At 35.5% G+C, this 144,179-nt stretch overlaps 1 protein-coding gene across 4 annotated transcripts; it reads left to right on the top strand.

Moving 5' to 3' along the window:
- The first annotated feature begins 39,978 nt into the window (after positions 1-39,978).
- On the top strand, positions 39,979-143,861 carry PSME4 (proteasome activator subunit 4). Of its 4 annotated transcripts, XR_002326419.2 has the most exons (49): positions 39,979-40,249; positions 57,062-57,202; positions 62,675-62,791; positions 68,430-68,495; positions 70,762-70,806; positions 74,369-74,518; positions 75,199-75,262; positions 76,204-76,278; positions 77,308-77,430; positions 80,403-80,495; positions 81,446-81,711; positions 85,950-86,136; positions 86,962-87,051; positions 87,812-87,876; positions 88,144-88,294; positions 89,759-89,857; positions 90,058-90,127; positions 90,935-91,002; positions 95,896-96,111; positions 97,928-98,085; positions 99,200-99,295; positions 108,404-108,459; positions 109,364-109,420; positions 110,081-110,136; positions 110,222-110,320; positions 112,497-112,559; positions 112,721-112,816; positions 114,149-114,280; positions 117,220-117,429; positions 117,917-118,053; positions 118,675-118,728; positions 119,202-119,331; positions 120,119-120,200; positions 121,813-121,966; positions 124,462-124,531; positions 125,199-125,324; positions 125,835-125,987; positions 126,475-126,579; positions 128,154-128,245; positions 128,943-129,074; positions 129,574-129,782; positions 130,260-130,345; positions 135,289-135,417; positions 136,251-136,406; positions 138,812-138,974; positions 140,535-140,668; positions 141,478-141,616; positions 142,189-142,379; positions 142,482-143,861. XR_002326419.2 is itself a non-coding variant. In XM_020996222.2 (48 exons), the coding sequence occupies exons 1-47, from the start codon at positions 39,990-39,992 to the stop codon at positions 141,610-141,612; spliced, it is 5,616 nt and encodes a 1,871-aa protein (XP_020851881.1). In that variant the 5' UTR covers positions 39,979-39,989; the 3' UTR covers positions 141,613-141,616; positions 142,189-143,861. The 4 variants fall into 4 exon arrangements, 3 of the variants coding, with proteins under 3 accessions (XP_020851881.1, XP_020851882.1, XP_020851883.1); XM_020996222.2 differs by having other exon boundaries at positions 142,189-143,861; XM_020996223.2 differs by lacking the exon at positions 68,430-68,495 and adding an exon at positions 67,239-67,298 and having other exon boundaries at positions 142,189-143,861.
- Positions 143,862-144,179: the final 318 nt, after the last annotated feature.

The following is a 144,179-nucleotide window of genomic DNA, read 5'->3' as shown; positions in this document are numbered from 1 at the left end:
GGACAAGGTGAAAGGAGAGAGAGAATAGAATAAATAGGAAGGAGGATAGGATGGAGGGAAATCGTTTCTCTGATAAAAGCCTCATTTCTCAAACACATAGAGAACTGGATCAAATTTATAAAAATAAGAGATATTCTCCAACTGATAAATGATCAAAAGATATGAATAAATTTCAGATACAGTAATCAGAGTTATCTATAGCCATATGAAAAAAAGTGTTGTAGCTCACTATTGATTGGAGAAACGCAAAATAAAACAACTCTGAGGTATCATCTCATATCTATTAGATTAGTTAATAGGACAGAAAAGGAAAATGACAAATGTTGGAAGGGATGTGGGAAAAATGAGATAATGCACTGTTGGTGGAGTTGTGAACTGATCCAACTATTCTGTAGAGCAATTTGGAACTGTGTCCAAAGGGCTATAAAACTGCACACCTTTTGACCTAGCAATACCACCACCAGGTCTGTATGCTAAAAGAGAAAAAAAACAATAAGGAAAAGGACCTATATATACAAAAATATTTATAACAGCTCTTTTCTGGTGGCAAAGAATTAGAAATTAAGAGGATGCCCGTCAATTGTAGAATGACTGAACAAATTGTGGTATGTGATTGCGATGGAATATTATTGTGCTATAAGAAATGATGAGCAAGATGCTCTCAGAAAAACCTGGAAAGACTTACATGAGCTGATGCAAGGTATACAAAGTATATAGTAATATTGTAAAATGATCAGCTGTGAATGACTTATCTATTCTATGATCCAAGACAATTGTGAAGGACTTATGATGAAAAATGCTATCTATCCCCAGAGAAAGAAGTGATGGGGTCTGAATACATATTGAAGTATACTTTTTTTTTGCTTCATTTTTCTTGAGGGTGTTTGGGTGTTTGGTTTCTTGAGGGATCTATGTTTTCTTTTACAACATGAAAATTATAGAAATGTTTTGCATAGACTACACCTGTATGACCTACATCAAATTGCTTGCCTTCTAAATGAGGAGGGTTGGGAGGAAGGAAGGAAGGAAGAGAATTTAGAACTCAAAATTTTAAAAAATGAATGTTAAAAATTGTTTTTACAGGTAACTGGGGGGAAAAAAGAAAAAAAAACTATCCTAACAATCCATGCAGGAAAACCTACATGGATAGACTATACCTACTATGTTGACTATGGCAGAGAACTGAATACCCAGTCTAGTGAATTAGTATATCAATACATAACACTGACTACCCTAGTCCCCACTGCCTGAAGGTCAGCCCTGTCCCAGTGTTCTCCTGTACCATAAGGGGAATTAAGGAATGTCTAGGTTCTCTTCCAATCCCTCTAGTCCCCACAGATAGTCTTCTCCCAATTGTGGAGTGATCTCCTGTACCTCAGTTTCATTTAAGCACTAAAACTATTTACTCCAAAACTATAAACAAATGTACAAACAGTTTAGCTCAGTTTCTATAGAACACAGTCCAAGTTTTAAGCCCAAAGCACCCTTCAGTCTTGAGTCCCAGGTATGCTGGCTCCCCAGGGCTTCCTTGCTGGGTTGGCTAACAGCAACATCTTGCTTGCAATACTGGCTCCAAGGTTGGCATGGTTTGAACTCCTAGGTCCAGTAGGGATCACAAGTGGTGCCTAAAACAGATAAACAAAATAGAACGGAAACAAACACTTCCATTTCTCAAAGCTGTTGGTAAAAAAGAAGGCAGAAGGTATCTTCCCTTCTTGGGCTAGTGCTTGGCACCCACATACTGGGTAAACTGTGTTCTTCACCCTCTGGAAAAAATGCGGAAAGAGAGAGCAAAAAAGAGCTCCTGAGAGAGACTCTCCAGTCAGGCAGTCTAAAAGATGCAACCTGTCCTGGCTATGTAGCCAGTCAGAGGCTATTCCTACCCTCATGGTAGGGGAAGGCCTCCAGTGCGTTGGGTGGATCTTCTAGGGAAGATCTATGGAAGAACATGAACAGGAATCACACCGAATGAGAATGCATGGATGAAATCTCTCAGCACTGATGCAATCACAGATTCCGTGGGGAGTTCCAGTATGAAGTGAGCCTCCTGAGATCTGGTCCAGCTGTACTCATTAGCATATGTTTAAAAGATCAAGCACTAGAAGTAACCGTAGTTTTCCAGGAGGCCAAAGGAAACTCCTTCTAAGCGAAGAAAGACTGGCCTGCCAAGTCACCCAGCTAGCCTGCAAGTTCCCTGAGGCAAGATCCGTTTTCTTTGTACATCCTCTTACCTAGCACAACGCCTTTCACAGTGAAATAATTCAATAAATATCTGTTGCTATTGTAGTCGATGATAGAATAAAAATAGTCTCCCTGCTTCCTTTCTTCCTCATCTCTCCCAAACACACAACATGATATATGTGTAATACGGGCTTGTCTGGTTATTCCCAGTTCACCTAACACGGAGGCACTTCAGAGTGTGTCCATAGTATTTAACAGGGAGGCCTCTGTGTCCTCTGCCATAAGACTGCACCTTTAAAACTGGTGAAACCGAGCTGGATTAAATTCTTTCCCACCGCTCATTTTCTGTGGCTATTTTCAGCCACCCTTATTCGTGGTGTCCAGAGGGTGAAGATCACACTTCACGCATAGCATGGGCACCATGAACTAAACTGGCAGGAGGGAAAGGATTTCCTTCCCTTACTCTTCCTCTTTTACCCCAGTTTAAGAAATGGTCCTGGGAAATGTTCTTTTCTGTTTTGTGTTGTTTCTCCTCCTCAGTTTCAGGTACTGGAGGCAATCCTCAGAGGACCCATGATGACCTTGGAAGCAGGATTGTGGCCAAGATGGCACAGCCAGGCAGGGAGCATGGAAGCCCTGAGAAGCCGAGATACCTGGGACTTAAGTGAAGTGAGTTTGAACTTAGAAATAGGACTGTGCTCCTGACTGAAACCAAACTAGGCTAAGAATCTAATCCCCTTCCACTGCCCATTGAATGAGGTGGTGCAAAGGGGAAAAGGGATTAAATCTCACATACTGGGGGAGTAAATGTATATATTTATGATGATGCCTTTGAGTAAATATTTCCTGATAAAAACTAATCCAGGCTGTTAGTGGCCAAAAGTAACTGGCGTGCAGGGAAGTACCTTACTTCCCCTTGAGAGAATAACATTAGTGAGGGCTGAAGCCATTTGCAGAGAGCCTAGGGACTCCCTAATTCCCTTTAAGAGTACTGGAGAATCCAGCTTGAAATGCAACAACCTGGCCTTCAGGCAGTGAGGGCCAGGTTAGTCAGTGTTACATATCTATTTTCAGAATGTTTTCCCAAGAATCTAGTTCAAATAAAGAAAGAAATTTTTCGGCACAAATGGAGTATGATTTAGACTGATGGCTCTAAATTAGTCTTAGCCACCTGCCTATATATAGATACCACGGTTACTTATAGCAGTTTTTACTACATTAGCTATGGATACATATTGTTAGGACATAGCTGTACTATAAGCAGATTTGTGGTGATGTGGTGTTTGCTTGCATAGAAAGGGCGTTAGTTTCATATCGCATCTAAGATTTTATGTGTGTGGAAGACTCTGTGAGACAGAAGGAGTATTTCTGCTCACCTTCCAGTGTTTACTGCAGGGTAGTATTCTGCAGCTAGAATAAGCTAATATAGTGGAATTTGAGTACTTGGGTGAAAAATAAGCAACAAAATATATGTTGATATTGATTCCACCTAAATTAGTCTCCATCACAGACCTTTTCCCCACCCAAAATCACTTAGTTGTTTGATATTAGTTACATTCTTGGTTGAGAGAAGTTTTGATGGATGTGAGGGAGTCCTAATGAATAGACAGAAAGTCAGCCAGTACTTATTAAGTTCCTCCCTAGGTTCCAGGACCTGTGCTAAGTGAGGGGGAGCCAAAGAAAGGCAAAAACGGTCCTTGCTCACAAAGAGCTCACAATTTGATAAGGGAGACAACATACAAATAACTATGTGCAAAAAAAAGACCTATACAGGGTACATCAGAGGTAATCTCAGAGGGAAGGCCTCAGCATTAATGGGAACCAGGAAAGGCTTCTCGAAGGTAGAATTTTAGCTGAGACTTGTAGGCAGCTTGGGTAAAGCCACAAACCTCAGAGTCAAGAAGTCCTAGGTTCAAATCCTGACTCTGCCGTCCTTTGTGTGATCATGGGCAAAGCACTTAACCTCCCTCAACCTCAATTTCCTCTTCTGTTAAATGCAGATAATACCTGAAATGCTATGAAAATAGCGGTTTTTATTTTTTCTGTGAGCTCTCAGGGCACTTTGCTAAAACAACAAATAGCAAGGCCTATCTCAGTGTTTATTCTCAGACAGCACTCAGAGTCTACATGTATTACAATGTTCACTGTTTGGTGAGTCATGGGTTCCCATTCTGGGGATATCCTTCTGGCTGGAACTTAGTGAGGATAAGCCTTGAATTGGAGGCTATTTCATCATTCTGGTACTGCAGTAGTACTAAAGGCACCAGCTGATGCTCTGCCAACACACTTGGCCTCTTTCCAACTGCTTTAGAAATCCTTTTGGACCACTATGGGAGTGGAAGAAACCGCTAATGCTTCCTTATCCTTGGAGGTTCCAAAGAGTTCTGAATCCCCGACTGACACAATCATACCTGAAAATACATTAGGCAAAGGCCTTAAGGGAAAAAAGGAGGGGCCATGATGACCCTGGAGAAGATAGATTAAGAAAATAATTTAAATAGAAGTGAAGGGCAATAGTGGAATTCCTCCTCCCTGAAACATCAAAAGAGGCCTCAGAGCAACAAAATTTCAATTCAACAATTTTTAAGCACAATTGGTCGGTATATTAACAAGCATTTATTAATTGCTTACTATGTACCAAGCACTGAGTGTTAGGGATGTAAAGAAAGGCAAAAGTGGTCCCTGCCTTCAAGTAGCTCATAGGCTGATAGGGGAGACAACAGGTCAATAACTAGGCATATACAAGATATAGAATGGGTGAAATAACAGAGAAAAAAAGACTCTACCACCAGAAACATAACTCAGGTGGGATTATAGGTCTTTTTTTTTTTACCCAGACAACTGAATTTAAAGGCTTCCAAATTTAGAGAGGGATAAATTTAAAGAGAATTAATACACTTGCAGTCTTTCAATAGCATAGGAACCACACAGCTTAGCACCTAATTCCTCCCCTAATCTACCTTGCTCCTACTCCTCACCTCCAATCAAATTGAGAACATGATTCATGTCACTTGCCTCAGCTATAATTCGTAGTAATTGCTAAGGTGCAAACACCCTTCGTTATCTTACTTTCAAGTTTATAATCCTCCTAGGAAATAAGATGTGTGTGTGTATGTGTGTGTGTATCTATGTAGCTGATCTTCAGCATTCAAAGTTTAACTTTTGTGAAGTCAAACATTCTCACGATTTCATTAGTAACTTCATTTTCACTTTCATATTGACAACCCACACATTTGCAGCTATGTGCAATAGAGAAAACAATGATAGGCCTGGTACTCAAGTTTGTGGAGCAGCTGGTATTCTACTAGGTGCTTCACTGGTCTCATTCACTTCAAGACCCTTAAGGATCTCAAAGACCACACAATGAAGACATTGCTGAAGTAGTTCTTCAAGCTGATACGTCCTTCATGATCTCCAACACCATCCATCAGCCGAGAAGGACGGCGTTGGAGATGATATTGAGACTTCACCAGTCTCAGAGATGTCTGACAGTAGCAACTAAAGTCACAGCAACCTCTTCCTTGGTTTTCAGAAGACAGCCAAGGCAGAGAGGTTTAGAGCAGTACAATTTATAGTATAATGCCTTACACTGTCATCTGACACAGTGGAAGGTAAGATTCAGGTTAAAAATGTTTTAGTTTTAAGAATTTTATTTTCTGTGTAGTATTTATCATACTGTAGATTTTCCGTGTTATGAAAAGTGAATATTTTCTGAAATCAATTTTTTTTTTGTTGAGATCATTGGCACAAAAGGTCACAGGATTCTAGGGAACTACTAGAGAGAAAAAAAAATGTTTTGAGTGTAACGAATTTTATTTTGTATACTGCATTTTATGGATTATTTCATGGTTACTGTTTTAGGAAAAGTACTCTCAAAATGAATGTTTTGTTATAAAGAATTATATGCAGAAAAATGTATTTTCAGCAATCTCTAGCAAAAGATTGTGTTTTTTGGTGGTCACAGAAACTTAACCATTTATTTCCCATAAGTTCAATGTATCAACATTCATATTTTTGACCTGTGGCCATTTTCTAAGAATGTTACTCCCATGAAAGTTGAAGGTTGACTGTATATATAGATATGCATACGTATGTGTATATGTATATATTAACACATATATGTGTGTATATATACGTATATATATATATATATATATATATACATATACACAAAAAACAGTTAAAAAAAAACAATGAAACAATGTAAGCCACTCTATAATTAAAGGTTAACATGAAAAATGAAGCCAATACATTTAGGAATACTGAGATCAAGGCTGTATGCAATATTTTTGTACTAATGGGGCTCCAGAAATAGCTGTAAGACAAAAGTGTAAGTACTGGGTTGGGTTTGGAAGCTTCCAGAATACAGTATCCTCAAGTGGGCAGTTTCTCTATATGACACAGGCTGCTCACAGCCTTTGAGATGATACAGATCACTGTGAAGTGGAATAACCTAGAAAGTCTTTATGGAGCAAGAAGGTCCAGAGTTGTGCCCTCCAGTATGGGCACAATTTGGATAAGTCAAGGAGACCAAAACAATATCACTATGTTGGGGTCAAGGTACAGTGTATCGGACTGTGGCTAATCAGACTAATATGAGCTCAGAAGGCTCTAGCACAGGTTGGGCACCAATAATCCTTATGAACATTTGGAGTGGAGATGTCTCTAAATTTATACATCTTGCAAGAGACACATGCTGGCTTAGTGACCATTACTTAACTTCTTATGCCCTCAGGCAAGTCTGTACTATTATAAATTGAAGATTAGTTGCTAATCTGCATTGGTAGAGGGAATATCCATACTGGGACTTCCTCATGCAAGGGAAAGCATAGGTCTGTCCCTCTCCACCCCCCCAAAAAAATAAATTACAAGTATTATTCAATATTAATGTATTATATCAGAATTGTCTTATTTGAAAAGCACTCTCATTTCAACATTTCAGTTTGTGATAGGGGAAAGAGTGGATTCTATCTCATTTTTGTCTCACTTTTTGGCTCTAACAATTATTTTGTTGTTAAGATTATAGTATTGGCAATATAAGGTAACACAATTCCAAAAATTAGAATACTTGATTAAGTTTATTTAAAACAATTTCTAGAAAATTAACATAAGAAAATGGTATTTAATGCTGATATCATTTCCCTAACCTTTGAATAAGTCTTTTTAAAAAAAAAAAGATGGTAAAGGTTTGTGGCTAGTTATTTCATTTGTTTAAAGTTTCATGCTAATGAAATCAAGTTTCCATGTGGGCCAGTTAATTTCTCTCTGGTCTATGGTTGAAGACGGTACCTCTAATCCTAGATAATCATCCATTGCTGCTAGGTAATACACAGGATAGAATGTTAGAGCTGGAGTCCAGAAGATTTGAGTTCTGATCTAGCCTCATTTGCTTACTACTTGTGTGACTCTGGGAAAGTCACCTCTGTTTCTCTCGGTTTCCTCAACTGTAAAATGGGGTTTACACTAATACCTCCCTTACAGGTAGTTGTGAGGATCAAATAAGATAATATTTGTAAAATGCTGAACACAAAGTCTTAGTAGGTGCTTAATAAATGTTTATTTCCTTCCCTCCTCTTTCCCATCCTTTAATAACCACCATTTGATTAAATGAGATACTGTGAATCCAATATAACTCCTAGAAAAAAACAGCTCAGTAAATTGTTCTCTCCTCAACTGAGATGAACAGGGCAAGAATCTATGGGATATGGTTTGAGGGATCAAGGAAATCTCCTGTCTCCTTGTTTAAAATCCCATCATTAGAGATTCACTCTTTGGATCTGGAAGCCTGTGGGTACCTTTAAAAAATTACATAATAATATTTAAATACTCTTAGAATGTTAACCTCTTAAATTGTTTTCAGCTAAAATCTTAGCGGGCAGGTTAGCCACTGTTGTTGTTCAGTTGCTCAGTTGTGTCCAACTCTTTGTGATGCTGTGGACCATATACTGTCCATAAGGTTTTCTTGGCAAAGATACTGGAGTGGTTTGCCATTTCCTTCTCCAGTAATTTAGCCACTATATTTGCATAGTTCCAAATTGTTTTCTAGACTGGTTGGAATAATTTACAGCTCCACCAAAAATGGATTAGTGTACTGGTCTTTGTATAACTCTTCCAACATATACTATTCACATCTTTTGTCATCTTTGACAATTTTCTAGAGTGTGAGATAAAATCTTAGGTTTGTTTTGGTTGCATTTCCCTTATTATTAGTGATTTGTTGATCAGTCTACAAACATTTATTAAGTACCTATTATGTGCCAGGCACTGTGTTAAGCTCTGGGGATGCAAAAAAGAGACAAAAGACAGTCCTTGTCTTCAAGGAGCTCACAATCTAGTGGGGAATGTAGTAAGGGATAGTGAGGTAGAGTGGAGTGGAGTGGAGTGAGAGGGAACTTGGTGTCTGGACATTTAGATTTGACTTTGAGCATTTGTTCTTCACTTTCACTTGAGTCTGGGTTCTAAGTAGCTGCTGCTTAACCACTCAGCTTCTGTTTCCTCATCTATAATGAAAGAAATATTTCCTATCAAGCTTATCTCAAAGTTTACATGAAAATCAAATGAGATAACAGATTGTAAAACATTATGGGGAATATATCTGTGATTTTGTTAGTATAGGGAAGTCCCAGGTAAGAAAATTCCCTCAAAGAATGTAGGTAGGCACCTTCATAATCTGAGAGAGTGGCCTAGGGCACCATGAGATTAAGAGACTTGCCCAGTGTACATGGCCAGTATATGTTAGAAGCAGGATTTGAACCCAGGTTAGCCTGGCTCCCTAGTGGCTCTCTATCAACAACTCCATGCTGACTATCATATATTATGGAAGTGCATTGTAAGTAGTCAATTTATATACCTATGAAAGGTATCATTATGTAAATAGAATACTTGAAAAAGGCAGATAGGAACACTGAAATGGTGAATTTTCAGCAGATTTAAGAGCAACATAATCCTTATCAGGCATTGTGTAATTCAGGGTCATGAAACACTTAGATCTCTCAAAATCTCGAACTGAGGATACCCCAAAAGACAATGAAAAGGTAATATTGGACACCAGGGAAATGGGCCATCTGGCCCTTCCGGGACTTTCCCTGTTACCTCCCAGTCACTCAAGCTATTGGTCCCTCCTTGATCATATCTAGATCTTCCCACAGCCTTTCTGTATATAAGGTCCATATTGGGCCCCCCCCCCTTAAATTGCTCAGATTCCTTAAGAGTCTGGCCCAGTTGTATTGGTATCACAAAGGCTCAAATTCCTTAAGAGTCTGGCCTGGTTGTCAATACAAGCATCTCAAATGCTCAGATTCTTAAAATCTGGCCAATAGCGCAGATTCACTAGGAATCTCACTCACCCCAACCGATGTTTTAATAAATCTTGTCTCTGACTGAAAGAAAGCTTGAGTCAAATTCTTTCGAGAAAGGACCCGTGTCTTTTGTCCTTGAATTTTGGGGTTCCCAGAACTCCTAGACCTCAACAAAGAGAAAATGAAGATTGTTGCCACCACTTTGGACAAATAGAGAGGTCATTTGGTCAACAAATAATATATAAACTCCAGCTACATGCAAGGTTCTGTGCTAAGCCTCTGTTTGTAATACAAAGAATCATAAGGCATAGCTCTTGACCTTGAAGAACTTACAGTCTAATTGGAGTGATAATACTAGATAGAATTATCTATCATATGATCACAGATTTAGAACTAGAAGGGACCTTGGAGATCCACTCAGTTTTAAAGTCCACTCTGGGGTCAGCACTGTCTTGATTGGTGAGGTCATGAGACCAAACTCATATGACCCACTATATCACACTAGGCCCAGTTATGCCCATGTGCTCCAGTCATCTTCTTTCTATTACTGCTGTGCACATACTCCCTCCTCTTTTTTCCTTTTGCTCTGGGAACCATAATGAATTCAATCACTACCAATGCTACTGGAGAGAGTGGTATGTCAATCAATTCCCCTGTGGCTCCACTCACAATCCCTGTGACTTTCCAGACAAAAAATACTCTTCCCTGACCTCTATTATCATATTGGTATGATCTTCTATTAGAAGATAAGCTCCTTGAGGGCAGTGGTTATCTTGCTTTTATATTTGTAGTATAGTGTTTGTAGTACAGTAAATTCTTTTTCATTCATTTAGACCAAGAGTTCTTGACCTTTTTGTATTATAGACCCTTTTTGCAGTTTGGTGAAGCCTATGAACTCCTCAGCATAATGTTTTAAATACATAAAATAAAATACATAAGATTACAAAGGAAGCCAATTATATTTCTCAGATACATATTTCTCAAAATATTTTTAAAAACCAAGTTCATCGACTCCATGTTAAGATCTCCTAATTTAAGTTAAGCCTCTCATTTTATAGATGAGAAAACCAAGACCCAGATCAAATGAGACAGTGTCAGTACCCATTGAGATATCCATAGCACCAAGTTGCCTCTAATTGTAAAAGGCGAAAATATGTGCTTTAAGAAAGGTACAAAGAAAAACATGAAAAAAGTTGAGCTTTTTAATGGCACATTTCCATTATGCTTATATTTCTGTAGGATCTAGAACAGTGCTTTACAGAACTGAATTGAACAGAGGGGAGCTGGGATCAGGGAAGGCTCTATGGAATAAGTGACATTTGAAGGATGCAAAATTGTGGAGGCAGGAAAGCATAAGAAGCATTCAGAGACTGATGACTAGCACAATTTAACCGAAGCACCAGTTATATATAGGTTTTGGTTAGTAACGGAACATAAGGGAGGATGGCAAGACAGGCTGGGGTCACTATCATAATTACGGGTTTAGGAGTTTGCAGTTTGGAGATATAAAAGGATTTTGATCAGGAAAGTGAATGATCAGAGCCCTGCTCTAGGAAGATTCTGTCATCTTTCAGATTCTTAAATCTAGGGTCCTAGATAGTTCATGGAGTAAACAGTAGGCAGCTATGGTGATCCCTTCCAGACTTTAAAACTTGACTCAAAACTGCTCTCCTCCAGGTAGTCTTCTCTAACTCTCTTTAATTACTTCTCTCTTCTGCATCATCCCATCTTCCTTTTCACTCCACCTCCACCGCACTCCAAGCATTACTGTGATCATGTATTATTTGCACTTGCTGATATGTTGACCATATAAAAGCAGAGCATCTGGTGAATTTTTTTACTTTCATATTTTAAGACATACTGTCATCAATTCACTCAGAGTAAGCATTAAACATAATAACTCTGACTTGAATAAATGAATATATTAACTTTTTCCTTTAGTGTGAAAATTGTAATATGACAAAGGAAATGAGATTTTGAGAACAGATGAAAGGAACCTGATCAGCATGCAATTTTCAATTTTTATGTAGTGGAATTGTATTTTTTTTTCCAGCTTATTTTTCTATTTTAGTGTGTGGTCATCAGTGTAAGCGTGTATGCATGCCTTTCCTTCTCCTGTCTCCTCTCCATCTTCCCCAGCTCCTTGCCACATCATGAAGAGCTTCAGAGGCCTGTAGGATATGGGATACTGTTGCCCACCTATTCTATCAGTTTGCCTTCTACTCTTCTCATGTAATAATATCTTTGTGCTCTTGAATCCATTAATCAGTTAATTTATCAATGAGCCTTTATTAGTTATCTACTATGAACCAGGCACTGCGAGTAATAGAAAAGTGAGACAGCTCTTGCTCTCAAGGCACTTGTTTCCTACTGGGAAAAGGTAATAATAAGAATAATTAACATTATATGTGCTAGGCACTATGCTAAGCACTTTACAACTGTTAGGTCATTTGATCCTCACAACAATCTTACAAGGTAGGTGCTCTTATCCCCTTTTTACAGATGAGGAAATTGAGGCAAACAAGAGTTAAGTGACTTGTCCAGCATCACACGGCTGGTAAGTATCTGAAGCCAGATTGGAACTCAGGTCTTTTGACTCCAGGCCCAGCACTTTATCCACTAGCTACTATTGATAGTATGAAAACAGATGACAAAGAGAAAGTGAAACTAACTAATAGTTTGTTTACATCCTCCCTTTCCAGGTGAATGATATTCAAAGTGGGAAATGTAGAGCAAGCATAGTTAAGATAGAAAGCCCAAGATATATGAGAAGATATAAAATATGAATGAAAATCAACTAGTTGCTTTAAATAATAGCATATCTGTCATGGAAATAACCGCAACTTGCTTGGAGACAAGTCAACATCATAAACCTTTAATCAGGAACATGTAGACCCAGTTCCTCATCTCTAGGGAGGCACTCTTTAAAAAAAAAAAAAGAAATCTTGTTCAATGAGACTTCTTATACTTTTAGAAAAACAGTTAGTTTCTGACTACATTGGCCTCGCTAACACGCTTATCTACATTTAGTCTGTGTTTAGTTGTTTTCAGTTGTATATTTATCCACCTAACAGAAAGGACAGGGATGGGCTTAATTTAAGCAGAAAAGGCAGGCATGCTACTCTCTGATTTGAATAGACCGTTGGATATTTTTAAAGATGGAATCATTCCTCTCTTTAGAGAGGGGAGACATATGCCACCCTTTCTCTTTTTGTCCACAATCTCCAAGGCCAAACAAAATTAAATCCTGGGGCACGAAAGAAATTAGACATCATTTCTGAACGGCTGTTAGTGATCTTTCAGGAACCATGGAGAAGAGGAGAGGTCCATAAGGATGGAGATGAGTAAACATCTCAAATGGGGAAAAGTAATTCTAGAAACTTATGTAGGTATGGCCTTTAGTCTCTCAAAAGGTACCTAATCTGGAAAAGTCTTTGCCTATGTTGATATGACTCAATGTTTTGGCCTGGCTGCTCATCTATGATTGGCTCTGCCTTATTGCTGACCACAACTTGATCTTTTAGTCTGTGATTTCCATGATTTTGTTGATTCTGTATTCAGCTTGCCTATCTGGTTCCTTAGCGTCTGACTTGGATCCTAGCTATGAGCTCTCCCTTATCCGAGCTACCATAATGAGAGAGGCACAGCAATTGAGCTATAGAGGCAGGCAAACGTTAATTGCCACCCATGGCCCTAACCCTGAGGTTACTTGAAAGGAAAAAATGAAACAAGGGAAACTCAGAACTCTGCTTTGATATCTCCAAATTGGCTTACATATTGTGGCTTACAATCAGTCAAACAATCAAAAATCATTCATTAAGCACGTGCTACATACATACTATGTGCCAGGCACTGATCTAGCAAAGGCTGGGATGAATACTTATCAAGAATACTATAGAAAAGATTTCAGCATAGGGTAGATGCTTGGATTAGATGAGCTCTAACATCTCTTACAATTCTAAGATTCTATGAAAAGCCCATCTGTCCTCTATGATAGTTCAACCTCACACAAAGGTAGGACAAAATATTTCAAGTATGTCAATTTCAGATATGTCAAGAATCAAGCTGTGATTATAAAATAGATTCTAGGAAACTTAGAGATCCTTTAGCCTAACCCAGTCATTTTACAAATGAGGAAATTAAGGCGCAGAAAAGTTCAATAATTTGCCTGAGGTCATAAAATAAGTAGCAAAGTGAAGAACTGAAGCCAGGTTCCAGTTACAGTGTCCTTTCCATTATATCAGACTATTTTAAAAAAAGAAAAAAGAAAGAAAACAAATATCCGTATTCTACAACCAAATGAATGACCTCAGAAGGTTATTTATACACTTACTCCAGTGGTGAAGCCAGTACTTAATATATTTGAAACTCTTTTCTTAGAATTGCTTTTTGTGTTAGCCATGATTTTTTAAAAATCAGTTTCTTCATTTTATTATCAGGCTAAATTTCATTTTTTTATGTTTAACCAAAAAGAATTATTATTTATATTTATATTTATATTATATTATATTTAAAAATTCAATATCTTCCTTAAAATCATCTAGTTAATTGTATATCTTAAGGAGGAATTACTATACTGATAGGCTTCCTCCCATAGCTGAAGCAATCATCACAAAATCACACCTTCATTACCCAATTACACCCAAAAACCCAATGATGAAATATACACAGGCATCATCCCTGTACCCAAACATCTGCAACTATAGCCTCTCATTTTAGCAGGCATCATAACATAATTATTTTATAAATTATTTTATTACTTTAGGAATAGGAAAAAAAAGTAACACTCAAAGTTCATATCACAATGAAACAAAACAAAACCAGCCAGTATCAAAATGATGTAATATAATTTTTGACAATTTAGTTTACATAAAGTGTAAAAGGAAATATATTATTAATTCAATATTTATTTTATCTCTACTAATATGTTTTATTACACAAACTATGTGAAACAAAAATGTATTTTTTAATGTTGGCAAATTGAAATAGAATTTTATATTCAAGCATTCTTGACATACAAAACAAAAATAGTATACAGTATGAAGTTAGACAGATAGGGCAGGTACTATTTCATCACCTCTGACCTAGATTATTACAATAGCTTCCTAATTGGACTCCATGCCTCCAGTCTCTCTCCTCTTCGATCTGTACTCTACACAACTGCCAAAGTGATTTTGCTAAAGCACAGATCTCACTGTTGCTGCCTTGCGCAATAAACTCAAGCTGTGTTACATTGTTTTTACTTTGTTGGTACAAAACCTTCTCCCCAAAAGTCTGAGATCCACTCCCCCCACAAACATAGGTCTACATACTTGCTTCTGGGAACGGTGGACTCAAACTTTGACAATAACGATACCAAGGCACACATATAGGATAAACACACAGCAAAAGAAAACTCACAACTCCTAACACTGGAAATCTTTTCCCTCTTTGTAGAGTCCTCACATAGCTCCACTTAGGTTTTAGCTCTCAGCTTAGAAGCCTAATCAACTGGGGTTTTTTTTTGTTTTTAGGCAATTGGGGTTAAGTGACTTGCCCAGGGTCACACAGCTAGTATGTGTCAAGTGTTTGATCTGAGTCTGAATTTGAACTCAGGTCCTCTTGATTTCAGAGCCAGTGCTCTATCCACTGCGCCACCTAGCTGCCCATCAACTGGGTTTTGAGAATCTGATTTTTTCTTCAGTCAACAGACAACACTTCTCTCTGCTTTGAGGGGCTATACTTTTTGAAGGTGCCTCCTCCCTTGGGTCTCTTATTCTCAGATGTGTCTCCCTGCTTCTAGATGGATATATTATCTCTTAAATATTCAGTAGCTCTGGTGATATGGCCAATGGAGGAGGGAAGAAATAAAATCCACTTACCTTGCTGCCCTCTACTAAAGGCAAAAGGGCCTACCTCCAACTCCCAAATTGAAACCAATGAAATTCATTTAGCATGGATCTAGGATCACAGTTAAATACAATATCACCATTGTAGATTAAACCCAAGAAGGTCAATCAATTTCACTGTTTCTTTCTTAACCAAATCAAAGAGGTCACAAAGTGCTCCCAGGGTATAGATTCATCATGCTTGCAAATTGAAACCTTATCATGTATGACTGTGTTCTGAGGTGGGAAGTAGATACGTTTTGTTTATACATTAAAACCTCATTATGTGTGACTACATTGTAGTAAGGTTGTAGGAAAGTTCCTTAACACCTATTTTATACTTTGTGATATTATTCCGGGGTTTTTGTTATTATTTTAATCTAAGACTGGAAGGAAACTACCTTCCATATATGTGTACAAATTGCTTCACCCAATAGTCTATAAGCTCCTTGGAAATAGGAATTATCTCATATTTGTTTTACTATTTCCAGAGCTTAGCACAGTGCCTGACCATTGGAGGTGCTTAATAAATGGTTTGGGTTTGTTTTTTTTATTTTTTGAATTAATTTGTCTTTGTATATACAACTAACATAACGTATTGTACATTGTAGTTCCTTAGTAAATAGTTGTTGTCTATTTCTAAATGTTTAACTGAATTAATAGTAAAGCCATAATGAGCACAGAGCAAATGGAACTTTTACCAGAAAGTGATGCAAAGGCCTGCCCCCATCTGGGCTTGGCATCATAGGTAAAAGCTCCATTTGCCGGATGGCTAGCCCCATAGAGAGCTGCCATTGTCCCAGTCACCTGCTGTCTTTTGCCTCTTTCTCAGGGACGTCTCCCCCAAATCTCTGAGTGGAATGTTCTAGAGGAGTGTCCCACCCCTCCCATCACAGCCCTCCCTGTTGTGGAATTGTTCTCTTTACCACTTCGCCTCTTCTCTGCCCATTGCAACTATGGTTGGATTGTTTTCTGGGAAGCCACTCTTTGCTACAACTGTGCTACAATTGGATTTCCTTTGCCTTCTCTCTTCCTATTCAAATGAATTTTTACCAAGTGTAGTTTCAGCTAGTTATGGCTCTGATAAGTAGTTTGTTTCTATACCTTTATTTTTTCCTTATGAAATGACTTTTAATGTTTTATTCTAAACTTAACAAACACCAAAGAAAATGAGCATTTCCATATACACATTCAAACAGAAAAACAGGATTGTATGTGAAATCACACATCTCAATTACACACAGTCTGCTTTTCTTCCTAAATATTTAAAATGTTTAAAAAGAAATTCAATATGTAACTTTCAATGCTGTTCCTCCTTGTTTCTATGTCTTTAAAAGGAGAAAACCTTCAAAGAAGACCTGGGCTGATAATTCATCAGTTTTAAAATCTTTTCCCTTCGAGGCTCCTGGATAGAAGAATACACACCGGTATTATTCCACATATCTTGGTCTGCAATTGTGTAGCCACCGCAAGAGAAGAAAAGCTATGGAGTTAGCACCTCTGCTTTAGCACAGGCCAATCCCCAGCACATTTCAACTGGGGAGTAAGGGTAGGAGGAGGCTGAGACAAGGGGGCAGTAGCATATTATCCTTTGACTGTTTTGTGGGTTTACTAACTTTGTTTCACTGCTTTAAAGATCTGTTATTTTGTAGGTGTTGGTACTCCTGGCACTAATAAATCAGCAAGCATCACCCAATAAGCATTTTAAGTGCTTGTTCCTTCTCTCAACAAAGTTGTGAGGGAAACATATACACGTATGAGTATATACAGAATGAATACAAAATAAATACAAGTTGATTAGGGAGAGAGAGTATTTGCAGTTTGGGAGAACAGAAAAGACTTCACATAGAAGGTTGTGCTGGAGCTGTCTTGAACAAAGTAAGGCACTCTTCAAGAAGTTCACTGTAGAACATGGTGTTGGTGACGTATGGGCTGCTTTGCTACTTACCTGGGCTGGCTGTCTAGGGCAAAATATCTCTAGATACTAGGGAGGCGATTCATCTGGGCTTGCTTCTATCGGGACACACAGCATGACAATGTGATTGCTAGACTCCCTGGGCTTGTTCTCTGATGGGCAGTTATTGCTTCACCACCTTCAGTCTCTTGTTCAGTTGGGTTCCCTATACTTTTCAGGAAGTGCAAAGACCCTTAGCCAAATACTGGCAGAAATCTAAAAGGGGCATAGCTACATAAAGATAACAATCAAACCAGTGGAAGTTGATGAGGTAAGTGAGAGAATATATTAAGAGAAAAGGACTCAAGGAAGAGAGTGGTGATATACCTGCTTTGAGTATTGTCCATGGAAGGTGATGCAACAAAAGAGACTGAAAAGGAACAGACAGACCAATAAGAGAAGAATCAGGAAAGTACCTTGAAAATCCAAAGAAGAGATAGTATACAGGATGAGGGAGTGATCAATAATGCCAATTGGTGCAGAAGGGTCAAGAAGAAAGAAGATCGAGAAAAGAACATCAGAATTCATAATTAATAAATCATTGATAACTTTGGAGAAGTTTTCAGTTGAGTGATGAGGTCAGAAGCCAGAATGCAAAAGGTTGGTTAAGAAATAAATAAGAGGAAGTGGAGACAGAGAATGTAGATAGCTTTTTCTAAGACTTTGATGAGGAAGGGAGGAGATACATAGTGTGACAGTTTGAAAGGGATAGTAAGTTCAAATGAAGGATTTTTTTTAAAGATGGAAGAGATTTGGATAGGTTTGTGGACATCAAGCAAGAATCAGTAGATAGAAAGAGATTGAAGATCAAAGAGAAGGAGAGATGATTGAAGAAGCAACCTGCAAGAGAAAATGGGGAGGAGATGGAAGAAAGCAAAGAGAAGGACCTTTGCAAAGATGTCACTTGAGTAAAGGAAGAGAGAATGACAGATGCTGTCAAAGAGTTGTGAGGTATGTGGGGATGAGGGAGGATAAGAGCATATTGAATGGTTTCTATTTTCTCAACAAAGTATGAAGTGAAGTCCTCAACAGCGAGGGCATGGGGAGGAGGTGATATGGGACACTAATCTAGGAACTCTGCTCTTGGCTACATGCTGATCCTCCATGTGCCTTTGACCCACATAGCCACTTGTCCCAGTGGCCTTCCCTTATCAGGATCCAGCTCCAATCACCACTCTGTCCCATTCTCAGGATCTTCATAGCACAGTGGCTCTTGATCTTTTTGTGTCATGAATTCCTTGGCAATGAGATGAAACCTAGAGACCTTTCCCTACATGTGGTGGCCTACATTTATAATTGAAGCAAATGCTAAATTTCATTTATAAGTAATGAATATAAAGATGCAACTTTTTCTCATTCAAGCTCACAGAATACCTGAAATCTATCCATGAATTCCAGGGGGTTCTTCCCCACTCTAGAAGAAAGGCAAAAAGCAAAAGTTCATCATGCTGTCAGAGATGAAGTTGATCAGGAAACTCCTGTAATCAACGACATACATGAACAACACAAATTATTTTTTAACTGCCAAACAAGTCCTATAGACAATAAGAGTTAAAAGGAAGTAATAGATGGTTTACTGTAAATTGAGACAGAATGAAAAGGAATTATAAGATGCATGGACATTTTATAAGGTGGTGAAAAAAATGGGAGTGACAAGTTTACTAGCAATTTATGTAATACTTCAAAGATTATTCTTTTAATATTTGTAATTCACTTGTAAATTCACCTGATCCTGGAGTTTTTTTCTTTTCTTTTCTTTTAATAATTTGTTTATTTTTAGTTTTCAACATTCACTTCCATAAGATTTTGAGTTTTATATGAATATAAATGCAAAACACCTTTTATACAAAGTTAGATCTAAATAATTGAAGTAATATTTATTGTGCAGGGGTAGGTAGAACTAAAATAATTTTAAAATGACAGTTTTACCTAACTAATCTATTTATGTAATACCATCCCAATTAAATTATTTAAAAATTATCTAAATCAGAAAAAATAATAACAGGCTTCATTTGGAAGAGCAGAGGGTCAGGAACTTCAAGGAAACCAGGGGGGGAAATGTGAAGGAACTAGATTCAGTAGTGTCAGGCCTTAAACCACATTATAAGGTGAGAGCAGTGTTGAAGTATAGAAAAAATGGTGTTCAGGGTTTTTATTTTGTCATGGCTTTCAAGTAATTTGATGATTTTTAACCTTGACCTGTTTACCAGGTTTCTACCTACCTACATATCTATCTGTCTATCTATCTGTGTGTCTGTCTATCTATCTATCTATCTATCTATCTATCTATCTATCTATCTATCTACCTATCTATCCCATCCCTGGTAAGCAGATATTTATATATAAAATATAGAATATGTGTGTATATTACATATATATTCTGATAATACATGCTAGTAGATCCTTTATACATTCTTCTATTTTATCCATTCTTTGACTTTGTTCTAGTGTTTCCTATCTCATACAGTCATCAATTTTTGTTTTCATCATTCTGATTTTTAGTGAGTCCACATCTTGGATGTGTTCTTCTATCTTAAGTTCTAACTCATTTATTCTCCTTTCAATTTTTTCCTCTTGAAATCTTATTTCATTTATAATTTCATTTTTCTTCTCTCTTCTTTCATTTTTTGTAGTCATTGCAGCCAAGTAACCTTTTTTTCTTTGAGGATTTACTTGTAGTTGTTAGGCACTCTCTTCTAGGTTTCCTTTTAGATCTCCCCTTACCCCTAGTATTTCTTTAATTGTATTTGGTCTTTTCTTCTGTTTATTTATATTGTCAGCCTCAGTTCTTGTATGAGGACTCTGTGCTTTATTCAGTCTTCTCCACAATATTTGGATGGGTATGTTAGGACTTGCTCAGTTCTGTTACCGTTGTAATTTGGATGCTGCTGCCGCCTATATGGAATTGGGGGACTTTGTGAAGGAAATATTAGGCCTCACCCTCTGTCTCCATCCCTAGAGTCTTTCTATCTTAGTTTCTTGATGGTCTACTAAGGGTCCTGGCCTTGGCTAGTCCTTGCCAAATGCCAGTTGGGATCCGGTTCCATCACCTATTATGGCCCTTAAAGATCCCCAGAGCAATGTTGGAGATCACCTTCATCACATACCACCTGAAAAGCCCTCTGACACTGGTGCTCAAGCACTAGATTGGTCTTCTCTTATGCTGTGACTCCTAATGCTTCAAGACACACACTGCCAGGCCTTGTTTCCCTTTGCAGTGACTAATGGAGGCTAGTACTGTCTCCCACTTCTGTTCTGACAGGCCACTGGGGACTCTGGAGCTGCAGAGGGAGAAAATATTTTAGTACCACTCCCAGGAAGGTCTAATAAAGGATATAACTAAAGAAAGTAACAAGAGCTCCCTGGAGCAAGGAGTAAAGGGAAAGTGGGAAGAAAGAGGGATAAATGTACCCACTACTGCCCAACTCTTGAAAGACTTTCTTCTGCAGGATTATGACAGCCTGACCTCTGACATGCATACTGAAGAATATGAAGATTTTTTAAAAAAATTCTCAGGTAGGGAGGTCGGTGTACAATATTGTCTTAATTATACAGACTAAGTGGGGATGATGATAACTTCAAAGGTAAAAATGAATATCTAGTTTTATTTTGTTGCTTTTCCCTCCTGTCCTCTATCCCCCCCAACCCCAGCCATTCACTTTTTTAAATAGATTGATGAAGGAGCACAAGCTAACTCTGAAAACTCTCCATATGAAGACAGGGATTTGGAAGATGCATCTTGGCTGATTGTTCCTCATTCTGTTCTATCATAGTGAAGACACGATTGTAAGTACAAATTCTTATCACATGTCCCATGTGCAATGCTTTGTTTAAAGATCCCTGAACATGTAATACTTTTCCTTTTAAAGGAAAACATTCTGCATGCATTTATTCCAGTTTTATAACTCCTCAAAGGACTAATCTTGTCCTATTCAATAACATGATGCAGGAATTCTTAACTTGTTTGTGAGTTTAGGTCCCTTAGGCAATCTCGTGAAGGCTATAGATCCCTTTTCAGAATACATGTACACATACACATACATACACACAAATACTTATGGACCCCAATTAACAACCCCTGAACATTGTCTATCTGCTCTAGGACAGCTTCATCCTATAACCAAAGGTATGGCATACTCTTTTACTTGGTGAAGAAGAAAGAGTAAAGCAGGCAGAAAACAAGCTTTGAAGGAAAGAAATGTGTTAAAAGTTTAATAAGTAGACTAACAAAAGTTTTTAAAGGTCATTCTAAATTAGCAAGGTCTTCAGAGGGATAATTTTTTAGTGCAAAGACTGTCAGGTGTACACTAAAAACAGGAGAAAGCAGTACATATTTATGGCTAGGATCAGATTTCTCTTAATACTTAAAGCAATGGACACTGTAATTCACTAAGCTGCTCCTGAAGAATTCTCCCCAGAATGAAGAAAGAGATCAGGCTCTATTAACATATGTTGTTGTTCATATGCATATATTCAATAAGATATTAATAGAACTGAAAGATCTTTCAAACACACTGAAACATCTTCACATCTTCAAAGCAAGATCAGTAGCAAATTTATGCTCAATGACAGAGAATGGAAGTGTAGTAATCTTCTTGAAGTAAAACTAAACCAACAAAAACAAACTAGCATTAAATGAGCGTAGCTTAAGAGATCAGTGATCCACAAATGAGAGGTCTTATATCTTTTGTAAATAAAACAAGCAAAATTGAGGCAGCTAGGTGGAGCAGTGGATAGCACACCAGCCCTAGAGTCAAGGGACCTGAGCTCATGTCTGGTCTCAGACCAGACACTTGACACTAGCTGTGTGACTCTGGGCAAGTCACTTAACCCCATTACCTAACCAAAACAAACAAACAAACAAAAAAACCCCAACAAATTGAGCCAAAAATAATGTGACCTAAAAAAGTAAATCAGCCTGTAGGAAGATATAATAAAAACAAAAACATTGTAATTAGAGAATGAAGGAAACAGAAGATACTTTTAAAATATCATCAGAGTTCCAACAGTACTTCTGATACATGAGAGAATGCTTTATCCAAAAAACACATGATAATCTTATGAAATATTGTTGATTATTTTATCCCCATTTAAAAGATAAAGACAGTATGTTTCAACGAAGTTGTGACTTATCCAAGGTTACACAATATTACAGGCAAATGAGTTAAGTGACAGAGCCAACACTTAAACCTAGCTTTTGACTTCTAGTCTACTGCTTGTTCAACTATGTTAAGCTACCTATGAGATATAGGTACTTACTCGCTAAGGTAAAAGACAGCCTTGTAATTCACAGTGCACACTTACAGCTGATTTACCCCTAACTGATGCAATGGAAACACCAATTAGCTGTACATTTCTCAATGCATGCAATCAAATGTTATTAACCGATACATGAAAACGATACAAACATTTGCCTCCTTTAAGAACAAACCACCAACCAGAGTCTTAGAGGTCCTGGTAAGAGTCTTTCATAATGGTGCTCATAATAAGGTTCCTGCTTTTCCCATAAGCAGGCTGTCTATCTCTCTCTTTGATGGTCAGCTAGCAAATCTTCATCAATCAGCACTGCCTTCATATGAACACAGTCTTCTTAAATCTCACGTTTGGGAATGCAGGAGCTTGTCCCAGTCTTGACCTAGAAGCAGGCTGTTGGACGGAGCCTCTACTAGGTTTCTTATAGTTTTTTTGCTATAGGTTTTCCTAATTTGTTTACTATTTAATTTCAATAGTGGTTCATAACCTAAACTACTGATGAAATTGAGCATAATTTTTTTTATCAGTGGTCTATCCTATTCATGGTCAGTTCACATGTTTATCAGTTTTTTAAGAATATATATGTTTATTACATCATAACATACAAGTTCTTATTGAAAAACCTTAGTTAATACAACTTGATCCAAAAATGGAGGTTTAAAACAAAAGTTAGTTATATGAAGTAATGCTACGTTGAAAAACTTATTCTTACTATCTCAGTAAGGTAATAAAAATCATAGGCATCCAAAAAAGTAATTGGACTAGGGAAACTTCTAGGAATAATCCCCTTTCTTTCTCTCCTCCCACAAAGGCATGGTAACACAAGTTAGCACCTCAGTGTTAGAAAAATATCTGGGATAGTGAAGGGGTTAAATGATTTGCCTGTGATCACACAGTTAACATGCATGAAAGGCAGAACTTGAACCCAGATCTTTCTTACTCTAAGCTCATCCCTTTGTCCACAAAACCAGTCTGCCTCTCTCTTTATAGCAAAGGGAAGTGAAAAGTTATCTACTCATAATAAGTGGCTGATTATACATTCAGTTGATAGATTCCTGAACATACTGCAAGATGGGTCAAACAACAGGTTTAGAACAATAATTTGTGAACCTGAAAATACTATATAAATATAAGCTGTTATTAGTCATGATGAGTTCTCATTCTGGCTTTACTGCTAATTGACTATGACATCCAGCCATTTGGCATGTCTTTTAATATTTCTGTCTCTCAATTTTGTTGTCAATAAAATAAGGCGAAGCTAATGTTGGTGAACTTGTTTTCCCTCAGGTAAGGGAGTAACTGGAAAAGGAATAAACATGTGTTCCAGGTCATTAGGTATGGGGAAAAAAAACCAAACAAACCCAGAATAGTTTCTGTCTCAAGCCACCTGGATTGTATTTTCACCTCCCTGTGACTCTAGGTTTCAGGAAAGTGTGAAGAAAGAAAAGAGAAATATAAAATGGAAAGGGGTACAGTAGAACGGGTAAAAGGAAAGAGAAGAGAATAGGAAAATGAGTGGAAAGGATGGTTCTGAAGTAGCTTACACTTCTTCAGAAAAATAGGATTACTGTTATATACACCCTGGGAAATTAGTGTAATATAATGAGTTTATTTCCTACAAGTTCTTTTCTCTTTTGTATCATACGATTTAGAACTAGAAAGAACCTAGAGATCATCTATGCCAATCCCCTAATTTTAAACCTAGGGAAATTGAGGCCCAGAAAGATTAAGTGATTTGCCCAAGGTCACACAAGTGACAGTGTAAGGATTTAAACCCCAGGGTTTCTAACTCCAAAGCCAATATATTTTTTAAACTACACTACACTCCTTCTTGTGGGAAAACTATAAATATTACCTATTGCTTTTCATATGAGACACAAACATTAACTTTTTCTATCATACCATCCAAATGAGTTAATTTGTATTCTAAATAATTTTAATTTAAAAAAAGTATTACATTGAATGTGATTAAAATTACTAAGACATAGATATAAAACATTAGATTTAACTCATGCATAAAAATTATTCATATTTTGGCAAAAATGAGAGCTTAATGTTATTGGTGAATATAAGTATTATTTGAAGATATAGTTATGAAAAATTGGTCATCTAACAAAATTTGGTATATAAAATCTAATTTTAAAAATTGCAAAAATGCTGTGTTCCCATAGCTATATGCAGACGTGATTTCTAAGTGGTTTTCAGCAAATAAATTAAGTTATATTGAAGATTTGACTAGCATTATACTTTGTCTTACTCATGCCAACAAAATAATATCTAAAATAAAACCTCTAAAACAAGTGAGGTAATATGGTAAAGTATAAAGGTTACTGGATGGAGTCAGAAGACCTGGGTTTAAATACCAGCTCTGTCATTAATTTACTCTGGGGCCTTTAACAAGGTATTTTCCTCCAGGCCCCAGTCTCCATTTTCATTTGTAACAAGAAAAGGCTGGACTAAATCAGGGATTCTTAACATGGGGTACTTGAATTTTAATTTTCTTAAATAATATTTATTTTTCCCAATTACATGCAAAGACAATTTTTAACATTTATTTTTTGAAACTCTGAGTTCTAAATTCTCTCCCTCTTTCCTTCCTCCTCCCCTCCCTGAGATAGTAAGCAATTTGATATAGGTTCTACATGTGTGATCATGCAAAACATATTTCCACATTAGTCATATTGTGAAAGACATGGTCTGTGTATTTTAAAACATTTTTTATAATTTTATTTTAGGAAAACTCGTTTCCATTGTAGTCTTGTGCATTTTATTTTTTATTTTATTCATTTAAAATCATGACTTCACCAGATTGCCAAAAGGGTCCACTACACATCCAGAAAAGGTTAAGAACTCCTGAACCAAGTAATCTCTGAAATCCCTTCCACCTACAAATATGTGATCTAATAACCAAAGAGCTCTCCTCACTTAGCTCTTCCCTACCTCCAGTATACTTTTCTTCTTGGCTAACTTATGATTTTTTTTTCTTTGAGTAATGGAGTTCCATTCTCAGACAGTGAGCACCAAACTCTCTCTGCCTGCGGCCAGCCCACGTGGCAGAAGCTGAAAAGCCTGCTTTTGGAAAAGTACAATGATGCCTAATCAAAGGGTCTACTGCCTGATTCAGAGCAGGTGCAGGTATTCTGATTGTTTCTAGTCCCTTTATCACATGAAAAACAGGAGCCTTTCAATTGGCTACTGAGCTGGAATTAAATTTGATTTTTAATTTAATTTAAATTTAATATTTAAAAGGCATTATCTAAAAACAACATTTTTTTTCTTCTTTGCTGTTTGACTACATTTGAGTGAGAGAGACAAGTTGTAAACTTCTGAATGAGAAGAGGTGTTGGGCCCTATCCTGGCTGGGACCAACATGAGGTTCATAGGTTCTTTTCCTCTTTGTTTTGTTCTGCTTTTAGGTTAAGGAGTATTGGGGATGGCTGTGACCTTGTGAGCTTCAAAAGAAGTATGTGATCAACAGAAATATGGGAGCTAGAGTTTATTCCAGGACTTGTGGAAGGCCAAGCATGAATGTGGTGGCAGCTGAGGTCTTGTAAAACACCCTGCTTGATCCAGCCCAGTAGTAAGAGACAAGGACTCATCTGTCAGCTATGTTACATTTAAAAGTGAATTTGAAGAACTAAATGCTTTTGAAGCAAATACTAGATGGTGCAGTGGATAGAGCACTGGGCTTAGAATCAGGAAGACTTATTTTCCTGAATTCATCTGGCCTCAAGATACTTATTATCTGTGTGACCCTGGACAAGTCACTTAACCCTGTTTGCCTCAGTTCCTTATCTGTAAAAAGAGCTGGAGAAGGAAATGGCAAACTCCTCCACTATCTTTGCCAAGAAAACCTCAAATGGGGTCATGAAGAGTCAGAGAAGTGAAATGACTGAACAGGAACAACTACTACTGCTGCTCCTACTACCTACTACTACTTTAAGTGTGAACCCACTCTTCCTCAGTACAAAGTGATAAATGGGAGTGTATGACACTCCTATCCCCTGACCCTCACCCTTTGGCTATTCAATGGCAGTGCTTCTGTTCTGGCTATATATTCATAGTAAAGAACCTTTTGTAAAAGCTAATCGATGTTAATTGATTAAATGAAATTTGGGTACTAATCATTGGCAGTTAACAGTGGGGAGAACTCAACAGAAGCAGGGCTCAAGCTGACAGCATTGAAGACATTTCCCAATCCCTCAGAGGTATGATTAGAGTCCTGAGGGGGTAGATGTGGCCCTGCTCAGGGAGCCAGGTCATATGGAAAAGTAGGAGTTGGAATGAGGATCCTCAGAGTTTATATGGGCAGCAGAATATTTTCCAGGGAATAATTCTTTATTACTAAATTTTATTAAATTAATTCTGTTTCTTATTTCTGAATGTAGTTATTGGGAATTGTTTCATATTTATAAAAGTTAGACGGTTGACTGGTTGACTCACCACCAACACTTGACCATCTTCTCAGTAACCCCCCTCCCCCAATCACCCCGGACCAGAGATTCTGGAGGACTTAACTCTTTCATTTCTGAAACTCCTCCTTTGGGCCCAGAGCTATTCTGATTAGTGAGTGCTTTGCTATATGAGTGCCCACAATATTTAGTTAGAAACTGTGCTTCACCTTATCCTCTGGCACTCTGGCTATCTTCCCATTATCCTGTAGTGGATATACTTCTCCATTCTTTTCCAGTTCTGGAACCATAATCAAATCAATATTGCTATCAATCCTAGGAAAGGTTGTCAAGATTGTCAGTTTATTCTATGGTTCTACTTGTTATCCTCTATGACTTGCCAAACCAAGACACCTCTCTATAGTCATCACTCCTCCTATTCAAATGTAAGCTACTTGGAGTTAGGGATAGCCTCACCTTTTTATTCCCTATGCTTAGCATAGTAGTTGACATATAATAAGAACTTTATAAATGCTTTCTCATTTTTAACTTTGAGCACCTGCTGGGCTCATTGTGTTAGGGTAACATACCCTTTTCATGTCCTCCTTTCACCTCACATAACCACAGCTCTCCTTCAAGTGTCATCACCTCTCACCGGGACTATTTGTGATAGACTTCTAACTGGTCGTTCTGCTTTAAGCGTCTCCCCGTGTCCAATCTATGCTTCATTCTGTTGCCAAGGCAATTTTTTTTAAGGCTTAGGTCTGACCATGTCACCCTCTCCCCAGACTGCTCGTTGGATTCCAGTGACTCCTTATTATCTCCAAGATCAAATATCAACTCTCTGTTTGACCTTTAGAGCTCTTCATAACCTGACCTCTTCCTGCCTTTCCAGGCATCTCACACTCCATCCTCCTCTACAAACTGGAACCTAGCTACACTGGCCTTTCAGTTCCTTGTATATGACACTCCATCTTACCTCTGTATCTTTGCCATGGTTATCTCCCATGACTGGAATGTTCTATTACATCACTTTAGCTTTTTTGCTTTCCCTGGCTTCTATTAAGGCAGTTCAAATCCCACCTTTAGCAGATTACCTCCTACAGATACATATCTCATATGTATCTCATATATTCCTAGTTATTTACATGTTGTCTCCCCATTAGAATGTGAGCTCTTTGAAGGCAGGGACTATTTTTGCCCTTTTATTGTATACCCATTGTTTAGAAGAGTGCCTGGAACTTAGCAAGTCCGTAATAAATGCTTGCTGCTTGCATGACTGACTATACTCTGGGATGCTATATAGACAAACATCAGTCCTATGAAACCTGCATCTAATGAAAGAGATTAGGATCCTTTTTTTCAAACTCTTGGGCTCAGTAAATCCTCTCCACCCTAATACCCTAGAGACAGTTTTACTTTTGGCTCATGTCTAGGCTTTCCCCAAAGGAGGGAGATTTTTAAAAAAAGGTACCCCAAATACAATATTAATCAGGTATGCCCCAAGTAATTATTCCTACTTATATAAGAAACATTAAGCATAAAATGCAAGTATCATTAACAGAAAAGGATCGGTAACTTAAACTGTAATTCTTATTATAATTGACTGGGGGGGGGAGCTGATAGTTAAATGTATCAAAACACAAAGCAGTTTGCAAGCCTTTTAATTAAGTGTTTCACTTTTCACTTTGCCCCGAACTGTCCTAAATATCACTGACACATATGTGCCAGTAAGAAAGGAAAGTTTAGGCCAATCTTCTCTGATACAGAAGCTTCCTTTGGTACTAGACAGCTCCTACCAGATAGAACCCAAGGCTCCTGGACCTTTTGAACTTTTAACAATATCTAGAAATCTGGAAATATCCATCTTTAGGCACTCATTTGCATAAGATCAGAAAAAAAAAAACAAAAAAGAAAAACAGAGAGCCATGTGCTTATGGCTGCATGGAAGTCAGTAGGTGGGAAAATATGGCCAGCCACCATTTCCCACCTAAATACTGGGATACAGCTCAAAACAATACTATATGATTTGTAGCTGGTAAGCAAAAGAGAGGTAGAGAAGCAGACTGATTCCTTTTGTACATCCACTGAGTCATGAGCTGCTCTGGTTGTGCTGCTAATAAGGGGCCATTCATTGCATACAGTTATCATTCCTGGGTCTGGGCAAACATTTTGAACTTTTGGGACCTGCTTCTGGATGTGACTCATTGATGAGGGGCTGAGATGTAAGTATAGGTTAGATGATCACTTGTGAGGCTAGCTGATAAAAGTTAGTGTGGTACAATTTAAAAGAACGTTATCTTTGGAGACAGAATGCGTGAGTTGATGTCTATCTCATCTTTGCCACTTACCACTTATGTGGCCTAATAAGGCCTAAAATGACTTAATAAAGTCATTTAACCTGTCTGTTTCCTCATCTGTAAAATGTGGGGGTTGGACTAGGTGACTTCAGAGATTCTTTCTGGCTCTAAATTATGAAATATGTTGGAGCTGTTTTGCTCTTCAGTTAAGATTGGATTTGATGAACTTTGAGGTCTCCTCTAATTCTGTGATATTTTACATGGTAACTTACTGCATCCAATGATAAAATTCTCATTGATCATAAAAAATTGTGTTTTCTCACTAAGGTATTATGTAATATTATTAGATTCAGAAGGCAACTGATACAAAATATAACTTTTTTAAAAAATTAGCTTTTTGGTCACTACCTATCCAAATGTTATTACTTAATACCATTACTTGGGAATCATTTTTAAAATCATTCTTAAAAGATTTTATGCATTCTGCTGAAATTCATTCAAGGAATTTGTCTCTACAAAAAAAAAGTCTAAGAAACCCTGCTATCTCTCAAAATGGGAATCAGTGATAGTTTTTGAGCATGAGATTTATTTGACAAAAATTTTGCTTTTTTTAATTTTGAAAATTATTTTAGCTTCATGGAGTAATACTCACTCAATGGGTGATGGAGCAGTATATGTTGGTTGTGAACAGGATGCAACATATTACCAGAAAAGAGCTATGAATGTTTTAAAACATATCTATCATCAAGGAAATGCATGACCAGAAAAAAAGAATGGGCCAGTTATGTAGCAAAAGCCCATGGGCAACCTTCTTGCTTTATTAGTATCCACCCAGGATCAAAGATGAAAAGAAATAACTCAAGATGGCTGGAACCCCTGTGGAAGTTTTATGAGAGCATACGGATAAGAATCAGTAGCACAGAATGGACAGACATGGAATGATTGTAATCTGTACTTTTCAAGGGAGTATCCCTGTCAGTGAGGTCACAGATTCATCAAAGCATCAAATTTAATCTCAGTGTTCCCAATGAGTTTGAGAGGAGATAAACTGACTGCAAAGAGACCATGTTGGAGGTTCCTGCAATATCTAGGCATAAAGTACTAAGTGCCTGAAAAAATATGGTTATCAGATAGACTTAGGTCAAATTAAAAACTACATAACTAAGCCATTTGAAAACTAAATTAGCTGTGCTAGAAACATGAATGTATTTGTAAACCTAGAAAACAAAACTTACTCTCTTAGTCTTTACACAGTGCATCTGCTGGTAAACTGCACAGATTGTCAATATATGTTAATAATAATAAAGAAATATTCTGGAAATATGTTAATATTTAGTGAAATACATGTAATTAAACACAAATAGAAAATAATGAATTAATTCAGAACATTTAAATAGGAAATTACCTTTGGGTATTTCATACTCTGGAAAACTATGAGAAAATACAATGTTAGTGATTCTTGGAATGAGAAAAATAGCAAGGTCATTGAAGATTAGAATAAATGAGTCTACTAAATGTGTGAATCTTCTTGTTGACTCTGCTTGATATTAGTCCAAAAATGAGATGGCTATCTGAGCATTTGAATGTATTTAAAGGAGACAAACACAAATTTTAAAAGAACATTCTCATCTGACAAGCTTAAAAGAAATGAGAGAACTAGGAGCAGTAGTTCTTTAAAATGACTGCTGCAGCTGGATTTCAGAAAATATCACTTCAGACAGATTCCAAAATGTACACTAAAAATATGCCTGCTAGATGGCAAAGGTTCTTGACATTTCTTTTTGAGCATACTTGACACCCTAATTACTTCAAGGGATACAACTGCAAAAATTGAAAGGCATTCCTGTCATATTAATACTACAAATACACATCACTGCAAGATACGAGGCACAAACTTCATATTCAAAATATTATAGAAATTCAACATGTCTACATATCTATACTAACCATAAATGAATGAACATAAATTAAGCATAACTATTAATTCCAAGTCTGAGCCTCTCAATCAAACATTTACAAAAAGATCCCACTCTCCCAACATGATCTTAACTCTACTGGTCCCATTTTATACAACCTTTTCTCTACCAGATCTTTCTCATAAGTCTATATGAGATCAGGCTCTATAACTTCAAAAGGTATATTGTATTATTACGATAAAATGGTTTACAAGTTATTTCGACACACATCTTATTTGAGTCTCATAAAAATGCTGTGAAATAGGTGGACAGGTGAAATAACAGTCAGATTGTTCAAAATCATACAGCAAATAGATGGCAAAGTTGATATTTTGATGCCATATCTTCTGATTCCAAGACCAAATTCTTTCAATTACAGTGGCCTATTTCTTTAAAAAAAAATTTGAAAAATTTTTCCTAATTATATGTAAACAATTTTAAACATTTTTAAAAAAGTTTTGAGTTCTATTCTTCTCTCTTTTCCCTCCCTCCTTCCATGAGACAGTAGGCAATCTAATATAGGTTATACATGTACAAACATGTAAAACACACTTTCATATTAGTCAATTTGTGGAAGAAAACTCAAACCAAAATTTAAAAAAGAAAGTGAAAAATAATATGCTTAGGTCTGTATGCCTAAGATGCCATCAGTTCTTTCTCTGGAAGTGTATAGCATTTTTCATCATGAGTATTTTGGAATTTTCTTACATCACTGTATTGCTCAGAATAATTCATAGCTGTTTGTTGTACAATATTTCTATTACTGTGTACAATGTTCTCCTGGTTCTGCTCACTTAACTGCATCAATTCATGTAAGTCTTTCCCAGTTTTTCTGAAATCAATGCCATTTGACATTTGGTTTGGCTAGGCCACCTTCCTTCACACTTTTTTCATTGAATTCTCTTGATATTCTTGACCTTTTTTCCCAGATGAATTTTGTTATTATTTTTTCTAGCTCTACAAAATAATTTTTTGGTAGTTTGATTGGTATGGCACTGAACAAATAGCTTAATTTAGGTAGAGTTATCATTTTTATTATATTGGCTTGGCCTAACCATTAGCAATTAATATTTTTCCAATTGTTTAGATCCACTATACCATCTCTTAACCATTCTATTTTGCCTGACACCAGGGTTCACATGCTGTAATTGCTACTTTGCTTTTTAAAAATATTTTTAATTGTTATTTAATTAAATTAATTAATTAAAAATATTTAAATTGTTATTTCCTTAAAAAAAACCCATTACTATCACTTCCCACTGATCACTCCTTTCCTAAAATAACTCTACCTTTTGTAACAACCCCTCCCGGGCTATTTCCCCAATTCACATCGCTCTCCCAGATGGTAGATGTCTACTTCTGTCCTCATGATTCTAAGGGTAACTCCAAGGAGCTGGGGTTTATAATACTGTTGCTGACGAACCTCCACTGGTGTGCTTCGCATTGACCATAAATGTCAAACAGAGGAGTTTATATTTATTCTACAGGCAATAAGCAGTCCCTGAAACTTACTCATCAGGGGAGTAACAGTCATCCCTGTGTTTTAGGAATATCAGTTGCATGGAGGATGAATTGGAGAAGGGAAAGACTTGGGTCATGGAGACCAATTAGGAAGCTGTCACACTGGTTCATGAGAGAGAAGATGAAGGCCTGAACTAGAGTGACGGTTGTGTAAATGGAGAGGAGCGGAAAAATGCAAGAGATGTGGGAGAGGTATAGAAACTGCTGTGCTATTATTTAGGATGAGGGAGAATAAGGAGTTGAGGATTATTCCAAGCCTCCAAATCTGGGTGACAAAGAATGGTTAGACCCTTGACAAAAATAAGGAAGTTCAAAAGGGCAATGGGTGCTAGGGAAAAGATAATGAAATGAGTTCTGTTTGGGACATTCTGAGTTTGAGATGCCTCAGTCTGATATGCCGAATAAGCAGCTAATGATGCGCTACTAGAGCTTGGGAGAAGACTCGTGCTGGGTATAGAGACCTGGGGATCATCTGTGTAATGATGATAATTGTTCCACGGGAGCTGATGAGTTCAGCGAAAGAAAGTGTAGAGAGAAGAGACAGGAACATAAGACAGAACCGTGGTCAGGGAATGGAATATACATAAAATATAATGAGGTCTGTTTTGTATGTACGGAGTTTGAGATGCTTACAGCATTTACCTATCTAGCACTTAAAATCTGCAAAGTGCTTTACAGATATTATCTCATGTTATCTTCACAACAAGCATAGGAAATAGGTGCTATTATTATTCCCATTACATAGATGAGGAAACTGAGGCAGACAGAGGGTAAGCGACTTTCCCAAGGTCACATAGCCAGTAAGTGTCTGAGGCCAACTTTCAAGTCGGGTCTTCCTGAATCCACTCTCTTCACTGTGCCACCTACCTGCCCCAACATTCAGAAAAGAAGACTGAGTGGGTTTTATGAGAACTGCTCTTCCATTTCTAAAACGTTCATGAGCTCTTTGAGCTAGAAGGTTCTTAAGAAATAATCTGACCCAACTTCTTTATTTTATAGAAAAAGGAAGTAAGGCCAAAGGAGAGAGTGACTAGTTTAAGGTCTGAAGACAAATAACAAACCAATGGTAGGTAAATATATATCATACATATTATATTTATAGGATCTGCATTTATAAGTTCATGTCATGAATTATATTTTCATAGATTCAAATCTGGAAAAATCTTAGAAATTACTTTGACCCCCTTGGTTTTTAGATAAGATTAAAATCCAGAGGGGTAACTTGACATGGTCTCCCAGGTTAGATGTATAGCTAAATATTTTTATAACCCTATACTTTACAAAATTTCCCACAATTTGTAACATAAGTCATCAAAGTCAAAGTAAACTACTTGGTTTCTTTTGCTTTTTAAAATGGGGTATAAAGTAAAGATAATTGCTGATAGGAATATATGGACTATATATTGTAATACAAAAAAAATACAGCAAAGCTTATGCTTTTTTTGCTATTGTTGTTAGTAAGACTATGTAGCAGGGTTCTAAGAATAATTTACTAATTGATCTCTGCTGACATCCATTATAATTAAGTTCATTTTAAAGTCAAGGGTAAGTGACTCTGTTAAAGTTAAATAAGGCTAAAATATAGGAACCAAAATCTTCTATACTTGGCCACATGATTAGGAATATTATTGGACAGATAATATCTATAAAGCACTTAGCACAATGTCTGGCACAAAGTAGATGCTTAACAAATGGTATTCTACTTCATTCTGTTCCATTCCATTCCTGGTCACTGAAATGTTATGGCAACTGAATGGTGGGATGCCTAGAAAAATAAACAACACCACAACTATTCCCACCACCACTGAAATCAATTTAAAACTCAGCACTATGAGACATCACACTTGAGATCCAGGAGACTGAAGTGACTTGCCTATGACAAAGGTATTAAATATAAAAACAAAGGTGAGACATGAACCAGATGCTCTGGTTCCTAATGCAATATTCTTTGCCCTCTACCACACTACCTCTCATGTATTAATTTAAATATGAAATTATATTTATTTGTTTAAATATTATTTAAATGTGAAATGATAGATCATTTTAAATTCAACAATTCATGTCTACTTTTTTTTTGGTAGGTAATGGGGTTAAATGACCTGTCCAAGGTCACCCAGCTAGTAAGTGTCAACTATCTGAGGCCATATTTGAACTCAGGTCCTCCTGACTTCAGGGCTGGTACTTTGTCCACTGAGCCACTGAGCTCCCCATTCATGTCTACATTTTTAAAGTGGCTTATGTATACAGAAGTCTATTAGACGCTGGGTGAAATACAAAGCTTGGATAAAAGATGGTGCCTGTCTTCATGGAGTTTATACTCTGTAAGAGGACAATGATATACATACAAATACAAAATATTGTGATGGTTATATAAGAAATAGTGCAGTTAAACTACTATGTAAGTCTGGAGAGGGTAGGGAAAGGTCATTTGTGACGAAGGGATCAGAAAAAGCTTCCTAAAAGCGGCCAGAATTTAGATTGGTTTTTAAAGGATGTGTAGAAATTCAAAAGGCAACACAGGGGAGATAGGGCATCGGAAGGGACTCCCACCAAGGGAATAGTTTGAGCAAAGGCATAGAAGTGGGAAAGTATAGGACATATGTGGTGGTTAACGAGTAAAACAATTAGCTGAAGTATAGAGTATGTGGAGAAGAATAAACAAGGCTATAATGCAGGATGGTGCTGACTACAGAGGACCTTAAATGCTAAGTCCAAGAATTCGCCTGGAAGGCAATAGGAAGACATGAAAGGGTTTTGAGCAGAGAATAATATGACCAAATCTACATCTAATGAAGATGTCTGTCAATCAAGAAGTATTTTTTAAATGCCAGCTGTGTGCCAGGAAGTATGCTAGGTGCAAAAGACCGAATGCATAGAATGGAACAAGGAGCCTACATTCTATGAGGAGAAAGATCAAATAGCATTTACTTTACATACATTATCTCATTTGAATCTCACAACAACTCTGTGAAGGAAGTACTATGACTATTCTCATTTCATAAAGGAGGAAGCTGAGGTTTAAAGAGGTTAAATAAATGATTTGCACAGGGTCACACAGCCAGTAAGCATCAGAGGCAGGATTAGAAATAAGGTCTACCTGACTCCAAATTCAGCATTCTGTCCTTGGCAGGATGCTTTGGGATGGAGAAAAAAGCGGGGAGGTGAAGACCTGTTAGGAGACTGTTGCAATAGTGTAGGCACAGGGTACCACAGTGGTAGCAGAGTCAATAGATGGGGATAGATGGGAGAGATATTAAAGAAATAAATTTGGCATTACCTATAATTGATTGGCTCCTTGAAAGGAGGGAAAGAAGAGCCAAATAGTAATACAAATTCAGTCTTACGTACATGCAAAGTAGGTGGCTGCCTTGGTAGTTGATTTAAGGGAGTGTGTTTATGAGGTCCTCTACTCACTAAAAAACCTCTCCCACTTAATAACTGATACTTGTCATGCCATACTTAGAGATGCTATTATCCTTGATTTGCCCCTTTGTTAAACTATAAATACACATAGGAATAGCTTTATATTAGACTAATTTACATTCTAGTAAACGAGGCATCAAGGTGGCTAGTGGATAAGTGTGTCAAACTTGGAGTGAGGATGACCCAAGTTCCAATTCTGTCATACACACTGGCTCTCTACACATTAGTCTCATCTGTGGATAAAAATATTTACTTCATAAGACAACAATCAAATAATATAACATATGGAAAGTGGTTTTTTAAGCCTTAAAATGCTATATAAGTGCTATTTTTGCCTCAAGTGCTATTTAAGAGCTATTCTTATATAAATATCTAATAAGCCAGTAGTCCAGTTGTTGTATTCTTTCACGGGTCTACATTATTTCATAACATGAGTGTATATAGGGAGAGGGAACAAATGGAATTTTGGGGTGGGGAAAGGTCAAAGTAAGCGAAGGATGGGGACCAGCCCTGGAATCATCTTTTTTGATGATGATGACGCTAGCTGACTTTGTGATAGTGCTTGAAGTTTTACAAATCATTTAACCTATGATAGTATATGAGGACAATTACTAAAACAACAAATTATGATACGTGTGTCTTGAGGTGATATGCCTTTCTGTTTGCTGGTAGATATAAAAAAGAGAAAATGTCATCTCTCCAACAGAGATATTACGATTCTCAGTAAAATAAACAAACACATAAATAATATTCTAAAAGTATATCACCTGTATAAAAACATCCCTATAAATGTTTGCACAAAAATGGCAAAACTATTTTGTTTACATGCATGGCAAGCTCAAGGGGGAAACTGTAAAGTAAATACTACTGCTAGATAGGGATAACCCTAGGATTTAAAAATTTTAAATTAAAAACTATCTAGGAACAGGGAGGGAAAGCAAACAAGCAATCCAATAACATGTCACAGAACCATTGTTATCACATTTTCAGCTCATATTCATGTCTTATCTACATTTTTGTTGAAAGAGACTTAGAGCTGGAAGGAAGCTTAGAAATCACAGGATCAATTAATCAATCAGTAAACATTTATTGAAGGCCTACTATGTGCAAGACATTGTACTAAGTGCTGGATCATTGATTTAGAGCTGGAAGGACCCTTACAGACATTCTAATAGTCTAACCCCCCTCACTACAGATAATGAAACTCAGGCCTAGTAAGGTTAAGTCACTTGCCCAAGCTCACAAAAGTGGTTAGGTTCTCCGACTCTAAAACCTGTGCTCTTTCCTCTGTATCAATATTTGCGTCACTGCACAAGTCCAAATATTTTAAACTTTTTTTTAAATGATGAAACTAGTGTAGTGTAGACCCCCAACACTTCTAGAACAGGAAAATTATCATGTAACTGGCAACACTGTCTTAGCCACATCAGTACCTTCCTAGTCTAAAGTCAATCAAAAAGAGAGAAAGGAAAACAAGTTGTCAAACATCCTGTCTTCAGTCTGTTTAGTGGTAGTAGAGTTCTGGGTAGTGTTGGGGACCTAATAAATATTTAGATTACATTCTTTAATAGATAAGTATTCCCCCCTCCCCCACTCACAGCCCTCCCCATTCCTCTTAATCTTGACTTGAAGACCAACCTTCTAACTTTGCAGTGGTTTCCAAGAAGGGCAATTACAGATCTTGGCTTCTGAGAAAGGAGTTATAGATTCTGTCCAGAAGGGGGGCAAGATAAGAAGGTAGATGTCACCCTTAGGTTCTGACTGGAAGGATAGAAGACATTGTTTGTCTGAAAGAGTATCCTTTGAGTTGGAGATCATTTTCATCTGGCAGAGGAAGATGATAGTTGCAATTCAGTCCTAAGTGATAGCCATCCTCAATGGATATCCCCAGAACCTCAAGAAAAGAAAAAGAGGAGTTTCCAACCTAATCCTCAAATGCCTTTTCTGTTTGTCCTCTTCAGGAAAGACAACTGAATAGCCTTCCTGCTTAGGACTGATGGAGCAGGCAGTTGGTTACTAGAAAAATGAAGACTGAAAAGAGACTTATGATCATCAAATTTAGAGAAGAAAGGGACCTTCCATTGAATTTCCATAGATGAGGAAAGGGAAGCCCAGAGAAGTTGTTTCTCCTCACACAAGGTTACACAGGTACCAACCATGGGAGCTTGCATCAGAATTAAACCCCCTGCCTCTTTCCTCTAAATCATACTTTGTTGTTTAGTCCTTCTCAGTCACATCCAACTCTTTGTGACCCCTTTTGGGTTTTTGCTTTTGGGGTTTGGTTTGGGTTTTTTTTTTACAAAGATATTGGAGTGATTTGCCATTTCCTTCTCCAGCTCATTTTACAGGTAAGGAACCTGAGGCAAACAGAGTTAAGTAACTTGCCTAGGGTCACACAGTAAGCATTTGAGGTCGGATTTGAATTTCCATTTTTCTGACTCCCAAGTCCAACACGTTATTCATTGGCCAACCACCTCTCCTTAAAATATAAACATATGTATCACAAAGAATATGAATTAAATAAATTTGTTCAGCCAAATCCTAATGTATTCTAATAGGGGACACCTCATAAAGCTTGAAAGACAATTAAGACAAATGAAATAGCACCACTAATTTATACAGAATTGTAAATTTGCAGAATGTATCCCCCAAGAAGTGGTTCATAATGAAAAATAGAACTCAACAACTATTTAATTTGAACACAGTAAGGTTCTTGAAGTGATCAGTTTTGGGGGTTTGGGGTGGTACTTTTCTAACCAGTCCATAGGAGACAAAAGTTAATTCTTTTCTAAAGTCTAAATTGAGAGATTTAATAGGAAGCTATCGGAAATGAATAGTGTACTGTTTTCACCTCAGAATGGCAACACATTCCTGTCATGTGAAACTGTCTCTGGGATTTTAATCACTTGCAAATTATTCTATCAGGGCTACTAGACCAATATGGCAGTTCTAATAATCATATTATTAATATATAAATAGATTTATATTACAATATTCATATATTGCTAAATGACACACACAGATCACTTTATATAGCCCCATCTCACAGGCTCACGGATTACATTAAAGGAAGGGACCTTTAGAGGTCACATAGTCCAACGCCCTTATTTTACAGACGAGGAAACTGAGCCCAGAGAAATCAAGTGTCCTGCCCATGGTCACAAAGGCAGCGGGTGTCAGAAGGTGCGATTCCGACCCGGGCTCTCCAGGCTGCAGGCTCCCTTCCGCGGCCTCGCGCTCTGCGTGCTCCGCGAAGCCAGGGCCCTGAGCTGGGGGAGGGGAGAACTCTAGTTCAGGGTCAGACCGCAGGACACAAGCCTAACGGAGCATTCCGACAAGCACCTCCTACGGGCTCGCTCTTTCAAGGGAAGGACGAACCTGGGGTCTGCACGTGCGCAGTTTTTTGGCGGGGGGCGGGGACCGAGGGAAAAGGGAGGGAAGACTGGCGAGAGAGGGGCGCGTTATGCCAAGAGGCTTCTCTCTTCTTTACATTGGCCCCCGCGGCGGCTGCCTCCACCGCCTCCTCCCACTCCCCGCTCCTCCCCGGAAGTGACGTAGAGTCCGTCCGGAACCTCCTGGCCCGGCAGCTGCAGCGTCACCAGCACAGCCGGTGCGAGGCGGGGCGGACGGAGTAAGGGATCCGGCAGCCAACGAACCGGGCACCGCGCGAGAGGCAGCGACGCCGGCCGGGGGGGAGGGGGGCCCAGTGGCCGAGGGCAAGGGGGCCGGCGGCGGCAGCAGGGAGCCGAAGAGGCGGCGGAGGAAGGGAAGAAGGAGGAGGAGCCCCGAGCAGGGGTGGGGGTCGGGGAGGGTTGGGGGGAGGGGGTGGGGGGTATCCCTGGGGTTATGGAGCCGGAGGATCGGCCGGGAGGCGGAGAACCGCCAGAGCCTGGTGGGGACCCCGACTCCGATACGGACCTTGGACCCTGCTCGCGGGGCTTCGTCCCGCAGAAGGAGATTGTCTACAACAAGCTGCTTCCCTACGCCGAGCGGCTGGACAACGAGTCCGACTTGCTGCTGGCCCAGATCAAAGGCAACCTGGGCCGAGCCGTGCAGCTGCAGGAGCTGTGGCCGGGGGGCCTCTTCTGGACTAGGAAACTCTCCACGTAAGTGACCCGCGTGCACCGTCCCCCAGAGTCGGGCGCCTTCTCCCACCCCCTCTCCGGGGAGCCCCGGGACGAGTTCTTGTACTTGTGTGTATGTGTATGTATGGGGGGTGGGAAGTGGGATTCGAGGAAGGGGACCGAGGGCGTAGTTTCAGTTCGAGTAACAGCTAGCTGGAGGTTGGGGGCGTCAAGGGCACTATTTGCCCGCCCCCTCCTGGGTACAGGTCAGATTCCTACTCCTCTCTGCTCCCTTCCACCCCCTTCCCTCGTCCTCGTTCCTCAGGGAAAACTAGGATCTCTTTCCACTTGGCAACGTTGTGGTTCTTTTGCAGTTCCCGTGGGGTCAAGGAAGAAGACATACTGGGACTCTGAAACCCTCTCCTGGGTTACTTTCTTATGGGATCGGCCACGGCTTGCTGGCTTAACCCTGCTTTGCTTTGCTTTGCCCAGGGGATTTTCGGGTTGTTGTCTTTCTAACCCTTGAGGCCCAGTCGCGGGCAGGAAAGAAAGAAAGCAAAGGTCTCTCTCTCTCTCTCTCTCTCTCTCTCTCTCTCTCTCTCTCTCTCTCTCTCTCTCTCTCTCTCTCTCTCTCTCTCTCTCTCCCCCTCTCCCTCCCTCCCTCCCTCCCTCCCTCCCTCTCTCCCTCTCTCTCTCTCTCTCTCTCTCTTTCTCTTTCTCTCTCCTCCCTCTCTCCTCTCCCTGTCTCTCTCTCTCTCTCTTCTCTCTCTCTCTCTCTCTCTCTCTCTCTCTCTCTCTCCTCCCCCCCATCTCTCCCCCTCTATCTCCTCTCTCTGTCTCTGTTTTTCACACACACTCATTCACTCACACTCTCACTCTCTCCCTGCCCAGAGTGCAGAGTACTATGTTTGAATTATATCCTCTAGTGTGTCTCTAGGAAGCGGGAATTACTTAGTTTTGATTTTCCTGTTCTCTCCCCTTCCTTTTCCAATGTGGCTCTGATCTCTGACAAAGTCTATGCTACCAGTTCCTCAATAGAGAGGTGTAGTAATAATACTCTGTTCTGCTTTTTAGTCTATTCTGAAACGGACTAAAAAGTTTGGCTTAAAATTTACTCTTGAGGCATGTGTGTTTAATAGTGAGTCTACTCTTAATAGTGAGTTGGCTGTTGGCTAAGGCAAGCCAAAAGCTGCCTCCCTGTTGGGATATTTCCTTCCATCTGAAGATATTTACTGTTTTTAGAGGAAAAGTGGAAAGAGTGTTGTGGAGCTGCTAGGTTTTTCTTATTATGTATCAGGATTTTGTCATTAAGCTTTATGAAACTTTCAGATGTATAATGTACCCAAATTAGTAACTGAGCAGTTAGTTGAAGTCTTTCAGTTAACACAGAATGCTCAGCTGCAGCTTAGAAATGTTAATTAAATAAGAAGTCAGTAAAATACTGACAATGAGCATAAAAGATAGAGACATTGTTTTTACTGCTTTTCTGTGGTGGAGTAAATTTTTAAAGTGAGGATTTTTGTTTCTTTTCACATTTGATCAGCCTCATTTTTAACCAAGGTCCTTTAAAGAAAAATCTTCTGGCCTTGTAGCTAAATACAAGTATGGGTGAGTGAGCCCAAGAGATAAGTCACTTGGACAGTGTTTACTAAAATCTGCTGGATAAATTGAATGACTCAGGATTTTATAATGTAATGGACCTTTAAATGTTGCCATGGGATTGTTATTTTCACCTGACAGTTCTCAGGAACCTCAGTGAAAATTCTGTCTGATTTGGGAAAAGTAAGCAGCTCTCCAGTAAAAAACAATCAAAATCAGAACATGGAATAATTTGCTACCTTTTAGAGAAGGTATAAGATGTCAAGGTTAAATAGATCTCACTTGACTAGATTGTATGAAAAGTTTGCAGAGCTGTGATTGGGGAAATCTTTTTTCTAGACAAAAGTGCAACAGGGTAGAAGCACCATAATTACTCAGAAGCTTAAAAACAAACTACTTGCAAGTGATTAAAATCCCAGAGAGTTTGTCAAATGAGTTTTACAGCATTGTCATACTTAGGTAAAAACAAAGTACACTGCACTAATTTCTGAGAGCTTTGTTTTAATATGTCAATTTAGAGTTGCCTAAAGCATATCATTTGTGCTAACAAAAACAGTTCTTTTTAAATATATAGTCATGTATAAATTAATACATATTTTGATTTTCGTATCCAGAATCCATAAGGATGTAAATAAGCATTGGTTTGCTGAAGGTTTTTGATAGCCATGTTTGGTAAAGTGGATATTTAGGAGTTAGCTTGTTTGTGAAGCCTCCTTTAATATGAAAAGGTCCAAGCAGGCTCAACACAGTTTTTGATAGTGACACTGGATTATCTGTAGTTGAGGTCATATAGTAAACATTTTACCACTGACATAAATAACTAGCATGCTCTTGTTTACCAAGAAATAATCTCGGGTAGAATTTTGTTTTGGAGTAGTCAGTGGTCGAATCCTGCAAACTGATTCTTGTGATTGCATTATGTGACATTTTGAACTTAGTTTGTCACATTGAGATCTAGGGTGTACATTTTCTCCTAGCCATCTGTTAAGTCATACTGTTTATAGTTATACTTGTTTTTAGTTTTGCTTGCTGTAGGAGTTTATATACAAATACTGCTGAAACTTGTGGCAGCTGTCAATTACTGAGTAGATTCCAAATTTAGAAATTTGCAGAAAGATGGTAATAAAATGCTACTAATGAGCTTTGTGACTTTGTGGAAAATCATTTAGCCTCTCTGTGCCTCTGTTTCCTCATCTGTAAAGTGAGAGATGGTTTAAATGTTGTGTAAGGTACTTTTTATGTTTGAAATTTCATGATTGTTTTTCTCATCTTACTACTGTAGTAGAAACTCTTAATATGTAAAGTAACTGGTGTTCCTGAAAATTTTTCTTCAATTAGAATTATATATTTAAACCTGTTTTCCCAATTATATTATTATAAGTACAGTAGTTAGCCAGAGCAGAGTGACTACTGGACACAGGTTGGAAGAGGGGACTTAGAAACCACAGTAATGAATGAAAATCCAGAGATGCTGGAATGATTCTATTTCTGACCCATAAGCATATATTCCAGACTGGGTGTCAGAGCTATTCAGTCATCAGTTACAATTAATTGGTGTTGGATTTAATTCTGGCTTAGGAGGTGCCCTTTAGTCTCTCTTAATTATGTACTTAGTCTCAACATTCAGTATTTTAAGGTCTGTCTGTTCTTGGGGTGTAGTCCTTGGAATTTGCTCTGGATAGAAGAATTGTTGGTTGTCTATGGAAATAGGCCTACTAAAATAAATATGGCCTAGAGCAAGGGGCACCCTAGGGGGTGTAGTGGATAGATCATGGGCCTGGAGTCAGACTCATCTTCCTGAGTTCAAATGTGGCCTAAGATACTTACTAGCTGTGTGACCCTAGGCAACTCACTTTACCTTGTTTGCCTCCATTTCCTCATCTATAAAATGAGCTAGAGAAGGAAATGACAAACCACTCCAGTATCTTTGCGAAGAAAACCCCAAATGGAGTCACAAAGAGTAGGACATGACTGAAAAACAACAACAAAAGTGATGCACTAAAAACATAGTATAAGAATGAATTTCTAAAAGGGAAGCTGCTGGTACATGGATAGAGTGCTGGACCTGGAGTTAGGAAGAGTTGATTTCAAATCTGAACTCAGACACCTACTAGCTATGTGACCCTGGGCAAGTCACTTCTTCGGCTATAAAATGGGAATAATAATAGGACCTACCTTACCATGTTATTAGAGGAGCTATATAAATGCTTATTTCCTTCCCTATCCTTAGAGTGCTACTGGGCTGATATACATGTGTGCAGAAGTAAATACAGGGTATTTTCAGGATGGATATCATTAACTGAATGGATTGGAAAAAGCTTCGTGGAGGAGATGGCATTTGAACTTAGCCTTGAAAAAGAACATCAGGATTCTAAGAGTCAGAGATGGGATTCAACCTAGGTGTTAGGGACAAATTGGAAACAGGTTATATTTGCCTGGAAAAAGAGTGCATGATGGGGAGGAATGTGTACTAAGGTTAAAAAGATGGGCTGAAGCAAAATTTTTCAGGGCCTCAAGTTTGTATTTATCTTAGAGGCAATAGATTCAGTTATGTTCTTAGTTGGAAGAGGGACCTCATTGGCCAGCTAGCCATCCCATAATTGAACAAGCATCCCTGAGGTCGCTGGCAAGTGGTAATCTAGCTTTCTTTACTTGAAGTTTTTTAGTGAGGGGGAATTTATTACTGCCCAGAGCAGCCAGTTCCATTCTTGGAGTGGGAAGCAACTTAAGATGTCTTTGTCTCTAAAATGAAGAGACTGGCCTACATGATCTCTTAAGGACTTTTTTAGCTGTAAAATTCCATGTTTTCAGTGGTTCTTTATCTAGTCAGATTAGATTAGTCACTCCCTTCCTCCATATTGTGACCAGTGGTGAGATCACAGTTTAATTGTCCAAAGAGAGGCCTTTTAGTGAAGCAGAGATGAGAAAGTACTTATTTCTCCTCTTTTTACATTTGTGTTTTCAAATTCTGGAAATGTGAAGTTGATTCAGTGTAACAAATTTAATCCCTAATGGTACAGTGGAATTCTCTTACCTTGAGCTGCTTTATAATGAAGTATGATTGTATGTACTGTATTCAGGAACTATTTCATTTACTAATTAAAGAGTAGTTCCCTTCAGAATGAACGAGCAGTTGTTTAATTATGATCAAGAGCATTGTGTAGCCTTCTAGGACAGGAAATAGATTATCCAGTTTAAACTACATAATTCATTTAATTAAATTATGTAACTACCTGAAGTTGGAGTTTGGCCAAGATAGTGAATTAACAAATACTCCTCTTTGAAAAGTAAAAAAGTAAAAGGTAATAGTGGCTATGGAGCCTCTGGAATTCAGAATCTTGGCTCTGAAGTGACATTTGACATCTCTAACATCATTATTCAGTGATGATCAGATTATTTGGTTCAGCACTTGGAGGAAGAGAGCAGTAGAGGCAACTGCAAACTGATGCTAAAGGTTTTTCACTTAAGTTATAGTTCAGCTTTATATAGTGCTTTACAGTTTGCAAAGTTCTTTTCTCCTCACAGCCTTTAAAGGCATAGGGGAAGTATTAGAGATTGAGGAAACCCAGACTCAGAAGAGATGAAGTGAATTGTTCAGGGTCACTTGTTAGTGTTAGTGGCAGGAATTGAACCCACATCGTCTAATTTCAGGCTTCCCATGATCTTTTCGCTACACCATGCTGCCATAGCAGTAGAATTTGAAATAAACAAAGTGGGTAATATTCTAAAATTGGAGGGAAGAACTTTCTAACAACTGGTATTGTTCAGGAAGGGAACAGCTTTATGAGGTAATGGGTTCCCTTTCACTGGAGGTCTCCATGCTATCTCTCTTACCACCTGTCAGAAAAAGATATTTTAGGGAAATATGGTTTGGACTCTGAAGCCTGTTCCATCTCTTATATTTTGTATAGCATGTCTTACTTTTCTTAGTGTTTTTAAATTGTTATTATCTTACTTGATCCTTGAAAATAGGGTAGGTGCTATTACACCTATTTTATAGATAATGGATACTGAGAAATAAAGGTTTCAGTGAGTTACCCAAGGTCACACACTAGTTAGCAAAGCCAGCAGTAAAATGGGCATCTCTTTATCTCCTGAGCCAGTGCTTTTTCAGTTAGACTTGATGTTCAGATAGGAGAGGCAAAGTACTACTAGTTTTCTTGAAAAAATGTTTAAAAACAATTATAGGTTCTAAAAGCATTCACTTTTTAAGATAAACCTTCGTAAATGAGACAGTTATTCTAGCTATAGTGATTTAAAATGTGGAAGGAGAACACCAAAAGCAGTAGCATTTGAAAAAAAAATTATTTTGCTTTTAAATGGTGAAGGATTTCTGAAGTTTCCAGTAATATTAGTAACAGAAATAATAGCTGAAATAGTGCATTAAACTCAAAGCATGTCAGCTAACATTTTTTCATTTAATCTTTCACAACCTAGTGAACAGATTTAACAGATGGGGACATCTTGGCTTGTGCATAATTGGCATGTAAGTGATGCCCTTCATTTTTAACATATTTATAGGTATTCAAAGGGGGATTTGACCCTAGGTCTGTCTGGACTTTAGGAGTAGGACTATTTCCTTTATACCATGCTGCTTGACAATATTGCAATGATTTACAGTATCCACTATGATAAATAGTTGTCGAATGAATGAAAAGCCGTGTTACATATTGAATAACTTAGAAGGAAGGCAACAAACAGTAACACATGACTTGTAATTATTTTGAAGTTTGAATGTGTCATTTTGTAACAGTAAATTTTGTTTAGTATCCAAATGTATGTCATTTGGTCAATACCAAATTTAATTGTTTCAGTGTTGTAAGGGATGCGTGAGTGGCTATGACATTACTGTATTTCTTTTAATTAGGATTTAATTAAAGGTTGATTATAATTACTATATAGCCACCCCATTTTAGATAGAAATATTAAGAATATTTGGGCTTTTATGATGTCTTGTTCCATTTTCTTGTTTTTTTAAAGGAAAGTGCTCAATTATTTGCTTTAGGAATTTTTTTTAGAGCAAAAGAATTTCATGAACATAGATTGTTGTATGACAACAGACAGTTCCTTTGTAAAAAATTGTAGAGAGTAAAGGAATCATGGGTTGTTTTTTTTTTGAAGTGTACATCAAACTATTAGAACATGGGTACTCTTATCCATTACTGTCTTTATGTTCTTGTTTGTTTGAGTAGGATAATACTGTTTATTAAATACTCACTTTTATATTCATTTATAGATAATATAAATAATTTCCTCCCTGAAAATCCTCGTAAGCCTTATTTTGGCATGGAAGGTTATTGAAATTTGTGTCAGTGGAATGTGAGCTCTGGGAGGTTTCCTACCAAGCTGGAAAGGCTTGTTGTGCAAACCTGGTGATAGACTCTCTTTTGCCTTAGGTCTCACTTAGTTATGTTTTGAATGGCTCATCACTGGGTTAGCTGCAGAGTGATGAATTTTTTTAGCTATTATAAGTCTCAAAAACTGTTTATCAGGTTGTATACTATATAAGTCAAACAATGCAGGCTGTTTGTGAAAAATTTATGTTACTAAATCATTTGATCAGTGATTATTAATTATCTTATACTATACTGTGGTAGGGTACTCTATTATATAGAAATATGAGCAGTTGACCCGTCTTCATCTGCTTCTAGTTTAGTTGGTAGATGAGGCACAAGTGAAAAGCTAGGTAATAGTGGTGCAGTGGATTAGAGCATTGGATTTGGACTCAGGAAGTGCTGAATTGAAATCCACCTCAAGACACTTATTAGCTATACGTCCCTGGCTAAACCACTTAACTTCTCTGTGCCTCAGTTTCTTCCTCTGTAAAATGAAGATAATAATAATAATAATAGTGCCTACCTGCCAGAGTTATTTTGAGGATAAAATAAGATATCTGTAAAGTGCTTTGGAAGCTTTCCAATGCTATATAAATGCTGCTGTTACTACTAATACACAATTAATTTAATGTTGACTATCCAGTTGATGCATGGCACTATACTGGGTACTGAAAATGTAGAGATATAAAGGTAGTTTTTGTAATCAAGAAAAAAAATCTTCCATCTCTTCCTTCTATCCTCTTTAGATTGTATTGTGTAAATATCTAAGAGCAATAACTTGTAGGATGTGCTAAGGGCAGAGTAGAGATCCAGAAAGAGTACTGCAAGAAGATTTGTGAAGGAAGAGACTCCATTGAGCTGGGGAAATCAGAGAAGACTTCATGGAGAAGTAGAATTTGAACTGGGCTTTGAAGTAAGAGGATTCCAACAGATCAAAATGGGAGGAGGAGTGGATCTAGGCATGGGGATAGTTTACTGAGTGTAATGGAATGAGATTTGAAGTCAAAGGACCAGGGTTCAGATTCTAGATCTATTATTCATTTGCTGTGTATGTATTTGACCAATCATCTAAAAATTATTAAATCCATCCCTCACTCTTCTCCAAAATGACCTATTAGGCTTCTTTAGACCAGTGGTCCTAGATGCATGATGGTCATAAGTATTGAATGAAAATGGAGAACACCTAGTAAGTCCATTTTGGCCAAAACCAAAAGAAGATATTAATGGGGAATAGTGTGAAGTATGACTAGAAAGACAGATGGTGAAGGACTTTAAATGCTGGGTAAAGTGTTTAAACTTTATCTCATACATAATAGGGAACCACTGAATGTTCTTGGTCACACTCAGGCCTCAGAAAGATTATTATCAACAATGTAAAGGGTGGAATAGAAAAAAGTTGAAAGTAAGGCAACCTTACTAAGTAAGACTGGCTGTTGCATTAGTAGGTCAGAGGTGTCGAGGTCCTAAGCTGAGGTTGTAGCAGTATTGAATGGAGAGGAGAGGATGGCTGTGAGCATAGGTAGAATTGATAGGACTTAGGGCTTGGTCTAATGTGGAAAATGTGGGATAGGGAACAGTCAAAGATAACACCAAGATTTTAAGTCAAGATTGTTGTCAAGGATACTTGATAGTATCATTGTGACTGTCAGGATGATGCCCTCAGCAGAAATGGGAAGTTGGGAGGAAGGACAGACTTTGGGGCAATTAATTCAGTTTGAGCTTGTTGAAGTTGTGGTGCCAAAGAGACATAGGGCAATTGGTTATAAGACAGAGCATACTTAATTTTAAGCCAGATCAGTGATACAGATGTCAAATGTCATAAGTACAGGGGAAGAAGGGGATCCTGTTGGCTGGAGACTTCTTTGTGGGAAGAAGTAGGACTTGAGTCTCTTAAAATAAATAGGATTTAGATGGATGATTTGGAGATTGTAGTGCTGGAAGAAACTGAACCAGAGACACATAGATTGGAATATATAAGTTGAACAGAATGGCAAGAGTTGGAAGAGGGCTCAGGTGTCATCTAGTCCAGGGCTTCTTAAACTTTTTCTGCTCGCGACCCCTTCAGCAGTTCCTGGGGTCTTGACTCACAGTTTAGATCAGAAAGGAGTCTTCTGTACAATTTCTCAACAAGTGGTTATCCATTTGAAGACTGCCTTCAGGTGAAGGGAAACTTTAATCCTGCCAAAGCTATTCATTCCACTTTTTCATGCTCTAATTGTTGAGAAGTTTTTTCTTATACTTAGTCAAAATGTATCAGTCTGCAGCTTCCACCCATTGCTTCTAGTTCTGCCCTGAAAGACCAAAGAGAGCAAGTCTAATCCAGTCTTCCATATGATAACCCTTAAATATTTGAAGGTAGCTATTATGGTTCCCCACAATAGAGGTAGGTAGGTTGGTGAAGTGGATGGGCCTGAAGTCAGGAAGACTCATCAGGCCTCAGATACTTTGCTAGTTGTGTGACCCTCGTCAGGTCACTTTAACCCTGTTGGACTCACTTCCTTATCTGTAAAATGAGCTGGAGAAGATGGCAAACCACTCCATCATCTCTGCCAAGAAACCCTAAGTGGAGTCACAGAGAATTGGACATGACCGAACAACAGCAAAATTGTGGCTCCCCAAGTCATCTTCTCTCCAGACTGAATATCCCTATATTCTTTTAATCAGTTTTCATATGGCATAGTCTCTAGTTCCCTCACCATTCCAGGAGAAGACTTCATTTAAGTTTAGACCTTGAAGGATGGATAGAATTTGGAGAATGATAAATAAGTTAGATGATGCAGAAATAGCAAAATAAAAGAGATGAAAGATAAGGTTTGAATGTGGGGCATGTTTTAATTTTTAAAGCATTTGTAGAAAGAGGAATATATTCCCTTTATGTGGCCTAGCCAGGAGAGGAAGAAGAGATGGAGAAAAGAGTGGGAAAAGTGAAGGGAGTATCATTTCAGTGGTTAATAAATGCCAAATGATCGGATTTTTTTTCTCTGCTAGAAATTCTTATGAATGGATGTAGTTGTAAAATAGCACCCTTTTTGTGATATAAGCTATTGAAACTCTAGTGTCTAGTGTACTTAACCAACAATAGACTTTTCTATTTGTTTAACCAACAGTGAATTCTGGCCTATTTGTTTAACCAGTAGTGAAGTCTTTTCTATTTGTGTCAGATCTGATGGTCTTCGGGCTACCTTCTGTAAAATCTTCGCAAAGATGATGGACCTATTTAATGATGGGTTGTCTTTGAAACTTACACAATGTTCTCAAGATGACTTGGCTGATTTAGTCATATTATTCACTGTTTGCAAGTCTGAAAATTTTTAAAAGGAAAACAAAGTAGTCCTCCTGAATCATTTATTGTTTTCCAAACTGCTATAATATATAAATGGCCAATATCTTAAAGTGATGGCATTGTCGTTTTCATTTGCTGCACTGTTCCACTCTGTGGCTCCCCCTTGTCATTTCCTCTGCCCCCGAAATGAAAGTTTTATTGTTGATTTTTTTCCCCATGGCTTTAGTTAGTATCTTTGTTTGACAAAGTGTCTTCCCACCTTACCTTGCGTTCTAGCTATTTGTGTTTGAGTACCAGCGGAGGCTAGAGGCCAGAGCTATCACAAGTACATTTGAACAGTCACATATTGATTGGTTTCTACAAGAATGCCTCTTCACCAGACCTACAGCAAAGACACTAGTTTACTATGTTCCTCTTCCTTAAGTAGAGGGACACCAAATAAGGAACCAGGTGTAGGCTCATCTCCTCCATCTTCTTCATAATACAGGGAGGAAATTAAGGCTTGTAGAGGAGAAGTGACTAGTACTAGAACTGGGCTTAGAAGTAAATCAGTCTCTTTCTTCTAAACCTCACCTGCACTGGTGACAATTTTGACAAAGGAACAAAATGTCCCCGGGGCATTGTCTATCCTTTAATAATCTTTCTGATGGTACTCGTTTGGCTCCTTTTTTTCGTGGCTGATCATGATTATGTCTGTTCCTCCAGACCTCCCCACTTTCTGGCCTCTAAAGTTACCCTATGAATGGGAAATATCCTGAACTAGATTGGCAGCTATGTGAGTGTAGGGGAAGGGGGAACAAGATGTGGCTGCTGACTTACTAGTGGGATGAGAGAGTGAGGAGTAGAGATCATGCTGAAGTACATACAGTTCACTAATTGGGAGGATCGTGATGGCATCAGCTGTAGTTAAAAGTTTGGAAGAAGGGTGTGTCTAAAGGGAAAAACTAAATTCTATTTTTGGACCTGCTGAGGTTGAGATGCCTCTAGGAAGAAAGGGTGTTTTTAAATATCCAATAGGCATTTGGTGGTGAGGGACTGGAGCCTTGGGAGGAAGACTAGGTAGGGCTAGATCTGTTGATACAGAAATCATCTGTATACAAATGATGAATGCGTGGGAACTGATGAGACTATGACTAAGAGAGGATGTAGAGAGAGAAGAAAAAAGAATAGTATCAAATACAGCAGGAGAGACCAGGAGGATAAGGATATAAAAAAGAGGCCATTAAATTGTCAAGAGATGATTGGTAACTTTAAAAAGATCAGTTTCAGTTGAGTGATGAGATTGGAAGCCATATTGAAAGAGAGCAGAAGAGAGGGAGTTGAGGCATTGACAGTAAGTGTGTGTGTTTTTTGTTTTTGTTTTTAACGAATTTGGCTGAGAAGAGAGATATAGGACTAATGTTAGCAGGAAATGGTAAGATGTCTTGTGGATGGGAGAGACTTGGGTTTGTATATTGCAAGGATAGAACCAGTAAGCAGAGCAAGACTGAAGATGAAAGAGAAAGGGAATGATAGTAGGGCTAGTCTTCAGGAGGAGACACAAAGGATGGAATCAAGGGTGCATGTATAAAGTTGATCTTTATGAAGAACAGGGTCACCTCTTCATCAGCAACTACTTTAGTAGGAAACGCTGTGTGTGTGGGGGTGATTATTGATGTCTGTGGTTATGAGATGAGGAGGAGGAGGAGAAAGAAGAGTAGAGAAAGTTAAGTGGATAGCCTTGATTTTCTTTTCTTTCTTTTTTTTTCACCCCTGAGAAAGTATGAGGCAAGGGCCTTTGCTGATAAGATGGTGATAAGGGTATTCTAGTCTGAGGCTAGAGCAGAAAAAGTCTTTTATAGAGTGAACTAGAGAATCAGTTTGGGAAGGGTAAAAGGATTTTCTTGCTGCAGTGAGTATAATTGAGATAAGGTAATTAATTTGTAGTAGATCCAGTCAGCATGGATCAGCATAAGCATAGGCTTTATGTGTGTATGTGTCAGATTTTCAAAAGTTCTACTTTTGTGCTTGTTGGGATTGATTAGTTAATTTATTTCTAGTTTTTTAGTTGCATATTCAATTCATTGCTCATTTTTTCCTCTTTTGCTAATACATGTGTTGAATAATAAAAATTTTCCTTTGAAGGTTACTTTGGTTCCATCTTAGATTTTAAGTTAGCAGAGATTTTGGAGGTTATTGAGTACAAGGTCTCCATTACAGATATAATGTACAGTATAATGTACCAGCACTGTGCTAAGTACTTGAGATGCAAAGGAAGGCATAGACTTTAGAGGCAAGGACTCTGAAACCTTATCAAAGAGATGACTTGACCAAGGCCACTGGTAGTATACATCAGAATTAAGAATCAGAATGTGCTTTGATGGAGTTTTCCCTCACGGAAATTTATCTGTTCCTCACTCTTAAAAAAAAAAGGTTGGTGCATTTTAAGCTGTTTTGAAGTAAAGAGGAGGAACTTGGCCATTTTCTCTCTTTTGACAAAATAGAAAGAGCCCCCAATAAATAGTCAGAAGACCTGAGTTTGAGTCCTGGCTCTGCTACTTAGTATCCGAATGACCCTGGGCAAGTCAGTGCCTGTCTGGGCCTCAGTTTTTGCATCTAGACATTTAATATCTTTGTTTGACTCCCCATCACTGGTACAGTGACTGGCACATAGTAAGTACTTTATAAGTGCTTGTTACTGACCACTAACTGGAAGTATTAGGCTTAGTTTTATGTTTTAATATGCTTTCATAATTAGTGTTATGAATTAGGCTAACATCCTCAATACCTAGTGGAAATATTTAACTGCATCCTACATTTTATTAAATAGTTACTGTTCCCTGTCATGCATTTGAATGTTAACATAGTAAGATTAAAAATTAAAGCATTTACTTAATTCTGAAGGGTTGTGAGGGGGAGGCAGATAAAAAGTATTTTGTATTGTCTGTCACTATTTGTTTTTTCTTGTGGGAGGATGGAAGGTAATGAACTTGTCACCATTGACTGTGGAATATTTTATGGAAGTTCCTCCTGATTATCTTTAGGGCTTTCAGATACTTTCAGATAGGTAAAAGTGTTAAGGATCTTTTATTACACTATGTAAAGACAGGAGTCACTTAATTGTGGGAAGAGAAGGGAGTATTGTAGAAAACAAGGGAAGACTTAGCATATCTCAAGAACCAGACAAATTCTGTATTTTAGCTATAAAGTACTTACTACTAGGCTTCAGTTCAATTAGAATCATTCTCTTTAATCCTCAAGGGCAAAATTGAAAACTGTGTGAAGAGGCAGATTTCTTGCTGAAAAGAAGCATTGCCTAATAGTCTACCCAAAAGTAGACTAGGTTGCTTTGGAAGGTAATGTATTTCCCTTCCCTCATTAGAAATCTCCAGGTAAAGGCTGGAAGGCTTCATGGAGGAGGCGAAATCCATGTTAGACTCTGAATGAAGGGAGGAAATTCAGCAAGCGGTAGAAGAGTCCATTTCAGGTATAACTGTTAGCCTGAGTGCAGGAAAGAACAGGATAATAGAAGGTGGTGAGTAGTTCACATTGGCTAGAATTTAGAGTACATGAAAGGCAATTAAAGGCAGGCTGAAGCAGGGTTGTAGAGGGGCTAGAACACCCTCCTAAGAAATTCATGTTTTATTCAGAAGGCAATGGGAAGACAGTAATAATCTTGATTTTGAGTACAGGAATGATATAATCAGAGTGATATGTTAGGGTGGGGGGAGGCAGGGCTTTGAACTCGGATCAGTTCAGAACATGTTGAGTTGGTGATGGAGGGGAAGAAAGGGAAGGGAACAGGCACTGTGCTAAGTGCTTTACAAAGATTATCTCATTTGATCCTCACAACTAACCCTGAAAGTTAGGTGCTGTTTTTATCCCCATTTTACGGTTATGGAAACTAGCTAGTAAGAGTCCAAGGCCAGATTTGAACTCAACTCTTTCTGACTCTAGTCGCCACATCCTGTCTACTATGCCACCTAGCTGGAATGATCTGTCAGAGGTAAGATGGAAACTATGAGAATTGAGTGTCATGGAAACCAATGCAGAAAAGGAATGGATAACCAAAAACATGTCTGCTTCACTAAGATCAAGACTGATGAAGATGAAGACTGGAAAGAAAACTTGGATTTGATGATAAGGAAATCATTATTGATCTCTTGAGAGAAGCAAGAGTATTGAAAATAGAAGCCAGATTGTAGGGGTTTGAGGAGCTAGTGGTTGGAAGTGGAAGGGGCAGCAGGTGTAGATTGTTTTTCTGTAGAAGCTTAGGCTGCATGGAGCAATAGCTAGAGAGCTGGCATTGAAAGCTTCCAAACCGTGGATTCAAGTTCTGCCTGTGACCCACTAGCTATGTGATTGCAGACAAGTCTTTTAATCTCTCAGTGCTCTGGCAGCTCTCCAAGACTATATGTTATAGAGAAAGTGCTGGTCTGCATTGGTAGAAGTTTTCTCACCTAGGGATTCCCTATACTAGTGGAATCATAGGTCCAGTCCCTATCATTGGCAATGAAGGAGAGAGGAGAGGAGAGGAATTAGTACTTGGGAAGTGGCTGGAGCAGGGTTACCTTTTTAAGGAAATAGAACACCTTAAGTCTTCTATTGGTAGGTAAGAAGAAGCCAGTAGAATAGGAGACTGAAAATAACTGATAGCACAATGTCCTGGAAGAGAAGTTAAGGGTGTGGTAATATCAAGGAAAAGGCCACCTGTAGGCAGTGATTTTAGCTTTGTCCAGGAGGACCACATCATGCTTTATGATATTGTAGTGAAAGAAGTGAAGTAGTTCTCTCATCTTGATGTCTAGTCAATATCATCTTCATAAGTGATTGATAGCATACTGTAGTGTTCAATCATAAATATTTTTAAAATTAATTTTCATTGATATCTTGTTTTTGCATCACCTACTTTTTCAGTATGTCCCTCTTCCTTCTCTCAGAGAATAACCCCTTATAACAAACAATAAGAGAAGAAAAAAACTTAATTCAGCAAAACTCATCAACAAATCAAAAATATCAAGGGGGAGTATATATCGTATGGCACATCCATAGTCCCCCACTTCTGCAAAGAAAAAAAAAGAGTTGTCCTCCTTAGAAGAGTATATGGCAAACAATGGAATATTGGGGTTAAAGGATATTATTTCTCTTAATATTCGAAACCTTTTCAGTATAAGGATGTTTTGACTTTTAAATATTTGAGAGTCTTTAGTAGAAGAATGTAGCTGCTGTGAGCATGTTGAAAGTGCTTGAACATAGAAATTATTTCACATCCTATCTTTCCTATTGTCTGCCTTACTTTCTATAAAAAGGGGATATTTGACCTGCCTGAAAAAGTTTGATTTTACATGTATAGTAGATTCTTAAGTCCTAAATCAAAGTTAGAAACATAAGTCTTTTTAGACCCTGAACCTTCCTTTTCCTATAAAATGGGTAATAGCAACATCTCCCTCCCAAGGTTATTACAGTTATCCCTTCCACATTGTGAAGGTTAGAAGGTGGTACCTCCACAATTTGGAAAATCAGTGTAAAGTTTTTTGTCCTTTCTTTTGTACCAGAGAAGAAGTCTGAATTTTTTCTTTTATGGGGTGTTTACAGTACCTTATTGTAAAATTTGGGTTAAGTATTTGGTCATAGGCTCAGTGTTGCCTTCAGTTTCTGTAAAACTCCCCCAGAATTGCCATTTTAATTTCTTTTGCCTATATCAAAACCACAGTGGGGAAAATGGTGATGTGGAAGGAATAACTGTATAAGGATGAAATGAGGTGATGCTTTGCAAACCTTAAAGTGACATATAAATGCTATTGTTGTTATTATTAGTAAATATTTAGTAATAATTAACTTTAAAGAAAACTAAGATTCCTTTGCTGGCTTGTTTATGGTACATACCATTTGAATTCAAGCAAATTTTTGGGGGGAAGTTGGGGACTTTTAAAATGTAAAGTTTTTAATGTGTACTATATTGACTCAAAAGTATAAACTTTTTTCTTTTTTTTAAAAATTTTTAAAACTTTTTTTCTTTTAAAGAAAATGTAAGCTAGGGCCCAACTACCAAAAAAGAAAGATAATTTCATTTTAAATATGGTTTAACGTTTGAAAATCAGTATCAGATCTATAACACGTTTCATAGCTCTGATAAAATCATATGCACTCTTCAGAGGTCCTGTCATGGAAGTTTTAAATTGGGTCTTCTGCATTTACTACTAAGTATTCTTTCTCTTTACAGTTGGTATTATGAGAAGTGATTTCTATGGATAGACTTTATCTTTAAATCCTTCCAGGGAGGTCTGTAATTACATTATTCATTTGAATGAAATTTTGCCTATGAAAAGTATTCTGAATTTGTGTTTTCAAGGTGCTTTGTGGTAAAATACAGACTGACACAGAAGTAGAATTTTAAATTTTGCATTAATCATTAAATGTCTATATAGGATGATTAAATCTCAAATATTATAATACTTTTACAATTTAAAATTATAATCTGCTAAAATTAAATATGAGAATTGTTTGCACATTCTCATCTTGAGAAGAAATGGAATTAGGGAAAAATATATGGAAAAACTACACAGAAATGAAATTGTTACAGAAATGACTGACATGCTCTTTTAAAAGCCATATATAATTATATGTTTACATAACATGTGCTTTCCCCCTTTTTAGATATATTCGGCTTTATGGAAGAAAATTTAGCAAAGAAGATCATGTACTTTTTATCAAGTTATTATATGAGCTGGTATCAATTCCGAAACTGGAGATCAGCATGATGCAGGGATTTGCCCGTCTCTTGATAAATCTTTTAAAGTAAGTTGGAATCTATCTGGGATTTTTTCCCAGAAAGGTTTTAGGAGATTTGATACATATTCTCTGATGGGAAGACTAAATGAAGGATTTCTATTTGGAAACTTTCTGGTGAATGCTATTACCACACTTGTAACTTTATTAGTTTACTAGAACCTTTTATCTTAAAAATTCATCTCTTTCATTATACCCTTTCTGATGCCTCCAGTGAAAATTCACTGCCTTCTGAATTCCTTCAGGCTTGGATGTAGGTTCATAGAATTGGAAGGGACCTCAAAGGACATCTAGTTCAAACCATGCCCAAGGCAGGAACCTTCTGTACATCATACTCAGCAAGGTATTTTTCATTTTCCACTTGATGACTTCCATTGATGTGGCAGCTTTATCCCATGAAGCTGCCTATACCACTTCTAGGCAACTTTTTTGTTTTTTTTTTCCCCAATTTTTATTTTTCCCCCAATTATATGTAAAAACAATTTTTAACATTTGTTTTTCAAAATTTTGAGTTCCATATCTCCCTCTCCCTGCTGAGAAGACAGACAGTTTGATACAGGTCATACACATGCAATCACACAAAACACATTTCCATAAAATGAAAAATAGTATGCTTCAGTCTTCATTCAGACTCCATTAGTTCTTTCTCTGGAAGTGGATAGATAGCATTTTTCATCCTGAGTCCTTTGGAATTGTCTTGGATCATTGTATTGCTGAGAATAGCTAAGTCATTCACAGTTCTTCGTTGTACAGTATTGCTCTTACTGTGTACAATGTTTTGCTGGTTCTGCTCACTTCACTTTGCATCAGGTTTTTCTAAAAGCATCCTCCTCATCATTTCTTATAGCACAATCATTTTCCATCGTAGTCATATAGCACAACTTGTTCAGCCATTCCCCAGTTGTTTGGCATCTCCTCAATTTTCACTTCTTTGCCACTACAAAAAGAGCTGCTATAAATATCTTTGAACAAACAGATCATTCTCCCTCTACCTTTTTTTTTTTTAAATCTCTTTGGGATACAGACTCAGTAGTGGTATTGCTGGGTCAAAGGGTATGCACAGTTTTATAGCTCTTTGGGCATAGTTCCAGATTGCTCTGTAGAATGGTTAGAACAGTTCACAGCTCTACCAACAGTACATTAATTAGTGTCCCCATTTTCCTACATCCCCTTCAGAATTTATCATTTTCCTTTTTTGTTGCATTAGGCAATCTGATAGGCTGTGAGGTGGTACCTCAGAGTTGTTATGATTTGTATTTCTCTAATTAATAGTGAATTAAATATGGTTTAAAACAGTTAAATGTTAAGTTTTTTGTTAAGTTTTTTCTTATAGGATGTTGAAGTCTCCTCCCACAGTTTTCACCTGTAGATGAAAATTATACCTATGGGTTAATAAAAACAAGCATGATCTTTTATCTGTATAATAGTCCTTATAGGTGTTTGATGTCTTAGCTAAATCTTTTTTAAACTAAACATTCCCAGGTTTTCCAAACAATTCTTTTATGCTGTTGCATCCTTGGATATATTTCAGTGGGTTTTATGATAGACTCTTGTTTTTACCTACTTTATTTCTCAATGTCCTTCAGTGCCCAGAACTAAGCAAGATATTTCTAACAATTTAGAGTTAGTAGGAACCCTTAGAGATCATCTACTCAGACCCTCTCATTTAACAAATGAGGAAACTGAGGGCAATTTTTTTCCCCCAAGGTTCTTCAGAATCATGATTAGGAAAACCGTAATTCAGAGTAGGTTTCTCCGACTCTTAAATCTAGAACTCTTTTCAGTCCACCATACTGCCTCTCTTAAAATGTGCTCTGACTAGGACACTGGAGTCAAGCATACTGTACTTGACTTGGTCTGTACTTTTGTGATAGACGAGGGCCAAGAACCCTTTTATATTTGGCTAACATTAATCTCCAATCTGTTGATCCCTTCATTCAGTTCCAAAAATATTATCATCTAGTATCTCTGTCTCTGTCTCTCTTTCTCTCTCTTCTCTCTCTCTCTCTCTCTCTCTCTCTCTCTCTCTCTCTCTCGTCTCCAAGGATTTGAGGGAAGACTTTGTCAAATGTTTTCCTATAATTTGAATATGTAATGCATGGCATTTCCTGCACCTCTAGTACAGTAACCCTGTCAAAAAAGGACATAAAGTAAACCTGGCATGACTTGTTCTTAAGCACATGCAACAATCACTTCTTTTCCAAATGTTCACAAGCCGTTAAGAATTTTGCCAGGAATCAAGAGTCAGGGTTTTTGGCCTATGAGTGTAGAGCAGGAGTTCCTAACTTTTTTTTGTGTCATGGACCCTTTTGGCAGTCTGGTGAAGCCCAACCATCCTTTCTCAGAATAATGTTTTTAGGGGCCACTAGGTGACACAATGGATAGAGCACCGGTCCTGGAGTCAGGAGGACCTGAGTTCAAATCTGTCCTGAGACCAAACACTTGACACTTACTAGCTGTGTGACCTTGGGAAAGTCACTTAACCCCAATTGCCTTAAAAAAAAGAAGAATGTTTTTAAAAATATAAAATAAAATACACAAGACTGGAAGAAAAAAACGATCATTGAAACACAGTTATCAAGACATTAAAACAAAAACAAGTTTACATACCCAAGGTTGAGAACCTTTGCTTTAAACAATTTATTCTCTTTCCCCTTTTGAAGGAAATAATTTGTTTATAATCAGGCTTGTTCAGCTTCTCATTTTCTCTACTCCATCTCCTGAAGGAAGAAATTATCAACAAGGCAAGACTTTTTCAGCTTCTATGCTTTTAACCTTGATGAAGTATATCCAGATAGTTGAAGTTCCAAAGTTACCCATCAATTTTGTAGCCCGCTTCTAAGGCAACTATATGAACTACTTTTGGAACTCATTACCCATTTTCTCTTTCTGGCTTGCGGTTCTGTAATATATTCCAACCATATTATCTATTCTGTTTTTCTTTTCATTGCTCTTCCTCCACGTTTCCTTCCTGTGGGGATTTCCACAAAGGGGGGTGTGTGTATTTTTGTGTTCAATGATATTCCACAACTCTACTGTGCCTTTAATCTGTTCTCTTTGGATAAGATTTACTCTTCCCTTGCCTTAAAATAAGTCATGAATCGCGTGACCTAAGTCTGTGATGTCCATGTGCTTATAGGCTTTAGACTTGGAAGGGACTTGTTACGGAATATCTCTTCTAGCGCCCTCATTTTCTTGATGAGGACATTGACATTCCAAGAGGTTGACTAAGATCGCCATACATAGAAACCATGAAGTTAGGGTTTGAAAGAAGGTACTTTGGTTCCATACTGAGTGTTCTCATCCACTGCCTCATTGTTTTTCACTTTGTATTCAGTATTCTGTACCTTTCTATGGAGGTGTCTAAAGTCAAGAATATTAATCCTGGTCACTCCTCCATTTCTGTTCTTCCTTCTTCGTCATAACTGTACTAATCCCTAGCATTTGACTCAGTGATAGTCCTCCCCATTTTCATTTTAAGATCCATCACAGCATCACATGTACAAGTTTCTAGCTATATATAGTCTTCCAAGCTCTTGTTAGATTCACATCCTATCATCCCTGGCCAAGACATTCTTCTCTTAAGCTCTGGTCCAGAATTCCAAATCTAATTTCTGACACCACACGTCTAGATAGCTGTTCTCTTACAATGCCCTCCTTTCTCTTCTCAAGTCCCTAGCTTCAATTCATAGCAGTGAGGAAAATAGTACTAATATTCATAAGGTCTTTCATTTCAGGACTTCATAATCTCTTTAAAAAAAATGTCTTCTAGGTTGCTTCTGAAAGAATCATCTGTTTCCACACGTATCACTAGAAGTGGGTAGTGGTCATCAGGTTTGATGAGTCTTGTGTAGATGCCCTAGGAAATAAGCATACGTCCTGGTTATTCATGCCAGGTTGACAGATGGTTACTTTCATACCCCTCAACAGAAATCAGCCATTAGACCTCCTCGTGTCCAAGGCCTCTGATCGTCTTTCTTAGCAGTACCTTTAGTTTGCTTTCATTATACTGGAACATAGGCAATTGTTTCTCTTTAGAGAATTCAGTCTTTGTGGGAAAAACCTTTAATTTCTTAGATAGTTTGAATAGTTTTGTCTTCATCTTCCTCCTGCTCCTAAAACAGTCTAGAATTCTCCTTGGACTCTTAGGAGTTTCTTTTTGGTTTTCCTCTTAAAGCAGTTTCCCACTATTTCAAGATGGCATAGTGGGTAGAATATTTGATAGAGAGTCAGTAAGATCTGAATTCAGTTGCTGCCTCAGACATTTACAAGAAGTACGACCTGGCCAAATCATTTAACCTGTCTGAGCTTCAGTTTCCTGACTTTACTGTAAAATGGAGATAACAACTGCACCTACTCTCCCATAGGATTGTTTTAAGTTTTTTTTTTTAATGAGATTATATACATAAAGAGCCACATAAATATCATTTCTGCTAAAGAATATTCCTTTGGAGTTGGAAGGTGTTCCCTTAGTCTTTTAACCTCCTGGCATGGATATCAACATGCAGTTTGAACAAAAGTAGTTGTTAATTTGCTCTAAAAGAAATATAAACATAGAGTAATTTGTTACTGGAACACTTCTCACATTTCATACCTGTTCAGTTTTTCTGTAGTTCTAATAACTGCCATGCAAAACTTCTAGGTTGGGAATTCCTCAGAGAGGCTTTAAACATTTAAACCATGGACTTTCTGAAGTCTTTTCTCTGTTTTGATAGTACTTCAGATTATTTATTAATTGAAGGTTAACAGATCCTTGTCGCTTATCTAGTAGAAGTAGCTCAGTTGGGGTTATTTTAAATAAGGTCTCTTGAAGAAGTACAAACTTAGTGCTGTTGATCAGTGACTGAGTGCAGCTTGTATCTTAACTTTTCACTGGGTCACCATATTGCTGTCTCATTGCAGCTAAGTTTTTAACATTTAGTTGATCATTTAGTCTGATCATTTTATGTCTCTTGGTTTTGTTCATCCATCGACTATGTTCTAAGCCTCAAGAAGAAAGGGATCACTTGAATTTTTTGTCTCTTTCAAAGCATTTTTAGGCATAGAGTGAGTGCTCAGTGGTATCTTAAATTTAAAGTTAGAAAAGACCTTATAAATCATCTAGTCTGAACACGTCCTTTTATAGACAAAAAATTGAGGCCCAGAGAAGTTAAATGTCTTGCCCAAAGTCACATAGAATAAATGGCAGAGCTATGATTCAGTACAGTTCAAACAATTCAGAAGTCTCTGACTCTTTCTACTTCACTACGTTGCTTTTCAATAAAGACTCATTAATGTATTAATTTCTTGTGTATACATTTGTATTTGATACTATCTATGTAACACAGTATTCTGCCCACTGCCTTCATTTAAATGGTGAAAAGGTAAAACCCTCTTCCAAAATGGAAGTGCTTTCAAGGAAATCTTAATGATTTTTAAAAAAAAATTATTAAATGCCCACACTTGATTTGTAAATAAAATTAAAATTTATTTTTAATTTAGGAAAAAGGAACTTCTTTCAAGAGATGACTTGGAGTTACCTTGGAGGCCGCTTTATGACATGGTAGAACGAATATTATACTCCAAAACGGAGCACCTAGGATTAAATTGGTTTCCGAAGTAGGTATTCTATTTCAAATACATGGAGGGCTGTAGGCTTTTAGGGAACTGATTGTGATATCTTTACTTCCTTAAGCAAACTTGTATAATTTTATAAAGCATTTTATAATTTTGTAAATTTATAATTTTAAAAAGGATTCGTTCATTGACAATAAATTATTCATATTCCTTGGTCTAAATCCCTATTACATAGTTAATCCAAGTGATATTTAAACCATGTTCTTGGGGAGTGTGTGGCTCTTTCACGTGTAGCTTCTAGTTCTTTGACACTTCTCATTGGTGCCTGAGAACTTATACTACTCCTAACAGAGCATGTGGATTTTTTGGTTAATAGTAATTTCACAATTGATTGCAGAATCCCATAATGATGACTATATCTCCTACTGATCTGTGATGGGTGTCCTTCCCATTCATGTCCTTCCTCATTTTTCCATCATGTTTTGGCAGTTTGGGGTCAAAGTAGTATAAATTATTTTTGGTTAGAGCTTCTAGGAAATCTTTTTTTCTAGATATATGATTTATTTGCTATTTTACCGCATAATTTCAAAGTCTGCCTTCTTAATGTGTCAGAAACATTTCCATTTTTTCTCCCCCCTGATTTTATAAAGATGAAATGTCTTGCCCAAGGCCATTTTGGTCATATCAAAAATTTAAACCCAGGAGGTCTATTCCCAAATTCTGTGTTTTTCTACTCTGTGCTTTGCATACGCTTTTTCTGCCAAGTTAAGATTTGTTTGTAAACACCCTACTATGTCCCTATAATCATTTTATGGTGTAGTTCCTCCAAATAGTAAGTATTTTTGTATATTTCTTTGTATGTATTTCCTCTTGCTTTGCATATATTTAGTTTAAGTTAATGTAAATAATTCTCTATTCAAGGGAATGAATCGTAAATGTGGTGAGTATATTTGTGTTGCTAATTCTTGAGTTTTATTTTAGTTAATAATTTAAGCTGTATCCAGCAACTTATTGCTAACAGGCATTTTTCAGTTCATCATGCAGTACACCTATTTGTAAAGTTTTTACATAATACAAGGTGCCAGGCCTACCAGGATAACCATAGTTTGTTCATGTAAGTGGCTTAAGACTCAGATCAGGTGTTTCTCCATGAGGTCTTTCCCAGTTCTTCTCCCACTCTCTTAAATCTGTCACATTACGCTGTAATGGTGACTTTTATATTTATCTCATCCCTCTATAGCTATAAGATTGTAAGCTTCTTGAGGCAGGAAATGTTAGAAGTAACATGGTGATAGTTGAAAGAACATAGACCTTAGCATTTCAGTTTTTACTCCAGTGCTGACTCTGTGATCATGGGCAAATCATTACACCTTTCTAGACCTCAATTTCCTTTTTGTGACATTTGCACTATTTCAAAGGGTTATTGTAAGGATGACACTTTATAAATCTTAGTAAAGTGCTATCAGAGTGCATACACACACACACACGCACGCACGCACGCACCCTCTCTATATGTTTTCCTAGAGAAAGAAAGGGATTCAAGAAGGGAAATATGTGAGGAGAGTTAATTCCTAGAATGCAGGACTTGTATAAAAATATAGAGGGTAGGAGCAGACAAAATAAGAATGATGAATACATAGAATATATGAAAGGGAATAATAACATGAGAAAAAAATCGAAAAGCATAGGTTGGAACGAGATTATGAAGTTTCAAACATAGGATAAGTGTGTATGTTATTACATAGTCAATGGGAAGCCACACAAGTATGGATGGGGAGGTGATGTGATAAGACCTGTGCGTTAATATTACTTTGTCAATTTTGTGAAAGAAAGTTTGGAATGATAGAGATTGGCATTAGAGAAGTGGATCTGGAGGCTATAACAAAAGTAATAAAAAAAAAATAGAGGTAATAAGGATGGTAAAAGTTATAAGGAATATTCAGGTAAGAGAGATACTGTGATTTGGTAAATAATGGGTTGTGGGGGGAAGAGGAAAGGGTAAAGGAGAAGGAATCACATTTTGAGCCTAAATGTGTTATAGAATGTATTAAATTAATAGAAATAAATAAGTTAAAAGTGAGTAGATTTGGGGATGGGGTGAGGAGAGGAGAGTTTAGTTCTTTATGTATTTAGTTTAAAGTGCCAGGAGGACATCCAGGCAGTGTGATGTCCAGCAGGCAGTTGAAAATGAATACTGGAAACTAAGGTTAAAGGACAGAACTGGAATTGTAGACTTGAAAGTGATCGGTCAGTCGTCCATTTTTTTAAACCTTTTGTGTGCTATGTACTATGCTAGGCTAGTGGATAAAGATAAAATAATCCACAGATCTAGCCTTCCTCTTTCCCCTGACCCTCAGTTGATTGAGTTGTAAAGATTAGAGTAAAAATATTAGATCTATTTTGGAATGGGTTCACAATATGTTAAATATTGCATTATGGCATTGGCATTGTTCTAAGTCAAAGCTATTATAGAATTAAAATTTTAGAGCTAGAAGGAACTGTGAAAACTTGGAAGTCATTTAGTCTAACCCTTTTGTTTTACAAATAAGAAAACTGAGGCTCTGAGAGTTAAAGCGAGGTAGCCATAGTCACATGGTCACATAAGAGAGGCAAGATTTCAAGTCAGTTCACGTAAACTTCCAGGTTTTCTGACTCTTAGTATTCCTTCTGCCCCACACTGCCTCTACTTAGATGGGCATTGTGTAGCTATTGTAAGTCAGTGTAATCATAAACAATATATGCAGAGTAGGGCATTTAAAAACATTAAAAAAAATTTTAGAGCTCATTTGACAAGAGCAACGTAATAGAACAAGTGTCCTAGCAAACTTCTTTCTGAAATCCTGAAACACTAAAATTTCTGAACATTGTCCTGCAAATCTTTTAGTCATTTTGTGTAATTCTTGCCTCTAATCTTTTTTTCTTTTAATGAGATGGATGAACTGTCAAAAAATGTTCAACCCTCCTTTTTAGTAATTTAGCATTCTTACTTTTAGAATGATAAGTGAAACTTTATATATATATATATATATATATATATATATATAATGTGTGTGTATATATATATATATATATATATATATAATGTGTGTGTATATATATGTATATGTATACATACACACACACACACACACACACACATATATTTTTTAATCAAATTTATGCCTCTTAAATCCTAAAATGATTTGCTTTTGTGTCTGGGTTTTCATGGATTTAAACTGCTGTCCAGAGGATGGTGCCATTTTTAAAGGTGTCTTTATCCTGTGTGATCCTGGGCAAGCCACTTAACCCCTATCGCCTCACCAAAAAACAAAGCAAAACAAAATAAAATGTCTCTATCTAAGAGGGAGGAAATCTGAAAAAAACTTTTCAGGCAACAGATCTGTTAACATAAGGAGAAATTTATGCAGTGGTTTGCAGATATGTAGATATATCAGATGTTGTTATAGTATATAATTTGAAATGTCCTTGTGCTATTTCCAGAAAGAGTCTTTGTGTGAATTTTTTTTCGGAGACTTTCAGTGGACCTATAGACAAATTCCTTCGCTTCTTGCATTATTTTGTTAATATGGCTGTATTTTACAGAGTAGTCTAAATTAATTAGTTGAAACCCTTTGGAACCCATAAAAAAAGCTTTGTAAAGGCAATAGTTATAATGAGAGTATCTTACAGAAAAATAGCTGAATAACATAGTTCTTTAAAGCCCATAAGTAATTTTAACCAACCTCTGCTTTTTAGTGATGCTGTTTTCCTTATTTATCCATCAGTGTTTCTCTAATAGGTATATGCTTCTGAAGAAATTATGTGTTTTATTTCTTCCTGGTAATAGCTTTTTTGAGTATTGGACATTTTATTGATCTTTCATATTACTGTGAATTTGAGCTCTTGTGCTTAAAAGTGCATTTAAATTCTTAGTGTGAAGTTGCTTCACATACCACCTGAGAATGATATATTCTTGTCTTGCATGTATAGTTTCCTGGAAAGGCCATATTCCTGAACTTAAGCTATTGCCAGAAATGCAATCAGGATTTCTACTAATTGCATAGTGTTAGGCTGTGAAACAAACATTTTCTCTAATGGTTTTGTGGTAATTTCATAGGATTTACAGCTGGAAGGGAACTTAGAAAGATCATCCAGCCCTGTATCCTTATCTTATAGATAAAGAAACAGATGCTCAGATCAGTAGAGCTAGGTTTTGAACCTAGGTTCTTCTACTCTAAGTCCACTAGTCTTTCCATTACAATCACAATTTAAAATAGAGTGCAGAGCTATTTAGTTGATAGGCAGTGCGATTAGTTCTCACATGGTGTTTTGGGAACATTGTATTTTCATTTTTGTATACTTATTTGGAGATTAAAAATTAAGAATTTGATTGTTGCCAAGATGATGTAAATATTTCCTTCATAAAGTGTCATTGCTGCGATTACAATCTTTAAAAAAAAATAAGACTTCATTAAAGTTTTTCTGTACATATTTCTTTTTTCATATTCAGTTCAAGTCGACCAGGCTTGTCTTCACCTAAAACAATTGTCCTTAATGTTTTACATAGGTGGTAAGGATTATTACTATGTTTCTTTTGCATGTTTGGTTGGTTATATTGTAACACTTGTCACACAAGTATAACTTTTTTTCCTATAAATAATTGTAATGAAAAACCAATGTTAACATTACACCACTGTTGATGAGAATGTCGCACTGTATTTAAACCTTTCTAATAGTGGAATTATTTAGAACTATATTTTGTGTGAAGTGGCAGTTGGAAAATGGCTACTTGCTAATGAAACTGACAAATATCAGAATTTGAAGGTGTAAATGTAAAATGGATAATGTTTGACTAATTAACTTTTGGTAGGACTTAGTGTCCATTTAGGTTTAGAAAAAGCATGTCAAAGTGAACGCTTCTTCAAAACGAAGTGTTTGGAAATTGCTTGATGGAGAAGATTGTGTGAGTAGTAACTATGTTAAGTCATAAAAGAACGAAGGGAAATATGAATAGATTGTAGCAAAACTAGAATTTTTAATATTATGCTATGAGCATTTACTTTCTCATAAGCAATTTCAAGTACAGAATTATGAGTGAAACCAAAAGCTGCTCTGAGCAGTTCAAGGTCACCTTGAGATTTGAATGTTATTTTTGATGGTAGCATATCCATCAAATTCTACACTGGAGCTTAGAAAGTAAACATTGTTTCAGGGGCTTGGAAGGTAGATGTCTCAGGAAGCAGAAACCTTCAAGTCTTGTTTAGCCCACTTCCATAAACTTGTTCCTGATAGAAGGGAGTGTCCTTGTAGTCACTCATCTATTGGAGATAGGGCATTAAGTTTGATGACTTACTAAAGGAATTCATAATAGTACCATTTTACTTGCAAAGAAATGATTGAAGGGGATTATGTTTTCTTTTAATTTTAGTGTATCTTTAATGAGAGAAAATGTGATGTGGGTGAACCCACCATTAAAGCTAAAAGCTTATTTTCCCTAGTTACTGCATAGATCCTTTTTAATAGTAATGCCATCGTCATCTTCATCATCAGAAGAGTAGAGGTTAGAATTATGTCTTCATTGTCATAAAATAAATTTCCAACTCTTGGAAAAACATATTGTGATATATTTCACTTCCTTTAAAAATTGGTGAAATATAAACAGTAGCATCTAGCCTTAACCTTTTATTTTATTTTTAAACAGAAACATTGTTCCCTCCATCTTGAGAGATTACAAGAATCACAAAAGGTCAATATACAGATATCACAGGTTAGAGAGACTGTACCCTTTTCTGGATAAAGAACCTAAATCCAATGATACAGACATTTTATGTAAGGGTGGGTTTGTAAATTGGCTTTATTTGGAGGAAAGTAATCACATTCACACATATCTCACGCTTCTGTTGTGTTGGCGGTCACCAAGTAGTAGTTAGCTGCCATCCTTTCTAAAGTGGGGCAGAGGGAACCAGATTATTAGAAAAAGCATGCAGCATCCACTGACTGCCTTTTTAGAATTATTTATCAATCTTGTATTCAGTGGCATGAAAGCATGTAAAAAACCTGCTGGTACAGTAACAAAATTACTGTAATGGAAACAGCAGGATAGCTGTATGGCATCTAAACCACTTTTAAATATCATTTATCCACCTAAAAGGAATAAAATCAATTTGAAGAAATGATTTTAAAAGTGCTTTATACTTTGTATTATGCTCTGATCTGTTGAATAAGTGTTATCCATTTATTCCCTCAGTTTGCCATTCTAGAATTTTTAAAAAGTGTCTCATAATATTTTATTTGACTAGGAACCTGGATGATTCTCTTCTTTACTCTATAATGAAATCTTGCTAGTTCTCTAGGTAATTTCCAAATTTAGTTTTATGTTATAAACTAAGAGAAGAACTAACAACTTGGATTAAAATTCACTACCTTTCATTTGTGTTGGTTGACAAAAATGTATTGTATGTCTGCTCTGTACCCAGCATGACATTAGGCAATTTTAAGGGTTCTAAAAATGTGAACATTAGTATCCTTTGCCCTCAGGTATTTTAAATCTAATTGAAAAGTCTGGCTGTATACCAAGGCAAACAGATAGTCTTGGGGACCTATAAACTAACTCTTCATCACCATTTTTTCTGCCTTTCTGAATTTTTAGCCTTTTGTCAGAGAGAATGCATTTTCTTTCATAGCAAAATCAACCAAAAGTTTAAGGGACATGTTCCATGATGGTTCTCTGGCCATGGCCTTTTCTTTTTCAGAACCTAATTTATCAGAGATGTATCCAGGATTTCTTAAGAGTTTGTTTAATCTTAGAGTACTTTTAGTTTTGAAGAAAATTTTCTCCTCAAGTAATGGAAATCAAAGTTTCACATCTCTTTTGATTATGCTATTTGTCTACTTAATTTTATTTGTAATTTTGTCATTTGGATATCTCAAAATTCTTAATTTTTCAGAGAAATTCAATAAACTTTCATGTCACTTGTGTATTGAATATAATTTAATACAGACTTTTGTTAAGAACTTCAAGTTTTCGTTTGGGGAAATTACCTGAAAAAAATTCCCTAATTTAAAATAAATAAGTAATAGAAATTATGAGAATATTTATTTTATATCTATACATTATGCTTATGTGTGTATATACATACATACATACATACACACATACAGATAGATACGTTATATATTTATCTTGTACTACAAGTGACATAGCATCTGTAAGATTTCAGGTCAAAGTCCTTGACGAGCCCTTTAGACATAGTCTACTTATTATTATTTACCCTTCCATATTTTATTATTACTGGGGTATATTTTATTTCTTTAGTGTCAGCTACAATAGTCATATTACCAATGAAAATCTACCATTCTGGTAATATATGTATTTATGAAAGGATGCTGTGACTTAAAAAAATAAAGCAACATTGGTTGTAGGTTTAAAAAAAATTACAAATCTCTACCTGATAGGTGGATATATTGATCATTTTTCAATTTAGAGCATTGGTTAAGCCCTCCAGACTAAATTAGCTAAATAAATAGATGTTATTCTTGATAAAAGTATGTCATTGTCAACAAGCAACAAAGAGGCTTGAAAAATTAACTGGTAGGTTACAGAAGACAAACAAACAACATTCCTTTTCTGTCAGTAGATATGTTTATGATTTCTTATTTATGTAGAGACTTCACAGAAAAGTAAGAATTAGGTTTTGAAATTAAAACTTGTATACTTGATGGACTATGTATGCCATAAGCAGTGTTTAGCTCTGGAGATTTGTTATAGTTAGTAAAGAATGAAAGTGATTTTTCTTTGCCAACTGGATTAGTTTTTCCCTGAATGTAATAGCAGGGAGAGGGAAAAAGTAGATTTAAGAATTAAGTTTTCACTTTTGTGATTATGCCTAAAATGCCTAAAGGATTAGTTATTGCATGTCCACAGATGATGTCTAATTGCATCATAGATTTAAAACATAATCATTTGTTGACTGAATTTATTATATGTTGCTCTTAAAATACACTAATTTAATTTCAATGACTTTCCCCCCTAGTTCTGTAGAAAATGTTCTAAAAACACTCGTGAAAAGCTGCCGACCGTAAGTAACTTTCTTACTTTAGTGTTTATAAAGTCTAGTTGCTTTGGTGTATCTATTTAGTGTGTTTTTTCTCTCTAATACTATTGCGTTTTGAAGAGGCAGTAAAAGGTTTAAATAGTTCATGAAGAGATAGAAATAATTTACTAGGTGGAACAGATTTAGTGAGATCCTTATTCTTTTAGCTACTCAGTAAACAACTTTTAATAAAATGGTCTCTATTTAAATGCCAGCCGTATACCTAGAATGCACCAATGTCTACATTTCAATAAACATCTCAAATGAAAATCAGGAAATCCAGTAAAATAGCTATATTCAACAAGTATTTATTGATTGCCTGATACTACAGTAGGTATTAATGTTGTTTAATAACTGGATGTTTAAGGATGAAACATTCGTATTTTTGTGAAATTTTTCAGTTTTCATTTTGATGTTTGACATTGTGTAGGCATAGCCATTGTATACCATTGCCCCCAAAGTAAAATATACCCCTACAAATACTTCACTAAATTGACTTGTTATTACTATCGATAGATACAAGCTATAGAGCCACATCATGTTAAATAATTTAACCCCAGATGTTTCACTATAGTGTAGTTCTTATTTCTTTGTCATTTAGATCACATACATTTTCCATACAGAGAACTATAATATCATGCTAAAAATGTGAGTGATGAAGAGCAGTTGGTGAGTTGGGTCAGTTTCTCCCATTATATTTCCTCTCTATGGAATGTTTGATTGAAAATATTCCTTATTTTAATTTTTCCTAAAATGAAAAATACCATTTGCTTATAGCATCAAAAATATAAAGCTAAAATAGAATCCAATTAAAATATCATAACATCTAGTTCCAAATAATTGAACTATTTCCATATCTTTACCAGTGACCCATTCTGAAAATGTTTTGCTAGCATGGATTCAGTGAGTTCTGTTGAATGAAACATTTTGTGTATCTGAAGAACCATAAGCGTATAGTGTTTACCATGTATTCAGTTGATTGATTAAAGCCAATGTGCTCACCATTGTGATAGGAACTGTGTGCGTTATTTAAAAAGCCTTTGAATTGGTCTTTGGTCTTAAAGAACTTATGATCCTGTTGAGTGATGTCATAAAACAATTAGGAAGCAATAAGCCCTGTTTAAGTATAGTAGTATAATTCACAATATAGATAGAGTAGGAATTAAGAGAAAGCAAAAAATACAAAGGGAGGGGATGAGAATCATCAGGGAAGGTTTTGTTGAAGAAGTAAAAATTGAAGAAAAGATAACCGTTTCATACACATGTTCCTGTAGAGTAAGTAAGAGATGAAGTTGAGTGGATAGGGTTGTACTGGATTATGTAAGCTGAGAGTAGAGACAAAAACTGAAATGTGAATTATATAAAACTTAAACCAACCAAATGATACATAGATAAGAAGGCAATTCATGATGTTTTGGACTGCTTGTTAGCCAGTAAGCTCAGAGAGCCACAGCATTAGCTAATAGATGCCTTATCATTTTATAGCCTCAATAATCAGGAATCACCCTTGACCACATCCCTGCCCAAATTTTAAAACCGAAATCAAACAGTATTTTGAAAAATAGTTTAAATTTTATTTAAAATACTTTTAAAGTTCTGTCTAGAAGTACTGCTTTAGAATAGCCTTTTTTTCTTCCTCTTAATGTATAAGAAGCACATATTTCAGTGTGCCATCATAATAGAATTTTGCTGTAATGAGACCTAGCTATAACATAGCGGTTTTTAAATTCCCATCAAGCTTATTAAAATGGGATTCCTGTGAAGTAGCTGATGAAGGAAATGAGAAATGTAGGTGTGCTACAGTCTTTGTTTTGAAATGTGTTTTGCAATTTAAGTAATGATTTAGCATCCCAAAATTCAATTGCCAGGGGGCAGCTAGGTGGTGCAGTGATTAGAGCATCGGCTCTGAAGTCAGGAGGACTTGAGTTCAAATCCAGCCTCAGACCAAACACTTGACAATTACTAGCTGTGTGACCCTGGGCAGGTCACTTAACCCCAAATTGCCTAAAACTTAAAAAAAAAATTCAATTGCCTTTAGCTTGATTAAACTTAGTACTCTCATAAAAGCCCAGTACAGGTCTGTTAATCATATGAATCATCTCTAAACTAGTGATATTCAAACCTAAGCTTATGTATCACACATAGCCTGTGTTTCTTTGTACTTGAAGATTATGCTAAACTCTGTAGGGCATAAAGTAGCTATTTCTGTTCGATAATTGCAATTGCCAATGTGATTTCAGAAATAAATGAGAGTCCATTGGTCTAAGTGGGGGGGGGGAAGGCAACCTTCCTGAAAGTTGTTTATATCACATAAAGCCAAAAATTTGTGGCAATTGATTATTTCCATAGATAGTGTAGTTTAAATAGAAGTTTCCTAACAGCTATGGGCTGTCTTCTAACATAGTTGTCTTCTGTTGTTCATGCTAACAAAATTGTGTGTGTATTGATTTCAGTATTGGAAGTAACTTCAAATGCTGTATTGTATTCTGCTAATGAAATCCAAAATAAACACAACAAAGAAATTCCATCAGATTCTAGCTAAAACATTTTCCATCTGAAAGTAAGGTTCAGAGGGCAGTTAGATGCCATAGTAGATGGAGCACTGGCCCTGGATTCAGGATGACCTGAGTTCAAATCTGGCCTCAGACACTTGACACTTACTAGCTGTGTGACCTTCGGCAAGTCACTTCATTCCACTTTGCAAAAATAAGTAAATAAAAATAAGATTCAAGTTTATGTAATGGACTGGGATCATTTAAATAATTGAGAGACATCTTAATCACAAGTAGGTGGTATTTAAATAGCTCAGATGTATGTCTGGGATGGTTCCCTAGCTTTTCTTCCTTGAATAGTACCAAAATTGAGATTTTCTTAATTATTACTCTAGCTTTGTTACTATTTTGAACCAAAGTTGGGTAATTTTTTCATGTATGTTTCGTACAAGGCATCTTTCCATCTTCCTTTTTACATGTCTGTAGGTCATAATTTAACTTTGTCAGTTTTCACTACCTCAGAAAACTGCCTAATTCTTCACTAATAGAAATATAGATTTCTCTCATTTGGATTTTGTAATAGAAGATTTTAATGCTCCTGGAAAATAAGGTGATAAATGAATTTTTCAAACATTGTAGCTAAATAATGAGTTTCTGCATAAAATTTGTGAATTTCATGCAGTGAGGCTCAACCTTTGTAGAATTAGTAGATTGATTTTCCAAGTGTTTACTTCTATGAGATTTTTTCTCATAGGCTAACCTTAAAATTTACTTTTAAACTTCTTGTTATTTTTGTTTGTTTTGCAACTTAAGCTTATCATTAAAATTTTGACAGTTCAATGGGGATATTAATAAAATTTCCAGGAATTCTGTTACTGTTCAGGTAAATTTCACATGACATGATTTTAGTCATTAACACATTCACTAGATTTCCAAATTTTATTATGGGGTAACATTCTTGTTCAATGTTCAGAGAAGCGCCTTCCCACTTTACTCTAAAAACTGAAGCTTATGTGTGTAAGTATAAAACAGGTAAAATTTTCCTGCTTTGTTAGGTACTTTCCTGAGGATGCTACAGGAGAGATGTTGGAAGAATGGCGACCTTTAATGTGTCCTTTTGATGTTACAATGCAGAAGGCTATCACTTATTTTGAAATATTTCTTCCTACCTCTCTTCCTCCAGAACTTCATCATAAAGGTTTTAAGTAAGTATATCTATGAGGATAGAAAGCTAGAGTGTCAAAATCCATGATGCTTTTCTGCCAAATTACTAAAAAAAAATTTAGATAAATAAAAAAATTCATTGCTTAATTCTATAGAAACCAAAGCAGAATAATATTTAAAACCATTTAAATAAAGAGAAAAGTATCAATAGACATTTAGTAGTTTTGTTATTGAGGAAATAAAAAAATCAATTCCTGAGTAAAACAAAATGAATTGCTACTTATTCCTATAGATAATGAATTGATGAAAGCCTTTAATAAAATAGATTGTTATTTGGATGCCAACAGTGTACCAGGTAGACATTATATTCACTATTAAATAAGATTTCTACTCAGTAGACAGTAATGCCTCAAACATAAAGTTGAAAGACCTCTTCCATTTTATGTTTCATGCCCCACACACCCCTTTCTTTGGACACTCTCCACTCCTGCTTAGGGTTTTAGAGGAAAAACTACATGGGTATCCAGGTCATTCATTGATGGAAGAACAAAAGGGTGGGAAATCCCAAGCAGTGGTCCCAGCCACCGGAGTAGTTGTATGGATTTTCAAGACTGTGTAGGATTTTCCCCCCATGCCTCTGTGTCTGTGTGACTTTTTTTTTTCATTCAGATAACTTGACTAAAAATTGCTCTGATATTTATGAAAATGTTTTCTTTTGCAGGCTTTGGTTTGATGAGTTAATTGGCCTTTGGGTTTCAGTGCAGAATCTCCCACAGTGGGAGGGGGTGAGTTCTCATTTTTCCTTCCATTTTCCATTCCAGTAACAATAAATCTGAACAGATTCATTTCTTAGAATTGGATATTAGCCATGTCATGATAAATCTTAATTTTTTTCTTCTCTTCCTCTAAATCAATGAAATAACCTTGATTGGTTGTATTTTTTTGTGGCCAATTAGTAATCAGCATACAATTAATATTATGACATATATGGAAACGGGGACTGTCATAGACTTTTTGTGTCCATATTAGTTACGTAGTTACTTAATGAATACTTGTTGAATTAAATTTAGTGATTATTCAGTTTTTCTTTGTCTTTAGAGCTGTGATTTTAGAAGCATTTATATCTAAAATTAAAAATACCATTAATTTTAAATATACAGTAGAAGTGTTTGCATTAAAAATATAAATTTAGGATTTCAGTTTGTGTTTAAATTTGTAAATTTACTTTGGTGGACTATAGCCTATAACAACTGAAAATAAGTCATTGTTACAGTTAATCATTGTTGAAGAGAATAATTAGATATAGAGAAGGGGGTGGTGACAAATTAGAATAAGGTGGTTTTTTTTCTTTCCCAGAAGTAATTTTTATTAATTTTATGCGACTGATTTTCTGTCACATGAGTTTCTGACTGTGTGTTCCTTCATGCCCTCCCATTATAAAAACTCTTTTAAAAGATAGAGGGGGGAAAAAAGCAGTTCAGCAAAATTAGCACATCAGCCATTTCTGACAGTATATACAGCTTTCCGTATCAGTGTCCTTCATCTCTACTGTGAAGGAAGGGAGGTGCATTTTCTCAACTCTACTCTGGGGCCAAGTTTGTTCATATAATTAGTGTTCGGTTTCATTTTTGTTGTTGCTATTGTTTGAATTCTTTCAAATCTTAAATACACATACATATACAGAATATGTTTATTGAACAATGTCTCCCTTTTCATTTGCTTTCAGCAACTAGTAAATCTCTTTGCTCGTCTGGCCACAGATAATATAGGGTACATAGATTGGGATCCATATGTACCAAAGGTAAGAAAATGTGGTTATAAAATGACCACTGCATCTTTCTGAGATAATTACTACATAAAGTCTTCCTTTCCAACTTATACAACACTGATGTTTATAATACTTGTCAAACCTACTTGCCTATGATTTATAAAGGTAATTAATTACTTTGCAGGGGTGGGTTATTTATTCATTCTTCCCAAAGTGATTGTAGTCTTTTGGGGCATTGTATGAATCTTGATTAACTTTGGAGGTCCTTGAACTCTAGAGATGTAGGAGCCTGGTTTAGAGAGAGGTATTTTGCAGGAGATTCTATAACCTTCCCTTTCCCTCTGAGTCCAGTGTACTCATGTATAAAATCATGTTATATTTTTTCTTTAAAAGTCAGTTTCCTAGTGAGTTGGGAGATGGGGAAAAGGGCAGCAACAGGCAAATGCTAGGTTTCTGTTTGGGTGACATTCTTTCTTTTGCATCCCAGTAGGAGTAGATTTGAATTATTCTTTCTCTACTTAAGCTCAGCTGCTAGAAAAGATGTCTTCATCCAAAAGATGTGGTTGCTTCTTGTAGCAGAAAGAATGAGGCAGCAAACATTAAGCTTAAAGAGGAGGATAACAAAGGTCATGGGCTGAGAAAATAATTAAATTTAGGTTGGCACCTATCAGTTGTGGAGAAGATTCACCAGGGTAACTTTGATTTCAGCAGTACTGAGGAAGGTTATCAATAAATGAATGAATGAAGATATTTTGGCTACTTTGTATCAGTGTACTATGGCACTGTGGACAATGGATACATGTTTAATTCTGCAAAAACCTATTTTAATATTGAAAATTTCCTCTAAGTGAATTAGGATTATGATTTGATTCATATGCTCAGTGCCAAAATACTGTTTCATTACATAAGGCATTGTGTGATCACTTTCCACAATAAAGACCAGCTGTTTTTCCTTGTTGCTAGAGGAAGTAGTAATAAAATTTTAATCTGTAAATATTTGCCATTATTTTAGTTTTTAAGATGAACAAATGCTTCTTATTATTCTCTCTCTCTCTCAAACAGATATTTACAAGGATTCTCAGAAGTTTGAATCTCCCAGTGGGAAGCAATCAAGTTTTAGTTCCAAGATTCCTAACAAATGCTTATGATATAGGGCATGCAGTAGTTTGGATCACCGCCATGATGGTTTGTAATGCACTGTTTTTATTTAAGAAGTTCACTTAAAATGTGTGTTACTAATATAGAAATTCTAGGAGTATGTTAAACCAGTTTTAGTGTCTTAATTTGAGCCTCAGTTATAATGCCAGACTTTCATAGTGGCATTTAGGCAGAATAGGAAACTTAGTTCATAAGTGGACTTATTGCAGTACTTGGTGATTTGTTGATTGAAAACAAAACAAAACAAAACAGAAGCTTACACTTTTAAAGCTGAAAGCCACTGTAGGTATTTCATTCAGGCTTCTAATTTTACAGTTCATTAAAATCAAGCCCAGAGAAGTGATGTCACAAGGTGACAGTAAAACTAAAACCCCAGGCTTCTGTTACCAATCTAATACTCTTTTTATCCTGTAATTCCTTTGATTTGGTCAGAATTCATAAATTAAAAAACAAGCTGAAATAAAGGTTTAATGGATTATTTTGCTGAATTGGCCCTGGAGGGAAAGCAGATTTTGGATTAACATATTCAGTTCTAACTGCTTCTTTCTCGAGCTTTCAGTTCCACGTACCCAACCACTATTGGACATTTCAAGTGATATCCTTTTTTGGACATCTCATACTCAACATGTCTGTTAAAAGAGAACTTGTATTTTTCCCAAACCCACCCTTCATTTCTGACTTGATAACATTTTTTGCATCTGTTCTGTCCTCTACACACATAGCCACCATCCTAGTTTAGGCTCTTATAATCTCTCACTTAAACTATTAAAACAGCCTTCTAATTAGTATGCCTGCCTCAAGTCTTTCCCCTTTCTGATCCATCCTCTACACAGCTACCAAAATGGTTTTCCTGAAGGACAGGTCTGACTATTTTACTCACTAGTTTAATGAACTCCAGTCACTTCTTATTTCTCTGAAATCACATATAAACTGTTTGGCATTTAAAGTCCTTCACAACCTAACTTTCCAGCCTTATTATACATTAATCCCCTTTCTGCATGCCATGGTCTAGCTGCTCTGGCCTTCTTACCATTTCTCACATATCACATCATATCCTGTGACTTTGCATTGGTTATATCCCATGTTTGGAATGCTTTCCTTCCTTACCTCCTTAGAAACCCTAGCCTTCTTTAAAACTCAACATAAGCACTACCCTTTTATGTGAATTTATTCCTGGTCTTTTATCTCCTTCCCCCTGCAAAATTACCTTGTTTTTCATCTTTCACATAAGCTTTCAAATATAAATGTCCATGTTTTCATTTTGCACGTATTGTTCACAGCCTGTTTTGTCTTTCCCTTTAAATTATATTGAAAAACTCATTTCTGTATCTATGGTATATTTTCATGGAATATCAGTATGGTTATTCTAAAATTTAGTCCCTGAACTTAAATTGGGTAGTTAAAGTATGCTAAAAATCTGTCAGGCTTTGTTTTTTGTTCTTTTGTTTGTTGTTGCCTTTCCCCCTCCCTACTTTTTAAAATGCCATTCTAAGAACCTTAGATTGGGAATCAAGAAACTTGGGTTCATTTCTCACCTCTGCACCTAAATAGCTGACAATTGTGGAGAACTTAACCCCTTTGGAGCTCAGTTTCCCAATATGTAAAATGAGGGTGTGTGTGTGTGTGTGTGTGTGTATGTATGTATGTATTTGGCTAGTCAATGAATAGGATTAAGTAACTTGCCCAGGGTCACACATCTAATAAGTGGTCAAGTGTCTGAGGCCAGATTTGAACTCAAGTCCTCCTGACTACAGAGCCAGTGCTCTATCCACTGTGCCATCTCTCCCCCCCCCGATTATATTAAAGACTATAAACTGTCTCAGTAATATGATAGCACTGGTGTTTTATGATTACAGATGGAATGGGAATATCTTCTTTTCCTTATAGTCAGTAAAAATTAAACCATTTAAAATATACTTAATTAAAATTAAAGCTTAAAACTGAACTAAGACTTTTGGAGCGTCCTGTATTTTGCTCACTGTATCTCATTACAAATGAATTGCAGTTATTTCATTATATTTTGGGAGATAATTAATTAGATAGTAGCCAGTACTTCCCCTAATATTATTAATTACAGTGTAGTACACCAAAATAGCAGAAGCTGCTTGTTCTTTTAGATAGTTACATTTTGTAGTACAAATGGAAAATAGTGTATCCTAAGTCAGTCATGTTAATTGAATAAACCTTTTCAGCATTTTCATTTCCAGACTTTGCCATTATTATTATTTAATCAATTTTGATGATGCCCTATACTAGATGGGAATGTTGTATTAGGAAAAATGAAGTAGATCTCAAAGCACAATGTTTTCTAATACAACATGACACATACTAGCTTAGGGCTGTGATGCTTCTTGAAATTGGGTAAGCAGATGAAAGATGCCATGTTTCATGACTACATTGTAATACTTTATCTTGGTAGTATTCAGCCCATGATAAGCAAGTCAGCATTTTTATTTCCATGTGTCTTATAGGCTAGCACTTTCTCTTTAAGATGCATCAAGTAATTTGAAGTCCTTTTCATATTTAATTAAAATGGGCTTTGATAGCTTATGTTTAGAGGATATACAGTACTAAAACATTTAGTAGTAAAAATAACTAATTCATGTTTTCATATTTTCTCCAACTTAAAACAAATTAATACTACCAAACTTCTTTCATGAGCCAGACTTAAATCACATCTGATCATTTACTATACCAATCTTAGTGTCAGAATTATTTTCCTGCCATGCAATGAAAAGTAAATACCACAAATCTGAAGGTAAATTTTGCTCCTTGGTCCCAAATAGAATATCTTAACTGATAATTGATTTTTATGGAGTCATTGTTATGACATTATTTTCATTTATAGTAAATAACCTCTATCAGGATGAGATGAGTTAAAATATTGAGTCTGTTAAGCTTGAGATTACTTCTTCATTTTTTTGTGTGTGTGCATATGTATCTGTCTATCTGTGTGTTCTAATGTAAAGCATTAATATTGAACTTGTTCTTTTGAACAGGGTGGACCAAGTAAGTTAGTGCAGAAGCACCTGACTGGCCTATTTAACAGCATTGCATCGTTTTACCATCCTTCAAATAATGGTCGCTGGCTGGTAAGGATCTTTAACATTGATATTTAGGTAGTTAAAAGAACTCAGCAGGAGTTTAGTGTCTTTGCTTTGCTCTTTTTTTCTTTTTTATGGTTGGATTCAGTATTTTTGAAAAGATTTTCTCATTTAACTAGTGTTATTTAAAACATAGTTTTTCTATTTTATTTTATTTTTTCTTTTTTGGTGAGGCAGCTGGGGTTAAATGATTTGCACAGGGTCACACAACTAATAAGTATGTCTGGTCTGAGGTCGGATTTGAACTCAGGTCCTCCTGACTCCAGGCCCACTGCTCTATCCACTGCTCCACCTAGCTGCCCTTTTTCTATTTTGTATCAGCATTTTGATGGTGTGATTCAGTACAGAGTAGATTGCTATAAGTACTACTCAATGTCGAAGTAAATAAATTGCTGAGGAAATATTGCTATAAAATTTTAAAAAATGTTAACAGCCTAAAATAGTTTAAAGGCATAGATTTTCTTATTTGTACATTATCAACTCTGAAAATTAGATACTGGGGTGAACTGATCACACAGAGAATCTGTAAATTATAAGAAATTCTTTTGAAGGGGCAGCTAGGTGGCGCAGTAGATAGAGCACTGGCCCTGGAGTCAGGAGTACCTGAGTTCAAATTCAGTCTCAGACACTTGACACACTTACTAGCTGTGTGACCCTCAGCAAGTCACTTAACCCCATTGCTTAGCCAAAAAAAAAAAAAAAGAAATTCTTTTGAAGACTAGGGTTGAAACAAATTTTAAGAATCACATAATTCAAAGTATTTTGCAAAGTAAGTTTTAAAAATACCTAGATGTGTTCTTTTTATTTCATCATAGAATTTGCTTGGTAATTAAAAAAAAAACAACCTTATAGCACTTTTTTTGCAGAGGGGAAAATTTCCCCTTCATGATACAGTGATAAAGGGAGCCCACCAACGTTTTTTGTTTATGTATCCGCAGAACAAGTTAATGAAACTACTTCAGAGACTGCCAAACAGTGTTGTTAGACGATTACATCGTGAACGATACAAGAAGCCTTCTTGGCTGACTCCTGTGCCTGATAGCCATAAGCTTACAGATCAAGATGTTACAGATTTTGTACAATGCATTATTCAGCCTGTTCTTTTGGCTATGTTCAGCAAAACGGGTAGCCTAGAGGCAGCTCAAGCTCTACAGAATCTTGCACTCATGCGACCAGAGTTAGTAATTCCACCTGTACTTGAAAGGTAAGTTGATATTAAAGAATTGTTTTTGTTCAAGCAGCAATCGAGAGTTACTTATTTTGATGCTGAGTATCTCATGTCCTTTTGGTTTTCCTTTTCATACAAGCTTGCCTTTTGACTCTGACTGTTTACCTCCTGCAGAAGTTTGGTAGGAGAGAAAGACCCGAAACAGATAGTATAACTTCTGCTCTTTAAAAAAGTTTGGTTTTGAAAATTAGATGGAAAAAGAATTGAAGTGAATTATCAAAATGTGATTTTTGCATATTCTGGAGATAAAAAAAATATGTTCTCCACACCCCCCCCCATGGATAATCAAAAATTGTTAATTTTTACAACAAAATTTTATCTGTATGAGAGACAATTGGTATTAAAACTATAGCAGTGAACATCATAATGCATATATATTATTTATACTGAAGTTCTTGAAATGTGTGATACCTCAAAAAATTTGGTATTTATGGTTTTGGCTAATGCTATATAACCTTTGATATTTCTCTTTGTTTTCACTATTCACTTTGTTTTGTCATGTATGCTGAGGCTTAGAACTTAGATCAATCAGTAAGCTTTTTTTAAGTGTCTGCTATGTGCCAGGTATTGTGCTAAGCACTGAGAATACAAAGAAGGAGGGGGGAAATCAGTTTCTGCTCTCAAGGATTTTATTGTCTGATGGGGAAGGAAATATGTAACCAACTGTGTATAAACAAGACATATATATATACACACACACACACACACACACACACACACACACACACACACACACACACACATATACATACATACAGAGAGAGAGAGAGAGGAGGCAGTTGCATTTAGGGGAATTGAGAAGTGCTTCTTCTAATAGTGGGATTTTAGCTAGGTCTTAAAGCTAGTGAAACCAGAAGGCAGAGAAGAGGAAGGAGAGAATTCAAGGCATGGAAGGCAACCAGTGAAAATACCTGGAGTCTAGAGATAGAGTATCATGAACGAGGAATAATAAGGAGGATGTTGTCATTTGTATGTGGTGGAAGTAAAGTGTAAGAAACTGGAAAGGTAGGAGCAGGGCCAGGTTGTGAAGGCATTTAAATACCAAATAGATGATTTTATATTTGAGCCTTAATAGGGAGCCACTGGAATTTATTACATGGGGAAAGAAGGGGTAATAATGGAACACCTTCACTTTAGGAAGATATTTTTGACAGATGAGTGGAATATAGAGGAGTGTAGGGAATGACTTGAAGCAGGGAGACCAAGTAGAAAGCTATTGTAATACTTTAGGTGAAGAGTGATGAAGGGGGCATCATTCAAGAGATATTGTGAAGGTGGGATTAATAGGACTTGGCAACATAATGGAAATGGGGTTGTGTGAAAGAGTGAGGCATCAAGGATGAGCCCTGTGTTGTGAATCTGGGTGACAACAGTAGTTAGGAAAGTTTAGAAAGAGGGAATAAGACTTGGAAAGGGTATAACTTTGAGGGTACACATTGAGTTGGAGATCTCCAGGGGTACAGCCTGGGGTACATGTCCAACAGGCAATTGGAGATATAGATTATGTAGTCGTTTGCATAGAAGGATGATAGGTTGATCAGTGAGAGTAGATGAGAGCACCAAAAAAAGTAGAGAGTAAAGAAAAAGGGCCCAGGATAGAGCTTATGGTGTGACTGTAAGTAGCCATATCCAAAAAATTGATTATCTGGTAGCCAGCCTTCTGCTAATGAAGGAGACTCTCCACACTTAGCTATGCTGATCCTTAAACAAAAGGAACAGAGTTCATCTTTGAACTTTAAATGTAAATCTTTCTAGGTTCTGTAGGACTGTCCAGGCCTTGTATGCTACTGAACAGCCTTCCAGATGAAAAAACCTCACCACCATACCACATTGAAAATCAGAATAATACTATTATATAGCTTTTAAATTTTTATTTATTTTAATTTATGGAATAAGATAAGTATTTCTATAACAGTATAACAAAATAAAACGTGATTGCACAGGAAGCTGCAAATCTATTATGGACAACTTGCTATTCTTTTTAAATATATAATAAATATATAATAAAGTTAGCCATTCTCCAATTGACAAGCATCCCTGCAATTTCTATATTGTAAACAGTCATGTAAATAACTACCCATTTGCCTAATGTGAACAAGCCACCATAGAGTTTTAATAGCTTTCCTCACTTCCTCCAAATTCTTGAGTATTTGGGAATTTATTTCCCAATATATATTTTACCTAGTGTGGAGTTGAGGTGATTTTAGCTTCAGATCTTTTCTCTGACATATACTTGCTAAGTTGAGCAACCTTTGGCAAGGCAATTGAATTTCTCAGGGCTTTAAAGGCAATTGAATTTCTCAGGGCTTTAGGCTTCTCAGTCTGGATACAGATGAGTTACCACAGGCTATGTCATTAGAAAGAACATCCATATTGGGAGCTTCCTGTGTTACTGAAACCATTAGTCCATACAAGAAGAAAAAAAAAACGAATGGAGCCATTAGCTTTGCTGCTTTCTTCTGGGCTGTCTACATTTCACCTTTAAGATTTCTTACCAGCATCTTTGTCAGAAGGGGACTAGAAGCTTCAGAAGCATCAGATTTTTATTTTTTTTTATAACTAGAAGGAGCCATAGAGACCATTAAGTACAAGACTCATTTTACAGAGTAAATTGAAGACTAGACAGGTTAAGTGAAAGTTAATATATATAGCATCCTACTGCCTCGGAGCACAGCTGAAACTGTAACGTCAGTCCCTGAATCCTCATTCAGTGTTCTTTCTACAACATTTTATATACTTCATTGGAAGATGCAGAATGCAAATTAATTTTAATTCATATATAAAAAATACTTAGTTCTAGAAGGAAAATGATGATGCAAACAGAAAAGGTTTTTGGATGTTATATATGATTCTTTGGGCTTCAGTTCCAGTGCTCAAAATAATCAAGAACTGGTAGGCAGTATCCCGCTCATCCATGCTTTTGCTCTGTATGCTTGAGTTTTGAGTATCTGCTTTTTCTTGCATTTAAACTGAAGAGAGGAGCAGGTAAAAGAGGGAAAAGATTACTGTGTGCTGTTTGCCTTGACAGCCTTCTGGTTTTGGAGGTGAGGAAAATGGGAGAGCATACAATATTGATTCCATAAATGCTTTCTGGATCTTGTTTTCCTTACTGTTGAGGAACCAGAAGCAGAAGATCCAGAATTGAATGGGCTGTCAAGGGTTTTTCATATTGTTCTTAATTTTTTTGCTGCTGATCAGTCACAATTGAAGTAGAGTGAGCCTTTTATCCTCAAACCTTTTAAAAAACAGATCCAGTGATTAGAAAATAATTGTATATAATCCATGTATATAATATATATGAGCATATTTTGCTTTTAAATAGAATGTACTTATATTAGTTGTCAATACTTTTACTTCTGTATACTCACATGAAGATTGAATGAAGCAGAATGTGTAGCTGTTAAAATATTTCATCAGTAGTTTAGTAGACATTTTTTAGAGTTTGTGACTTGTAACCTAGTACTTTTAAAAAGTGATACAGTATCACTTTCCCTTTGGTATTAATCTGTCAGATCTTAATTGTATCTAGTTTTTTCCTCCAGTTTGTTTAGTTACAGAGAATTGATACAGGGAAATTGATACTCTCTTGCATGATGTCTAAATTATAATCATTGAAGGAGCATATGAAACTATTATAAACTTAAACATACCATCTTTTCGTTTTCTCATTTATTAGAAGAATAGAACACCTTTTAGCAATTGATATAGTGACTGCTGTTTATAGGATCGTAGATTTTGAGCTTAAGGCAATTGAATCCAACCTTGTTATTTTACAGATGGGGAAACTAAGGCACAGGTTAGGTGATTTGCTCAGGTAATGCTCTGGGAATTGAACCTTCCTTATTCCAAGTCTTACCAGTGTTCTCATCTCTGCCATCTCTTCTTATTCCCTGTAATATCTGGACACCACAAGTAATATTACTCAGAAATAATAAAATACAGTTGTATTTTAGGAAAAAAGTGCAATATGATGATAATGTGCATTTTACCACAGTTTTTATAGCTCTTGTCCTATCCTATAATGGTGAGGATTTTTGTCTTTGGACCAGCTTTCAGAGCCTGGCAACAATGAATTAAATCAAGAAATCACTTCATTGGCAATAAAAGGTTTAAAGGTTGAAATATACTTGTGAATTTAATGGTACCATGATTTTTTATTTAACTTCCTTCTTGAGTGTTTAAAATAATTTGTTGTCACTGTTTTCACATTTTAGAACGTATCCTGCCCTAGAGACATTAACAGAACCTCACCAACTCACCGCCACTTTAAGTTGTGTGATTGGAGTAGCCCGTAGTCTAGTGTCAGGGGGCAAATGGTTTCCTGAAGGTCCAACACATATGCTACCTCTGTTGATGAGAGCATTACCTGGCGTGGATCCAAATGACTTTAGTAAATGCATGGTGAGCACATTTACTTTCTGTCTTGTTAAGTTGTTGTGAGAGTATCATCAGATTCCTTTTAACATCTCAAGGATCCTTTACCACTGTGTTATATGTGAAAGCTAGTAACATTAATGTTGTTTTCTAGAAATGTAATTGAATGTCTGAACTTAAATTGTGGGCAAACAATAATATAATATATTCTTTCTCCTTAATAGGAAAATTGTCCAAATCAATATGCTTTCCATGTTTATAATTCAAAATTTCTATTCATTTCAATGAATATTTATGTCTTAGACATTTTTGTTTGTTATATAATATTGAAATTTCCCATGCTACCTGGATTTCAGTCATGGGCAGTAATAACTTCTAGTCACAGGACCTTCTCTGTGACCCTTTTGGAATTTCCAGCCAGAAAGTGACATTGTTGGAAGGCTTGTGTTTTAAGTATCATTGCACCAACACAGACCTCCCTAAATCCCTTGGCTAGGTAGCAAGACTGCCTTCTCTAGGAATACCACCTTTCTCCCTGTCACAGTTCTGTCATCAGTACTATTCCATCTCTGGGTGATCTCATTGCACTACAACAAATTTAGGAAGTTTAGGGATGCATATGACAAAATACAGACATAGTTAATAAAAAGATGAACTTAATGGAAATAATACTGAAACATAGTTGATTATGATAAGAGTAAAAATGTGTACAACTAAATGAAATGCAATAAAATTGCTGTAGGATTTTTTTTGGGAGATAATTTATTAATCTGGCCTTTGTTTTACAGTATCCTTAAAGTCTAAATCTGAGTTGTGTACTGAATGTTGAAAACCCTTTGCATCTTCCAACAGATCACATTCCAGTTTATAGCAACATTTTCCACTCTGGTGCCTTTAGTAGATTGCTCATCTGTACTTCAAGAAAAAAATGACCTCACAGAAGTAAGACTATTTTCTAATTATATAAATGAAATAGAGAATACTAATTTCTGTTCTTCAAGCTTTTCCACATTTAATGAGGGTTAAGACAACAATGCAGAAATTTGCTAAAATGTTAAAATTTATTTAAAATCTCGTAAGATGTTGTACATAGCCTCCTTGTTAGATAAGACAAAAACACTTTTTTATGTTTTGTAGATAAAAGAACAAAATTCACATGAGTAACACCTGGTAAAATTGAGGTTTTAGTTTTCCGTTGTGTTAGTCTAATCTCAATAATAAACTAATATGAATTACGATAATGATAATAAATATGTGTCTAGAATATACATGTGCTAAAGAGATACATGTTCAAGTCCCATCTGGCCCTTTCAGGATTATCTTCCAAGTCAGGAGCTCTGCACAACTAGTCATACTTACAAATTACTAGGCTATGTTACTACTTGCTTGAGTAATTCAGTGTCTAGATGTATAATCTATTTATACATTAGCAATTTTAATATTGATTATATGATGAAAGTAGCTAGATATTTTTTTCACTTTGATGTATATGAAATAAGTTTTTCCCATTTTTTAGTTTCTGGAGCTTTACAAGTAGATAGGTGTTCAAAACCAATTGTACAATTTTGTTTATTCATGCATTTAGTACTGTATTGTGTGTGTGGTGTGTGTGTGTGCAAAATATTCTGTTTCTCACAAAATATAGTTCATGTTCTACCCAATTTACAGAAAAAATAAAGTTTGTGTATGTTGAACCTTCTAGGTGGAAAAGGAGCTGTGCTCTGCTACAGCTGAATTTGAAGATTTTGTCTTACAGTTTATGGACAGGTGAATATGTGGGCTAGTTTTGTTGTATAGCTGATACTTGGACCTGTTACTGATCTGCTGGTCATTACTGTTTCTACCCCATCCGTATCCTTTTGGTGGCCACTCTCCAGGGAGTATACATAAAACATCTTTTAACTCATAAAATGCTCTGAAAAGAGCATTTTTTTTAATGAGCATGCTGTTAATAAACCAGCTTAACTGTATTAAATATATTCAGTTGAATCAATTTTAAGTTACTTGAACATATACTTTCTTTGGGTTCTTTAGGTGTTTTGGACTTATAGAAAGTAGCACATTGGAACAAACAAGAGAGGAGACAGAAACGGAGAAGATGACCCACTTGGAAAGTCTGGTGGAATTAGGCCTCTCTTCTACTTTCAGTACGATTCTCACACAATGTTCTAATGAGATATTTAAGGTACAGAGAATATTGTTATACAAAATAAAATTATAAATTTACATGTGATATAACTTTTTCAAATAGCAAGTTGCCTTAAAGTTCTTCCTCACCCTTTCTTGCTCCATAAGTAATTTTAAGGTTTTGGTATGTAGTCATTTTTAATATAACCATGCCATGATAAAAAAAAAATTGGGATAAAAAACACTGAAATTTTTAAACTTAATTTTAATATTATTTTTGTGACTTCAGGATTAATATAATCACTCTACATTATTTTGATATTAAATTATGGAAAAAAACCTTTTTGTTTCATTAGAACTAAAGCTATTTTAACAGTCTGGTGTTTAGTGTTATTCTCACAAAGCATGCTATGCAATGTTCATTCTTTATCACCAAAATTTTTATTTTATTTCTTCCTTCTATCTTAGTCTTAGATGTCTTTGCATCTTCAAAAATAGTATCTTTCTGAAACAAATTTATTTTAGAGATTTTTTTATATCTTTTGATTTTTATATCACCTTCTTTCCAATATATCCCTGATCCTCTCTTCCCTAGAGAACCATCCCTTGTAACACAGAATTAAAAAAAAAAAAAGACAGTGAAAAGGCAGTTCAGCACAACTAGCCAACATCACCTGAATCTTGAGAGTATGCAATATTCCATACTCCTGTTCCCCTTCCTCTGCAAGGAAGGGAAGTGCTTTTTCTCTTTTTAATACCAAGTTTTATTATGATAATTACACAGTATGCAGAAGAACAATTTTTAAAGTTTTTATGATATAAATTAATGGGGCAAAATGATCTTTTATTGATCTTAGCAAATTTTCTTTGACTCAGTGGCTTTTGGAAGAAAATCTTCAGTTATTTTAGTCCTGGAAAGTTTATATCTAGGCCTCTTTTGTTTGATAATGAAATAAAAATTGATTAACACAGTTTAAAATTTAGTCTAAGGATCTTGGGTCCTTAGCACTATGAGCACCATGGTACTATTTAATTACTTTTTAAATTAATGCCTGAACTATTCAGCATGACCTTGATGTTAAATTAATTAATTAATTAATGAAATATTTTCCACAAAATGCCTTTTAAAACACTGACCTCCTCAACCAACTACATACTCTTGACCATATCCAGCCATGTTTTGTGTGACTTCCCTAAATCTTAGGAAAGCAAATTTGTAGCAATTTTGCTTTGTTTAAATTAGTATCACATGCAAATTTTGTCCGTCTCTTTTTAACATCACTTAAGATGTGAAACAGTTTTTTAAATGAAATGATTTAAAATATTTGTAGAAGTTTTAACTCTTTGATTAATTTTTATTGTGGATGGTTCTCTTTAAAGATTCAGTGAACCTAATTTCTCATTTTGAAATAATTGCCTCATGTAAAGTTGAAATATATGCATGTATATTTTTCTTTTATATTCCACGAGGATTTTATTTTTCTTTTCTAAAGAAACGTTGACTATATCTTCCACTTAACAGGTTGCCCTGCAGAAGGTTTTTAATTTTGCTGTTTCAAACATATTTGAAACTAGAGTAGCAGGCCGCATGGTGGCAGACATGTGCCGAGCTGCTGTAAAGGTTAGTTGTTGCTTTTAAACTGAAAACTTAGAAGGTAATCTTGTGGATAATAATTTATTTCTGTCCTGGATGTTATGTTTTAAATGTAAATTTGTCCCAAAAGATAATTATCTTGTATACTTATTCCCTGAAATAGTGACTACTTTTTGACCTCATGTTGGCTGCTTCTTTTTTTAAATCATTTGTAAAATATGTTTTAGTGCTGCCCAGAGGAATCTTTGAAGATCTTTGTTCCCCATTGCTGCAGTGTTATAACTCAACTTACAATGAGTGAGTCATATGATCTTATTGACTTGTTTGTTTTCATTTTGTGAATAAACATTTCTTTTAGTCTTTGAAAACAATCTAATTATGCACAGATTAGCTTGTCTAGATTGGAAGAAAGAATAGATTTGTTCTGTTTGACCCCAAGAAGACAAAACTAGGAATAGTGGATGGAAGTTGCAAAGAGGCAGTTTTAGGCTGGATTTCAGGAAGAAGTTCTTGATTAGAGCTGTTCAAAAGTGAAGTGGAATGTCCTGGGAGATGGTGGATTTTTTCCTTTGTGGTGGTCTTTTAAGAAGATGCTAGATGACCATTTATTGGGTATAATGTATTGGGGATTCATTTTGGATGTAGTTTCTATCAGATGGACAGTGAGGTCCCATCTAAAAAAGCTCTATGATTCTGAGAAATGTACATTAGTTACATTAATTAGAACTTTTAACAACTTGAGATATTTCCCCTAATTTTAAAACACTAGTATCTGTCAGCTTGATGCAATAAGAAAACCAAACTGGATACTTTAAGGAATTTTATTGTGGTATCCAAAAGGAATTTCTTTAAGTTAACTTGAGAAATTAGAATTGACATAGTACATGTGGAACATCAGGATTCCTGATCTTTGAAATGATGCATTTATTTACTTCTTGGACATTGTCCCTTTTTTTTCTGGACAGGAAAGAGTGAAAAGACTTTCTAGAAGATGAAACAAGAAGTCTTTGTAGAAATGCAGGGTTGTACATAAGCTTGACAGAAAATGTAGCTATGAATTTTGGAAGCTTAAAATTTATTAAAGAAATTTTCCCCCCATTTTAGATGATGATGTCTTGAAGGAAGAAGAGCTAGATAAGGAATTACTGTGGAATCTCCAACTTTTGTCTGAGGTATATGTTCTTTGAGCATTCTTTTTTCTCTTGAGGAAAAAAAATTAAAAATTATTTTGTATGCATGGACTAACAATAAAGCTATATCTTTTTTACTGACAGACTATTCTAGAGACAGTAAAGGGGTGATAAAATTATGAAAGTTTTATAGTATGGTGGATAGATACAGAGAACTTTTAGAGTATTTGAATTATGTTGTAGTCTGTCCTTTGACCATTTTCTTCCTGACTTTATACTTTCTAGAGTGGTTATATGATATGTTAATATAGGGCACTATCCCCAAAAATACAGATTACAAGCCATCCATGCCTTTTAATCATCTCTGATTTGTGTTCATACCCTCCTACAATCTTTTACATAAGTTATATCCAAAATGTTGGAAGCTTTCCAACATTCTGTGGTTCCTGTGCAGTACTTTGCCTTTTCATCCTTTATTCCTCGCTCTAATCATGTGACCAATTCATCTCTTTTGAAGCATGCATTTCTTTGATGATACCTTTTATGCCACTACTTGTGTTTACATCACCTTCAGTAATATTCTTCAGCTTACAACATGTCTGCATTTGAGCTTTGGGTCATCTGAAATTTTATTCTTCAGAGATTATTATGTTTTCTTGGTGATTCATAACAATGTAGCTCACTAAAAGAATATTTAAGATCTTTCAGTTAAAATTCCTACTCATAGTCCATTTGCAGTGTCTTATTAAGATGTGTATTAGACTAACTGAATGAGTTGTTTATTCAGCTGCATCTCATGATCTCAACAATAGGCATTCTTCATGCATTTTCTTTTTACTGTGTCAGTTGTCAAACTCATCTCTTTTGAGAATCTGTTGCATTCAGTGAGGAGGCTCTGTAGTATTGTGGGACTTGGTGCAGTCAGTACAAAGTCATCCATAAACAGGAGTATCTGGAAGATGTCACTATCTGTAGGCAGTCCCTCCTTCATTTGAACTTAACATGGCACACAGATGAGAGGAGCAAACATTTTTGGTGAGCGTTTGTTTTCTGGTTTTATGCTTTAGTTGATATTGGTTCTTAGTCCTGAAAAATATTTTCCAGCATTTCAGCTGTCTTCTGCTGTGCCCATCTTCACATTGACATTTCTGAATACCAGCATGTTACTTTACTTTGTAGTAGTGTGCCAGGGTCTCCTTAGATTTTCTCTCTTCCATTATCCTTTGCAAAAAATGATACATGTGCTACAGTTTACTTTATGGTCTTTATTTATGTTCATCATGAGCCCAGCTAGGTGAAATAACCAGTTATCTCTATGAAATACTTTTTACTTTTGTGTGGTTGGTGAAGCCAGCTCATTTATTAACTCACCAACTCATTTGTTTAATTCTCTCAGGAGTATTCATGAAGCCATCCTTCTATATAACTGTAGTTTCTTATGTTTTCTGTTTCCATTTTTTAAAATAGTGATAGAATTCAATTCTTCTACTAGTGTCACAGTTCATTTGTCATTAGACAAGAAACTGACATTTAGAAATTCAGTTTATGTTTATAGATGGTTTAAAAACTATTATTCTTTGAATTCTTATCTCCTGCTACTCTGCTGCAATAGAAGGAGGAACTCAAAGAATTGAGACCATTTTGTATTTTTCTTTCATGGGTTGACAGCATGGTAGTTAACCTAGTGGTCAGATTCCTGGTGATGGAGATTCTTTGTGCTTAGCTTAGCTGGCTCTCTGACATATGCTAAGTCTCTTGCTTGATAGACCTTTCCATTTTGGTATGATATTCCAGAGCTTGTACTCTGCTGGCATAGCCTTTGCAAACCCAGGGTCACCTCCATACCATAGTGGTGTCAGAGTAGGATTTATAGGAATCTGCCTGAATTTATCAGTTTGTAGAAATGAGACGCCCATCAAGAACAGATTGTGGTATAGGAATGCAATGGAATGTTATTGAGCCATAAGAAAAGATGAAAGAAATGATTGCAGAGAATCCTGTATAATATCAGTAGGTAAAGAGTGAAGTGATTAGGAGAGCAATTTATATAAGGAGAAGGGGGAAAAATTTTTTTAAAAGGCATGGTAACTTTGTAAATGCAGTGTTCAGGTGTGTCTCCAGAGGATCTCTATGAAACATTTAATCACCTCCTGACAAAAGTGATGGACTCAAGGGATAGAAAGGGACATGCACTTTTAGACATGGCCATTGAGTGCATTCATTTTGCTTTGGCTATGCTTATTTGTTGCAAGGAGGGTTTTTCTTTTTTTTTTAAATTTGGGGAGGGAGGTTTGGAAGTAAGTAGGGAGTTGGTAACACTGTTGCCAAAAAAATCACCATTGAACCATTTTTTTAAATGCACAAAAAAGAAAGAGGGAAGCAAAGAAAAGGGGGACAATTTTGAAAGTATTTGTAGGGGCAGCTAGGTGGCACAGTGGATAGAGCACCAGCCTTGGATTCAGGAAGACCTGAGTTCAAATCTGGCTCAGACACACAACACTTACTAGCTGTGTGACCCTGGACAAGTCACTTAACCCCAATTACCCAACCAAAAATAAAAAAAGTGATCTGTAGAATGTGTTAAATACTTTTTTAAAAAGTGTTACAAAACATAAGTTCACGGTTTCATATATAGTCCTCTTTTTGCATTCTTGTGTATGGAAATGCTCTTTGGTGTTTAGGTTAAAATTTTTTAATTGTTAATACAGGTAGAAAAAAATCTTTGTAAGAAAGAAATGAAGATAGAAATGCATTTTAGATGAGGAATAAAAACATCTCATACATGCTAACATTTCTTAAAATGCTAGAAATAAATGTTTCCTTACCTTTGAATCTGGATCAATGACAGTCTTCTGTTTTTCTGAGATAAAGACCACCCGTTGTACGCTAACTTAGTTCCATTCCTCTGTTCCTTAAATCTTGTTGGTATGATCCCTTATTGAAAACTGTATCCCTACTCCTCACTAAAGCTGATCCTTCTGCCTATATCTTTGAATCCTGTTCCCTCTCACTTCTTCCAGGATATTGCTATATAATATCAATCATCTCTCCCTCATCAGTGACTCATTCTGATCAGTCCCAACTATAATAACTCATTAGAGTTAACAATGTGCTTTCTTCTAAAATAGATAGTGTATTATTTATCCCTATTTTACAAATTTGGAAATTGAGGGATCAAAGAGGTAAAAGTGACCGTTTACATACTTAACCTTTTTTTTAAGTAGATTTTATTAGCTCTTTTATCCCAGTCATACATTACTCCAACTTTTTCTTTTCCTAAATTGCTGAACTTCTTGAGAAAGTTGTCTATAATCAATCCCTGCATTTCCTTACTGTCAGGTCCTTAATTATGATTTTCTAATTATCAAGTCCAATGTCCCCATTTTCCCTAGTAGTGTCATTGACTTCTCATGTACTGTTCCTCCATCGTGACCTGTTTTCTAGGGCTCACGGAAGACTTACCTTTCTTGTATTAATTAACATTACTAGTGTTAATAACATGTATCAACAATGGGTGGTAGTGGCAAATAGGAAAATTTAAACTTGTTATTAGAAAAAACTTGCTCATAATTAGAGCTATCCCAGGGCAGCATTACATACATCTAGAAGATTGTGGGTCTCCTCTCATTGACAGTCTTCAATCAAAGACTATTGAGTATGTTATAGCAAAGATTCCTTATGGGAGTGGATTTTTATCAAATGGCCCTTCTCACTCACTCACTCACAAAATTCTGTGAAGTATAAATGAAATATACTCATTAACATGATCCCTGCCTTTGTCAAAAGCAAAAGATAACTTTATGTTAAATAGGAGCTCTTCATTCTTAGGCTCATGTCTAAGTCCTCTTGTAAATTCTTGTTCTTGAGTCCTTCATGAGTCCTTCTTAATCTTCTTGTAAATTTTGTCAGGTATTATGTTCAAAGATAATACTCCTCTTGTTGCAGTTGCATTACTAAAGAATTATTTGCATTGCTTCTCCGTCTTTTTGATTTGCTCCTCGAGACTAGTTCCCTTGCTGATCCATTCCCAAGGTGTGCCTTTATGTTGTCTATGCCTGTTGAATATTACTATCAACTTTGCTAATTCCCTTATTTGTTAAGTTTGTCTTGTATCTCTCTATTGTAGGAGTAGGCAGATTGACCCTGGCCTATGTGTGTTTTCTATGCCTGTTGTAAAATATTTTAAAATGTAAAAACCTTTCTTAGCTTACAGACCTTACAAATACAAGTGGGGCTGAAATTTGCCAACCTCTGGTATTAAAGTTATTTGTATCTGTGGCATATCCCTCTGTTAGAATGTAAGTTCCCTGAGGTCAAGAATTTTGTCTTTTCACCTCCTAGCTTAAGAGACTTCTTTATTTAGCATGCTTTTCAACCTTTTCAAAGTAGGACCCTTTTTTAAACAAAATGATAATATTTTAGGGTACCCCCTACAACATAGTACTTAGATTGGTATTAGCATCTTGTGATTGAAGGAGTACATGACAGAATAAAAGTGCTTAGTACACATAGGGAATCACAAAACCCTTAAAATAAAATGGCACCTAGAAGTACATGACCCAGGTTATTGTTTTGTGTCCAATTCCTCTTGATCCCATTTGGGGTTTTCTTAGCAAATTTTGGTTTGCGATTTCCTTCTTCTGCTCTGAGGCAAACTGGGTTAAGTGACTTGCCCAGGGTCATAAAGCTAGTAACTGTCTGAGGCTGTATTTGAATTCTGGTCTTTTTGACTCTAAGCTTAGTGCTCTATCAGCTATGCCACTTAACTGCCCGAGGCGCAGATGATGAGAACCATTTATTTAGTATATTTTTAAATAATTTGAAATTAAACTTTTTAAAAACTTAGACTAACATTAGTATTTGAACTATCTGAATTTTCTATCATTGTCATAACCAAATAGTAAATTCTTTAAAAAAAAATCTTTCTTTTATTAGATTACTCGAGTTGATGGAAAGAAGTTGTTGCCTTACAAAGAACAGCTGGTAAAGATTCTCCAGCGAACCTTACATTTAACCTGTAAACAGGGTTACACTTTGTCTTGTAATCTCTTACATCACCTTCTGCGATCTACTACACTTATCTACCCTACAGAATACTGCAGTGTGCCAGGTGGCTTTAATAAGCCTCCTTCTGAGTACTTTCCTATTAAGGTAAGGTTTTCATTAATATAGGATTAGAGGATTATTTTAGTCAGTGTAATTATTATGAAAAATGTAATTAGAGTATTGGCTTGGAAATGTTTGCCATGTTATTTTTTTAATAACATTTCCCCCCAGTTACATGTGCAAACAATTTTTAACACTCCTTTTTTTTTTAAAGTTTTGAGTTCCAAACTCAATTCCTCCCTTTTCCATGAAACAATAAGCCATCTGATATGGCTTATACATGTGCAGTCAAGTAAAACATTTCCATATTATTCATTTTTTGCACAAACAAAGAAATTGAAAAATAGTGTGTATTATGTCTGTATTCAGACAGCATCAGTTCTTTCTCTGGATGTGGATAGCATTTTTCATCATGAGTCCTTTGGGATTGTCTTGGATCATTGTATTGATGAGAATAGCTAAGTCATTCACTGTTCATCATACTGTATCAGTGTTACTGTGTACAATGTTCTTTTGGTTCTGCTCACTTCACTTTGTATCAGTTCATTTAAATCTTTGCAGGTTTTTCTGAAATCATACTGCTTGTCATTTCTTACAGCACAATAATATTCCATTGCAATCATGTATCACAATTTGTTCAGCCAATTGATAGGCATCTTCTCAATTCCCAATTCTTTGCTACCACAAAAAAAGTTGCTATAAATAGTTTTGTATGTTATGTCCCTTTCCTTTTTTTAATCATCTTTTTGGGATACTTTCCTAGTAGTGTTTTTGCTGGGTCAAAGAGTATTCATGGTTTTATAGCCCTTTGGGCATAGTTGCAGATTGTTCTCAAATGGTTGGATCAGTTCACCACTCCACCTTAATGTCCCAATTTTCCCACAGTCCCTCCAGCATTTATCATTTTCCTTTTTTATCATATTATCCAATCTGATAGGTGTGAGGTGGTGCCTCAGAGTTGTTTTAATTTGCATTTCTTTAATCAATAGTGATTTAAAGCATTTTTTCATAACTATAAATAGCTTTGATTTCTTCACCTGAAAGCTGCCTGTTCATATCCTTTGACCATTAATCAACGAGGGAATGACTTGTATTCTTGTAAATTTGATTCAGTTCTCGTTCTCTCTCTCTCTCTCTCTCTCTCTCTCTCTCTCTCTCTCTCTCTCTCTCTCTCTCTCTCTGTGTGTGTGTGTGTGTGTGTGTTGTGTGTGTGTGTGTGTGTGTTGTGTATATGAGAAATGAGGCCTTCATCAGACATAACTTGCTGTAAAAAATTTTCCCCCCATTTTCTGCTTTCCTTCTAATTTTGGTCGCAATGATTTTGTTTGTGCAAAAACCTTTTTAGTTTTATGTAATCAAAATTATCTGTTTTGCATTTTATAATGCTCGTTTGGTCCTAAATTCTTCCCTTCTCCATAGATAAGACAGGTAAATTATTCCATGTTCTCTTAATTTTGCCATGCTATTTTTTATGAAAATAATGTCTTATCCTTGAAAAGAGTTTTAACCCAAATTTTTCCAATTTTGTGTGAAATTGGTTGGTTTGTACACATATTATAGAGCTAATTCTATTAATAAGCTCAGTAAAGATCTCCAAATTACATATGGGGTTCAACAGAAATATATCTTCATTTATTGAGTGCCTTTTATATAAAAGATATTGACTACTACAGTAGAGGTTTCTGTCATAAAGTTGTAGTATTTTATGATGAAGTTTGTATCACCAAGATTTAGATTTTCTTGTTTTTGTCAATTCTTCCCCTGTGCCTCATTGGAAAATAAATTTGTTTTATTTCATGAATATTAAGTGTTTAATAAAATACTTTATTTTACAACTTCTGTGGTGCAACTTTGTTCTTAGGACTGGGGAAAACCAGGTGATTTGTGGAATCTAGGTATCCAGTGGCATGTACCTTCACATGAAGAAATAACCTTTGCCTATTATTTACTGGATTCCTTTCTTCAGCCTGAGCTTATCAAGCTCCAACTCTATGCAAATGGAGAACTAGAAATGTCCAGGTTTGTTTTATCAGTGTTATGCATTTGTCTCATTAGTGCCTATTTTCAGAAGTTTGGCATTAATCTTTTTTTTCTTTATAATGAGATTATTAATATGTATGATGCATATTTTGTGTTAATTGAAAATGTGCCTATTCAAATAGTACTTTAAAAATTCTTGAGTGTAATATATTTTTAATAGGAAGAAAAGTTTTCCTTTTTGTATAGCATCTTAATATTTCAAAGTATTACATGAAAAATAAGGAAGTGTTCATTTGACTCATTGCTAAATTCCCACTGTTAGACACTTCTGAGTATGACTTATATGCAAGCGTATTTAGGTATCTACTTTGAAAAGAAGAATATATTTTCTAGACTTTGGAATACTGCTTAGACTTTAAAAATCATCTAGTATTCTCAGTCCAGAAAGAGAGAGTGTGTGTGTGTGTGTGTGTTTAAGCAACTATGGACAAATAAAGATTCTTCCTAGAAGATGTTCCACAGAAAAATTATTAATATTTGAAGCTAATGGCTAGAGTTTCACAATCTAAGTTTCCAGAATTATGATGAAACGCAAGATAATAACATGTTGGCACTGAAATAACAGAAATGGAGGGTGGGTAGGGAGGGTATTGGGAACTGACTCTTTATATGTATATTAAATTTATTTGGTTAGGAGGTGCCCATTGATGTCTTCCAGTTCAACTCTATCAAAATTATTAGAGAGAAAGAATAAATATTTGTCATTTTTACCATGAATATTATGAACATATAGTTAAAGAAAAACTATAGGATTCTGAATTGCTTATGTAAAGGGTTTTTTGAAGAGTCAGTGGACCATTGTTGCACATGATAAATTATGCAGTATCTGAGTAACCCTCAGCTGTCTAATATTACCATTTAAAATTCTACATCTGTTTAATTACCTTTTGCTGGCACAGGGGCAGTTTGTCATTTCTTTGTCTTAATCTTGAGTACCTTGACTGATAATAATAAATCATTATGTACTTTTGAATTCTAGAAGGCTGAAAAATAAAAAGATCTCATAAGTAAATGTAATGGGTAATCTTATTAATAAAACCAAAAATTTTTATCACTTCTGAAATATTGAAATACTTCAAATTTTTAATTTTAGAGATGATGTACAACAGCGTTTGACCATAGTTCACAACTGTTTGATTGGTTCAGGGAACCTTCTACCCCCTCTGAAAGGAGAGCAGATTACTCATTTGTAAGTAGAATTGTTTTGCTATTTACTTTACATGTTTGCTGTTTTATTATTTTTAAAATATAAATGTGACTTAGTCATTTTTATCCTTGTTTATATCATTGTTGAACCAAAAATATCTGAGGCACAAATTAAGTGAATACATTTTTTTAAAAGACTATATCTATATACATACATATTTATAGGTAAAGTAATAGGAGGATGCATTGACTGAAATGTTTTAGCATATCAACCTATGTGCATCTGTTTTGTTTATTTAAAAGTTTTTTTGCACCATACGTACTTAGATATAATTGTTTAAAGATACATTTTCATTATTTTTGAAGAGCAAAGCTAAAACCTATTATATTTTTGCCTGCAATTTTATGTAGAAAATGTTTTGGTATTGTAATGTGTGGCCAAAAGAAACTTGGTACTTTGAAAGCAATTTGACATAATATTTTTTTCCTCTGGCAAAAAATAGATACTTAGTCCTTTGAATTTTCTTCCTTTTACATTTCAAGATGTTGGAGTTAAATGGTTTTGCAATGTTAGGAGGACTGGCCATGTGAATTGGTATACTTTGATTTAATAAAATCCCATTTTTTAGCTGACACTTGGTTCAGGAATTGAGTTTAAGTGGGATCTGTAGCACTTAACAGCTCTAGGTCACCTAGAAAGTAGACATGTGTGTTTTGGTATGCCGTCTCAAGCTGCCATTTTCTTTTCAGCCTTCACCTTATTTTTGAGCAACTTACTGTGAGATCTGTAAAAAAAGAGAGAGAGACTGATCTTGCTTTATAAAATCTTTCTGGATTCTAACAGGACAGTTTGATTACTGGTGCATATTGAAAGAACTTGAAAAGAAATTTAATTTGCCAGAAGTGGTTAAAAGGATTTTGAAATTTTGAATTTTTGAAATTCTTTTTGCCAGTAGATAACTCCTACAATTTTCAGTTTGTTGGTTACATTGTCCTTTTTGATGAATGAGATATTATTTGTCACCTGTGTTTTTTTAGCATGAAAATTAAGTATTAGAAAACTATTTTAGGCCTAGTTCTTTAGATGGTTAGTTAATTTCTGATAAAGATATCTGTTTTTGTTTTCCCAGAAATCATAGGGTTTTTTTTCTCGGAACTTTTGTTTCTTGTGTTTAATATCAGGTGAATAAACTGTTTGAAATCAACAAAAAAATTTTCAGATATCCACTGGTAACAGAATAATTTGATACAAACATACCAACTTTTAAAAATAAAGAAACATAGTTTTAACTTCTTGATAATTTAAGTAATGCATTACAATGAAATCCTGACCCTGTAGTATTATGCCAAATGTGTGGGTTTTTTATACAGCATGTAAATTGAGTAATTGGTAATTGGAGTTCTTCTTGAGGATGTTGCTTTGAAGATAAGTAGGGTTTTCTTTATCAAGGCCAAGAATCTCTCTTATAAGGCCAAAAGGATGTTCCATGCAGATAACACAGTGGATTTTAGAATCAAATGATGACGAGGAAACTACTTTAAACTAAGGTAGATTACTAAAGTAATTGTTCCATTTGAGGTAGATATCAGACGTAGCTACATTTTAACTTTTTTTACTTTTATGATGGATAACTGAAGCAAAAATGAATTAAGTGTGTATAAAGTGGTGCTTTATAGTTTGATCAGTTGCATATAATGATTTTCTATCAAAATGGCCTTCTCCTTATTAAAAATTTAACATGACTTTGTAATACTTTCTGGGATAAATGAACTCAGCCTATGTTGCCTTGTGGTACATAATCATATGTTCCATAAAGTTGATGTTGCATATCCCTATTCTTTTAGGTCTGCTTTTCCTTCCAAAAGCTGAACAGCAGGAAAATATTTGACTGGGGAGGTCTTCTCTAAAAGTGAAGATGTTGACTTTGTGTTGAAAATTAGACTGAAAAAAATCACTAAAGATTTGAAGGGATAAAATTGGATATTTTCTGGTTGTTGGTTTTTTTCTTGTTTTTTAGATAAAATTGAACTTATTTAGCTTTTTATGTTCTTTTAGGATAGAAGAGTTTTTTAAAGAATACTTAACACGAAATACATTATGATAAAAAGTAATGATGATATATGGTTGAATAGGTAGGAAAAACAAAAAGCCTTTTCCTTCTGGTTGCTGAAATGAGGGTCAACTTTGTTTTATAAATAGATTCCACAACTTTCTAGAAAGAACTTTTTGCTCTATATTTAAATTTATAGTAAGCTATACTAAATTAGCTCGTGTCTTGTATTATCTTCATCTAAAATGTCACTCTAACTTGTAAACGTGTTTTATCCAAATATGATAGGTTGTATTTTGGTTGATACTTTTACTTCACTACTTTAAAGATAACAGTTTCTTCAGTTTGGATATTTCCTTCAACATAGATCATAGCTCCTCTGTAGCTCAGAAGATGGTCTTCAAGAGTTCCTATGGCTAAACAGTTTATCACTCATTCTGATGAGCCTCTCTTAATTTACCTAGGCTAGTCCTCAATCAAGAGACAGACAGACAACAGACATTCTTTCACAAGGCCCACATTCAAAACCTTTCCATCTTGGTAATAGGACCTGCCAAAACTTGTGCACTCTAACATAGCTTTGAGAACCCAGGATTACCTCCACAACATGAGACACCAGAGTATGACTTCACAGTGGAGAAAGTTGATTATTTAAATGTAAGGAGGAGTCTAGTTTTCAGATCTCTCCCCTTCCAGAAGGCTTCCATGCAGTATAAGTAAAACACTACTTCTTTAGCAGTTGAACATGTAATACACACACTAACAGAGATTAATTCATTTCTAGATAAATGTTTTAAAAGTGATTGTGTAGCCAGTGCTAATGAATTTATTAGACTTTTTCAAAGCATTATGCAACAAATCTACAGTACTTTAAATTTCTTTAATATTTTCTAACTTGAAATAATGTTAAGTTACAACTTGCAAATTTTATGGTTCTTTGAAATTATCAAGTGTTACTTTTCTTAGACTAATCTAGGTTGGTGCACAAAATTGTAGAGGTCTTTCTTTGCCCACTACCTACTATAACAAAAAGAATAGGAAGATGTTTTCTGTAGAATTATTCTTATTATGAATAAGACTATTTATAGTAGAAAAAATAGTTTCACTTTCTACACATCTGCCTGGGATATTAGCTACTGAAGATGGTGGTAGTACGAAATAAATGCTGTAGCTTGAAGAGGAAAGAAAATGAACGTCACTAATATTATAGTTTAAAGTGAAACTTTTCTTATGCCTTGATGTAAATTTATTTCTAGTGGCTAAGAAATTTTTTCTTGTTTGTAACAATATCAAACAGATTATGGAAGTTATATATTCTCCAAAACAATGGATGGGAATTGCCTGTCCTCTACCTCTTTGGGTGACAGATAACTAAGCTCTTATTGGTGGTTTGGTTTTGCATAAAAGGTTAATATTGTGTTGGTCTTATTTGTTACCTTAAGCTTTTTCTCTCAACTAGTTTTATGGTTCACCCTGTGCAAACTAGGGGTGGTGACCTGTTTGAAAATTAATGTCTTCTGTGATTTTAAATTTTGCTGAATAGTACATTAGGTGTGCCATGGGGGATACGGAAGTAACTGGATAGTGAATGGTTTTGAAATCTCGAAATAGCTGTTGAAGTGAGAACCTCTTTTGTGTGTTTTGAGGTTTTTTTGAGTCTGACAGAAATTGACTGGATATTGATGTAGAAAGAAACAGCTATATTAAATGTTACTCAGCTTGTACTCTTGTTTTAGAAATATAAGGTTACTATGATAGGTATCTCAACTACTAATTGAGCTCAGTTGTCTCCTATTTCGAAGGGCATGTAAAACATCAGGCCCATGGGGCAGTGAAGGGCAACTAATGTTGTAACTACAACATTTTAACTTCCAGCAGCTTGGTCACCTGTAGTACCAGGGTACTAAACTTGCCTTTCAAAATGGGAGAATCAAAAATGTTTCTTAATTTAGAATTAAAACTTTTGCTCTCAGAGTCCCAAATAATGAGTGGTATCAGGTAGCCTAGGTAGTCCCTTACACTATTTGCCATTGTAAAAGCTAGACTAGGCACTCCTCCAAGGCTTAAGAGAAAGTGTCCTTATCCAATGTACAGTCTTAATTAGTTGCACAGGGATAGTCCTTTGAAACTATAACCCACTCTAACAGTCCTAACCAGTTTCATGGGATATAAAAAACAGGGTTACTCAAGGTAGAGGAGTCCCCATTTTTCTAATTAAATACTGCTTTATTACCTCTGGTGTCCCCTTTCCTCTGATAGAAATGTTATAAAAGCATTCTTAAGAACTCAGCTCTTACTATCTTTTCACTCAAGAGATCTGATACTTAAGGTCTAGAACAAGACCATTTCTTTTATATGTGAAAGGATGTGATGTTATGCAATGAGGGGCAGGGCTAGCTAACCTCTCTTGGCACCTCCAGGAAACTACCCAGCTCTGCTGGGGGAGCTGCACACAGAAAAGGAAACAGTTACTACTCCACGGTGAGTAACCCTGTTTTCTCCTTTTTTTCACCTTCCAACTGTTTTCTTTGATTTTTAAAATTTTGTATGTCAACCATGGAAATAATTACAATGGCCCACGATCTGCTTTTAAACTTAGCAGCATGTAAGAATTTTTTTCTTTTTATGTAGAAACAGAATGTACACATGATAGAGACTAGATCCAACATTTCATTTGTGTTTATAGATACTGTTAACTAGGACTGCAGTTGATAAAAGATAGAATTAGCCTAATTGTGTTGCATAAAAGGCTAGTATTAGTAAATCTGGAAGATAAATAACCCAGTAACTCCTAGTGACTTTATTTTTTAGCACTGTATAAGTTTTTTTAACATCTTCAAGATAAACCAAAATAGTTTTATACTAATTCAATTGTAGTTCTATGTATACGACTTCATTTAGCCTCCGTATTTAATTTGCATGTATGTTTTGTTTTTATATTGATCATTTTTCCTCTCCATCATATTTTCTTACACTGAAAGGTTTATTCTCTTAAAGGTAATGGTTCTAAACAAAATTGCCATCAAATGGCAAAAGCCACTCTTAAAAATGAAAGCATATAAGATATAATACAGTAGGGGGAAAATGGTATCCATTGTTAAAAAAGAGATAGGCTTGGTGGCCAAGTGTTACTAAATAAATATATAAAGCTGGTCTTATTACAGTTGTTGGGTGTGTTATTTTCTATGCTGGAATTCTTTCTCTGGATATGTTTTTTGGTGGCAGCATACTTCTCTTGGTATCTGTTTAACTGAGAGTATCTTCTATACATGCTCAACAAAGAACATTCAGTGTGGAAACCACCTGAGATAATTCTTAAGCCTTTTTAGTCCATATGTATATTCATACGGAATAAATATAGGAGGTGTTTAAAATACAAGCCTACTTTATCAGTCCAATTCTGAGTAGGCTATGCCCCTACAGTAAGAATTCTTTGTAAGGAAAAATAAATATATGTGTTTATATACCCAGAAAAATAAATGCACATAATTATAATATTTTAAAAGACAATGCCACATTGGTCTGTTTAGGAGAAGCCTGTTTTTTCTTTCAGTGAACAAGCTTTTGCCATACAAAAAAGTATAAAGCTGATGGTTTAGCAAACTAAGGAAATTTAGACTGGCAAATAAACGTGAGAAATTGACATTGGGATTATAGATGAGAACTTGTTAAAAAAATACTTAAATATATTCTAAAACCTAATAACATACTGACTTCATGTAAAGAATTTTTCAAGTAGATGTATTTCCTACAACTTCATACAATATGTAACCATCTTTCTACTGATTGAAAGCACCCTACTACTGCCTTGTTGTAGAAATAGTATACTTGGACCCCAGGATGTCAGTAGGTATTTTGAAGCTAAGAAGAAAGCTAATGTAGGTGGGTCTCTCTCAGTTGCAAAGCTTGGAAACCTCCGATACCTCATGGGATCCACCACTCCTACCTTTTCCCCCAACTAGATGCTTCTGTTCCTGTGGCAGATATAGTACAAGTACTTTTGGGCAAGGGAACTTCAAGCATGTAGCTTAGGATACTGGGGAGGATTGCCTTTTCAGGAACCAAGTGAAAAGAATTTGTTTCCCTTAGGCTACTGCAGCAGCAGCAGCAGCAGCAGCAGCTATACCCGGCACAGGCTTCTTTTGCTGGGGTGCAGGCCAGCAGAAAAGCTGTTGCTAGTGTTTGTGCTGCTGCTGGGGAAATGAGCAAGGCTTTAATTGTATCTGTGCTACTAAGAGTACAAATTTATAGGCCTAACTTGGATTTCATATATAAGCAGTACAGCTTATACAGAGTGTTTCAGAAGTCTCGGTGCTGTTATAAGCCAGAAGTTTAAAATTAACACCGAGACTTTTGAGACACCTATATTTGGACCCATGCAGCATAGGGGTAAAGGTGTACAAAAGTGTATTGTGTAGCTATAGTTCAAAAGGATTTGAGCGTGAAGTTTTGCTTATGTGTAGGCTATTGACAGATTCTATCATTGAGCTGTTCTTTTTTTTTCTGCTCACACCAGCCTAGCTGTGGGATATTTGGGGGGGAAAATCAAGTAGGAAGGGATGCAATTGTGGGACCTCTCAAGTAGAGCAAGTGTATGAAAAGAAATCAGAGGTGGGTGGGAACAGAACAACTTAACATAGGAACACGCATAGAAAGATAATGCCAGTTGTCTTCCAATCTTGACTTAAAAGTTGTATTTAATGCAGAATTTTTATAGTTACTATTTTTGTTTTAATGGCTACTTCAGTTATCAATTTGTAAAGCATTTAAATGGTAATTGATTTAATCATTAAGGTTAAAGATTTTGTTTTAATTTTTTTTTAAATCCCTTCCTAGTGGGTATTTTAAGAGGAGTCAAGAACTGAAATTAGGAATCCTGAAATTGTATCTTAATGAAAGCTATACAGATGGAAATTATGGATTTGTTCTTAAAATAATGTGTGCTTAAATATAAAAACTGTATTATTAATAATGATATTCAGAAAGATATTTCTGCTAGAAAAATTCATTACAATAGGAATTGGAACCATTATAGTAAAAAATGTTTACTACCATCCCCATTTTGATCATGCCCAAAGCAGTGATGCTTTAATCTCGATATATTTGCTACTATGAATAACAATCCAAGTTATTTTTTCTAGTTTTTGTAATAATCATTCGTTATGATGAAAAAATAATTCCTGTTTACTGGTAAGTGGCAGAACAGGGATTTGAACCAAGATCCATTTTCTGCACTTGGCTTGTCTACATGACTACCATTTTGCAATGTAATGTGATAGCATTGTCTTTAACAGAAATCTTACTTGTAGCCAGTTTGCCCTTGGTTTGAAGGGGATAGGTATATTGATTGGGGCATGAATTCAAGCTTTTTATTTACATTTCACTAGATTGGAAAACCTCTATTCTCAAGGGACACACAACAAAAAAAAGAAAGAAAGAAAATAATTTGGACATTCTCACTGAGGATATAATAATTCAGCATAGCATTTAATTTTTATTTCATTTGTCAAATTTATGTATGCTAGACCCTTCACTATTTCTCATTTGGTTGTGTTAATGCCCTTTAAATGTATGTAATTTGGGGAATGCTTATTATGTTTGCAAATAATTTGTGGAGAAATTTTGACATTACAAAAATTACTTATTACTTTTTAGTTAAGTTGTGGGAGTCTGGTAATATGCCATTTTTTATATAGAAAATATTCAAATGACAAAGTTGAGTCTCCGAGCTTTGCAAATGAGAGTGGCCTGTCTATTCACTGAATTGTGTTGAGGAATTAAATTTAGTAAAAATTTTTAAAATTCAGATTAAAAGTGAGTATTTTGAAGCAGAAAAGGTTCTGTGTCCTAAAATTTTATAAACTCTAAAACCAGTCTGTTGGGAAAAAAAAGTAATTACTCTAAGGTTGTATTCTACAGATTCATGCCCCCCTCCCCCCAAAGTGTTAATGACTTCCCACGCACCAGAATTAGGGAGAGAATATGGTTAATCAGTGCATTATAAGTGGTCATAAGTATTTAATTAAAATTCTAAAATTCCTAACTATGTCAAACCTAGATTGATGAAGTGTCCTATTTTACTACCATTTTTAGTTGCTTTCCATCTACAGTGTTAGTATTAATGTAGAGTATGCAAATATGTCTTGGCCAAAAGAAATTCCCTCCCCAGTACTATGCAGTTTATGTATGAAGGCCATGCATTCTTATCTTTTTTGGACTAGATGTGCTTATCCCTAATATGCACATAGTATGCTTAAGTGTGTTCTTTAATTAGTGTCTTATTGTGGCATTTCTGCCTAAGCTTTCTCTTAAAATACATCTCCATTTTGACTGTAGCATTAGAAAAAAATGAATTATGGAAGTTTTGAAACAATGTTGAAAAAGAAGTCATACTTTGGATTGCTTATCTTTTTACTTTTAAGGTATTAACCATTAACCTATAAAATCTTTTCCTGTCTGTGTGAATAAAGATCTTAACTTATAATTTATAGAAACATCAAAACAGCTGAATTGAGTGTCAACATTTATGGAAAATATATTTTGATTTTTTTTTTAATTTAGGAACCCTAATGTTTTTATAGGAGGGTGTGTCTTGGGATCCTAGAAGAATTCAGGCTTCAAAATGTAGATATAGACATATTATGATATGACAGAAGGAAGGATCAGAGTTACCTAAAAATGCAGCATGTTTTCTACTTTTTGAAAAAATTGGAGTTATGAGTGTCTAGTTTTAGTTGTCATTGTGCAGTTAAAAGCAAACAGTTTTTCTAATTTGAGATTAAATATGTGTAGCAGTTTTAAAAATCTGTAACTTTTAAATAGTATTGAAATATATTTAATTTGGAGTTGAATTTTCTTTTGTTATTAAATTTAAAGCTTTCCTTATTCAAGGATGATTATAACAATTACTATGAATCATCAGAAGGATCAGGTAAAACCCTAGTGTTCATTAGGAAGTCCTGAAGACATGTAATTTATACTTCTCTGAACAGTATTATTTTTGTTTTACTAGAACTATTATAGCCATAAAAATCCTTTACATAGTCTTTTTCCCTGGCATTATTTCTTTTAAAAAAAAATACTTCTTTGTTTTTATTTAGGGTGCCAAGTATGGTGTCTTTGGAAGAGACAAAACTGTACACTGGCCTTGACTATGGTAAGCAAATATTAAAAAGTTAAATTATGAGGACTTGTTCCAGCTATTCCGGAGGTGCTATAAATCTAGATTAAATTTATAGTTGTGATTTAGCCTACCTAGTTTCTATGGGCATATAAAATTAACATAAATCTTTTGCTGAGTCCATATTTCTTTTTCTGGAGGAACTGGGGGAAAAATATGACTCAGAAGAGCCAGTAAAAATTTTCTAAAGTGAAGGTTCAGAAAATCTTAAACGAGTGTAAAAGATGTTATGTTTCCAGTAGTTGAATATAAGAAATGAGGGCATAAAACAAAAGGGTTGGTGAAATAAGCTTTTCTTTAGTAGTTCAAAAAAGTAATATGGTGGAAAACCTCAGGTATAACAGTATAGTAGTATTTTCTCAAATTCAGTTGAATGAAACAAAAATCGGGCAGTGTTCACCCATTATTCATGTTTAATAACATCCTGTTTTGTTAAACCCCAAATATAACACAAATGATGTTAGACCTATCCAAATTAATGAAATTTTCCTTCTTTTCTAGACCATTTCACTTAATACTGGAAATAATTTTATTTAGCCCAGTAGAAAACATTCATAGCTGCTTTATTTTCATGGTCTTTTCAGCTAATTGTTAAAGCATGGAGGATATTGTTCACAAGAACTTTAAGTATTCTTCCCCCAACCCCAAGTCTATCCCTTGGGAACTATCAGTTCACTTGGTAACTGTAGATATTTGAAGTTATTCTAGATTGTATATTATAATCATCAGCCTCTAATTCTTCAGAGGAGTAGCAAAGAAAATTTAAATACCTTGAAGCCTTGCCCAATTAAAAAAAAAAGTTCTTCCTACTTCGAACTATAACTTTTAAATGGAAGAACATGGAAGGCGTCTAAAATATCTTCTCTGTTTTTATTTATAGATCTTTCTAGAGAGAACCATCGAGAAGCAATTGCTAGGGTCATAAGGAAGCTCCTCCGTAAGTGCTTTTGTGTTTTCCATGCTGTGGGAGGTATTTAGGAAGTTTTGCTCATTTTCCTCTCTGACTCATTAACATTTTAGATTGTTTTGAAGTTCCTTCTACCAATACCATTGGCACATTCTTTTTCAATGTTTAACTATAGAGTATTGCCTGGGGCACTGAGAGGTTATGTGATATGCCCAGATGCATGATAGTAAATATGTGAACCCAGGTCTTCTTGACTTGTTGTTTATCCACTACTGTGTCTTGTTTATATAGCTTATGGAAACATATTTGCTTACCTACAATGATGCTTAAGGAACTGGGGTTTCCTCCGTTTAGGGAATTCTCAAGTTGGAAGGTGGATACTCCATCATCACTATGGGAAATCGGGGGCCCCCTCAGCCACCTCCTCTTTCAAAAATATCTTGGCTATGACTTAGGAGTGAAATTGTAAGAAGTGCCTGGCATACAGATGGATTAAGGGAGTTGCTGGGGTAATGCAGCTAATGTCAGAGGCAGGATTTGGGCCCATACCTTCCTGAATCCAAGCCTAGCACTTTATTCACTATTACACATTGCCTCTTTTCAAGATTCTCATAGTGAATTCAAATGATAATGGACGTAATGCTAGCATGGTATTAAGTTCTAACCCAGAATCTTGCACTCTGATCATAGATCACATACTTGATAACTCTGAAGATGATACCAAATCATTGTTTCTTATCATAAAGGTACAGTTGCCATTTGATAGATTCATAATTTGATGTATAATCAATCTTGGCTTGTTGGTAAAATTTATAAATTGTTTAACTACAGATCATAGGGGACCTTTTGCAATTTCAAGGCTCTCACAAGCATGAATTTGATTCTCGATGGAAGAGTTTTAACCTAGTGAAGAAATCAATGGAGAATCGGGTCAGTATTTTCACAATTAAATCATAAACACTTTATCTAAATACTTCGTGGCCACAAAATTTGAAGGATATTCTGTGTAGGAGCATCCTACTTAGGAGTAGGTTTTCTGTGAACATGAAAATTAAGCGTATTATTGATGTATAATAAGAGTGTTATTGGAAAGAAAATGTATAATTTAAGTTCAGATATGTAACAAGCCCATGGTGCTTGTTATTTGGAAGACTGTTTTTAGGTCTCACCTTTGAGGTCACAGAAGAAAAACTTAAGAGTTAGAAAAATGGATATGTCTTTGAACTAACAAGTGCACCTTTATCAATCATAAACTGCAAACCAGAAGACCAGTAGATTATTAGAGACCATTCAGATATTATATAATCTAGAAAAATAAGATGGAGTATGAAAAGATAGGATCAATGAAAGGCACATCTTAAGGGTTTGACCTAGGAATACACTATGTAATTTTGGTTGTCAGACCTTGAGAAAGAAACACAAAATTATTATATGTAAGGAGCACTTTTACAGTAAAAAGAGAATTTCCCCTTAAATTGGAGATTGAATTTTTTATGGGTTGTACAAATAGTGGAGCTTTCCCTACATTTCTTTTGCTGTGGCTTTCACTTTAATTCTGACATTGACATTCACTGCCAACCCATTTGTGTCATCTAGGAAGTAGTTGTACATGATTTTTGGCATTCATTAGTATCAAGGGTGAGGGGGGCAGATACCTCTGTATTGTAACCCTTTTTAAAAACAATGTTCCTAACTTTTTTAGTCCTACCATTGTGCAAGTAAACTTTTACGACATTGTGATTCCAAATGAATTGTGGCAATATTGGATATGAAATATTTACACTATTTTTCTTTGTGATTCCTGCAACTAAACTAGATAATGCAGCAAGATGTCATTTCTAGCGTCTAGGAATCTTGCAAATCTCTCTTTCCATCTCCCCCTGCCCCCCAAAAAAAATCTTAAAAATCTTACCCGTGGGGTTCAGGTAGGATCATATGAATCTCAACTAATGTGAAACTACATATAGCATTATATGTGTGTGTATATGTATATTATACATGTCATGTGTGTGTTACACATAATATATATAACAAATTTGTAATATATGTAGCAAATTTTATGCGTGTGTGTGTGTGCGTGCATCTCACATTTCTGTGGACCTGCGTTTATTGTTGTAGCCTTTTCACATTTTGATGAACTGTTCAGAAGTTTATTTTAGAATACCTGTTATTCTTCTATATTGTTTTAATATTGACTCACAAACACCTTTTATTAGCTTCAGACAAATTTAAAGTTTTACTTTTGAAATAAGTTTTCTGATGGAATTTCTTTTGGCAGGGGGAGGGGGCCAGTAAGCAATGAGTATGGACTTAGAGTTTAGTAATTCTTTTTAGAAACTGGAAAGATTTTCATATCTACAATAACCTCATCACCTTCGCTGAAGGGAAGTGGCTTATTTGGATTTGTTGTATACTTTTGTCCCCAATGTTGGGCTGAATAAAAAGCAACAATAACAGTTGTTTTAAAAGACTTTTAATCATTTTAGAATTGTATGGTAATTGAACAGAGAATGCTGAGTAAAGCAAGGTGGTAAAATGGATTCAATATGAATACAGACTAAAAAATCTGAGGGAAGATGTGTGATAGAAACCTATGAAAACAGCTTAATTCCACTAACTTAAATGGTATGATGTCACCATACTTTAGACTATTAGAGGATATTTGTAGAAGCTCATTTAATGTAAAGAGAGCAGAATTGTTACCATTAGAAGTTATATTGCCTAAAAATATAGATTCAAGTAGGATTTAGATAAATTAATGAATTACAGACAACTGAGAGATAGTTAAGGATCTTAAGCAGTCCATCCTTCAAATTTTGAGTTTGCTTTAATACAGAGCAAATTATACTTTCCCCCAAAAGGTCCTCTCATGGTCCTGCAGAGATCAACCAATTAATTGGTTGGATGGATCACTCTGTGTAAGATTATTTCTTATGTGATGGAACTAGAGCAACCACAGTTCTAGCTCTTTATAGGTAAAGAATATGCTGGTGATTATAGATTGTAGGCAACTTGTTAACTGCCATTTATTTTGGCTAAAGAATGAAAGGAAATTATAGATTACATTTGAGTTACTTAGAATATTTTCTTGATATTTGTTTTCCAGCTCCAAGGGAAAAAACAGCATATCAGAGCATTGCTAATTGATAGAGTAATGTTGCAGCATGAGGTAATTTTCTCTTATTCATTCCTAATCAGTCCTACCATAAGAATGCATAATTTTAAATAAATATTTAGTCACCTGAGTTCTCACGAATTATAACCTTATTCTTTACATTAGCAATATGACATTTTTTGAAAACTTTCTATTTTGTATATCCTTCTGTTTAGCTGAGAACACTAACTGTTGAAGGCTGTGAATACAAAAAAGTACACCAAGATATGATCAGAGACCTTCTCCGTTTATCTACTAGTTCATATGGCCAGGTATGATTTTTCTTTTTTTTAACTTGTTCAGTTATTGCTATACTAATATTGCCCTTTAGTACTTCATTATGGCTTTTATGAGTATGGCCCTGGTTCTTGAAGGCCGTTCCAGCATAATAGCATAACACCAGAAGACTCTACAAAGCTAAAAGGCGTTTAAAAAGGGGCCAGGTCATAAGACTGTATGTCATCAAAAGATCAACCAGGCTTAGATTAAAGAGACTAACCATCAACTTGGTCACTGATTTCATGATTTTTTTGGCTAGGGCAATTCTGCCAAGTTGTTGAAATATTGTTAGATTCTACATTGGTGGAGGGGAGTACAAAATCGTGGAGCCTTCAAGGAGGGAAGTGAACAACTAGCAATTAAACTTGTCATTTTGAACTCTTGAAACTGTCCACATTATATGATCATGACTAGTTGGTGGCATAGTGTCACAGTCTGTTATTATCTAGCACAAATTTTTTTTTAAACATAAAACTAAGGGGCACAGGTACATGATGTAACCAACTTTATGTAATTGGTTAATGTAGCACAAGGACTGACCCTAATTCTACAATTTTTCCTGTATGCCACTTTTCCTGTTTTTATGCTTAACTTCTACTATTGAAGGAAGTAGTAAGCAATTTCATTGAAATCCAAGTACCAGGAAGATTTGTGAGGTCCACTTTTTTAAGAAGGTTTGATGTTAGCCTGAGCACTGTGCTGTAACTGTGTGGAAGTGGGTTTCAAGGATGAGGAAACTCATGGTTAGCATTTCCTGAATTAGCTCTTTATATTATAAATCCATTATTTCAGTGATTTCCTAAGAATTCTAGCACATCCATACTAGAAATGAGTTCTTTTTATACTAATCACTGTTTTGTATGATCTTTTTCTTCACATCCACAAATGTAGATAAACAAGATTTCACTTAATATGAAAATTTGTTTAAAAAATTTATAGTTAACTAAATTAATGTAATCTGGATAATTATAGAAATATAGTGGATAGAAATAGAATATATTAATGATAGAAATATAGTATTTTAGACCTGAAAGAGGCACCATCTAGTCTAATCCCTTCCTGTGATAACTAAGGAGACTGAAGCCCAAAAAGGTCAAATGACTTACTATTAATCAGCAGTTTAGTGAGAGGGACATCTTGGGGACTTGGGAAGGATGCTTAAACTTTTGCAAATTCTTTTGCATGTTATAAAATGGAGTTTATATGCTTAATAGTCTTTTAGCTACAGAGATAATCCTATTTACCCATCAGTTGGTAGGACATATTTTTTACATTATTTTTAACAGCCATGTTGTTAACGTAATACCTTGTGATCCTCTCCCTAGGTTAGGAATAAAGCTCAGCAAACATTTTTCACAGCTCTGGGAACATATACATTTTGCTGCAGAGATATTATTCCCTTGGTTTTAGAGTTCTTGCGACCAGACAGACAAGATGTCACTCAACAGCAATTCAAAGTAGGTTCTTCTTTCTCGCCTTCTCTTCCTTTCTCGGTCCTGAATTCCATTGTTATTTATCTATACATGACAAGTTGTTGATACAAAGAATTCGGTGCCCAAGGATTGTGTATGCCACCAGAAGGTTTTACTCTTTGTTACTGCTAAGTATACTTAAACCTTGGGTTCTTAGAATTTTTGCATCTGTAGGGAGACCTTTCACTTTAAACTTTTATAGAATGCTTAGAGTAAAAATTTTTTAAATGAATTTTACAATTTTGCCTACTATTTGGTGGTACCAAATAACAGGGTTTTTTTTCTTATATTTCCAGATGACTTTTGTTTCAAATATAAAATATTAACAGTTTTTTTTGAGAGAAGAATGTGGTTGCTCTCAAAAAGCTGCATAGTGAAACCAGTATTAGATATAATGGTTGATTTTATAAGATTTTTTATTGTGATTTCCTACTATTAGGGGTGATTATTTCATTTCCTTATATTTGCTTTAATATTTTGTGATCCACATTTAAAGTAGAATTTTCTTACTCAAGTATCATGTTTTGATTTTCAGAATCTCATAAATGTATAGAGAGGAGTCAGAGTTGGGTGGAGGAGTAAAAATGGGTAGTTTCAGTGTTTTTTAAGTCATTGTATCTCAAAGTGAAGAAAATCACCAGATCTTGGAGATTCAAGCCTTTTGGTTTGAATGGAAAGAAATTTGAAAAATTCTGTATATTTTGTTTATACTTTTAAATGTATTATAATTTTGTTAGAACTGTGGAACTGTTGTTTTTTTCATTTGGTGATATGAACACTGGATAAACAGAAGTAAGCCCAAATTGGAGATACTCTAATATTTATATTTCTAATATATTTGGGATTTTATACATGAATAGTGTGTGGATTACCAAAATTTTGGTTATTTGCAGTTCTGCTTTCTTGTTCTTCAGGCTTTCTGATTTTGTAATGTTTACAAAGGGGGAGAAGCAAAAGAAAATGAAAGGATATTAATTATTATACATGTAGTTATTCTACATATAGTCTGTGGAGACAAACTGATAATTAGAAACTAGTTGGGTATCCAGGCTAATGAGAAAGCAGTCAGTCTCATACTTTTCTGCATGAGATATTAGCATTTTGCAAGACAGACAGCAAAGCGGAAATGTTATTATGTATGGTTGTATAACATTATGAGTTTGTGGGATTCCAGTTTGCTTTGTAACAAACACCATTTATGTTGTACTGACTTAAAATCAAGAAGCAGCAAAGATTAGAGTTAAGTAAAGTCATTGAGTAATGATCCACCATTCAATAAATATTATTAAATTCCTGTGTGCCACCCACTGTGCAGAGCGCTGGAAAGCAGCTGTTCACCCCAATAAAGACTTTTCCTTTCTAAAGACATAGTAGAATAATTGAATAGGATACACATTGTGAACGATTAAAATTAAATTAGATTTAGAAAAATGTATACCATCTTTTCATTTTGAGTAGATTAAAATGCATAAATGATTTACCTACAGTATCATTTTATTTTCACATTTCAGCATTAAATTATTTTTTCCGAAGTCAATTTAGTTAATATTTCGACCTAAACAGAATTCTACATTAAAAATGTTTATCAGGGGGCAGCTAGGTGGCGCAGTGGATAGAGCAGTGGCCCTGAAGTCAGGAGGACCTGAGTTCAAATCCAGCCTCAGACCAAACACTTCACACTTACTACAGTGTGACCCTGGGCAGGTCACTTAACCCCAACTGCCTAAAAGCAAAAACAAAAAAACCAAAAATATTTATCATATATTGCTGGTACTTAAAGGTGTTCTGTTTAGTTGGGAACAAAATAATATTCATTCATGTTATGCTCCTCATGAAGTTTTCAAGTTTCAGAATGCTACAGAGGCAGATAGGTAAGAGAATGTTTCTTAGAGTAACTGGTCTAAACAAAGAAAACTCAATCTTTAATCATTTCTTACTTTTAATCTTAGTTCTTAGGCCCAAATTATCATATTTTTGTTTAAAAATACATTTTTGTATTTATGTATGTGATCAAATAGTGCATATAGTGTTTACTTTGAACTACAAAAGGATTAGTTTTTTTATTCTAATATTTTTCTAATGCCATTTTGTAAAAGTAGGCACTTGCCTTTATCAGAATATTCAGTTAACAATAAATGATTAAGTAGAATTTTATCATATTAAAAAATTGTTTAGTAAGTTAAGTTTTGGAAACTTTTTAAAGAACATTTCAGTGAGAAGGATTTATTATTAATTCCTGTTAGCAGTATGGCTTGCTTAAAATTGTGTAAAAATATGAATCACACGTGTAAGCTGAATGGAATAATTCTAAGGGAAATGCTTTTTTAGAAACATAAATCTTGGGTTTAAATTTCAAATATTATTCATCATTTTTATTCCTTTAGTAATCATTGGGAATCACTGGCTATGATGAATTATTTTGGACGGTTATTCTTGTTACATGGCAGATATCTATCTATCATTTGTTCATTTAGCAGCAGGGCCTTCCTATTTCACCCAGGCTAGCAGTGCAACTGCCACTCACAAACCCTATCCCAATATTGATCATATCTGGGGTTTTTATCTCCATTTTTGACCTGGACCTTCTTAGGCAGCCTGGTGGCTGCCTTTTCAAGGGGCTCAACATATTGAATGGAGTATTTTTTTTAATCAGCACGTCTCTTAATTTATAATCTAGTTGTGCATTCTAAAATTAGCATCTAGCTAAAGTAGTAAACGAAAATTGACTATGTCAGAGGTGAGGTTCCTGTGGCCTTGAGGCCGCAGGTTCCCCACACATTGTAAACTATTTAAGGCTTAAAAAATATTGCCAGTGAACTGACAAAAGATAATCTTTTTCTTAGGGGATGAGACATAAAAGACACAGTCTCTTTCCTTAAGAAGCTTACAATCTAATAAATGCACATATTTCTTTGTTTCTGCAGGGTGCCTTGTATTGTCTACTTGGAAACCACAGTGGAGTGTGCCTAGCAAATCTTCATGACTGGGATTGTATTGTACAGACGTGGCCAGCAATTGTTTCTTCAGGGCTAAGCAAAGCAATGTCCCTAGAAAAGCCATCAATAGTTCGGCTGTTTGATGATCTTGCAGAAAAGATTCATAGGCAATATGAAACAATTGGACTGGATTTTACAGTAAGTGAAAACATTCTATTTACAATAATTGTTTTCACCCAACTGTACCCCAGGTTATTTATATTACAAATTAATTCCTTTGTGTAATTTGAAGTCAGAGACCCTAGATTCAAATCCTGACTAAACTGCTTCTGTCACATAATACATAACTCAGCTGATCCTCTCTGGGCCTTGGTTTTCCTTGTCTATAAAGTGAGTCTATAGGATTAAAAGAATCATGTATTTAGAGCTTAAAAGTAGAAACTCTAGTCTGACACCCCCCCCCAATCCCCCATTTTACAAATGAGAAATTTATTGAAGCCCAAGAAAGGTGACTTGCCTAAAATCATCTAAATCCTGACTGAGTCAGGATTGGAGCTAGTGTTAGAACTGGGTCCTGTATCTTCACTTCTGTTTATTGCTCGTTCACTATACTCCTCTGCCTTTCTTTTAATGTTTCTTCCAGTTCTAAGTCCTATAATCCTTTTTTTCTTTTTCTTTTAAAAAGGTTCCACAGACATGTGTTGCAATGGGTGTCTTAATCCAACAGTCAAAATACCCCTCTGTCAATCAACCATTGCTTAGTCCAGAGGAGATTCAGTTAGGAATTCAGCGACAGCAAGAAAAGAATGCTGAGGCCTTACAGTAAGTAATTTAAGCTAATATAGATGATATACTGTTAATATACCTCTTAAATTCAGGTATGGTTTCTTTATGTGATCTCCACAGCTTAAATCATGACAAAATCTGCTATGTCTTTTTTTTTTTTATTATTTATCAAAGGATATGGAATGAAAATCTTACCTTTACTATCTGTTAAGTAAAATTGCTTAAATTCTGTAGTGGTTATTTTATCATTGCATTCTATGACAACAAAAGTCCTTTGATTAGAATACTAAAAATTATTTAAACAAACCCTATTCAATTTCTTTTTCTTTTTAATTTTTTAAAAATTATTTATTTTTAGTTTTCAACATTTACTTCCATAAGATTTTGAGTTTCAAATTTTAATTCTTATTCAGTTACTAAATTAACGGAAAGAATATTTATAAACCAATCACTTTTTTCTGAGATCCGGTTTAAAAAAAATTTGAAGCCTCGTATCATAGATTAACATGTTTTCTAAAAATTCTGAGCATGTGCCTGATGAAAGAAAATATTCATGTATTTGTCATGAGGGCTAGTTAGTCTATGTAATTTGATGCTAAGCTTTGTCATATTATGTAGTATTTAAATACAGATTAAATGGTATGCTTGTTCTTTTAGGAACTATGAAAACTTGGTACATACTTTATTAGACTGTGTGGATCAAAGAAATCTGTAAGTGTTCTGTGCATTTAATTTTACATTCCTTCTATTTATGACAGACATTTGACTTAAATGTTCCAAGGTTCATTTAAATTGCATGCAAATTATCTTTCACAATTAGAAGCCCTTATGGTAGTTGACATCCTGAAACCTGGGGCACGTAGTTCCAAAGACTTGGCTTATCTTATCTTCAGATGAATTTTTTTCTCTTTGATTTGGCCATGCATTGATGAGAACTGCATATTGGATAGCACAAGATAGGAAGAATTGTAAATCTACTTAAATATAAAGGCCACTTGGAGAGGGTCTGGAATGGGAGAAGAAGGAAGATGCAGAGGAAAAATTGGATACTTGTTATTAATTTTTAGTAAAGTGTTTTTGGTATTCATCATTAAGAAGTTTTGGCTACTTGATTTTTATAGCATATTACAGTAGAGGATATATTGGTGGTTATAACTAATGAGTTTTACTATATTTTCTTTAAGTCCTTGGAAATTTGAACATATAGGCATTGGCTTTCTGTCCCTGCTGTTGAGAGATGACCGAGTTCTGCCTCTTCGTGCCATAAAATTCTTTGTACAGAGTCTCAACCATGATGCAATTGTGGTTCGCAAGGTAGGCTTGGTTTCAGATAAAATCTTAAGTTTTAAAGTTTTATTTAACTAAAACTTGAGTATTTTCCCATTAAAGAAGAACCAGAATTTAGGAATATGTGAAAGGACCACATTGCTCCACTTGTTGCAATGCATTTTGTTTTAATCTGTACGGCAAAGAAAATAAAGTATCATGAAAATTTTTATTTCAAAGGAAAATCATTATCTGTTTAGAATTGTTTTTATCAAGCAAACTTTGAATCAGGTAATGCACCTGGTTCTTCCTGCGTTAAAATATCTCATTTTCAGCTGCCCATTTTTACTTTTGATTCCTCTGTCTCTTTTGGCAAAGGTCACTTTAAGTGTCCTGTAACTTTTTGTGATAGCAGTTTAAGTGTCTTGGAATTTTTAGCTCAAGTGTCAAGGAAATATATTGAAACAAATGAATGTATCCCAACCTACATGTAGTCACTTTCTGGTTTTCCTGTTTATTGGTTGAATCTGAAATGTTTTCTTCTTTTCTTCATTGTGAAGGAAATATAACTAAACTGAACCAGTCATTTGTACTTCCAAGGCAAAATTTCTACATTCTTCTTTGAACTGATTCAGACAGATTACGGTGGGAATGGTCCATGCCAAAGTCTTGGATGGAGTTGCACCCTAAAGCCATTCCACTGAACATGTAGAGTTTGAGGGATTTCCCTGTTCTCAAAAAGAAAGAGAATCTGGCCTCTGCTGATAGCATGGTATGCAAATACTTACTAGGTTTTAAAAAATTAATGAAGTCAACTTAAAGATTTCTTTTCTAGATGGCTATCTCAGCAGTTGCTGGCATTCTCAAGCAGCTGAAGAGAACACACAAAAAGCTTTCCATCTGCCCATATGAAATCAGTAAGTGCCACCTAAGATAATTTAGCTCCTCTTTGATGTTTTTAAATGTTTTCACTCAAATTTTCTCAGAGTTGATTCACTGAATCCATAGATAACATCCTCGAGGATAAATATACTAAACTTTTTTGAGCATCTGATGCTTTTTTATTTTTTAAACTCTAATAAAAGACATTGTGAAAACTCTGTTGAGTTTACTTTGCAAAATAATTCTGTGATAAAACGAAAAGCATTCATTAAAGGAAATTCAGTAGTTTTATGTTAAATATAAGTATGTACCTTTTGTGCCTGCTTGGTATTTTCTGTGCATTTAGTATTCAGCAGTAGAGGCGTTTTCCAGTCTGATTTAGGGGATAATTATGATTATCTGTTGGACTTTATTTCAAAAGCTTGAAATATTCTTTTTTATCTCCTTTGCTTTCCACATCTTCATATTCAAACTACAACCAATCTCTGATTACTTCCAGCATGGAACCTAAAGTATATTTTTTTCTTGGGCTCATTTCTTTTATCAAAGCAGCACATAAATCTGTCACTTGCATTTATTTCAACAGTGGTTACAAAGAAATTTTATTTATTTTATGTGAGTGAAAGATAATACAACTTCTACTCTCATGTTACTCTCACTTGAGACACATCCAGATTTGTTTTCTATACTCAATGTAATATAAAATTGACGTATTAACTTTGGATATTGAAGTAGATATGTAGCTGTACTAGATAAGTGTCAGAGGAATGTTCTCTGTCACACAAGTAACAAGTCAGTTGACTTCTTTGATCCTCAAGTTTTTCTAATAATAACAAATAACATTTGTGTAGTACTTTATGTTTGCAAAGCACTTTAAAAATATCATCTAATTTTATCTTTATAACAACTCTAGGAGGTATGTACTCTTATTATCTCCATTTTATAGAAGAGAAAAACTGAGGCATATAGAGGTTAAGTGACTTGCCCAGGGTCTGTGTGAAGTCACATTTGAATTCAGATCTTACTGACTTCAGGTCCAGTGCTTTTTCCACTGTGCCACCTAGCTGCTTTTTACTTCTAAAATAAAGAAGTTGTGTTAGATAATCTTCCATAATTGGCCTGTGAAGTAGGTAGGTATTATCCTTATTATATAGATATAGAAATTGAGGCCTTGAGTAGTTAAGTGGTTTATCCAAGGTCTCACAGCTATGAAATAAATGCTTGAGGAAAAATTTGAACTTCACAGAGTACTATCCTTTCTGTTCCCACTACTTCTAAAATAGAATGGCACTCTCAAAGGTTTTATATAGAGGTCTCTACAAACATTGTTTCATGATTTCATGTAGTTTAAAGACTCTGAAATCTAGGGATGATAAATTTCTCAAAAAGCTGTCTTAGGCTATTCCTTAAATCACACTTGTGTTTTCACATATATATAGATAGATAGATAGATAGATAGATAGATAGATAGATAGATAGATAGATAGATAGATAGATAGATAGATAATAAATGAAGCAAACATTTCTGGGAAAAATATAAGTGCCTGTAAGACTACAGGTAAAATAAGTTACACTATAAGTGAAAAGTTAGAAATGTGTTGAAAAAAGGAATCTAAAAATTCATCAAATATAAACTTTCTTTTTTAGGTACTACTCCTAAACCCTCCTGCATTCTTGCTGGTGACAGACCTGATAACCAATGGATGCATTATGATAGTAAAAGTATACCAAGAACTAAAACAGAATGGGAATCAAGTTGTTTTGTGGAAAAAACGCACTGGGGATACTACACCTGGCCTCAGTGAGTCTTACTAATGTGGATGTTTGTAACTTCATTTTATTGAGCAACTAGTTTTTTTACTTAATTGTAATGTTTTAAGACACTCTGGAAGACATAAATCAGAAATAGGCACAGGTTCCAGTGAAAAATAACTAAGGTAGTTGTTACTAGCACTTCTTTTCTTTATTCATTTTTTTCTTCTGGAAGGAATCTGGGAAATGTTGCTAAAGATTACAGTGCCAAATTCTAGAAAACATTAAAATAATGGTTAGGGTTCATCTGGAAAAGAAAGCATCATCATAAAAAGCCATCTAAAGCTAGTCATGCAAACTAATTTTTTTTTAAAACTGATTTATAGATGTTAAAATTAGGAGAATTCCTTGAATTCCTTCAAGTCTCAGCTAACGTCCCACCCTCTACAAGAAGCCTTTCCCAGCCCTTCTTAATTTAGTGCCTTCCCTTTGAGATTAACCTGCAATTTATCTTCTATGAATCTTGTTTGTATATATTTCATTGTTGTCTTCCCCATGTTAGCCTGGGAGCTTCAGAGCAAGGAGTGTGTTTTGCCTTTCTTTGTATCCCTAGCACTTAGCAGTGCCTGGAACATAATTAGTGCTTAATAAATGGTAGTTGACTTACAGACTGTTTTATTAGTGACTTAGATAAAGCCATAAATGTCATTATTGTAAAATTGGCACAAAACTTAGGAAGTGTAATAAACATAGTAGATTGTAGTGTCAGGATCCAAAAAGATCTTGACAGGCTAGAATAACTGGGCGAGATCTAACCAAATAAAATTTAATAAGTATAAATGTAAAGTTTTACTCTGTTTAATAAGTCACCCTCATGAGGGAGGCATGGTTTTCCAACAACTTATTTGGAAAAGATCTGGGGGCAGCTAGGTGGCACCTTGGAGTCAGGAAGACAAGTTCAAATCTGGCCTCAGACACTTGACTCTTACTAGCTGTGTGACCCTGGGCAAATCATTTAACCCTGATTGCCTCGCCAAAAAAACCAAAAACCAAAAACAAAACAAACAAGACTGTTAGGGTTAGCTAGGTGGCACAGTGGATAGACCACTGGCCCTGAAGTCATGGGGACCTGAGTTCAAATCTGGCCTCAGACCAAACACTTAACACTTAACTAGCTGTGTGACCCTGGGCAAGTCACTTAACCCCAGTTGCCTTTAAAAAAAAAAAAAGAAAAGAAAAGATCTGGGTCATTTAGTAGAATAAAAAGATGATATGAGTCAATAGTGTGATATAGCAGCTAAAACACTATTGCAAATTTTCATTCTCTGAGCATATGTGTTTGGGTATGAACCTATATTCATTAAAAAAAAAACCCACCATTTTAGAGAGTTATCTGAGGCATTGGCAGGTTAAGCAGTTTGCTCATGATTGTATAGCATACAACTTTCAGAGACAAGAATCAACTTGGCTATGTATCTAAAATGTCTTACTTCCTCAAAGCTGTATTAAATCATAATGTTCAGAATTAAAGAGGTGATAGTGGCACCATGCCCTAGTTGGGCTACATCTGGATAATTGTGTTCATTTCTGTATACCACATGTTTGGAAGATCACTGATAAACAGGAAGGCAGCCAATATAGTGAAGGATTTCATGATCATGCAGTATGAGAACTGCTTGAAGGAAATGAAGGTGTTTTACCCTAGAGAAAAGAAGACTTAAAGGGGAAACAATTTATGGCTGTCTTAGAGGGATGTCTTTTTAAATTTGGAGGAGTGATTGAAGAACAAGCAACAATGAGTAGAAATTGCAAAAAAGCAGATTTAGTATTGATATGAAGAAAACTTCCTATAGTTTGAGCTATCCCAAAGTAAAATAATAGTATGTTTCAAATGGGAGTGGTTTCAGTCAATGAGATCTTCAAGCCAAGGAAGTAGTAGAAAAGATTCTTGCTTCAGGTGTGCATTGGACCACACAACATTCTGTGACTCTTTTTTCTCTTACTTTTCCTACCATTATTTTAGGCCTGCCTGGGGTACTGCTTGGCTTCTCTAGTAGCAGGGTTAATAAGGTTGCTGATCCCTCCTCTAAATCACTACACTGGGCATAGTAGAGTGTTTTACTTACACATTATTTGAGAGATAATGTGCCTTAGAGTTACTTCCAGTAATCTATTATGTGGTAACCAGAAAGCTTTCTTATTATTTTCTACAGCTTTATTTTTGTAAAAATTTAAATAAGGTTGGAGTCATTGACCCCAAAAATTTGTTCGAGCTCTAAAATTCTATCCGTTTGTCATCTGTCTATATGTCCCAGCTGACTTCTGAGCTTCTAAGTCATTGGAATTATTTATTTTACTTTTTATCTCCCTTGTAATTTGGTTCCCTACACAGAGTAGACACTCCAGTGTTTCTTGATAATGCTGGCACATATTTGTAAAGCTATGTGTATGTACCTGTAGCTAATGCCATGACACGTTTTCCTTGTCTCTGTGCTAATGTGCTTTATATAAATTTATGTATATAATTTATTTAAATAAATTTAGGAATATGGTTGTTTATGCACCTGCAGAAGAGCAACCCAAGCTTGGCAGAAGTCGTGAAGATATGACTGAGGTAAGCTTTTATTTTTTATAATACATAAGTAGGTATTCAAGATGACTCAGTAGTACCTTACTTTTGACCACAAATTCATCTTTTATCTCAGGTCAGCTGTGACCAAAAGCCATTATTGAATTCATGTTATACAAGATATGAAGCCCTCAATATTTCTTTCTCGGTTCCTTACCCTTATGTACTTGTTGGGGGTCATTCAAGCTCTTTGTTGGTAGCTTTATGTCGACAGGTACCCCAAAATTGTAGTCTGTAACGCACAGTTTAGGACTTGATTGTGTGTCATTTCATTGTGCTGATTGTGTGTATTAGTCCTAAATTCTATAATCATCAGGTTATACAGATGATAGGATAATTGCTTTACTCTTTTAGCAGAAAAAAAAATGCTTGTATAGGTAAAAGTATTTGGGATCTCACACTTGTGACTTGAAGATTTTAATAAAATTAGGTTAGCTGCACTCTTGAAGGCTTTGAATTTTAAATAGTTCCTCTTAAGAAAGTAGAAAAGGTGTGGCTTATTTCTAGGATAAAATTCTCATGACAGGAATTCAACCTACCTTTACAGTAAGTTAATTAATAGCTATCAGTGAGTATTAAAAGTAGAATTTAGAATTTGCATTAATGGTTTTGTGGATTTTTAACTGTTTTAATAATTTTTTCTCCTCTGTAGGCAGAACAGATTATTTTTGACCATTTTTCCAATCCTAAGTTTGTTGAGCAGTTAATAAATTTTCTATCTTTAGAAGACAGAAAAGGAAAAGATAAATTTAATCCTCGTCGGTTTTGCCTCTTCAAGGTAACCAAAATGTCATTATACATTAGTTTCATAGCTTTTGACTGAAAAGTGCAGCTTGTGGGGTAATTTAAGACTTGGACTTGGAGTACTTAAAATTCTTAGTTTTCTATGTGTTTGTAGTGAGTGTGGTCGTATTTTTTTTTTAATCATACCTACTCAGGAAATCACATCAAGTATTATTTTAGTGAACCTAAGATGATGATGGCTGTCTTTTTTATAAAGCCAAACCCTTGGTACTATTTGTTTGTGAACTTTTGTACTCATCACTCAGGATGTATAATATATACATAAAATTCTTTTGATTATGAAGTATTCTTAGAGTATTCATTAATTTTATGTGTATGTATTTTATTTCAGGTGATAGATCAGTAAGGTTCTTTGTTCTTCAGCTTTTTAATAAACTCATAAGATTTCAGTAGTAATCATAATGTAAATCATTTAAAGAATTAGACTACACATGAAGGTATACTTTTAAATAATTGTGATTTTCCTTTTAATTATTTCTAATAGGGTGTGTTCAGGAATTTTGATGATGCCTTTTTGCCAGTTTTGAAGCCTCACTTAGAACGTCTAGTTTCAGACTCACATGAGAGTACACAGCGGTGTGTGGCAGAAATTATAGCTGGCTTGATTAGAGGTTCTAAGCATTGGACATTTGAGAAGGTGTGTGCCTGAGTGTGTCTGTGTGTATTGTGTGTGTTGTGTGCATATATACATCACTTCTAATAAGTTACATTTACTTATTAGTAGTGTTATTGATGTACTTGTAATTGTATTGATGTACAAGTAAATACAAAGCAGTATTTTTTAAAAAGAAAATATCCAGTCAAAAACATATCTCTATGCTTTACTATTCTCTTCTTTGCAACTGTTTTCTTTATTCATCCCACTTCTGATTCAAGATCAACAATGAAGGCTTGATAGGACATGACAAATTGCTTTCCTTAGAATATTAGAATTAAACTCACTTTAAACTGACTGAACACTAACAGTTGTGTTAAAATTTCTGTTTTGTAAAACTTCTGAAAAAAAAAGAGCTAAGAAATGCCCATTGACAACTCTTCATTTTTCCAGGTAAATGAAAACTTAGGTTTTGAAAATAGGATGTTTTGAATAACAATGACTATTACCTCTTGTTTTTATTGAACAGGTGGAAAGACTTTGGGAGCTTCTGTGTCCCCTGCTTAGAACAGCATTATGTAACATTACAGTGGAAACATATAATGATTGGGGAACTTGTATAGCAACTTCCTGTGTAAGTTCTCTTGCTACTTTCTTTTATTTTGCGAATGTGTTTTGTTGTTGGGTTTTTTTTTGGCTAGGCAGTGGTGTTAAGTGATTTGCCCAGGGTCGCACAGCTAGTAAGTGTTATGTGTCTGAGTTCTAATTTGAACTCAGGTCCTCCTGAATCTAGGGCTGGTGTTCTATCCACTGTGCCACCTAGTTGCCCCTGAGAATTTGTTAAATAAAACTAAATAGTGATCTATAGATCATGGTCAGCACCATCATTTTAAATCACTTTTAATGAAAGAGAATTGCCATTTTAGTCACATAAAATGTATTATTTCTTCTAATCCTAAATTTTACTTGATGACCTAAATTCCTCCAAATATTGACTAAGCTGATAAAATTGTATTTGAGTTTGCTAATCTTTGAGGAAAATCCATGTGTACATTTAGTAAAAATTTATCCTCACTTTAGAAACTGGCAACAAAAATAAGTGTTCAGATATTCAGAAAAATGTTAAAAATATATTACATAAGGTAATAAGCTATTATTAAATATTCCTTTTTAAATTTATGTATTAAGTGAAACAACACAATAACAAACCTCTTATTTGTTACTATATCCCCTTCTAAACTTATTTTGGATTTTTTTGCCTTAAGTAACCTTTTTACATAGTTGTTTGTATTAAGTGTGTATGTTTTTACACTGACTTTGCCATCTTCAGTCTGCATCATATTATTTCTTCCTCAAATTCTTTGTGTTCTTCATATTTGTCATTTATTATGTCACAGTTAGTTTGTTCAGCCATTTTCCTAGTTGTTAGACGCATGGATTGTTTACAGATCTTTGCTATTTTGAATTTTGTTGGTGTTTAATGACTTTGTTTTTTAAATCTAATATTGGATAGTCTTGGCAATTATGTAATCTAGCCATTCCTATTCCTCTGAGTCCCCTTTCACCTTTTAGAGATGACATATGGCATAAAGGCTGGGGTGGCAGCCACAGAGTCAGGAAAACCTGCCTCTAATACAACTAACTATGTGAATCCTAAACCAATCACTTCACCCCCCAGTGCCCTAGACAGTTCTCTAAGTGTCCCTAGGACTTTATTAAAATTGCAGACAAATTGCTTTTCTGCATTGGTGGAAGGAGTTTCAGAATGAGATATTCTACACATGGATAAAGTCACAATTTTTAAGGATTCTGCTGCTCTTAACCCCCAGCGCGCACACACACACACACACACACACACACACACACACACACACACACACACACACACACACACACACACCCTCTTGATAATATTCTTTAAAGACCACCTTCCTAACTAGGTCAGTAGTTAATAAACATGTCAGTTAAATTGAACAACTATTATCTTTCTGGCATGTCCTAGTGTGAGACACTTCATAAATGATGAATTTACTTTCTTAATCAGTTCTGACCTAGGCCTAAGATGTATGTTTTAATGTATTGATTTAATCTTTACATTCAAACTGTCTTTCTGTTTCAAGTCTTTGCATAGTAATTATAGTCATGATGTACTTTGCAGAATTGTAGATTCACTGAAATAATGATATTTGGACATGTTTTTCAATACAGGAAAGCAGAGATCCTCGGAAACTTCATTGGCTGTTTGAGTTGTTATTGGAGTCTCCATTGAGTGGTGAAGGAGGATCTTTTGTAGATGCATGGTAAACCATAACAAACCTAAAAAGTTAGCTTTTAAGATGTTTTTGTGATCAGTTCATATAATACGCAAATAGTAATCTTGATATTTTTTTTTAGATCTAGTACAAAAAAAGTCAGTTAACTATGTAGCCATCTTTATTGTGGAAACTGGAATAACACAAGATTATTCAAGTTAAATCTTATCTAATCATTACAGCCTTCTTCTCTTTAAAATCACCTCTTCTCTGTGAAATATTTCATCAGAGAGTTGTTATTGATTTATGTTATTGACCAGTTGAGTGTGAACAATTCCTGTGGTCACCCTCTACACTTATGAGGGGAACCACTGAATGGTAAATTGACCAGAAGGCAGGAAAAAGGAGAGTAAAAGACCTGGAGAGCTTAGAAAAAGAAAACTGATAAGAATCAGTACTACAGCCAGGTATCTTTGCTTATAAAGCAGATCAGCTAATACTTTGGTGACTTAGTTTCTTCATATATTTTACCTCCTTCACACTATTGTGAAAAACAAATGAGAACTTATGGGAAGATACTTTATATAGGCATAAGGAGGGGTATTCTTCGTCAATTAAGAGTCAGTGGTATTTTTGTGATCATGATTAATATCTGAAAAAATTAAGGTAACTTCTGTGTAATAATGAGCAATTGTCTTTATTAATGTATCAAGATAAATGATGAAGATGAAATTTTTTTTTTTAGTCGACTTTATGTACTGCAAGGTGGGCTTGCACAGCAAGAATGGAGGGTACCTGAGCTGTTACACAGGTTACTGAAGTACTTAGAACCCAAACTCACTCAAGTTTACAAAAATGTCAGGGAAAGGATAGGGAGGTAAGTATTGCTTTCCTCTTTGTGGTTTAAATCTTTCTTGTATGTTTGTTTTTCTTTTCTTTTTAGTTTGTAATCTATATTGCTTGTATTTTGAAGAGATAACATTTTCTAATTGACTTCTTCAGTATATTTAATTTTTTTTATATGTTTGGACCCATCTATGTATTAATTTCTTTACTTACATATTTATGTGGATGTTCTTGTTGTTTGTTTTAATGGTTTTGAATTTTGCCTCTTCAACAGAAAGTATCGATTCCAAGCTTAGTTATTTAATGCCTTTTCAGCATTTTAAATTTTCTTCTTTGGAAAGTTGACTTGGGAGGGCTGTCATGTTATATCATATGAAATGGTTGGGGGAAAAAGAATTAACTAGTTGTTTCAAGTTATACTTTAAAGCAAAATTCAGAAAACATGTTTAGTTGAGTCATGACTTCTGAAGATGAGATGTATTCATGTGGTCTCTATTAATGTATTTCTTTTTCTTTATTTTATTTTACAGTGTACTGACTTATATATTCATGATAGATGTTTCTTTGCCAAACACTGCGCCAACAAAGTCTCCTCGTGTTCCTGAATTCACTGCCCGGATCCTGGAGAAACTAAAACCCCTAATGGATGTAGATGAAGAAATCCAGAATCATGTTATGGAAGAGAATGGAGTTGGTGAAGAAGATGAAAGAACTCAGGGCATCAAACTATTGAAAACTAGTGAGTCACTCAATTGTGTTAATAATGGTAACACTGAGGAGATTAGCAAAACTTGTGGACACCTTTTTTTGACATATAGTCTTGAATATTGATTCAGTAAATTCATTTTTTAGCATATCCATTTGCCTGTTTGGTATTGATTTATACTGATTTAATAGTGTATGAAGTTGATTTTATTTTATTTTTGTTATATTAAGTGTACATTTTGGGTAGACTGGAAAAAGAAATTGATTATCTGATAAGCTGGTGTTTTTTTGTGAGGCCTCCATTGATGCAACAGAAGGATTTGTAGTGGTATTTGTGTAGTGTCATTGGGTTATATCATGCCTTTATGTGGAAAGGCTGTAGAGCAAATGCCACTCTTGCTACCCAGCACTAATATAGTTCTGTGATTCTATTATGTGAGGGATTAAGCATTAGTCGCTCATTCTTCTCATACTTATTGATCATTGAGTCTACATTTCTGTCCCCATACAGTACTGAAGTGGCTGATGGCAAGTGCAGGACGATCCTTTTCTACGGCAGTCACAGAGCAGCTCCAACTTTTGCCATTGTTTTTTAAGGTATTACCTGTGTACTGGTTGTGAAGGTGTATGTCCCTCCTTCCCAGCCTCCCTCCTAGGGGTTTAGGGGTGGGTGGTGATAGGATGATGTAATCTGCTGATAGTATCTGTGGTAGTAGTAGGTGAAAAAATGCTGAGAAAGAGCAGATGAGTATCTGATAGAATCAAACACCTACAAAATAAAAGAATAATCCTGAGGCTACTACATCAAACTGTACTGTTGTAACACATTGGTTATTCAGTGAAATTGAATAACCAGTTTCTGAGCTATTTTAATTGGTTAGGCAAAGGATTTCTTTTTTTTTCTGTCTTTAAATAGTATTTTATTTTTTCCCCAATTACTGGGTAGTGGATTTCTTTAAAAAAAAAATCGCCAGTAATTTTGATGAGAAACCATTTTCTGAGTCATAGTTGCCTTATAATCACTAAAAATTAAGATCATAATCCTTTAGTATCTATGAAAATTTAATGCTTGAAACTATAAAATAAATATCCAAAGAAAAATATCTTTGGTTGCATATGACTTCTCATCTGATCTAAGAATATCAGCTCACTGTGATAGATGAATTGTAGTAGTTCAATACTTGCTTCATTAGATGATAATGCCAAGACCAAAGCCATGTTTTCATCCTTGTATAACTCAGGTATTGTTGTAGAAAGAAAATATCTCTGTAGCTTATACTGTCTTTTTTCTTCTGGTCTAGATTTATTGGTATAGGGAAATAAACTGCATTTACCAATGTAGATTGGCAACTCTTCTGTAACTTAAGAGTCTTCAAAGGTCATATGGGTGGTAATGAGAGCTGAAGTGATTTACCCAGTGTCCCACAGCCGTTATGTATCAGAAATGAAATTCCTGATCCAACAGCTGATTCTCTATCCACTATGTCATGCTGCCTTTCATACTGTATGTCTAAAAACCTAATTAAAAATAAAACATGGATATAAATAGACTTGATTTGGTCAACCACAATTACAAATACATAAGGCTAGGTGGAACATGAATGTCATTGTCCAAAACAGCAACATGATTAGCCTTATGATATCCTGAGGTTTCTGTACTCTTCATTCTCTCTCAACTTCTCCCACCCCCAGTTTTCTTCTTTTCACTAGCAAACTTCTAAAAAGAGGAATCCATATGTGCTGTCTATATGTTCTTACCTATACTCGCTTCTCAACCCCTTAACATCTTGCTTGAGGCCCCACCACTCTACCAAAATTGCTCTTTTGAATGTTACCAGTGATGTCATTACTGTTCATCATGATGGTCCTCTTTCTTGACATATCTGTAGTTTTTGATGCTTTTGTCTTTTTGACACTTGAGTATAGTTTGACACTTTAGGTCTTTCATAAATCAGACTTTTTTGTTAGTCAAGGAGGTTGTTTAAGTCTAATTGTCCTTGTTTGTGTTACTCAACAAATATTTTATTCAGATACTAATTTATTATTAAAAAAAACTGGTTGTGTTTTTTTTTAACTGATGACTTCCTTTGCTGGAAGATTGCCACATAGGTGACTGATAACTCTTAGTTTTAAAGAGACTAGAGAGAGAATAGATGTTTAGGGCTCTGGGAGATGAAAAGTGTTACCAATCTTTGCTGGTAACACTTATTTTTATTTTCTAGAAATTGAAAACAGTTGGGTACCATTTAAAACTGAGTGATACTTATATTTGGTTCTTCAGATGTCTGGGACCCCCTAAATTAGTACTATTCAAAACTAGAAATCTGCTCTTTAAATTGTTTCCTCTTAGGGGCAGGGTCAGAGGAGAAAATAAAGTAAACAGGAGGGGGGCAGGCGTGGGATGGGATGAAAGGAAATATAGTTTTCCACAACATGATTACTATGGAAGTGTTTTGCATGATTACACATATATAAGCTATATCGAGTTGCTTGCCTTCTCAATGAGAGTGGGTAGGGACAGAAGAAGGGAAAGAATTCGGAACCCAAAGTTTTAAAAACAAATGTTAAAAATTGTTTTTACATGGAACTGGGAAGTAAGATATACAGTCAATGGGGTATATAGAAATCTATCCTGCCCTACAGGAAAATAGGGAAGGGGATAAGAGAAGGGGGCGGTGATAGAAAGGAGGGCATATTAGGGGAAGGGGCATTCAGAGTGCACACCGTCTTGGGGTGGGGGGAGGAGGGAGATGGGGAGAAAATTTGGAACTCAAAATCTTGTGGAGGTGAATGTTGAAAACTAAATTAATTAATTAAAAAGAAATAAAAATCAATCAAGAAAAAAATTATTTCCTCTTCCTCTCCTTCAAAATAGTACCCATAGTGTATGCCTAATCAACTCTCAGTATTTGAGCCTTAAGAATCCCCAGCTGTATTAAGAACATTCTACCATTCTTGTCACTAGCCTAGCAAGGTGATTCACAATAAACTTTCACATTTCTTTAAAAACAAAAACTCCCTCCTTCTATATACTCTCTCCTCCCCCCCACCCGCTTTGCATGACACTTTCTCCTAGTTCTCATCCCACCTAATGTAACTATTCTTTATCTGTCTCCTTTGCTGAGTCATCCTCCAACTTTTTCTTTCCTTTAAAAAAAAAGATTGGAGACAAGCAAAAGTGGTGGGAACACAATTCTAGGGGGTTGGTAGGAAGACATTATTTATAAAGAGGAATAATGATGTTAAAATAACTTGGTTTTAACACTGTTAAAAACAAGTGTTTTAGAGTGTTTGATACATTTTCACATATTGAAATTAAAGAAATTGGGAGTGGAACAAGAAGTATGATAATTAAGTCAGCATGCTTCTTTGGTCTCTTGTTGTTTAGTCAGTTAGTTGCGTCTGACTCTTTGTGACACCATTAGGGGTTTTCATGGCAAAGATACTGGAGTGGTTTGGCATTGCCTGTGCCAGACCATTTTACACATGAGGTATGGAGGCAGATGGGGGCAAGTGATTTGCCCAGGGTCACACAGCTAGAAAGTGTCTGAGAGTGAATTTGAACTTGGGTCTTCCTGACTGCAGGGCCAGTACTTTATTTGCTGTGCTACCTGTTTACCCCTATTTGATGTCTGCTATGTGGCAACACTCTGGGGATTCAAAGAAAGATTTTCTCAACTCTGAAAACAGAAAAGAGTGGACTAATTAGGATTTCAGTGAAAAATTAATCTGTCTTTCATCATTTTAAAAATCCTTTATCTCCTAAATAGATGACATCTTCAGTCATGTTTATGACCTAAATGTTATTTGTAAGATAGGAGGCTGACTTAGTTACTAAGGTCCTGGTTGTCTTCTAATGGTCTGTGATTCTAAGTCCCAAATCTTCAGCCTGGAATTAAAGGCTCTCCATAGTTTGGCTGTAACCTCCTTTTCCAACCTTTATCCACTATAAGCTACAGCCAAACTCTAGATTCCTTGACTTTACTTAAATATAATCTATTTTCCTGTCTCAGTACTTTTTTGGTTATGCTGTTTGCTTCTAGAGGTCACAAAATCCTTCAAGGTCCAACTCAAATGCAACCTCTTCAAAGTAGCTTTTTTTTTTTAAATTCCAGCATTGATTTCCTGTCATCTCACTCCTCTTTCACTATACTAGCATCCCCAAGCAAAATTGGAAGTTATATTTTCTTAGTACTTCTTAGAAATAATAGCATCTTAGGTTGAAAGGTATATCTTAGAGATGCAGTACAGGTATCTAATCCTCCCAGCAATCTTATTATACTTAAATATTCTACCTCATAATAGAGCCTTTTTATGCGTGTCTTATCACCACAAATACATTGGAAGTTTCATAAGGAATATTTAATAATATATTATAATGTAATACAATAATAATATTTTATGTATCCTCTATAGCACTTATCACTGTGCCTTCCAGATAGCAGGCAGTCAATAAATATTTATTGAATAACTAGATAGTATGCGTAATTTAATAAAATAATATATGTAGGGGAAAGAAAAGAGAATGGGGAGAAAATATTTAAATCCATAGGAATGGAATTTATTTTAAAATATCATAATTATCAACAGCTATTCTGAATTAATATTCAATCTAAGAATTGTTGAACAAATTAAAATACTGTAAGATGGACATGTTGACCTACAGTGTTCTAGCTGTAAAGCATGAGAAAAGTGACAGTTAAGACTTTTGGGAGGAAATACCGTTTTAAACATAGAATATAGGAATATATAATAATATATGTATATGTTCTTTTGTATAGTAGAGATTAAATTATGAAGACCAGTGAAACTTAAAATTTTATTGAGTTTAATATTAATAGAACATATTCTTTTTCCACTTGAAAATACTATATCTTAAATTCTTACTTTGAAATATGTTGTGACAACAGTATGTTATTGCTAATCTAACATGTTAAAGTGAGTAGTTTTAGGTGATTCCATGATTTTTATAGGACTTTGAGATTACAAATTAAATCCAAATCAATTTTGTTGGAAGGAGTAGATCAATCAATGAGCCTTTAAGCTGGACCTACTATGAGCTAGGCACTTTGCTGAGCACTGAATATATAAAATCAGTTAATAAACATTTAGTAAAATAGGTGCTATGCTAAGTACTAGGGATACAATAAAAAGGGCAAGCCAGGGCACCTAGGTAGCAAAGTGGATAGAGCACTGGCTCTGGAGTCAGGAAGACCTGAGTTCAAATACAGCCTTGGACACTTGATCCTTACTAGCTGTGTGACTCTAGGATACGAAGATAAAAAAGGAAACTTCAATGGGAAGAGTTCCCTATGTTGATGAAACCACAGATAAAAAGAAGGAAGAAACAGTCAATAATTGTGTCAAGTTTAGCACCCTGTGTTAACCACATATTTTGATGATTTCAAAGATACAGATCTCAACCCTTCTCTGCAGTTCCTAAGATGTCACTGTACTTATCAATTTTTTAAAAATCTTTATTTACAATATATTGCTACTCAGCAACAGCTGCTAACTTTTTGCTTATTTTTATTTCCTAGATTGCCCCAGTTGAAAATGACAATAGCTATGATGAATTAAAAAGAGATGCAAAGTTGTGTCTATCATTAATGTCTCAGGGGTTGCTTTACCCTCAACAAGTGCCTTTGGTGCTTCAGGTGCTAAAACAAGTAAGTAATGACTGAATTAGAAAGATTGAGTTCTGTTTGGAACATATGGAGTTCAAGGTGCTTGTGGAATGTCCTGTTGAAAATGTGGAGTGGGCAGTTTGTGTTTTGGGATTAGATCTCAGGAGAGACTAGGGGTGAATATATATGTAGCTGTGGGAGTCATCTGCTTAGAGATGAGGATTGAACCCCCTGAAGTGAGCTAGTATAGACAGAGGAAAAGAAGCCATTGTCACAAAAACCCAGAGAACAATCATATTAGAGTCTCTTTTGAAGTCCACTGAAACCAGACTTTGGTATTCATTGATGAAAGTAATAATAGTTACCTTAATTTTTTAAGTCTGTTAAGTATTGCGACATACTTTATAAGCATTCTCTCATTTGATTTTCACAACCCTATAAAGAGATTATTGTTGCTATCGTCTCTCCATTTTGCTAATGAAGAAACTCAAGTAAGAGGAATAGTAACTTGCCCATGATCAGTAAGTGTCCCAACAGGATCAGTTTGTATCTAAATCTCATCCCCACTCCAAATGCAATGGTTTCCTACTATTTCCCCTCCCCTACTCCCAGTCCCAGCTGATAACTACCAATTCCCACCACTTCCTACCATTCCTTCCCTTGTGTTTCCACCTAGTCACTAAATTTTCTTGAAGACTAGATTATTGAAGTTTTTGCTTAAAAGCAAATAGACAGACCACATTGACCTAATTAAACTCATGAAAAGCAAATTACATTAGGTTTAGAATATAGTGCCACCTGATAAATTTAGTAGTGTTTTCTTTAAACTTTTGTTTTTTTTGTATAAAGTATTTGCTTTTTTTTTTTTTAAACAGACAGCAAGAAGCAGTTCTTGGCATGCTAGATACACGGTACTGACCTACCTCCAAACCATGGTATTCTATAATCTCTTTACTTTCCTAAACAATGAAGAAGCAGTTAAAGATATCAGATGGCTTGTTATAGGTCTGTTGGAAGATGAACAGCTAGAGGTAAAATTAGAATTTTTCTTTTATTCTGACTAAATAAAACTAATTCTTCTTTTAAAAAATATTACTATATAATAAAAACAACAACAGTCAGTATACTTTAAGGATTTGGAACAGTGAATTCCTTCCCTGTCTTCACACAGCTCTTGCAGGTTAAAAGTTGCTATGTCCTATTTTCAAGTTTAAAATTTATTTATCATTGTAATTTTCTTTTAACTCATCTCATAAGGAATAGTTTGGATACCTCAATTAAAATTTTCTGTACTTCTACATGAAAATCAGACTGGAAAGAAAAATTCATGGGCCCTTGTCTTGGACTCACCAATGACTTATTTATTACCTTTGGCAAATTTCTTGATTTCTCTGAGCCCAAGTTTCTTCGTCTGTTAAAATGGGAAAAGTAACATCTGCTTTATTTCATAGGTTGCTGTATCAATTGATAAGGTGAAAGGACCTTAAAAATATATAAAATATGCAAATTTAAGACCAAGTTGCTCATAATATTGTATTCTTCTTGGATATTTTGTGATTTTTTTAAAAGAGATCTCTTTAGGGGGGTAGCTAGGTGGCATAGTAGATAGAGCTCCAGCCTTGAAGTCAGGAGTACCTGAATTCAAATCTGACCCCAGACCCATGACACTTACTAGCTGTGTGATCCTGGGCAAGTCACTTAACCCCAATTGCCTCACCAAAAAGCAAAAAAAAGAGAGAGAGAGAGAAAGAGAGAGAGAGATCTCTTTAGAAACTAACAGAAACAAAGGTCTCCAAGATTGTAAAAGCAATAAAGCATTTCTCATACTGTCAAGGAGTAAAGGACCTGAAATCAGCTCCCAAAATAAGTTTTTTGGCACAAAATTCTTTCTGCATTAGTTAAATTAACATGGAGAGATCATAGATCAAATTTAAGTTTACATCCAGAGTTTTAACTTAACATCTCTCAGTTTTGAGTTGCTAAAATTAATTTCTGTAGACTTATTAAAAAGAAGACAGTGAAAGTTGGTCCCACCTTAAGTTTAAGTGGTAAAATTAAAAGCAGGCTTAATTATCTTAAGGTTTTCTTGTGGAAGGGACCTGATGATCATTTTACTTTGGCTGCCTGGGCTTGGACAGTCCAATCAGGAGAAGCAAAGCTCAGGCCTTTTTTTTTTTTCCTTTTTTGGTTTGTTTTATACAAAAGCAGAACCTGGTATTTCCAAAAGCTTGCTGGGAAGGGGGAATGTGTTGCAATAAATAATTTTCCCTTTGAATTATCCCTGGATTTTTCATTTTCAATGTCTTTTTTTTTTAAAAGGAGAGGCAGGTAACAAAACCCAGCAATTAGTGTGGAAATGGTGTATAATTAACCTTTAATTTTATGAACTTTTTTTCTAGGTGCTCCTTAGAGCAGAGTCTTGTAATTAATTAGTTATTAATTCAATAGCCCTGAAAAATGGAGTCTGATATTAGGAACTGGATGGAAATTACTGCAGCTCATTAGTTTGCTCATTTTGTAGTCCAGTTCTTTCCACTCTAATTCTGGGATTTGTATTAGCACTTTTTTTGTCATTGTGTAACCTAGTCCATTGATTATGCACAAATTGCCAGTCACACTTTTGTTAGGCTTTAGCTTATCCTTCTTATAGCAATTAACATAAAGTTGTTCACATTTTAATAATAACCTTTAGACATGAGAATTGAGAGATGGAAGTCTCAAGCACTCATCATTAACACACTAGATTTAAATTCAACCTCCATTTCATAGAATATGAGAACGTTATGTTCAACTACTTATAAAGTGTCTTTTGCTAAATATGGGCCATCACATTTATTGAAAGTTTATCAATTTAAATTTACGCAGAATGTCTGTTATTAAATACCATGTCCAAATGCCTAATTGTAAATTTATCCTCTTATCATTAATATGCTACAGTGAATTCTTAGCAGAAGTCTAAAGTGTATCTGAATCTTACCCTTCTTAAAATCCTTGGGACTGACAAAAAAAAAATGTGTAAGCCAATACTGAAAGTTAATAGCCTATGAAATTGATGAGAAAAAGAATAGCTAATTCTCTTACACATATGCTGTAATTAAATGATTGATGAAAATTATCAGTTTGTAATTTATTACTAAAAATGAATGAGTTTCTACTAATTTCTAGCATTTCTGTAACAATTTTAAAACTTTTAATAAGTGATATAGAATGTATTAAACTTAGCTTTAAAGTATACATTAGGTTTCATAATTAGTAACACTTGTATATCTCCTACTTAATCTGATAGAAACTCCCTCAAAAAAAAAGATCTTGCGCTTTTGTAAGAAATTTTTTTGCATAAAATTATTTAATAATTCTTTTCTCATGCCTTCCCAGTAGTCTCTGTTTGTTTTGAAAGGTAGTCTACCTTGGTACACGTAACAGTCTCTTTTCATAGGTTCGCGAAATGGCTGCTACCACCTTAAGTGGGCTACTGCAGTGTAGCTTCCTTACCATGGATAGCCCTATGCAGATTCACTTTGAGCAACTTTGCAAGACAAAGCTACCTAAAAAAAGAAAGCGAGACCCTGGCACAGTGGGAGACACCATTCCATCTGCAGGTAACAGTACATGATTTCATAGAATCTCAGGTCTGGAAGAAACATGAGGAGCTACTTGGTCCAACTTACCAAGGACCAGAATTTCTTCTACCGCATACCTGAAAAGTGGTCATCTTGCTGGAAGACTTCTAACTTCTTGAGGCAGTCTATTCTATTTTTAGAGAGCTCTAGTTATTGGAAGTTCTTTCTTGCATCTGACCTAAATTTGCTTCTTTTTAACTTTCATCCATATTTCTTACCTTGTCTCTCTGTAGCCAAAAAGAACAAGTCTAATTTTCCTTCTATATAATAGCCCTTCTGACCCTTGAAAATGAGTGTCTTATTGTCTCATGGTTATCTTTTTTACTCATGTAGCTTGAATCCTGGGTTCATCATCATCTTTGTTGCCCTCTTCTGGATTATAATGATGCCTTACTAAATGTGGCAGCCAGAACTGAACAAAATATTCAGTGTTTGGTCTAACCTGAGCAGTGCGGTGCTGTCACCCTTACCATAAGGAAATGAAGAGTTTAAGAACGTGATAGTTGAGGGATTTTGTTTTCCTCTAGAAAATAGAAGTAGCACCAACATGTAAAAATCAAAGGGATGCAAATTCATAACAATGAGAAATTTATATATTGCCTATCATTGAAGGTGTTCGAGGGGAAGTCGGCTGCCTCAACAAGTGATAGGTCCTGTGGTTGGTAACTCTTTGGAGCTATTGAAACAGAGGCTTGATGACTCCTTGTTGGGTATATTGTGATTGAGATTGCCTTCCAGTACCAGTTAGACTGGATGGCTGCTGAAGTCCTTCCTGTCTCTCAAATTCTCTCATTAGCAGTATTGCAAAGGGGTTTCAGGCTTCAGGTAGGAGTCAAACTTTTCTAACTCCCCTTCCAGCTTTCCTGAAATTCTGTGATTCTATTAATACCAAAATGGGAAGGAAAAAATAAAAGGTGAGAGACACATGAGAGATTTAGAGATTTTAGGTTTAATTATCAGGTTGATTGGCTCCATGAGTTTCTCTTATCATTTTGTATGCTTGATTAAATATATCATACTATAATGCTTATGTAATACTGTTAATATAGGAGGAACTATTAAGGAAAAATAAGGCAGCTTGGCTTTCACAATTTTATTGACAGTATAGTTGACTGATTAGTTTTTATTTAGAAAAAACTAAAGGTAGGAAAAATCCTAAAACACATTGGATTATTTACATAATTTATGTAGATTGAATAAGGAAAAGAGACCTAGAGATTAAGTTTCATTTTTCATGTTCCAAGGCCTCAGCTACTATAAATAATACCTGAAGGTCAGAAATGCACCTTCCTCTCATTGGCTTTAATGGACACGGGCCATATTCCTAGCACTAAATCCCATATGTAGTACCATCATTCAGCTCAAAGGAGTCTAGGGATACTAAGGATAGCTTACTGAATCTCTATTAAGTATCTAAATGCATTTACTTTGGTAGCTGTAGCTCAGACTTGTATTTGTCATGCTTTGTACATCCATTTGAATGGTATTCATGTCTTTTAAAAAACCAGAATAGTTTAAAGGAAATTACTTTCTTTTCAGAATTGGTCAATCGCCATGCTGGAGTGCTAGGAATTGGTGCATGTATTTTATCTAGTCCTTACGATGTCCCTACCTGGATGCCACAGCTCCTGATGAATCTCAGTGCACACCTGAATGATCCCCAGCCTATTGAGGTAAAATTTTTAATTTTATTACACATTCCATATCAATCTTTTTAATCACCCCCCAAAAAAAAAACCAACCACATTTTATTATAATGGTTTTTTTAAAACTACAGATTGTTACTTTTTGCTTCTGACAACCCTTTTCTTACCTTTATTGTAGCAAAGAGCCACTTATAAGGAACCCAAAAGTGTCCAGTATCACACTAGGTTTTTTTTGTTTGTTTTGTTTTGTTTTTAAGGCAGCTGGGGTTAAGTGACTTACCCAGGTTTACACAGCTAGTAAATGTGAAGTGTTTGGTCTGAGGCCGGATTTGACTTCAGGGCTGGTACTCTATCCACTATGCCACCTAGCCGCCCCTCTAGTTTTTATTCTTAAGTATTATCATTTTTGCTGAATGCGGAATAGCTAGCCTTGGGTAGTATCTTACATTTAATTTAAGAATGAAAGTGTGATTGTTGTTGGATTATAGTATGGACCGCGAGTTGTTCTGTGTAAGTTATCTTGAATAGTAGTATCACACACTTACCACTCTATCTAGAAGTATGTTGAGAATTGTTATTATTTAAAGCCATTACTATTTATAATTGTTACTATTTATTGTTACTGTTGTTCTCAGTAATTCTGATTTGCTTGAGGTCTTTTTTGTTATAGAAAAAAAAAGTGTGGGGTAAGAACTTTGATTTGGTCACATATGACCAAAAGAGTTTGAGAACTGCCGTTTTAGAAGATAGAATTTTTTTTTCCTATTTAATTCCTCTTTAATAAGCCTAAGTGTATTCAGAAAAGGTTAAAAGTCTTTGGATTACCTGTTCTTTAGATGACTGTAAAGAAGACCTTATCTAATTTCCGAAGAACACACCATGACAACTGGCAGGAGCACAAACAACAATTCACTGATGATCAGCTGCTTGTGCTCACTGATCTCCTGGTGTCACCATGCTATTATGCATAGAAAAGTAAGTAAAGTTCTGGACTTTAAAAACTCTAATATCAGGAAGTAGTGTTCTTGGTTTTTTTTTAAAAATTGAGATAACAAATTTTTCTTTGTGTTCTTGCTTATATTCTTGGATGATAATCACTTTGTAGGATTGGCAGCTAAAAGAATATTTTACTTTAGCAACCTTAGATACACATGACTAGCAATAGATTTCAGTGTATGGTGTAACATATATCTGAATCCATTCCTTTTGCAAATAGCCCACTAAGGGAAATGCACACAATTCTAGTAACCCTTGTCTCCTTTTCACCGTTTCTTGTGGTTAATATAAATGAAGTTCTAGAGAATTTTTCTTTGTCTCTTCACCTTGGATATTAACCAGGTAATGTACATATGAAAAAATCTATCACCATTTCAGCCTTTGTCATATATGGGAATACTGGCCAGATGTTGTCTTATTTGTTTTGTTGTAGGGTTTCTAGGCTACTGGCCCAGCCCTTGATGACAATTTTAGTGTGATAGGCAGCCTTTTCATCCCAAGTTCTTTAAAAGTATAAAAATGTTTAATCTAGATTTATCTATTTGTTACAGGTTCTGCATTAATGAGGGAGGCCCCAGAAACCTTTCTGCAGTGAGAGAGGAAACTCAAAAGAAATTTCATGTATAAAAACTTTTAGACTTGGAGATCCTGATGCCTAACTGAAACTCTCCCTCCTCCTTCCCCAGTACAGATGAGTAGCCTTAACTTCAGGCTCTTTTCATCAAAAATTCCAGTTCCTCAGGTACCAGCTGTGGGAGTTCTTGGCAGGTTTCTGAAACTGCCTGTCAAGCCTAATTGCTTTGGTGGTTTTCATGTTTGGTCTCATTTGGTCTGTGTTCCATAGGTTCCCAGCTTTCATTTGATATCTTCACTTGTCAGGATGCATTCCCCGATTTATCAGTAGATAATTTTCTCTGTGCGACATCTCAAAGAGCTGCAAACCTTCAACAAACAAACATTTGTCCAATATTAATTAAGACCTCGGCATCCAGGACCAGAATCTGGGAACCCTTTAAAATACTATTGCTCCTTGGGATCAAAAACATCCATTTGCTGACAGGTCCTGTCATTTCACTCATCTCAACTTCTTTTGAACTTTTTCTAAATCTTTGTTGACTTTAAAGCTGTGGGCTGTGGAAAGCCTTGTAACCTCTTCAGCCTGGATCAGGTTAGCCATAGTTAGAAAGGAGGGAAAACAGAGGAACTGTTTATAACTTCATCCATGACCTGGTGGAGTGCTTGACCAAGATACTGAATTGAAGCCTATGTCCACCTGCTTCCTGTAGGTTAGAGTTTTTGGTGCTGAATAGAGCCAATAGATGAAGGGGGGAGGGGCTGTGGGGCGGGGAGGACTGATGAGCAACATTTTAATTGATTGGAGTGTGTGTATACAGTTGTGTGTATTAAAAAATAAACAAAAACAAAAAAACTGACTTTTTTACCCTGTATTCTTTACAAAAATATGTTTGGCCCACCCTGTTGTACTTTGCATAAATGGAAGACTGCTGAGTTTGTGAAAGTTCTGTATATTTTTTGCCTGCAACATCGTTGAGAGGCTGATGACTATTGGCTATTTAATTGTCCTATTTAATATATGTTGCATATATGTAAAAGACTGTATAAACTGTAGAGGTATTGCATTGGCAAGACATTGTACAGATTACAACCTTTTACACGACATCCTTATGAAATTAATTTGTAAAATTCACATTTAGATGTTTATGCTATAGTGATATTATGGCTTTTGTATCTAATCAAATGCCATTATTTGTGTGTTTAAATTATTCTCCTTAATTATCTTTTCATGTTACAAAAGCAAAGGTGGGTTAGGGGGGAGTGAAGGGAAGGGGGTTGATTTGAATTTCATTTAACTCATTAGTATGTCTCATGTAACTTTTTGTGTGCATTTCTAAATTCTAACATCCCATGTTCTGTGGCAAGTTTGTAGATGCGAGGTACCTCTTAAGTTGAAATAATTCACAAGTTGGTGTGTTTCATCATTCACACAACCTGTACAGTCTTCCTTACAGGAACACTAAAAATATGTTTTTGAATCCCTACCTACTGAGTTAGTGACTCAATACAGACTTTAAGCACAGCAGTGTTCCTAGTGCAGTATTTCCTAAGTGTCAGCACACAGACGTAATCACTGTATAGAGTAGTGCCAAAACTATTATTTCAATTGTGTACCTAGTTCAAAACCCAATAAATGGATTGTTTGTAACACTTGGTTTTTGTCTTAATTCTGGGAAGAAAATTAAGTGTGTAGTGATATTTGGTACTTTTCTCTACTGTTTTTTTTTTAATCTCATAGAACTATCTGTTAACTGACAGCTTTAAACTAGGTGTCTTAAGTGCAAGACTATCCTTTAATATGACTGCACAAAATTGGAAAGATACCATACTAGTGACATTTTCGGATTGTATGAATTTATTCACTGAGAGAAAATTCTGGAACATAGTAATCTAAACAAATAGTATTCAGTGGATCAGTAGAGGACCACATATTTAGGAAAGATCACCACTAATTACTTGGAAGATT

Source organism: Phascolarctos cinereus, unplaced genomic scaffold, assembly GCF_003287225.1.
Source record: "Phascolarctos cinereus isolate Bilbo 61053 unplaced genomic scaffold, phaCin_HiC Scaffold_2;HRSCAF=192, whole genome shotgun sequence".
In the NCBI taxonomy this organism is placed as follows: Eukaryota; Metazoa; Chordata; class Mammalia; order Diprotodontia; family Phascolarctidae; genus Phascolarctos; species Phascolarctos cinereus.
This window is presented reverse-complemented; position numbering and strand designations above follow the sequence as displayed.

Coding starts and splice junctions, on each gene's coding strand:
- PSME4 (XM_020996222.2), top strand. CDS start 39,990: ATGGAGCCGGAGGATCGGCCGGGAGGCGGAGAACCGCCAGAGCCTGGT. Junction 99,296..108,403: donor GGAGAGCAGATTACTCATTT/GTAAGTAGAATT, acceptor GTTTTTATTTAG/GGTGCCAAGTATGGTGTCTT. Junction 118,729..119,201: donor TGTGTGGATCAAAGAAATCT/GTAAGTGTTCTG, acceptor ATTTTCTTTAAG/TCCTTGGAAATTTGAACATA.